The sequence below is a fragment of the Acomys minous genome (assembly GCF_964271855.1).
Source record: "Acomys minous genome assembly, chromosome: 15".
NCBI classification, from domain to species: Eukaryota; Metazoa; Chordata; class Mammalia; order Rodentia; family Muridae; genus Acomys; species Acomys minous.
In genome coordinates, this window is record NC_140497.1 from 64,313,395 (window position 1) to 64,457,573 (window position 144,179).

The 144,179-nt window shown below is 37.2% G+C and overlaps 1 protein-coding gene and 2 long non-coding RNA genes across 3 annotated transcripts; 2 read left to right on the forward strand and 1 right to left on the reverse strand.

The window, feature by feature from the left end:
* Window positions 1-3,395: 3,395 nt before the first annotated feature.
* Window positions 3,396-76,695, forward strand: LOC311584180 (elongation factor 1-alpha 1-like; the record flags this gene model as incomplete). Its single annotated transcript, XM_084758289.1, is given in 7 exon segments — window positions 3,396-3,512; window positions 4,934-5,206; window positions 32,933-33,033; window positions 75,062-75,191; window positions 75,195-75,632; window positions 76,216-76,486; window positions 76,489-76,695. Coding segments are annotated over 7 exon segments (1,500 nt in total). The 3' UTR covers window positions 76,659-76,695.
* Window positions 76,696-107,016: 30,321 nt separating this feature from the next.
* On the reverse strand, window positions 107,017-143,527 carry LOC311584417. The gene is made up of 4 exons (XR_014774861.1): window positions 143,492-143,527; window positions 143,111-143,216; window positions 142,033-142,097; window positions 107,017-107,151 (listed from the first exon to the last, which is right to left on the reverse strand). It is a non-coding gene; the product is annotated as an uncharacterized lncRNA (long non-coding RNA).
* Window positions 116,331-139,976, forward strand: LOC311584813. The gene is made up of 3 exons (XR_014775008.1): window positions 116,331-116,385; window positions 116,821-116,917; window positions 139,736-139,976. It is a non-coding gene; the product is annotated as an uncharacterized lncRNA (long non-coding RNA).
* Window positions 143,528-144,179: the final 652 nt, after the last annotated feature.

Here is a 144,179-nt window from a genome sequence, read left to right on the forward strand (position 1 = left end):
TTTTTTACTCGTATTTTGTTTTTCCCTGTATGATTCCCTGTGTTGACAAATTCTTTCATTACTTGTCAACATAGTCAGTTCCTAGACATTCTTTTAAAAATTCATGATATATTCAAGAAATAGTGTTTTGACAACTGTTATTTGTATCTATCTATCTATGTATATATTTACCTATATATACATATATAATTACTTATTGAAAAATGTTTATTTGAAAGACCATATCATTTAATATCTAAGTATATAGTGAGTCACAAAAAATAACTCCAACTATATCATTGAAAATATACCAGACATGTAAAAATTGAAAGGTAAGTAAGAAAAATGTTACCAAAGATCATTTTTAAGAATATGATCGTTGAACCAAAATTTCCAAAGTTTAAGTCTATGAATAAAATTAATATGTAATTAGAAAAAAACTAAAAATAATCTTATGAAATTTAGAGAAGAAATAAAAATGAGATTAATTTTTATACCTGTAACTTGGCAAGCAAAACTGAACAGTAGATGAGAGAACATCAGATATTACAGTTACAGGAGAGTGCATTTGAAAACTATTTACTAAATCCATCAGTTGATTACACAAACATTTAAACATATTCTCTGTATGTTGTTGTAGGCATTTGGTAACCACCAACTGATATAACATAGACTTACATGTTTGAAGATGTCATATTAAAGCTCATTATTATGTATAGTAACCAGATGCTAAACAAATCATTTTAAAAGTCAGTAACATAATCTTTTAAAAAGTAACAACAACTGTAAAAAGTAAAAGACCCACACCTCATGAACATTCTATTATATATTTTTAGTTCACCTTCTTCCGGAGATATATCTTAAATTTGAATGTAAATAATTTATTTAAGAGAACATCACTTGGAACGCATGGTGATGATCACTTGAAATAAGAATAAAAAGATCATCAATCATTAATGATTTAATTATGATTTAATAAATTATTTATTACTATTGGCAATTGCTGATTGTCTTGAATGTTGTGTTGTTGTAAAAAAAAAAAAAGTAAAAATACATATAAAGATTATCCATCAGAAGGACAAAACAGTATTTACAGACTAACACAAGCAACTTCATTGAGGACTGCAAGACAGTATTACCATATTTATTTATTCATCCTGCCTCAGAAAACCTGCACACTTCCAGAGGAAAAACTCCAGCCCAATGATGCAGAAAAAGGTAAGCACAGAATTCTGGTAAAAGCTTCCAGAGTCTGGAACATGTCATGCTAGGAGAAAAGGGAACAGGTAACAAGTGTTTAGATGGGGACAAAATGCTGTTGTTATGAAAAATAAATGGGGGAAAGTAAAAGGAACAGGTATTGCCACGTAACAAAATACTAGTTTACAATGTTAGGAAGAGTTATTAGGATAAACCCCATATGGAAGATAAAATATAAGCAAAGATGAAAGAAGAGGGCGAGGCAGCAAAGCAGACAGCTGGCCCCACTTTCTATAGTCAGAAAATATCTGAGCAAAGGGCTGGCTGGGACTTTTAGAATTGTAAGGACCATCAATATGGATATTGAGAGTAGACAGATGACAAAGATAAGAGGAGAGATAATGGGTTGCCCAGGGAAGGCTAACTGTATAAGTGGTATGGGGGTCCTTGAAGACTTGGAACCCCTCTTACATTATTAAAATAGGGACCCAGGCCAAGTCTGTAGTGGATACTGACATAAATGTTTTCTGTTTCCTCTTTAAAAATGTAACTGTTACACTATTATTTCTTATCATGAGGAAGTATTAGGTTGATATTTACTCTCATGGAGTTAAAAAATAAAACTTTGCAGAACATATATGAAGTAACTGGTTTCGGACACTGAACAATTCCCCCCGACACACACATCCCAAAAAAGCACCAAAAACAAATAAATAAAAGAGGAACAACAGCAACAGCAAAAAATAATAATGAGCAGAAGAATCATGTAAGAGAAATCAAACAAGAACTTTGCAAAGGCAACGGAAGTTCGTGAAGAAACGGGTCATTTTCATGGATTCTAAGAATGATGTGAGCATACCTGTTTCTCCTGACAGATGTAATGTTTTACACTCACCCCCTAACTAGTAGCAATTCCAATGTGTATTTCAATCTTATACGGAAATACAGGAACGAGGCACAAGCAAAATTATTTTATATATGCATGTCTGAGTTACTAACTTCATCATTTAATTGACTTTCTATAAATGTGTTACAATCATGCATAAGGAGAAAAATTTAGTTGAAAAGAACCAAACTGAGAATTCGGAAATAAATTTTGCTTAAAACTTGATACTTATCAAATGTGTGTAATACCACTCAGAAGGGCAGAAAAAGTGAGCAAAGACTCAAAAAATGAAAAACTGCACTGCTCATTCAGCAGAGTAAGCAATTAGCCTGAACTTCTTAGACACAGTCATGACTGCTAAAACCTGTAAACGCTTGAGAATACTTGTAAGGCAAACAAAAACAAAAATTCCATGACCTGGAAATAGGCTAAGATTTCAAAACATGTTGACAATGAAACATATAATAAGATGACATATTAAATCTGGCCACTCAAATACTAAATTGCATTTGGTGTAAACTGATAAAGTAAGGACTACTTCAGAAAATGGGTTATTTTAACACTTCTTATCCAACCCATAAACCAAAATATGTACAAAAAGCTATGAGCAACAAATTAGAAACAGTAAAATGACCAACAACTGAATGGGAAATATACAGTATTATATATTATGTAATATTATAATATTACTAAGCAACGTTTATAATGAAGTATTGATTCAATCAACATGGAAAAAAATCTCTAAAACATTTTCAAATAAAATAAGGAATGGACAATTCGTGTGATTATCAAGTCACAATTCCCTGTGGCCTAAACTTCCATTATCAGAGCTTCCAATGCAAGAGTATTTTATAAAGATTGTTTTCATTGTTCTTAGTTAACTGTTTTTCACCTGTGTGTTTACCTTGTCATATGACATCCAGAAAATGCCTAAGAGGACTGCAGAGGTTATATGTAATTCAGTTGGGTTATCTCAGCACAACACTTAAGCATTGACAAAATTAAGTTCTTCCTCCTGAACGTCTCTGATAGGGTGGCCCAAAGGACGGTTATACTGTTCTCTGTTTCAAGATTAGAAGAAATGAAAATAAAAAGCTTTGGAGGGATCCACCAGGCAAGAAAAGATGAAGAGCCACCAATAAACAATCAAGTTTAAGTGCTGAGTACAGAAGTCTTGTGTTTCTAGCTAAGACGCAAACTCCTACCCAACTATTTTACTACTCTCCATGTTTGGGTTGGCGTTTCTTCGAAGGCAGAGGGAGATGAAATCTGTTTTGGCTCAGAAGTCCAAGATCTTTGGCATAATTCTTACCACAAAACTGAATTCCAGATGGACAGTGTGACATTTTTACAAGAAGAAATGGCTGATGACGTTGGAAATGACTCTCTACCAAAATTTTTACACAATGCTCACACTTCTCAAACCCACATATTGAGAGTCAGCTTGGTCAGAAAACTTAAAAAAAAAAACCTTCACATTCACTGCCTACTGCACATCTGATATGGGTAAAACCTCAGTTTACATAACTGATCTCAAGGTACAATCTAACAAGTAGAATCATTAAACACCCCCTAAATCATTCAGATTGAGTATGTTCCACAGTAAATGAAAATTCATTTTATTTCTGTTTTGAGTTACTGCAAGTCAAAAAGCAAAGAAAAAAAGGAGGAGAGAGAGAACAGTTACACTTTTCCTCAGAGTCCTTTCTTGAGTTCTGAAGTCACAAATAAGGGTATAACTTACTTCCTAGTACAACAATGTTGGCCTACCCACTATTCTCCACTTTTCTCTAAAATTCTTTCCTATGCAAAGCTTCCAGATGTGGCTGTAAATTTTAAGCAAATAACATTAAGTTACAATTCTTGAGGAAAAATATCTCACATGGAAAGAGAAAGAAACCCTGTATATTGTAGTTGGTTGTAAAATCGAAGAAAGTGTGTTGAGGGGCTGGTTTGGAAAGACGTTAAGCAGAAACAAACTCCACCAATGCCAGGTTTGCTACAGATTTCCATACAATCTGCATTGTTGCCGTTGCAGGCCCACATGAGGTCTGGCTTGTGGAGGAAGTCATGTGGGGAGACCCATGAAAATTACATATGAGCTCATCACAATTAACTTTAAAGATAACAGCATTCCCAAGGCATTGTTCCTTAGCTACCAACGGATTCCCAGGTATTTGCCAATATTCTGAAGCACGCACATTATCTTCTTAGTCTCACAGCTTGCTCCTCCAGCTATGGTTAATACATTTGTGGCCTGGAGAGGTAGTTCAGGTTGTAAAATGTTTGTATAACATTCGCAAAGCTGTAGGTTTGATGCTAAGCACCAACTAAAATCCTGCCTGTGGTGGCTTATGCCTATAAACACAGTAGTTAGAGGTAGAGTCAGGAGGATCAGGAGACATTCAGGATCATTCCTCGTCTTCCTCCTCCCCTTTCCTTGTTGTGCATAAGAACACACAGTCCCGCTGAAACTGCTTATAGCACTTAAAAAATTTACTCCTGTCCAATGACAACCATGGTTCCAAATGTGTTGTTATGAAATACGCATAGTTCAATATATGTGTGTGACTATACTTCCTTATTATTTTTTACTCTAAAAATTCTTATCATTTTCCAGTCCTCTAGCATGCAACATCAACCTCCCAGTGGCAGCGTTCTGGTTTTCTTCAAAAGGTGGTGGCAAACACACTTGTATCACTCCTCCCATGAACAACTCCATACTGTGCTGGGCTAGGAGGCACGACCCCTGAGGAAGGGAAATAGGGCCTGATGCCTAGTCTTGGCCAGGGTGGATCCCATTACAGGGGATTAGCTTGACACTAATGGGTTGATTCTGCAGCATGTTCATCTTCTGTCTGCCAATAGTCAGATCGAGCAGCCAGAGAAAGGCATATCTGTATTGGAGCCAGGAGAACTGCAGGGAGTGAGGCTCACTGCTATCAGTGGCTGCTAAAAGTGGAGGAAGAAAGGAATGCGGATGACAAGAATAGTAGCGGCAGCAGCGGCCGTGGCGGTGGCAGCGGCGGCGGCGGCAGAGGTCCAACAGAAGGTTTCTTATTATCTGGCAGGAGAAGACACTGTTGTCAGTTACTGTTGTTGAAGACGGGCTGGCTCACACCTAACTATCTGCCTGATCCTGTAAGAGGTGACTTAAAGGCAGCCTCAGAATCATCAATAGTTCAACAAGTCAAATTTCCTGTGAGACAGAAAAAAAGGATTTTTTTTCTCCCTGTATTTAGTATGTTGTAGATAAGGATTTCACTCATAACTTCTTTTTCTGATTAAATAAAGGAAAATTGTTTCAAATATGAAGTTTTTAGATATTCCCACAGGAGGCTTTTGTACTAGTTGGCATAATCAGAGCTAAACACCCTTGCAAACGTTATCACCTGATGCTTAGAAACACATAAGGAGTAATATATATTTTCAGAGAAACTTCAAAATAATTTAAAGATCCAGAGAGATGTACTAGTGGTTAAGAGCACTGGCTACTCTTGGAATGGATATATGTTCAGTTCCCATCCCTCACATGGAAATACACAGCTATCTGTAAGTACAATTCCAGGGAATCAGATGGCCTCTTCTGACCTCTGACAGTACAAGGTACTCAGGTCCTACACATATAACCATTACAGCAAAACACCCATATACTTTTAAAAGATCATTTGACATTCTATGTTTCTTGTTCTATTTTCTAACAGTGGAAGATGTTGCCTTTTCCTCAGGATACAAGGTAACAATGTTATGGAAAACAGGAGTTGTAAAGCCTTTAAAATGACTTAACCAGTTTCTCCAAACATAATAGGAGAATAATATCTACTACATTTTAATGAAGATATCAGAAAAGAATATTTTAATGATTTTTATTAATGTTTCTAAAATACTATATATGCTTACCCTACAAAGATTTGAACATTTGTTATTTTTGTTAAAATTGTGATTCAGATACTTTTTTTACTTATTCAGTCATTTCCACAAAAATCTTTGTAAATTTGAGAATACCACTGAGCTTTGGAGTTAATGATGTCATGTCCATGACATTATATTTATTTGATGATGTAGATGCTATTGTGGCAGGGTTATTCCTTTTTTAAAAAATAATTATTTTATTATTATATATACAGTGTTGTCTACTTGTTTACCTGCAGGCCAGAAGAGGGCACCAGGTTACATTATAGATGGTTGTGAGCTACCATGTGGTTGCTGGGAATTGAACTCAGGACCTTTAAAAGAGCAGGCAGTGCTCATAATCACTGAGCCATCTCCCCAGCCCCAGGTTATTCTTTAAAAATGGAAGCAAGGACCCTAACTTTCAGAAACTACATTTCAATACAAGGAGTGAAAATACACATGTCTATGCTTGTTTGAATGGCAATAAATGTTAAGTGATAACATACCTCTTACAACTGTACTAAGGAAAATATATGGAATCAATAAAATTTTAATAATGTGCCTTTACTCTTCCTTATACAAGCTGTTCTTCTTAAACACAATTGAAGATATAAATAATTTTGTGAATGAGGACACTAATATTTCAAGAATTAGTTTGATAGTTCTCTGTGTGAACTAATACAACATATAACTTGGGCAAGACTAGCCACTGTTGTAGAAGAAGAAATGTTCAAACGGAAACTTAACATTCACACTGATGCTTTGGAAATCCTGTAATTTCATCTCCTCTTCTTTCATCAGTGACCTTCATTGTAAGGTAGCCTGCTCATGTCTCTGACTCCTCTGAGATGAAGAGCAAGACAATTCAAGACTGTGAGAATGTGAGGCAAAGATGAGATCACTACAGACAAAAAAGGTTTTACCAAAGAGTTGAAATTTGTGCCTCCAGGTTTGAAATCAGAAAACCACTTAACTTATTCCCCGATCACTCCAAAGGCTCCTTTAGATGTTGAAATACAGCCTTGTCTCTTTCGGAGGCACTTTAATTAACCAATGATTCAGTTTTACTGTTGTAAGTCAGAATCCAGTAAAGAAACAGAAGCCGCAAGAGTTGTGCTAACGGAGAGACTTTAATGTGAACCGTTGTTAACATCTTATTAGAAAGCTAAAAAGGAAAACAGAAATGCTGAGGGCTCATGAGTTAGGAAGCAGATGACAACCCTGGGCAGGGCTGGGCAAGTAAAAGCCCAAAATTAGAATTATCATTGCCCAGATTCCTAGAAAAAGAATCTAATAAAGCCAGGATTCTGGTTTCTGAGAAGACATAATCAGGATATCGCCGAGCAAAGACTCTGTGAAACGTATACTCAGCTCTGAGGAGGATGTCTCTAATGAGGCAGATTCTGTCAGGAGTGGAAAGATCATAACCTAAAATCTGTTTCTACTATGGCAGCTACACAAGAGACCTGGAGAAGAATGGAAACTCCTTGCCAGCCTCCTCTGCTTTTCCTTCTGCATCCCCACTACCAGGAGCAGCACACACGTTATCGAGCTGTCAAAGGAGGAAATACTTTTTGTGGTCACACTCCAGCATCCGAAGAAGAATATGAAAGGGTTAATTTGAGCACAGTTCATAATTGCCATGCGTAGAAGAGTGTGGGATACACACAAGCCGTTTTATTTACAGAGGATGCATCGGACTACAAGGATGCCTGCAACTGGATAGTACCAAATCTTTTTTTTTTTTTTTTTTGCGGGGGGAGGGTGGTTTCAAGACAGGGTTTCTCTATGTAACAGTCCTTGCTGTCCTGGACTCACTTTTGTAGACCAGGCTGGACTCGAACTCACAGTGATCCGCTTGCCTCTGCCTCCCAAGTGTGATAGTACCAAATCTTACGCAGTTCACTTTCCTCCTCTATGTAGGTAGCAAAAGATATAATCTATAAATTAATTGTGCTCATTAGAGATTAATAACTGTCAGTGTGTGGAGTGGGGAGAGAGGAAGAGAAGGGGTTAGGTGGGACATACTTTTGTTTATTTCTGGGTTTTTTGGGGAAAATTTTGGTATTATGTTTCATTTTTAACATATATGTTTATATTATTACACATGAGTAAAATAAACTACATCCTACAGGAAGAATGCTAAACTCATAGTGATTTCGCCGTCTCTGATGGGTTTGAGGACCAGATAGTTTAGTCTTTCAATTAAGCTTAGTAGGTTAGGGGTTAAGACGTTTTTAGATCAAGATAGATGTTTTAAGTTAATAAAGATGAGATATGATAGATATCAATCTCCATTCAGAAACTTAGACCCAACAAGATAAGAAAGATATTTTCTGTTTACTCTCTTGGTCTACAGATGCTTATTTTCATTGGGAGTTGGTTATAAGTATTATTGGTCTTTTACATAGAGGAAACTAGGTTTGACTCAGGGACATATCTGTTTTCCTTGATCTTTCTTTTGTAGGTAAGTAGATAGGAGCTGAAAATAAGGAAAGGGGAATATAGAAATATATAGGGAGGAAAGAACAAAGGTAGATTACTGAGCCTACTCCTCATCGCAAGGCAGTACATACTTTTAACCTTGCCATTTGACTTAGGAAGCAGAGATAGGAGCTAGGAGATGGATCGGAGGGTGAGAGCATTTGCTGCTCTTCCTGGATCAATTCTCGGCACCCACGTGGCAGCTTACAACTGTCTGTAGCTCAAGTTCCAGGAGATCTGACACCAAACACCAATGCACATAAAAATAAGAATAAATAATTATTTAAAAACAGATTAAAAATGGTTAGATAGGTATCTGGATGTTAGTACTAGGTTACAATCCAAGAATTGGTTAGGCAGGAAACACAAAGTAGCAATTCTAGGAATGCCCTTTCTGGAGACTAATTTCCACAGAGTCCTGGCTCCCCTTTCCTGAACACCTCTGCCTAAGGACTAGAAGAGATTATGAATCTCAAACTGTGTGGAGATACCTGGACTTCTAGTTAGGACAAATAAAATGATCAACTTCCCAACTTCCCCCTCTCAACATGTTTCCACAGCTTCTGCTGTAAGTCATTTAAAAGATCCCAGACTGCAATCTATGGCACCTTTTACTTTTTTTTTTTTCTGGATGCCTTCTATTATACAGGGTCTCCCTCTCCTTTTGTCACTCTCTGTCTCTCTGTCTCTGTGTCTGTCTCATTCTCTCATTCACTCTCTTCCTCTCCGCTTTCTACTCCTCTTTCCCTCTCCCTCTCCTCCTTCTCTCTCTCTGTTTTATGATCCCTTTAATAATGAATCTATAATAAAGTTCACTCTAAATAACACCTTCTCTCCTCTCTCTCTCTCTCTCTCTCTCTCTCTCTCTCTCTCTCTCTCTGTGTGTGTGTGTGTGTGTGTGTGTGTGTGTGTGTGTGTGTGTGTATTTAATCCTTTACATATGCAAGACAGGAACCCTTCAACTACTGACTCAGACCAACTATGATGGGCCTTGAGTTTTCTGGGACCCTGTTTTCCAAAGACAAAAAATGTTGAGTCATTTTCAAAGACACCCTCAATAGTACCCTCCTTTCCTTGGTCACTTACATAGGGGAGATGGGAGAAATGGAAATTTAGGACCAGCCTTGATTACATAGTAAATCAAAACTAATATGAACTATATGGGACCTTTCAAAACAAACAAAAACATATTGAAAGTTATTTAAAATTTCAGATGCTTACTTCTACAGGTTTTCACTTAATGTCTTCACACCAAGATTGACAAGCAACTGAAAACAAGAGAATGAAACACCTAGAGTAGAATATTGGGAAGTCACTTATGGCTGCAATCTGAGCACACACACACACACACACACACACACACACACACACACACACACACGCACCCACGCACACACACACATACACACACAGATGCACACATGCACACACAGAGACACACACAGAGACACACACAGACACACACATGGACACACACAGACACACACACAGACACACACACATAGACACACACAGACACACACACGGACACACACACATAGACACACACACATAGACACACACAGACACACACACTCAGACACACACACACACACACACACACACACACACACACACACACACACGGAAAAATACAAAGTCAGATTAACCTTGACCAATTAGTGCAGTACTTAAAAATCTGTGATACGGAGCTCTGTCTTTCAACCATAGTCTAGATTTAGATTAAAATGTTACTTGGAATAATGTGATAAGTATGACCTAGACAGTTGTGACAATGACAGTGACACATGACACATGATTTTAGAATTGTTTGGTTGTAAAAGTAAAAATAAGTGTATAATATGACACACATATTGAAGTAAATATTTAAATGGAACAGTCATAGGGGAGGGGAATAAGGGGAAAATGGGAGGGAGGGAAGAATGGGAGGATACAAGGGATGGGATAACCATTGAGATGTAACAAGAATAAATTAATAAAGGAGAAAAAATAAATAATAAGTGATGTAAAGGTAATGCCAAGTGTAGAGAGATAATTGTTGTTTATTGGTATATTAAGACACGTAAAGTTTGAAAGAAGAACCACAAAACGTTTACTGTGGCCTTTACGTTTTAGAGCATGTGACAATAAGATAACTGCATTTTAAAAAAACCTGTCAATAGAGAGTGGAGGGGAAAGAAAATTACATGTTTAGGAGTTCTTATCAGAAAATGGTAATCAGAGAGATTGACAAGAGTATTATAAGGGCATTCATTGCATTAGCATTTTTGGTAGTGAAAGAACTATGAAATTAATATAATAAGGATTAGGAAAGGAATGTGATGCAGGATGAATCAAATTGATGCCTCTTTACAGCTGTAATATCATTTCCTCTAGTTAGATAGCACTACAATGTAATGATGATCATAACCACTGTGTAGACCTGGACTTCTTGCCTGGTTCTGACTTCAAATTATTTTATAAACTATTACAATTAAACATTTCCTTTATGATTGTGGCTTAAAGCGGTCCAATGATTCTCAAGTAAAACCTCTTTAAGTGCTAAAATTAGAGATTGCCATGGATCATAGAAAAAGGTTTCTATAAATCAAAACTTAATGCCATGCGCTAATGCGTCAGGGATGGGCACATTTCATTCTTCCTGCCATGTTCTAGCCAAGGTTATGATCAAAGAGCAAGTAACATAAAAAATAATAATAGGGACCTTCTACTTGCTCACATTTGGGTTTAGTTATTCCATTATAAACTCATCTGTTTCTTTCTATTCTTTTTCTTTCTTTCTTTCTTTTTTTTTTTTTTGACCTTTTATTATTTAACTAAGTAACAGCTTTTAGATGAACATACTTAGGTTATACAATTAATATATACCAATTTTATATTAACCTTAGTCAGCTGAACTTATGTTAGTGACATATAGCATCAAATTGTGGAGTTCTTACAAGTGCCATTTTAATAGCAACATAATTCAACTATATTTACTTTAAAGTTTGCCCTTTGTCTCAAAAGTAAACTACTAGACAATTTAAAATAATTCAAATGGAAATTAATTCAATTTCACGTTTATATTTGTTAATAGTTTTTCTCTAAGCATATATCAACATATGCTCAAGATTTACACTCATAATGTTCACCTATCTATTTTTTATTAAACTATTTACTCATATAAACTATTAGAACATGATTTTAACATAGATGTCTCAATATAACTTTTTAAATTAAATACACTGACAAGATCCCAGTTCTTGTTAATGTGTCATATTTTTTTTCTTTTGAATTTTTTCACTTTAGGTCCAAATTGAAGGCCCCCCCTTGTTGCCTCCCGGTCCCACCCTTTTTACTTCATTCCTCCTCCCTCCCTCCCTTAGTATCTAGAAAGAGGAGACCTCCTCCCCTTACATCTGACCTCAGCCTATCAAGTCTCATCTGGACTGCCTGTGTCCTCCTCTTCTGTGGCCTGGCAAGGCTGCCCCACCAGAGGGAAATGATCAATATGTGGGGGCTAGGGTCGATGTCAGAAGTAGTCCCTCTACAAGGAGCTGTGCTGCCTATATACACCATGTATGGTCCTTTGTTGGTACATCAGTCTCTGCAGTATCTCCCTCCTTCACCCTGATTAGTTGGCTGCAATTGTCTATTCATGGAGCCCCTGAACTCTCCAGGTCCATCTATTCCCCTGCTCTTCCTTAAGATTCCCTGCACCACAACATGAAGTTTGGCTGTGACTCTCAGCATCTGTTTTGATCCCTGCTGGGTGGAGTCTTTCAGAGAACCTCTATGGTAGGCTCCTCTCCTGTTCGTTGTCTTCAACCGTTTCTGTGTCTATTCTATTCATCCTTCTGAATGAGAAGTAAGCACTCTCCCTAGGGTCCTCCTTGTTATTTACTTTCTTTAGGTCTGTGTATTGTAGTGTGGTTATGCTGTATAATTTGGCTAATATCTTCTTATAAGTGAGTATAATCCATGCCTATCTTTCTGAATCTGGTTACCTCGCTCAGGATGATCTTTTCCAGTTCCATCCATTTGCCAGCAAATGTTAAGATTTCCTTGTGTTTAATAGTTGAGTAGTATTCCATTGTGTATATGTACCACAGTTTCTTTATCCATTCTTAGGCTGAGGGACATCTAGGTCCCTCCAGATCCTGGCTACTATGAATAAGGCTGCTGTGAACATAGTTGTGCAAATGTCCTTGTTGTATGGTGGAGCATCTTTCAGGTATATGCCCACAAGTGTTATGGCCGGGTCTTGAGGTAGAACTATTCCCAAGTTTCTGAGAAAGTACCAGATTGATGTACAAAGTGGTTGTACAATTTCACATTCAAACCAGCAATGGATGAGTGTTCCCCTTTTTTCCACACTCTCACCAGCACATGTTGTCACTTGAGTTTTGATCTTAGCTATTAGGATAGGTGTAAGATGGCATCTCAGAGTCATTTGATATGCATTTTCTTGATGACTATGGATGTTGAACACTTTTTAAAGCTTTTCTCAGCCATTCAATATTCATTTTGTTGAGAATTCTCTGTTTAGTCCTATACCTCATTCATTTTTAAATTGAATTTTTTGGTTTGGCTGTTTAATTTCTTGAGTTCTTTATATGTTTTGCATATTAGCCCTTGGTTAGATATAGGTTTGATCAAGATCTTTTCCCAGTCAGTACGTTGTCATTTTGTTCTGTTGATACTTTCCTTTGCCTTACAGAAGCTTTTCAGTTTCTTGAGGTCCCATTTTTTTTTAAATTGTTAACCTTAAAACATGAGCTATTGGTGTTCTATTCAGGAACTTGTCTTCTGTGTCAATGAGCTCAAGGCTCTTTCCCACTTTTTCTCCTAATATATTTTTATGTTGAGGTCTTCAATCTACTTGGACTTTAGTTTTGTGCATGGTGATGAATAAAACTCTATTTGCATTTTTCTACAACTAGATATCCAGTTAGACCAGCACCACTTGTTGAAGATGCTACCTTTTTCCCACTGTATAGTTTTGGCTTCTTTGTTTAAAAAAAAAAGTATCCTTAGGTGTATGTGTTTATTTCTGCCTCTTCAATTCGATTGCATTGACCCTCCTGTCTGTTTCTATGCCAATACTATGCTGTTTTTATTACTGTTGCTCTATAGTACACTGTGATATCAGGATATACCTCCAGAAGATCTTCTATTGTGTAGGATTGTCTTAGCTATTCTAGGTTATTTTTTCCATAGGAAATTGAGAATTCTTCTTTAAAGGTATGTAAAGAATTGTGTTGGCATTCTGATAGGAATTACAATAAATGTGTAGATTGCTTTTGGTAAGATTGCCATTTTTACTATGTTTATCCTACTGATCTATGAGAAAGCATGGAACATCTTTCCATTTTCTGATATCTTCAATTTCTTTCTTCATAGACTTCAAGTTTTTTTTTCATACAGATCTTTCACCTGCTTGGTCAGAGTTACACCAAGATACTTTATGTTTCTCTGGCTTTTGTCAAAGGTATTATTTCACTATTTTTTCTCAGCCTGTTTCTCTTTTGTATAAATGAGGGCTACCAATTTTTTTGCCTATTAGCTCTCTGTGTCCCAGATGGGCCAGGCCAGTAAGCTGGAGGCTGGGTGGAGCAATGTGTCATCTGTCAATTTAATGTCTTGGGCCTCTTATTTGGATGCCATGTTAATTATGTTGGCATCACTTTGCTAGTAGAAATATATAACTGATAAGTATGATATATAAAGGTTCAGAACAAATCTTTGATTAATAAAATAAATTATTAAGGTAATAAGACTTCCATGAACCCCTCTTGTATTAGTCTTTAAGTTTAGGTAATGGGGCTTGAGGATTAGTTTTTAGCACCTAGTGATTATACTTGGTTGCCACACATATGTTTTTTCCTCTATGCTTTACTCATTATTATACTCCAGAACCCATAAATCCCTGAATTATTTGACCTTAACTATAGAAAGGTAGAAGATCAGAGAAAGGGTCTGAGATGACTGAACATGACCATGTGACTAATTATAGACAGTAGAGTAAAAGAACTGTTGAGAGAATAGTTTATATAGTTAGCTAGAGAGCAATGTCCTCTAACAAAAGAACAAAAGGAAATCAAAAACTTTATTTTCAAATGTTACATATGGATTAGTTCCAGGACACACACACACACACACACACACACACACACACACACACACACAGAGAGAGAGAGAGAGAGAGAGAGAGAGAGAGAGAGAGAGAGAGACAGAGACAGAGACAGAGACAGAGACAGAGAGACAGAGAGAGAGAGAGAGAGACAGACAGGCAGACAGACAGACAGACAGACAGAGAAAGAGAGAGAGAGACAGAGACAGAGACAGAAACAGAGACAGAGACAGAGAGACAGAGAGAGACAGAGATACCACACAAACAATACACACACAAATACAAAAGTATCATAACACACATCATAATCTTCATTCTCAAATATGGTACATGAGTGACATATTTCATATCCTGTGTATTTTACCATGTTTTCATTACATTTTATTATCTATAGGATCTAATAAAATATAAATATTATATAGATATTTGTTGTAATACATTTTAGGGTATAATGATAAAGATAATGTTTCTATACACTTTTACTACAGATGTAATAAATTTCCAAATTTACCTTTGTCCCCTTTTGGCTTAATCCATGCCCTGTTGATATGGAGGATGCAGTTCTGATGTGAGAGGTCATTTACTACCAAGTAGAGACTATCAAAAAAAAAAGCTGATAGAGTATATGGAGCTAGGAGGAGATGTTTATTCCAGGAACTAAAATGCAGTGTTTGAATCATCAGTTTTACATTTGCTAGGTGAACTCCCAGGGAGAAGATGATTAAGAATGTATTCACTGAGCAGTCTGGTAAATCATGGAAAAAGTGAAGCTAAAAAGAGCTGAACTGTAGTTCCCTGTGATGACGGAGTGGAAGAAGCTATAACATGGAGTGAGAAGCCAAGGAAGCAATGAATTTCACGAAGAGAGGCATCAACTATGGGAAATGTAGCAAAGAGATGAATATGATTACTGGAGTGATAAGTGTGATTGATGTCGAACAATGACATCATTGTTGGCTTAACGAGAGCATTTGCTGAAGTAAAAAGGAGTAGAAAAAGATGATCATAGAATGAAAACAGTATCTGGGAAAATGAAATGAGACAGAAAAACTGATCAACCAGGAACCTTCATTCTGCTTCTTCCTTCCCTTGGTCTATCAAACATACCCAATCAGCAATATGTAGACACAGGAAAAACAAAACAAAGCAAAACAAAACAGTCCTTGTTGACAAACCACAACTAAAACCATTCATGGGCATTGACTTTGAACTAACCATTCTTAGTCTGGATACATGTTATTCCTGTAAGATTCATTTGAATCCCTTCTCTGAAATTACAATACTGGAAAGACTTATCTAACTTTTTGTTGTGTTGTGAGAGTAAATTACTCTTTATTAAGGTATCTACCTGTGGCATTCATTTATCCATGTGTCTGTGGAAAATATTTTCAGGCAGCAATGGGAAATGTTTATTTAGTGTATAGAGCAGCACCTCATTAAGGCAGACAGACATATCTCAGAGCAGCAAGGGGAATGGATCTCAGAATGTATCTAATGGTCCTGGAAGAAACAATTCCCTGTCACTACTGCCCTCATCCACCACACTCAGACAAAAAAAAAGTTATCGAAACCAGCATAATAGTCCCCTGATATTGTCTGCTTTGTGAGCATATTTTGCTTCATGGTTGTAACTCAAACAGTCCTGTAGCATCTTTGGGAGCTGAGTACATGTGTTACAAGAGCAGAAAACAACAGGAAATGCAGGCTAATGTGCTTACAGTATTCATACTCTTTGCTGAGTTTTTCTTGTGAAAACAGAGGCACTTCTTGACTTTACATGATGCAGAATGATTAGATATTTGTGTGTGTGTGTGTGTGTGTGTGTGTGTGTGTGTGTGTGAGAGAGAGAGAGAGAGAGAGAGAGAGAGAGAGAGAGACAGAGAGAGACAGAGACAGAGACAGAGAGACAGAGAGAGAGAGACAGAGAGAGAGACAGACAGACAGAGAGAGAGAGAGAGAGAGAGAGAGAGAGAGAGAGAGAGAGAGAGAGAGAGAGAGAGAGAGACTAGAGAACTCTTTTGTTACTTTTCTCCTATAACACATCCCTACCACAGCTTCCTCTTCTGTCCTCCCAGCCTTCCCCTCCCACCTCTCCTCTCTCCCATATCCACCCATGTCTGCCTCTTCTCAAAAAAGATTAGTCTTTCGGGTTGCATCAACCAAAGAAAGCATAGTAAACCGCAATAAGACCAGGCACGTAGCATCATCACGTTAAAGCTGGACAATGCAACCCAGTAGGAGGTAAAGTATCCCAAAAGCAGGCAAAAGAGTCAGTGACAGCCCCATTTCCCACTGTTAGGATTCCCACAAGAACACCAAGATACTCAGCCATAACATATATCCAGGGGTATTAAGTTACACCCGTACTGGTTCCCTGATCTCTGGGAGGCCCCAGTCAGATGATTCTATGGGCTCTGTTCCCTTGGTGTGTCCCTGACACCCCTGGTTCCTCCAATTCTTCCTCCTCTCCTCTGCAGAACTCCAGGAGCTCCACCTAAGGTTTGGCTGTGGTATTCAACATCTGCTCCTATCAGCTTCTGCATGAAGTCTTTCTCATCTCCCAAATGATGATTCTTCTAGGCTCTGGTCTCAGAACATTTGCAGGCAGGACAAACTGTAGATCAAGGTTCTGAGGTTGGACTGATGTTCCAATCCCTCCACTTGGGGATAGAAGAGGTCCTGTTCAGGATTTGTTTCTCCCATTACTAGGAATCTTTTCTAGGGTTACCCCCATTGATTCCATGGAGATTCCATTGCACTAGGTTTCCACCTTGCCCCCCTAAATGCACCCCCAATTCCAGTTATGTCTTCCAGTATTTTCTCCCTCCCGTAAGCCTCCACTAGATCCTTCTGATGCCATCCGTACCTGCCCCAAGTTCACCCATGAACTCTGCTTTCCCTTACCAGGGATCTCCTTGCATTCCCCCTCAAACACTCCTTGTTACTTAGCCTCTCTGGGTGTGGAATGTAGCATGATTATCTTTTCTTTACGTCTCTATGATGTCAAAGTTGCTCTTTCATTCAAATTGGACAGAATTTTACTTTCTAACTGAGTGCACGTGGATTTTTTTCAAGAAATTTGTGTGAATGTCACAGAGCTGAAGAGCATTTACAAAATTCCTTTCTAGCTTTTCCTCTCAAAACACACCAGCACAGCAGAGGCTGTGTTTTAAACATATAGAAGTTTAGATTATTTCATAATGAATAAAATCATTTAACTGTGTTATTCCAGAAAACATTAAATAACATCTACTTTCATAGGAATGTGTTTTCTAAGTGTTCTGAAAATCTTTAAGAAATGAGAAAGTCCAAAGAACATGCAACAGAAGCAGAGAAAAACAAGTAACAAATATAATAAAGAGAATAAAGAGCCCTGACCAGTTCAGACACGCAGACTAATCCTAATAGCCATGAGTCCCTCCGAAGTCCTATCAGTCTCTCTCTTTCTATGGGAAAAGGACCCTTGGTTATCAAAGGACAAGGGAACTTTGCTCCACTTTGTGCTCTGTGCACATGGATCACATTTGCTAACTGCACAGCAGGTTTTCTTTTTTAGAGGAAATGTGCTTTTTAAATGCTAGCATTGAAGACTTTCTTCAGGACCCTGCAAAAGCCTCTTGTAAAAATGGTTGCAAAGATATTCAAACAGATCATGGAACATTAAACGAATGATACATCATGACTATCCAAGGAAGGTTTGTTCACTTTAGAAGGTTAGGCATTGTAATATACCCTCTGACTGGAGTAATTTTTAACAAAAGCCTGTATGATCATTTAAATAACATGAAGAAAAAAAGATATTTGAAAAATGCCAAACACGTGTTCTCAATAAAAACAACGGTCTAATATACAAAAACACTTTCACCTGACTGATTAAGACAAATTTAATGAAAACTCAGAGCTAGCACTTTATTGTGTGGTTAATATAGGACAGTTTCTATAATTAGAAACAAAACAATGGCACTTGATGTTACCACTGCATCTATTTAACATTGTATTGTTGGTTCTAGTCATGGAAATTGGGGAGGAGTAAAAGATGTTTATATTAGAACCAGAAAGTAACAGTATCTCTATTTACAGATGACATCATGTACAATCAGACTTAAAAAATTTGGGGAGAGAAAGAGAGAGAGAGAGAGAGAGAGAGAGAGAGAGAGAGAGGGAAAGAGAGAGAGAGAGATTTGATAAGGAGTGGAGAAGGACACTGGAGAAGTTGGAGAGGAAAGATAGACCCCTCTTGAGACTATGTAAATACAGCATATAAATATGAAATTCTTTTTTAATTTTTTTATTAATTTATTCTTGTTACATCTCAATGGTTATTCCATCCCTTGTATCCTCCCATTCTTCCCTCCCTCCCATTTTCCCCTTATTCCCCTCCCCTATGACTGTTCCTGAGGGGGACTTCCTCCCCCTGTATATGCTCATAGGGTATCAAGTCTCTTCTTGGTAACCTGCTGTCCTTCCTCTGAGTGCCACCAGGTCTCCCCCTCCAGGGGACATGGTCAAAGGTGAGGCACCAGAATACATGAGAAAGTCATATCCCACTCTCCACTCTACTGTGGAGAATGTTCTGTCCATTGGCTAGATCTGGGTAGGGGTTTAAAGTTTACGGCCAGTATTGTCCTTGGCTGGTGCCTTAGTTTGAACAGGACCCCTGGGCCCAAATCTGCCTATCATAATGTTCTACTTGTAGGTTTCTAGGACCCTTTGGATCCTTCTACTTTGCTATTCTCCCATGCTTCTCTCATCTAGAGTCCCAATAGGATAGCAGTCTTATTCATAATAGCCAGAACATGGAAACAGCCTAAGTGTCCCTCAGTAGAAGAATGGATAAAAAAACTGTGGTACATATACACTATGGAATACTACTCAGCTATTAAAAACAAGGAATTCCCAAAATTTGTGGATAAATGGATTGAACTAGAAATGATCATAATGAGTGAGTTAACCCAGAAGCAGAAAGATTCAAATGGTATATACTCACTTATATCTGCATACTAGCCCAAGGGGCATGTCCCATGAAAGCCTTCACTTACCAAGTATGAAATTCTTAAAGATATTTTAGAAATTAATCTAAAAAATATTAGAACAAAATACTTCAGCAACAGATGTATATATAAAAATTAGTTATATCTTTTATGCTAGCAATTAGAATCCTTGAAATTTAAATTGTTAAAATATTATAATAACATCTGAGATAGTTAAAAAATAAATATCTTATTGTATTTACAAAATCTCAAGAAGTGTCTCAGGGTTTCTATCTTTCTTCTCCAACTTCTCTAGCATCCTTCACTACTCCTTATCAAATCTCTCTTTCTCTCTCTCTCTCTCTCTCTCTCTCTCTCTCTCTCTCTCTCTGTTTCTCTATCTCTCTTTCTCTCTTTGTTTTCTCTCTCTCTTTCTTTCTTTGGCACAACAATTTAATGAAAGAAGTATAATACTTATATAGTGAAAACATTAAAGCATGATTGAAGAAAAATAAAGAAAAGTTACATAATTGAAAAGCATCCACATAGTAAAATGAGAAAAAAAGAAACCTAATTAAGTCAGTTTTGTGGCTTGAATGGTATTCCTAAAAAATCCCTTAGCTAAAGCCCTAACCCTCAATACCTCTTATACAGCAAGAGATATAATGCAGTAATCGGTTTAGATAACACTTGTTGGAACATGGTGATTTTCTGATTTCTTTATATAAGGAATACTGTGTGAAGAGAAAGAAGTAGGTGCAGAGGTAAGACAATGAACACCCAGGACAAACTGTAAATGCAACAGATTTCAAAGCTGGCTTTAAAACAAAACAAACTGAAGTAAGACCAAAGAGTGAGCAGATTTCTCCTTATGTCTCACAGAAGGAGCGAGTCTTCTCAACACCTGGCCTCATGCTTCTAGACCCAAACCATGGTAAGCAAATTAATGTCTATGGTTGAGGCAATCTCAAGACAGTGCTTTGTAGGTTTCCCTTGAAACAAACACAGTCATCAGCACTCCTCAATTTTATGAAACCCCACTATCTCAGCTGAAGTTCTGCTGGCATGGAAAAGCTAGTCCGCTAAGACTATTTTGCTATTTAAAAGATGTAATATAATGAAAACAATCTAAAAAGAGAAAAAAAAAGAGCTTGGAAGGTTCATATTTCCTTATTTTAAGAACATGTTGCAGAGCCATAACAATCAAGGCAGCGTGGTATTCTAATAGAATACACAACGGCCTCAGCAGGATAGACTCAGCATGCAAGGTGAACTTTTGAATCCTTGGCCAACAAATCTGAGCAAATGTTTGATAGTAATTAAAATGGAAACACTCATGCCTTCAAAACCAATATACAAACAAAAAAAAATGTTAAGCATTTTCTTTGTAACTTATATAAATAAATAACCTCAAGCAGGTTATGGAAGTAATACTACCATAAAATTATCAGAAGCTTAAGCTCTATCCTTCATAATACTGAATTTTCTCATTTTCTTTGATCTAGTAACACAATGGCAAGCATCAAAAGGAAGAGTGGGAACGTGGAAATCCTTAGCAAATTCAGTCTTCATATAAATGTATACCTTGCAGCTTCTAATTACGCAACTATAATTTCCAAATAGACAAGCATGCCAGTCACCTTTTCATCTATCATCATAATACAATTGTATTCCAAACCATAGGCCTACCCAGACAGGTAAATTTCACACCCTAAAATAATGTTAAATTTTTTTTATCATGATAATAACAGTAAAGTGAAGCAAGCAGTTAAAATGAAAACAGAATTCAATGCAAAATGAAATGCAAAGAAAACTTTTCAATAGAAGATCAGATGAGGGACTTGACCTTTTTTGTTCATAAAAACAACACAACTTATAAGTGTTGTAGAATTCTACGTTTCACCAAATAAAATATATTAATGACCAATGAACTCATAAAAAGTACACAGCACTCAGGGAGACATAAGCAGGGGAATCTTTGTGAGTTCCAGGCCAGCCTGTTTACAAAGGCAAGTTCTGGACAGCCAAGGCTACACAGAGAAACCCTGTCTCAATGAAACAAACAAGCAAATCACAAAAAAAATTGCAACCTCACACACTTAGCATGATCACATTCCAAACTACAGTTTGATAACATGTTCTGGCATCAATGTGAATAAACTGGTCTCTTCCTATGCTGCTGATAGGAACGGTGGAAAATAAACAGGCTATAAATTTTTGAAAGGTTGCCGGCTTGTTAAATAAGTAAATGCAATGTGGCCATATGATCAAGCAACTCCAGTGTCTCAAAATGCTCCTCTTCTAGGTGAATAGGTTGAATATTCTCAACTCAAAATGCTCCAAATTTCAGACAATTTAGTTGCTTCCATGATGCTAGTGAACCTTCAGAATCTAAACCATTTCCAGGTTTCATGTGGATCCCCTACTAAAGGAAGCAGGGGCTGTCTCTGACATAGACTATTTTGCCTGCTTTTGGATCACTTACCTGTGAAGACGCTGCCCTGCAAAAGCACAGAGGATGATGACTGAGCTCAGTATTGATGCTACTTGATGAGTGGGTGTTGGTTGGTGGTGGTGGGGATCTCCCCTTCTCTGAGGAGCAAGGGAAGGGGATGGGAGAAGAGGCAGAGAGGGACTAGGAGTGGACTATGATTAGGATGTAAAGTGAATAAATAAATTATTTTTAAAAAAATATTTTCAGATACTGATTCACTAACAAATTCTAAATAGACAATTGGAGATTGAGAACATCATGAAATTCCAAGCACGACAGATATGGCATACCAAACTACATAATTAAGATAGTTTAAAACATATGTCTAACATAGGGGAGGGGACTGGGGGGGGGGGGAACGGGAGGGAGGGAGGAAAGGGAGGATACAAGGGATGGGCTAACAACTGGGATGTAATATGAATAAATTAATAATAAAAAAAACATATGTCTAAAATGTAGACATAAATGTCCTGTCAAACTCATTCACAGATTTCAAAACCAAAGCATGTGACAGTGTACACCAGCTAAATCAACAGGTCAATTAAATATGTTGTAAGTATCTCGATGAACAGTTAAGTGTTAAAAAGAAAGGAATGTATGATTCTTGCTACAGCATATATGAAATCTGAAAACACGCTAACTAAGAGTACTCCAACTTCAAGTCCATGTATTATTTTATATCATTCATATGCTAAATAGTCTATAGCCAAATTCAGGTATGAAAATTGGATTAGGACTGATACTGGATTAGAAAGGCAGAATTAGAGATGACTGCTTTTTTGTAAGTGGCTTTCCTTTTAAATTATAAAGTTATACTGAAATTAGTATTGACTGCTATACAACTCTATTTATTCAAAAAATTCTGAATTACAGTTTAGCAATCTATTGCACTGAGCTGTGTATCATAGCCATAACCCATATTTCCAGCACAGAGGACACTGACACAGAGGGGGTTTGAAACCCTGTCTCAAATAACAAAAATAGGTCAACAAATGCTCAGTGAGTGGTGCTAACAGGGAACCAGATAAGGGCTGGATCACAGAGGGGTGAGAGAAGACTCATCAGCGTTAGGATTTTATCCTATGGGCAAAGGACCATCTCTGAAGTCTGTTGAAGAGGATCATAAACTTAGTCACAATGTCAACATGAAAAAAAGATAACTTTTCTAAGCCTGCTGATCAAACTCTGAGCTTCTTTGTGTAGCATTGCTTGTTAATGTTACTGAAGTTTTATTCACAGACAAATCAAAATAAAACAGTAGGGACAACAACAGTACTCTTCTTCAAACTGACTACTACTATAGACATATTAAATCATAGGTGTTAAAAACCAGGTTATGTGTTGAGTTTCAAAAACCACATGAAATAAAAAGGACAAGCAGCCCCATTCTCTGTGAGCAACCCAGCTGTTGAAGTGTCTTCTTATAACAAGATCAGTTTTGACCTCAGGAGAATAGTTATAAATGCATAAATGCATTAAATTATTATTAGCTTTCAAACTATCACTACTGCTTTATTTTCATTTTAACATGCCTTTTAGTATCTGTTATGTTCTACATAAATGCTATTATAGTGCACACAAATCTACATGTTTTATTATAATTGTGTTATGTTAAAATTAGCCACGAGGTCTCTATTACTAGTTGTTAATATTTTCATAATACAGATAATAGTAAAATTACAGTCTCACTAAAAGATTTTGTAGACATGATGATCACTGATCCTTCAAAAAGTGGTTTTGTACCAAACTAGGGGAAAGGTATTTACAGCAAAGTACCATTAATATAGAAGCCATTGGTGTTTAAGTATTTGGCCATCTCTCAAAAATTTATTTAGTCATCATTGCAACCAGTAGAGTGTGTTTGTTTATGGTGTGGTTATAAGTTTAACACTGTTCAAAGGTCAATGCCCCACCCTTTCTTTCAGATGAGTCTACAAAGCAATGGACTGAGGCCCTCCCAGAGAGGAGAACATCCAGTGCCACATAAAGATACAGTACCACAATTCAAATGGGCAGTACCCCAGAATGAGTTTACAACCATCTGTTAGAGCAGTTCTTCACAGCTGAACTTTCAGTCCTAAATGATGCACTTGAAATGTCTTCAACAACAATCCACAGGAAGTCTATTTGACAGCCACATCATGGCCAGTATAGCTCGTTATAAAAGTTGAAGACTTAAAATATTGGCTTTCCCCATAAAGGGTCCTATTTCTCTTTATGTTCATGATCTGCCTCAATTTTTTGTTTCATTTTCATTATAGCCACATTGTCAAATGATATATATTTATTATAATAATGTCTAAAATTCACTTATCTTTTACTCTCTACCATCATTAAGAATACATTCTTGAATTCCTTCCTCATGTTAATAATTTCTAACATTTTTTGCCAAAGACTTTATGGAATTTTTAATTCACTCATAAGCCTTTCAATAAATAAGATTTTTTTGCCTGCACATAAACAAATGACTAACCATTTAGGTATTATTACTCACCTCATTTTTCCCTTTTTAATAGATATCAAGCTTTAGATAGTAAATTCTAGAAACAGAATTATAGAAATGGTCAGTAGGTAGAAGAAGGTTGTGGGTAAATGGAAACATAAGGCTTCCAAAGCCTGAGACATATCTGAATTCCCACTTTCCCCCTCGTGTATCAATCAGGATTTCAGCAACTTGTCCTTGAAGTATAAGTCATCGGGAAGGTTTCTTTGTTGGCATAGACTCAGTCACGTGCACACGCACAGACAAACACGCACTGAGATATTCTTCCATCCTTCTACAACTCTGCACTAGTCCTTGCATGCCCTTGAAGAACGGTTCATGTTAGTAATGAGGAGAGGCTTTGTTGTTTACATTCTGCCTTTTTTTTTAATATGAGGATAAACTAGATGGAAAATAATATGCAATGTACTGAACAATAAAGACTATATTAAAATAATAACATATAATGAGGGAGGAATGAGGCAACATAACAGCAGTGTTTAGAAAACTCTGCTCACCTCATCTGCCCCAGGTTGTGTGTGGGAGAACAAAATGAAGGGTATTTCTAACTGTGCTTTTGACTGTCTTTGAAGTTCATTTCGGCTTGTCAAACTACTATACTTTTAACCATATAGAGAGGTTGAATCACATACCTACTGGGCATCGAAAAATGTAAATTGTCGCTACACTATATCCTTAGCATTAATAGTGTTTTTACAATAAAAAAGTTTTAAACGGCACACACAAAAAAAAAAACAATAACAACAACAAAAAAAACCAAACCACTGCTATGTTGCAAATAGAAACAGAGGCTGTTTAAGAACTGGGGATGACATCTTACCAAATGTCATGGGAACATTGTTTAGAGAATTGCAAGACAGATAATATTAGCAGAGAGATGACTAACATTTCCAACATTCCTCTGGGAGTATTTTTACTCACAATTCCCATGAGGAGGCACTGAAATCATTTCATGAGATAATCAACAATTTATTCAGGAACTATAAAATCAGTATAAAATTTGACGTCCAAGGCAAGTGTTCACTTTGGTAATGTGTGTTTAAATTCTGAGGATCAAAGCACTATTTTTAACACTGGCATGCCACGATTCCATTTTAAAATATTCCCTTAAAAGCTTTGTTGGATTTGTGAGCACACATACAATTTTTTCCCATATTCTTTCGTTTCCCAAGCCTCCTTTATTTCAATAAAAGAGATCCACATCACGGGCAGAAGAAAGACAAGCACTAACATGTGAGGAGCTAAAGCCCAGGTTTGAAAGAGGAAGTAAATCAAAGGCATTGGAAATGCTCTGGATAATAAGCATTCTAGAATCTAGCAGTAATGTGCATCGCAAGGTCAAGTACAAAAGGATGTAATGTTAGTGACCAAATACACTGAAGAGGATTCAAAGGTAGACTTTATTGAATGGCATCTAGCAGCCCTAGGAGGGGTGGGTCAGATGACTGTTTGATTTTCAAGTTTATCCAAGCCAGCTCCTGAACCTACTTGACTTAATATTGTGTAATCATTAGCATGTTAAAATGGTCTTGTTGTATGTCAAGCCTAGGAAATTGGCATGAAATGTGTCGTAAAGTGGTAAAGACTAAGGCTAGAAAATAAAATTGAGTACCCAAAGTTTCTTTGGTAATTAAGATCTTTGTTTCGGCGTGTTTATTTTAAATAGTTTAACAGTATTACTTATTACAATCTATCCATATTACATCCCAGTTGTTGTTCCCGCCCCCACTGTTCTTGCCTTTCTGTTCCCACCTTCCCTCTCCCTTCTGCCCTGTTCCCCACCCCTAGACCTCTGACAGAAGGGCCCCTTCTCCGCCACCATCTGACCATAGTCTATCTGGTCTCCTCAGGAGAAGCCTGCATCCCCTTCATCTGTGGGCCCCTGGGCTGCCCCGCGAAGGGGAAGTGGTCAAATCGGGGGTAGCAGTGTTCATATCAGAGGCAGTTCCCGCTCTCCTCCCACCCCACCTGCCACCCACATGAAGAATGAGCTGCCCATAGGCTACAGCTGAACAGGGAGTCTAGGTTCCCTGCGTGCATTGTCCTTGGTTGACACAACAGTTTGTGCAGGCCACCTGGGTCCAGATCCGCAGGCCTTGATGGTCCTATGGAGCTCTTGACCCCTCCAGGTCCCTTCCATGCACCCCCTTCTCTTCCGTATAACCCTCAGTACTCCACCCAGAATTTGGCTAGGAGTCCCAGCATCTGTCCCGATACCAGCCTGGGTGCAAAGGTGTGCCTTATACCATTTTCTTACATGAAAATACTTAATTTATATGTATTAATAAACACGTTTTCGTAAATACTTTAGAAACAAAATTGACCTAATTACATTGTTCATCAGGGTTAAATAAAACTCAGAAGAAAGACAGCTTAAGAAAACATTAACAACGACTGTAATACAACTGTCTAGAATGGTAAAAGTTCAAATAGACATATGTTCAAATCATCAAGTAAAATGCTACTGTGTTCTTAGCAGCTCATGTAAATCATCCTCAAAGCAAAGTAAATTGTATATGAAATCAAGCCCATGATTAGAAAACCATATATATTTTAGCAAAATGAAATTTAGCCACAGCCGGCCTCCTCTCAAATATACAAAAAGCCTTACGCATTACATAGAAGAATGTAAGAGATTCTTTCCTAATGACATAGATATATTCATCTAAATTTTAGTTTACTCCCATCCATGGGAAGGAAATGAGTACCCAGAGACCAGGAAGAATTAAAACAATTAAAAATGTTAAGTGTTTGACATACTTACTAGATTTTAGAAATTAATGAATGGAACATTATTATGAAAACTGCAGTTTGTTTAATTAGTGAATGAAAATAAATATCAATTGTAAATTTAAAGTATCTCAATATTTCTGGTTTTTATCATCTAAAATGGCTCAAATGTGCACCGGAATTATAATTTTCACGAGCCTTATACTACTTAAAGTGATTGTTTTCCTTTAAGAAAAAAAAGTAAACATGAACAAAAACACCAATTGTGAGATATTTTGAAGTACTTCTATCTTATCAAACAAACATTCTGCTTTTTTTTATCTGAAGACACTGACATGAACTTAAAAGTATAAAGGTAAGATATTTGGTTTTTCTATGTTGTGATTCTCTTTGTGTTTATTGTATTTAATGCAACTAAACAATCTCCTGGGAATATTTTCAGTGTTTCCTTAAACCTTCCTTTGATAATGCATGCTTCATAAATCAAATAAATGCCACCTTATCACCATTCCAAGTGGATGGATTTCTTGGAGGAGTCCTTAAGTGACTGAGAGGCACTCACAGTGAAAAGGACACAGGGCACATGTAGTCACAGGGGAGTATTCATCACGCTTTGCTGAGAAGCTTCCCTTTGGACTCATCACCTAAGCTTTGCCTCTGCTTGAAGTCAGTAGGAAAAAGAATCTATTAAAAATTTTCCAGCTGATTTCATAAGTATCAATTACCTATAATGTATCACTACTTGGCTTAAGACTCAGTCATATACTGATGCTTCTTAATAAACCTACAGAGTCATCTGTAGCAGACGCAGCTCAACAGTGTGCTCAAACTTTGGTGACTGTTACATTTTTAACTGCATATTTTAACTGTCAGATCTTGCTAGCACCTACAGCACAATGGAAATGTAAGCTTTAAAGTAATGTAAGAAAGCTCTCTAAAAGCCTGAAGATTAAATATTGCACAGAAGTTGATGCTTAGCTGCTTAAAAGAGTATGTGGCTGGCTATATGCATCTGTGAATACATGCATGCATACATACATACATACATATACATAACTTAAATTGTAAACATGAGTTTACATGGATTTCTACCTTTTCTAAATAGAAATGAAAATTCAGAGGGTCAAGCCTAATTACTATTACAAAGAAGCAATTGACTATGTGTGAAAAGCAGGGTCCTTCATAGTGACCAAGGGTTACTATGTCAGTGCCACACAGAACCATTTTCTTATTTACTTTACGGACTTTTAGTTTGTGAATGCTAATATGTTTCAGTCATTCATCGAGGTATTAGCCAGATTTCAAGAACTAAAAGATATGTAATAAGGATAGAGGTATAGCTTAATGATTAAGAACAATTGTACTTGTATAGGACATTTTTTAGGTTTCCAGGACCCACATGGTGCTCACAGTCACCTATAAAATTCATGCCAGGGGTTATCATGCCTTTCTCTGACCTCAGTGGGTATCCGGTATTTATGTGGTATACATACATACATACAGGCTAGCACAGGACACATACAAATAGTAGAAGACAATAGAAACACATGAAATTTACCATAGTATTTGTGGGATAGAGATAAGCAAGTCTGGGATTTTAACAGAAGGCTTGAGTCAACAGTCTTGACCTTTACTCTTTTTTTTTTTTAACCACTAAGAATTAGGCATCGAGATGCCTTCTCCCAATTACATGCACAGAAAAGGCCACTAGCCCATTTGCTGTATAGCTGCATCCAAAATCCAGTGCCTGAACCATATAGCTTGAATTGCAGCAAGGAAAAGTCAGCTGTGTGAACGGGAACCAGGAGACAGGCTGTGCTCTGTGTTTCCTGCTCATATGTTGTCTCAGCTGTTTTTTTGCTTTACAATTTCAGCTGAAGAATGTCCATTTATCACGTAATGCTAATCAGTTATCATTCTGCTCCCCTTTCTGTACAAAACAGTGCTGGGAAGTCTGTTCTGGATTTGATGGATAGCCAGAACGGGACAGCACATAACCAAAAAAGGCATAAATACTCACAGATGTCTGGCCATACAGATGAGTTAAAAAATCAAAGAAAATTAGAGCCGGATAAGACAGACGTGATCATAAAGCACATCAGGGGAGTGTTAACTTGCTTTTTTCTTCACCTTTCTCATACAAATGGACTCTCTTCTCATTAAAATAAATATTCAAAAAGCAGAAGGTCTTCATTTGTTTCTTTAAACTGCTATTTTTTTTTTCTTCTCCAAATGTAAACCTCACGGCATGAAGACAAAAAGCAGAAATCCTGTTTATTACCAAAGACACACAAAATGCTGCCCAAGTCCAAGTCAAAGCATATGGTGCAAATTCCACTACGCTTATATGCTCTCCAGCATCTTCCTTGTTCCTCCTCGCCCCACTATTGTTCTGGCTTGAGTCATTTGTTTATATTTCCTTATTTAAGAACAATTGAACTAAAGCCAATTTTTGTAGCACCAAAGTAGTTGGTTAGCTGAAAATGAGGCAATCATTTTACTGTTTAGCTTGTCCATGATTTTGTATATAATTCGTCAGGTGCCCTCCTAGATCTCCTACATATGAATCATTTTTGTTGATTGAAATTAACTGCTTCACATTTGATTGTATGTATGTCAGTATATTGTGTGTGTGTTTCAGCGCTACCTTGTCAATGTTGAAGACCAACCATTACTTTCATGCTCATCCACAGAGCTTACTTCATATTAAATAGACAGAGTCACAATGTAATAGCTTATAGTTGTTCAGGAAGATGCTCAAATGATTACTGCCATTTTCTTTTGTATCCCATTAACAGATAAAAAAAAATGTAGGACTACAAAATGATGGGGTTTTTTTTTCTTCCTAGTAATTTTCTTCTCACTTTGTATGTCTCAAATTGCAAAATAAAAAAAATAGTATTTAACTCTAAGTAAGATAACTTTAAAGTATTGGATATTTTCCTAACAAAAGTTAGAAATAATAAGCCTCTGAGACAAATGGTGATAGATAGAACGAGCTAATGATTAATATTAGGAACATTTTGCAGGTATGAAACCCGTAGAGCATATTTTTAAGGGCAGTCTGATCACTTCATCCGACTTCAGTAACTAAAAGATGATTATCTCATAGAAGGTCCAGAATAACCATTCACTTAAAATTGTTGTCATCAGAAGTCATTTTTTTTCAGTACATATTTTAGGATATGATTTTCCACATATTTCCTTGATCTGGAATTGCTAGAAGAAAATTGACTTTACCATATGTATCGAGCTATTCCATTTTCTAAGCTAGAAAAAGAAGTGCCAGGGCTGGAGAGTTGGCTCAGTTGTTAAGAGCACTGTCTGCTCTTCCAAAGGTCCCCGGTTCAATTCCCAGCACCTACATGGCATCTCACAACTGTCTGTAACTCCAAGATCTGACACCCTCACATCAATGCACATAAATTAAAATTAAATAAAAAAGTTTTAAAAAAAAGAAAAAGAAAAAGAAGTGCCATCATATCACTAAATAGAAAACAAAAAGCATCACTTCCCACATCTGAAAGAACATTTTTACATACTTAACCACTAATGTCATTTATTTTCTGCAACCACAATCAAATTTTGCACATTTTTCAGAGCTTTCACAAGATTTAGTATATGGAGACGATCCTCTCCTCAAATCTGAATATTAAAAAAAAAAGTTAACAGAATATTGGGAGTTGTAAATGATGATGGAATATTCCTCCTAGTCAGTGAAAAACACACCATACTTAGAGATAAATATACAAATCTAAAACCAACCATAAAATTACAATATTGAAAGTCACTTTTCAAGACATGTAAATAATAATTTAAGACAAAGGTTCTTGGGTCTATTATTTTTCAAATTACTTTATTCAACACATGATTTTTTTTAAAAAAGTAGCTCTTATATATAAAGTCTTTGCTAACCTGAAAGTGTGTTGCTAGAACGCCAGAGCTCTAGAACCACAGCAATTAATTTCAGCATGTTTCAAGGATGTAGAGGACAAGCTTCCCTGCCTTCTGTTAGACAAAGGGTAGGTTTGTTGCAAACCATAATAGAAACTCTGATCAATATTAATTCAGTAATCCTAGACATATCTCCCATAAAAACTAGCAGTATCTATTTCTATGCAAAAAGTGCTATTAAATACTTCTACCACAAGACTGACAAAAAAAAAAAACCCACATAACCCTCACATAGTACAGTTATACTTTCTAATTGTTTTAACAAACACATTAAATATATTAATTCATCATCTATGTATAGCATAAATATTCAGGGGAAACTCACAGGTTTCTGTCCTAGCTGTATTAAGAAACATAAAATAAAAATTAATAATATCCAATGAGTGTGAGAAGAATGCAGACAAGAAAATATACATTTTACTTCTTCTGGACCCCCAAGAAAATGTAGGAGTCCATACTATGTTACTCTTGAGTGTAGAAGATGGAATGTGCCCTCTAGTTCCAACCATTCAAACTCGGCTCCAAGAAAGGAAGATGAAAAGCATCAGACTTTCCCATTCTCATGTTTCAGAATGCAACCCAGTAGCATTCTAATGGGCAATTGTAAGTGCAAAGTTTAATTATATCACTCCGTAGATTCATCAGATGTAGACAGCGGGTGCAAAGAGCAGCAGTAACATAGAGCAACCAATGATCCATGTTCTGACCTCCGCATTTCCTCTATTTCCACACCTGCTAACAGAAAAAAAAAAGCTAAATAGAATAGAGGTTTTATAAGCACTACTTTGCATTCTCAAGAGCAATGGAAAGAGAAAGGAAAATGTCAGAAGGCAGCCTCACTGAATTGTGTAAAGCAGAAGCACTCTTAAGAGAATGATAGAGGTCTTAGAAGAGAAACTAAAATATGAACCAGTAACAAATACATTTCTTTTAAGTCTAGAAAATGTAATATACCCTAATTATTTCCAAGGATTATGTTGTTTTGCTGGAATGGAGAAATTCTACGGCATGAGCTGATTTCCGAAGAAAGGATAAGATATAAACACCGTGATGCTCTCAAAAGGAAACGTAGAGTTAACAATCAGCTTGGGAAACTGTTTTTGCTGTTTTTGTTTTGTTTGTTTTTCCTCAATGAATGGATAACCAGTTGGTATGCCCTTCCCTCATGAAGGCCACCTCATGAATGGGTAAATTTTTTTTAGATGGAATTTTGTTTGAACAAAAGAAAAAGCTGGAAATTCAGGGAGGAATAGTCCCCAATACATTTAATAGTTTACAGTGGACGGAGTCATGGAGAAGCCATGTGGCTCTGTGCACATGTGTCACCAAAGACAAGCACAGAGCAGACAAAATCCTCTATGAAGGTCATTGCAACCAATCTGGCAAAACTAATTATGTGCTATCTCCTGGACTGAAACAGCAGCATAAGTACAAGTGTGCAATGGATTTCTTTTTTTCATTTTCTTTCCCTGTATTTTATTTTTGCCCTACTGTATGGTTTAAGGAAGACATATCACTCACTTTTAGTGCAGAAACCCAAAAAGGCAGAATGTGAAAACGTATGCTCACACAACAGTTGCCAAAACCTCACACACAAAGGAAAGTTTTGAAAGCCTTAAGTGTGCAACTTTGTATAGCTCCTATAGAATAAACAACAACAACAACAAAAAGGTAATGTAAAATTAAAAAGTAGATTCTTACCTATAAATTTTGTTCGGACTTTTAGAGAAACTGCAGTGTGCTGGGGAGAAATGGCAGCCTAACTTTGGAAGCAAAGGAAGTAGAAAGAGCCTTTCCTGTTCTTCGGAAAGAGCTGCAGGAGGACACGTAGAGCCTGGGAAGTTAAAAACTTCTGAATGGAAGGGTGGCTTGTGAAGTACAGCCTTTCATCCCTTGAGTCTCTGAAGGCACAAGTTTCAAATGTAAGCAACAGCACTTGAAGCTGCTGGATCTGTTGAGAACGGTCCCCTTACATGTTCAAGGAGAGTATCAGGAAAAATAGTCTAAGGACGTAATGGAGGAGGAGGATCTAGAGCACGGGGCAAAAACTGGGGAACCTGTGTTCTGGTCGTTAAAACAATATCAACCAGACACTAGAGTGCAGGGTTATTCCTGTGTACAGCTAAGGCAAACGAATGAGAAAACGGATGTGGAAATAAGCCAGCACGGGGTGTGGGGCGGCTGCACAAGGTTTCTTACTTCCTGTCCTGTCAAAACTCACGTGAGAGGCTAAGGACTAGAGCGGCTGACCTCAGGAGTGGGAGGAGACCTGCACTGCCCACAGCTATGAGTGCTGACGTTGTGGTGGTGACCTCTGTTGCTAATAATAGAGTTATCAAGTATAGTTGATTATGGAGTTTAATGTCTCTGAAATTCAATTGCCCTAATCAGGAAGAAAATTTGTTTTCTGTTTTGATGGTGATGAATGTCTAATTTTTAAAGGAGACACATGGTGAGACACTTTCCCAAAAAAAACAAACAAACTAAAAACTTTGAACATGACATACCCAAACTTCTGAACACAGCAATACAACCCCTTACCGTGGTCTCAATAACATACGTCAAGTACAGAGCTATTGGTATAGAAATAGAAGGTAAAGGAGCAAGTAATGACTAGCACAGGTCTAGGTATAGCTTAGGAGAGGTATGAAGGTAGGGAAATTCAGGACTAGATTTAAAGACTACTTGGTTTCTATTCTCAAAACTATGTTCTGCTTATGATAAATCTGAGTATCTCTAAATAAAACCAAAAAGCTGAAAATCAAAAGACTTCCAGGGAATGTGAGGCACAAACTCCATCCATACAACAGAGCCTAATGGAGCCCAACATAATGGATAAAATATGATTATAGTTTCTAATTTCTGAAGTTAGTAACATGGAGCTACCTATGCTCCCTGTACATGCATCTTTATTAGCCTTATATTCAAAATGGAACCAGTAGATATTTATCTAAAGTGACGCCTAGAAAGATTAAATGGAGAGAAACTAAATTACCTGAAACAAGTGCATAATAAAAGCTTAATTAATTTCGGACAAATAACATTTTGTCTCCTGTCGGACAAAATACCCTTTTCTTGACCAATTCAGATTGTATGCGTTTATAGCTTCCGTCTTCATGCAAATCACAAAGGAGGAAAAGAGAGAGGAAAAGGAAGAAGAAAAGGAAAAGAAAGAGAAGGAGGGGAAAAGAAAGAGGATGAGGCAGAGGAGGAAGAAAAGAATAGAGAGGAGTAAAAAGAAACAGAAAAGGAGAGCATACAATAACATGAAGAAAAAACCCTGAAAGAGTGCCTAGATTGTAACACTATATATGAGAATATGCTCACTGATATTCTTCTGTTACAAGACTGTCCAAAGATCTAAAGGAAATCCTATGTGTGAACAAAAGACTATGGGATGGCTTGAGCATACTATGCCTATGTTAGTGTGCATAAGGTAGCACGCTCTACTTTTGTCGGTATCACTGACTGATGATAACCTAACATTCTGTGTATCTTATTTTACCATTTCACCTTAAAGAACAATGTTCCAGCTGCCTCTGCTGCACTGTTTTGCTGTGACCTGGATGCTCGGGGGTCATGCCCGTTTGCTGAAGTAGCTCTGACCGCAAGATTTCAATGTCTGGGTATAAAGTACAGTTCACACATAATCCACACTATGCCAAGCTCAGACTTCATCCTTTCACTCTAACATCATGTATGAGAGGACTGAAAAATTGCAAAGCTGTTTTGCCACATTTGAAGGCAATTCCATAAGGAGGTTCTTTGATGCTCATCTTCTTCTTTGAGGCAGGCTGGGTGTTTCCAGGAGTTAACTTGTCTTGTTGTCAAAGAATCTTTAGAATAATAAAAAATATCTTTAAATGCCATATATTTGTAGGTCTCTGTTGTTTTTGAATACCTTATTTAACTATTTTACCACATATATTTGTAAAATCATATATATATTAGACCTAGAATATATATTCTTGTGATAAAATTAGACTAGTTTTTGACATGAGCATGATTTGCATCAACATACAAAATTCAATACCATTAAATTAAAACATAACCTTATTTGTGAGTAACTATTAGGGCCTTGAGATGAGGAGTAGATTAGTAATCTACCTTTTGTTCTATCCTCCTTCTATATTTCTATATCTCCCTTTTTTCTTTTCAACTCTTACCTCTTTACCTACAAAAGAAACATAAAGGAAAAGAGATATGTCTCTGAGTCAAACCTAGTTTCCTATGCCCAAAAATGGCAAGTTTAGACGCAGATAGAGTCAACGGCCAAACTCTGCCAAGTCAGAGTAAGCAAGTCCTCAATAGTTCCTACCTTGCAAATATGTCTGTCAGAGATATTGGGCCAGAAGGCTGAAGATGATGCTCCAACATTATAGTGTTGGGTGACTGTTCAGATAGTTAACTGTCTCAGTCATTTTTTTTATTTTGGAAGCTGCTAACCTCCACTCCGGGTTCACTCAGGTATTTAAGTTTTATCCCTTCTCAAGTCTCTGATGAATTTGAGGACCAGATAGTTTAGTCTTTCAAGTAAGCTTAGTAGGTCAGGGGTTAAGATCTTTTTATAGCAAGATAGATGTTTTAAGTTAATAGAGATGAGATATAATAGATATTAATCTCCATTCAGAAATTTAGAGCCAAAAAAATAGGAAAGATATTTACTTCAAGTTTGCTAACTACAAATAGCCAAATCACTATGAATGTAACATTTATATAATTCCTGATTGTCTCATGGTTCTTCCTGATGTATGTAGTTTTTTTACTCATGTGTAATAATTTAAATGTATATGTAAAAAAGAAATGTAATCTATGCAAAAAAAACTTGCAAAGCTATTGGACCCTCTGTTCCAAATAAATAAATTGGTTAATTAAGCAATAGAATTCCATGTGAATAAAAATTGACACGTTTTACAGAATCCCTGCATAGGACATTTCTTATCTGTTGTGAGTACTAATGCATCATGAAAACTTCGCCTTTTAATAATCACAATTTCTGATTTTATATTTATTTCCTTAACAATAAACTTAAAAATCTATAAGAAAGTTAATTCTAAATTGTATACAAAACTCATGACCATTAATGAAAAGAAGTTGCACTGTTGTCACCTCCAAATAGCAATAAGTAGTAAATACCCTTTAAATCCTTCTGTTTGTTTCCTCTTTAAATAGAAAGGGGCACAATCTTCTCCCCCATGGAATCATCTCTCTTGCCAGATTGTAGTAGTAGCTGTTGTTGTTGTTTAGAAAAAGCTGCAACATAGACAAGTCAAATAAGAGCATTGATTTTCAACTGATACATTTTTACATATATTCGACCTACAGCACTTAATCTTTGGTATAAACACCATGAACTCTAAGCTGACAAGTTCCTCTAAAACGCAGGAATCTTTCTTCTTCCTGTGTCTAAAGCTTGGATCTGTCCAATAGACTCAACGATCAAACAACACATTGAATTAGACCGACAAGTGTTAAGCATGAATTTCTAGGCTGAATTTTAACTTTAATCCAATGAGCTTTTAATTACTAACAGTGTTCTAGTCCAAGAAATAGTTAATCCCCCAAGGGTGATTTTCAAAATAAATCTAACCATTGTTCCTTCAAAGTGTCTTGTCTCAAGTAATCAGTCTTTGACATCACCCTCCTTGCCTAGGGACCCCAGATGGCAACAGTTTCAATTATAAAGTGATTTGTAAAGAATGCAAAAAGTAAATCAAGAAAATAATTTAACACAAAGGCAAAAGCCTCCCCCTCTCTTTTCTCTGCTCCCGCCAGTTTCATTGCATCATTTATGTCCACTTTCCTTTTATTGTCGTCTTACCTCCAAATGCTCCCACATTGATACCTCAGAGCAACTCTAACTTAAACTGAAGGTATGCAAGTACACATGCATTTTCCTTCCAGGTCCTTTGGCTACCATATTCTACCCCTCTACTTACGGAACTGTCTTCCATTCCTGTTAAAGTACAACCATTGAGATCCACTTATTAGTCATGAAAGGAGTATTTAAGCATGCATGCATTCTGCAAGTGTGTCTTCTAGCACGGGGTGAGCAAAAAAAATAAATCTGCTTTCATGGTCAGGAAGCCTACAGAAGTCACTGTCTGTAGAGCAAGTAGTTACCAATTCATAGTCTTTGGTTAATGATAGCAGACCATGAAATCTGCTCAGATCAGCCTTAGATCTGCCATGTAACAGAATTTTTTTGTTTGGAAAACATGTAGAACTCAACTTACAAATTTGTAATCTTCCAATAATATAGCCTAGTCTATAATATACATTTGTATGAAATACAGCAAATATAAATGTAGTTATAATTACATAACAAGTTTCACTTAAGAGTCTTTTTTTGGGAGGTTTAAAGACTAAATCTTCCAGCTATATGTTTCTAAGGGAAAAAAAAAAAGAATACTTTTGGAATGGGAGAAATCTACAACTTATTGCACTTCAATTTCCAAAAAATAATTGAGAAAAAAAACACACACACACTTAATTTCACTGAAGGCTCAGAGTGGCATTGCTTTATGAGAAACTGGGGTCCCACTGAAACCATAAGGCGATATTTTGTTCAGCTTCCATCATGTAGGAAGAGCCCGTTCCACCCTACATTCATCTAATTGAATATTTTCCACTGACAGTCAAACAAAGTTTGTTTGACTTGGCGAACTGCCAAACGTAAACTTTTGAAGTGTTGTAAGTGTCATGCTCAGAGCACTCCCACATTGTGGTATATTTATGACGTGAATCCTTGAGCAGCTGACATGGGCTTTGCAACAGTGCTTACATGGCTCTAGGCATTCAAGCTGTAGACACAGCTATGAGTGGCGTTGTAGGATCAGAGGCTGCTTTAAACAGCTAAAGAAAATTTATAAATGATCATCATCAAGAACATTATTTATTTATGTTTGTTTGTTCTGTGTATATGGATATGTATATATACAAATAGACAGACGGACAGACAGAGATCTTTGGGTGGAGATCATAGGACGACTTGCAGGAATCTGTTTTCTGCTACCACCATGTGGGTTCTTGGTATTTAGCTAAGGTTGATAGGCTTGGTGACAGGTGCACGCTGTGCTACATCACTAGCCCAAGGAAACAGATTTCTGAACCACAGAGAAATGCATCCTCTAATTTCCATGTTCTCATGTACACATACTCATGATTGGAGGAAGTTAAAGTGGTTATATCCAAAGACATCAAGTGTGTGTGTGCATATCTCTGTGTGTGGTATATTCATATATGAATGTCATAACGTGTATTTTAAAGTACATACTATAAACTTAAATATATACATATAATGTATATATGTATATAGATATGTATATGGGAGAATTCTAGAAAATTGATAAGAAGTACCTATATAGAAAATACTCATGTGACTGGAAGTTAGAATTTAAGGAGGCCATATTTTTTTTCACAGGTGGCGATACTTCTTAATTTTAGTCATATTTGTTTTTATTTTAAATATTGTGACATTGGTATTTCATTCCTCTCTGTTTGAATTATTTTATTTTAATTAAGATATAGTTACATACTTTCCCTTTCCATACCCCTTCTATGTAACATCCCTACACTCATCCCACTTCCCCCTACTTCTTCTCAAGGAGACAACACTTTCCCCCTTGATTATGGTTATACACATATAGTTGCCTAGTGTTACGAGTTGGCATATGATCTCAGGGTTCTTCATTTTGCATTGGATAATCAACTAGGGACCTCACCTCTGGGAAAGACTAATTCTTCCTTTCCCTGAAGCCTGAAGTTCTTTGTTTAAGGTTGAAGCATTATTTCCACCCCCATGCAACTCTTCCTATGCACAACCCAATACCCCATCTCAAACTCATGACCTTTTCTTCTACGGTTATGTATAAAACACTGAATCCAACTAATGGTGCCTTTATTTGCATGTGTTTAGAGATGACCATCTAATATCAGAGTCTTATCTCTGATACAGAAAGCAACAGCAATCACACCACTGCCTCTCCTTCTCTCAGCAACTATTGACTACCTGAGGGACAGGTCATGTAAGAGTTTCCTCTATCTATGTTAGCAGGTTGGCTACTGTGGTCTATGCAGTTCTTGTGTAAGTAGCCATGCTACTGAGAGTTCATGGGAGCAATACCCTTGTCCTGTTGCAGACACTATCATCCCATACTTATCATTACTATATTTATTAGATTAATATTTTAAAGTATTATTTATTGTAATTATATTATATTAGTATAGTTACTATTACTGGTTCCAAGGCTCTTAAAATTGTTTTTCTTCCTCCTTTGCACTGTGCCTTGAGCTTACCTTTAGGGGATGCATTATAGATGTCTCACTTTTCCTGGTTACTCCTTTGCACTCATACAATCTACTCATGCATTCTTCTACTGGCTATGCCACACAAACAATCTTATTTAATGAGATTCAGGAACTGTCCTTATGCTAATGTGCATGTAGAAGACAGTTGGAAAACATATTACTAGAGTTACATGTAAGTAGTAGGTTTGCATCCAAGGCCTATGTCCTTTCCAACCAGGGTTCTTGCTAGGTTCATAGTACCCAATTATGTGATCTATGGGTCCAATTTGACAGCTGTTGGTTATCGCAAGATATAAGTGTCACTATTGTATCTTTGGAGATATCTTGTTAGGAAGATAGTTCCTTCGTGTCATCCCTTATTTTGGGATCTTACATATGAATCTTCGGATCTGGCCATATAATCTAGAGTAATTGCGGAAGCCAGGAAAGTACAAAAAGACCGATTTTTGATGGATGGAAGGAACTCTAAAGAAGATCTAAGAAGGCAGATAGGGGAAATGGTGGAGAGACTTAACTGGGTAGAGAGAAGGGTTATATCAAAGATGAGAGAAGGGAAAAATATCACCAAATTTGCTTGGAAAAGCTATAGGGAAATCTTTTTATTTTATAAGCTTATGTATACACAAGACACAGACACATACAGACACACACACACACACACACACACACACACACACACACACACACAGAGTATATATAGTTTTAATGTACTATTTCCCCATACAGTGGGATAGTGCCCTTAAACTAGAAGCCATAGCTAAAACAAACAAACAAACACAACACAACACCAACAGACAGGGTATACCTCGCATTAAACTGTTAGTCCAAGGGTTTGAGAAGCCCACAAAAGTAAACAGACTAGTGCTCTTGCCTTTGTTTGCCTGCCAGAACATGAAAGTAAGGTCGTCTTGCTAAAGACACTGCATACTTCAATAGCAGGACTTAGAGAAGTCAAGCTGGAACTTATCTGAAAGGCTCTCCCTGAGGGCTAGCTCTCAGAGTTCCTGAAGGTGCTATGTTGTGTGAGCTGCCAAAGGAGAAAAGTTGTCAACAGTCTTACCGAGCTGAAAGTGTAAGAGCCACAACCACACTGCTATTTTAGAAGAATGTTTTATATTTCTGCTCGACATAAGCTATTACCATTCCCAGATTTTAACCAAAGCCCTTAACATCTTCATACTTTAGAAGAATGCTTTATGCATAGATTAAATGCATCACCAATACACTCTACTTTCTCTCAGAATAAACAGGATTCATGGCTATAAACTCTCCACAACTTTTCATTCTACATATGTCTATATGAGTATTATTTTTCTTACAGGCCAAAAAAAAAAAAAAAAAAAAAAGCAACATTAAGCTGCATTCAATTCAAGTCCAAGTTGGAAAAAATTCGGAACAAACAGCACTGCACAATTTGCATAGTGCTCTTGGATAAGCAACAGGATGTCCAAGTATGATTAAGATTGGTTCCTAAATCACAAAATTACATCAGCTCCAGGAGTTATGGTTACTTTCATCAAAGAGGTGAAAGTTGCCGGCTCAGTCGGATTACTCTCAGCAATATGCCAGCGCTTGTTGCCATATGTTCCACATTGTAAGATGTCCTGTTAGAGTTATGGATGCAGTTTTGCAGTCAGGAAAATGACAGATTCCTCTTGCTAGCAGACATTAGCTCTATTCCACTCTGTTCTAACACTGTGTGCAGACAATGAGAATGGTGTAGTAGCCCCCCATTTTCTCAATGAATATAATTCAAGATGAGCCTCCTGCTACATTCCCACATGGCTTCTGTCTGACCTGATAAATTCCAGTGCACGATCAGACTCCACTCCTCTCTGTGTTCTTTCATTTGAACACTTTCATTGCTTATTTATTCACCAATAATTAGGTATTATTAATTCAATGAATGGAAGGTTTTTCTTATTTTCGTGGTATGGTAGCTAACCAGTTAGACACAAGAAAGTGATGTGTAACCTTACAAGGACAATTGAAACTATAAATAGTGACTGTTTACATATGGACTATTTTAACCCCATGGTAAAATTTCGAAGTATGACTTTTTAAAAAATAACCTTCATTCAGTTTCATTGTTGTTAATCTATTAAACTTCTCTGGCCTAAATGCAACCATTTCATCCAAATGTATTTGATTTATTAGCTTGTATTTTAGTTCATCTTGATTTTTCATCCTCAAATGGAAATATATGACTCCCTTAGAGAGTTTATTAATCTCAGGATTAATGCTGAAATTCCAGTACTTTTTCTACTGTGAGATGTTTTCGTTTATTGTAATAAGATTTTTCACTACTTTGCTGCATGCCAATTGACACATGTATTTTTGTTAAATCATTGGTAGACTACAATGCAAAGTTCTACCACTTTCTTGAGGATCTTTTATATTGGCTGGGCTTTTTCATTTACTGAAAATCAAAAATAACTTAAGAGCAAGAGCATAAATCAATCACAGAGTCTGTGCTTTAGCAAGGTACTTTAAGAACTGTAAAACAAAAGTTAAAATAATAAACTTGCCCGTGAAAGAAATACTGACCATTCATGAAGTTTCTCACATAAAGAGTGACTTACATGTGGAATTCAGTTTATTAATGTAAACTGAGACCCCACCATGTGAATCTAGGACTGTTATAGGTAAGATACATGAGGCGTTATTGCTGTCTGAAAGGAAGCTGTCCTGGAGCTCAAATTCTAGAGGAACGCAGAGAACCACAGAGCACCCTGATGCAAAGAACAACTTCAGGCAACAACCTGTGCCCAGGAAACATGAAACAGGACATAGATGGAAACAAAAGGCTTAATTTATGTGAGGAAAAAAATAAAGACTCCTGAGGAGTTGACCCTGAAGGAAAGCCAGCATGAGAAGAGGGCAGAATATGCAAGGTTCTCTCTGGTGAACAACCAGATACTGGAGCAAACCAACATAAGGAATGTAAGATAGACTTAGCAGGGCTTCTAAAACAGCAGCCAGACAGCTCTTGTCTGCAGCAGAAGGAGACAAAAAAAAAAAAAAAAAAAAAAAAAAAAAAAAAAAAAAAAAAGAATAAGGTAACAATAAGCCTGGGGGACACACAGGCATCTCTTCCTATGGAGTTTCCAGTAAAAGTATGGGACCTTATCCTACCTGTAATGTGATGCTGATAGTTCAGATGAGCGATATGGTTTGAGTGATGTTTTTAAAGATCCTCTCTGGAGAGTGAGAGGTGGGATAGAGAGACTTACATAAGAATGTCCTGTTATTATAATCATGCCTGTTATTATAGCCACTAAAGAGCTCAGTTACATAGTAATTGAAAAACACAGAAGACTAGAAATTCGATTTGCAATACTATTCTAACATGTTTAAGTCCTCAGGCCTGGGCTCTGTCAGGCTCTGTTCTGAGAGAATTCCATCTGTTAACATACCACTGATTTCCAAATGACAGACCAACTCTGCGTGTTTTCTGTATCAATTGCTGTTATTCCACATAAGAAAGACTGAAACACTGATGTTGTCTTTGTTTTTTAAAACTAGAATATTCTTTCTTCCTCTGGAATAATTCTTTTCTTTTCTTTTCTTTTCTTTTTTTTTTTTATTGTCATATGGAATCACTTAAACAACAAGCAAGCCCTTGGCACTGTGCAGTTCACACAGACGACTCTACTCATTGAAGATTTCTGCTTGCAACTGCGACACCTGTATACATTTCAGAACTCTGCAAAAAAAAACCCTAGTCTTAACTTCTTTTGTCTTCATATTTTATATTTTTACATACAGACTGTCAGAATGTTGACAGCTTGTTAACTTAGCATAGTTAGGATCCCGTGATGTTTTATAAACAAGAACGTGTTCTTGCTGAAGTCAGTGACATTGGTTTTACATGATCATCTCATCTTGCCCTCAAAACATGATATCATTGGCTTATGGTTCTGAAAGGAGAAAAAAAGTGATGGCCATATCTAAATATTACCTATTCAGCTGTCTTTCCCACTTACATCATCGTCTTAAAGTAGATTAATTTTTAGAGCTAGCGTGGAGCTTTCAAATTTCATTCACATTTTCCTATGTCATTTGGTAAGATGGAAAAAGCAGTTGAGTCTGTGAACAGCAGAAAACCAAGATCCTCACCGCCATATCCAGTGATGACTAATGCAGTGTATACTTCATATGAGATATGATGCTGAGTGCTGTACCTGGGGATAGGGACCAAGCTAAGGTGAAGGATATTTGTAGTGAAGGAAAATGTCGCTGTGTTTAGTTAAAAACCTATTACATCCATGAATCTAAGCAGAGGTCAGTTACAAGGAGCAGTGGTAAGTTATATTGCAAGATTTCAATTGCTTCCTCTCCCTTTTACAATAAAGAATTCCCTGCACCTAAACTAAACACAATTTAAACATGCATAGTCTGCGTTGAGATCCATCATCACTCTACTTGGCCTGGCTCAAACTCAGAAACTACGTTTTCTCTTCCTACATAGAGTGTTGCCTGAATAGGAGATGAGGCATGCTCAGCCCCTAGGTTCAACATTCCCCAGAGATCTAATGATAATGTGTCGTTAACTAAAAATCTGCTTTCCGGGATGATAGAGCTGTTCTCCACATTCAGTTCTGTGGAACAATTACAACAAAGAGACATGACCGATGGGTTTTTCATGCACTAGGCTTAATAGTATATACTGTTTTGAAAGAAAATGCTAAAAATGAAGAAATGTTACAGGGATATTTTAGTTTTATATTGGTATGTGTCATTTAGTAAGGATCCTTGGGCGTGTCCAGGACTTGATTCTGTTGATAATACACTTTGGGGACAAAATAAAAAACAAAGATTTTTTTCCCCTTTCCTTCATATCAAGTTAATACTGACAAAATTCTTGTAAACTATAGCTACTAAGTTGGTAACATGATGGCACCTAAAATTGGTCTTGTTTATATTGATAAGAGTAAGTTTATACTCTAAAAACAATACATTTCCTTAAGATTTTTTCTTTTAATATTTCTATTGATTATTTAGGAATTTCACATCATTAACCCAATCACATTGGCTTTCTACTCCTTTCAGGTCTTCCCCACATCCTTGGAACCTACCCCATTTTCACTATCAAAGAACAAAAAAAAAACCAACAAATAAGTCTAATTTGTGTTGCACATATACTCAGTGGAGCATGGCCTGATCTCAGTGTCCAGCCTCTGAAAGAAAACTGAGTCCTTCACCAACAGCACATCATGCTAAAAGCTGTCAATTGTGGAAAGCTATATTTCTGCATCCTTATCACAGTTTGTAAGAGTTCTCTTGGATGGCTTCCTGTCTAAGCTGTTAAGGATTTGGGGGGGGGTTGCACGAGAAGTTGTCACAGAAACCTTCTATGTCCCTCTTTCTCAACTGTGTATCTTTAATCACCAACACCACTGAAAAAGTAGCTTCTTTGTCCTTTACAGTCAGCAAGACCATGGATCATGGACTTATACATGGTTTCTGGTGACAGCACAGACCACATACATCCACTTGTCCACCTATAAAAACCAAAGAAGAGAGGGAGAAATGGATAGTAAATATCAGGAACAGCATTGATGCGAAAGGCCTGCCCTGCTACAGGAGGCCATGTTGATGTCTGTGGCCTGCACTGCTACCAGGGGCTATGATGATGTCTGTCGCCCATTCTGTAGCAGAGGACCATGTTGACATCCCATAAGATTTTTTAAAAACAAACTTTTCTCTTCTTGACTGCATTTATTCTATCTTTTTAAATATAACTGGAAGGTAAGTGTTACAGTAGTACTCAGAACTTGTGTCTTATTAACAGCACTTCACAACATAAATGTTTAAATGCTTCTATAGATCAACACTAAGGTTTGTCAAATATGGTAGCAATATGGATGTTGCATTACAAACACCCAATTATGTAGCCTGTCTGAAATTTTAATGTTTAAAGTTTTACATAATAGAAGGGAAGAAGTGAGGAACTATTGGGAAAGACATTAAATAGTAAGAGTCAATGTAGAAACATTGTAAATATATGGAAAGGTGATGCAATCACCAAATAATAGGAGAGACAGCCCCAAAAGGGCATTATTTGTCACCAAATGAAGCTTCCATCACTGGTATTGAGTTACATCTATTCGAATTCTTAGCTAAAAGGGTCCCCAGAAACCACAAACAGAAGCCAGGCTATTGCCAAGATTTTAGGTTGTTCTCCATAAACTAATGGCGAGAACTCACTGCTGAGACAACATGTACACAACTCATTGAACATAGAAGTAAGGCTTGTGCCTACATAGAATCTTCACCTATATGTGCTGTCATCTTTGGTACAAGATGACATGATGCAATATATCAAAGAAAAACATGAATACCAACCCGCGCCACAAACCCTATGATCTACGACAGCATCCTGCCTGAATGATATGCTAATGTAATAGTGGTACAAAGTTTTCTGGAGTGACCAATTAATGTGCAACTTGACTGAATACCTGTGTCATGAAATGAAAATAAGAAAAAGATACTTGTATTTTGGGATCATGGTATGTTTAAAAGAAAACCATAAAAATCCTAACCCTGTCCCTCAAATATGTCTATCATGTGATAGAAAATATAGAAGTGGGCTTACACAACATTAACTTTTGTGAGGATACTGCTTCCAAGTTTGAAAAATAGCTAAGTGGCAGTATTAGTTAACATTAAGTGAAGAAAAACTAATGACTGCATTGGCTGGATTCTGAGTGCAGAAGTTACTCTCCAGAATGTATTTTGGCAGGAACATAACTCAGTATTTTGCAGCGGAAACACAATCCCAGGAGTGAAATTAGCACACAGAGTTTCTGGCTCATGATCAAGAAAACTTTTATCCCAATAAATCAAAAATATATATACAGTGTTAGGAGGTACAATAGAATCCCCAAAAGATATGTGATCCAAAAACTTACGCCATATCCGAACAGCTCATCTCTCTCATGGAATACTTACCTTTCCTGATTTGAGAAACCAGTGCTGTTCTTTTTCCAGTATCTCTGTGCACTGAGGTCTGTAGCTTGATGCTCTTATGGTTAGAGACAGAGTGCTTTTGCAAAAGCCTAATTACAATTTGTTTCCGTTATAATTCAGTTGATTCACCCTCTGGTGGTAATGAGAAAGAATTGAGCATAACCTCACAGTTCATTTAGTACATGAGGAATATTAGCACATATCAGTCTACAGTATGGAGAAATGCTGCTTCCAGTTTACCACACCCATGTAAACATCTCATCACTGGCTTAGAGAGTAAGTCCTCATTTGCATTTGCTGTTTTGTAGCCCAAGGAAAGTTCTGTTTCTGTAACTGCCCCCAGCATCTTTTAAAGGGCAAGAGGCAGAGGAGAGGCTCTAAAATCTGAGATTCCCTTCCCTTCCTAAGAACTGCATACTTGGTGGTGGGTAAGAGCTAAAAGTGATTTTGAAATGTTTACTAGGGTCAACAAAGAAATAGGTTTGAAATAAAACGAAATCGCTGAAAGGCTCTCATTCTGATTGCAATCTGGATCTGTTGCTCCCAAAACAAAATCCTACACAGGGCCCTTAAAGAGCTGCCAAATGGACCCCAGGAGGAAACAGAAACAGTGGGATAAATGTGTAGTTTGTTAAAGAAAATGCATTGAAAACCAGGCCTGTGAATGGGACCCAGCCCAGAAAGAAACTATAGTAAAGTATTCATGGGTTTGTTTCAGGGAATGCAAAGAAATAATTTTTATGTGAAGTTATAAATGGTGCATATGAAAGACTGTGGAAATGGAGAAAATGATGAAAGGAAAAAAGAGTCCATAAGATATTAACATTGCAGGGGAAAAAAAGGCTGTTTGATTTAAAGAACATACGAAAATGATCCAGAAAGTAAGGGTAGAAAATGAAATGGGAAATACTAAGGACATTGAGTTAGAGCATAAAAGGTTTTATTAGATAAGTAAAGTTGTAATAAGGTTATGAGGACCATTGTTGTCTCTTCAGCAATCAAAGGTAACTGGTGCTGGAACAGAAAGATGAAATGCGACCCACCATAAAAAGGAACAACATGTGTTAAATCACGCTCATTTCTCCAAAGATAATTAAACACTTAAAGGGGATAACAAGATAAGCGTCACCCACAGATATTGTAGAAAAATAGCTATACTTAAGCCAGCTAGAAATCTAGAAATTGAAAGTAACTACTAGTAATAATAAAAAAGAAATAATGTTTACATGTATAAGAAAACAAAGGAAAACAAAATACACATGGAAAATATATTTTATGTGGTCCATGGGTTTTTGGTTTTTTTTTTTTGTTTTTTTTGTTTTTTTTTTTTTTTTGGTTTTTCGAGACAGGGTCTCTCTGTAGCCTTGGCTGTCCTGGACTCACTTTGTCGACCAGGCTGGCCTCGAACTCACAGTGATCCGCCCGCCTCTGCCTCCCGAGTGCTGGGATTAAAGGCATGCGCCACCACGCCCGGCTGGTCCATGGGTTTTTGAATACCATTAAATAGTAACATTTTAGGTAGTATATGAGTTAACATCAAACACACTTATTCCATTCTTATTTAAAAGTGGAAAACAAAGATTAGTAAGAACATGTTATAGTATTACACATGAGTAAGAGAAACTACATACAGCAGGAAAAACCACAAGGCAATAGGGAATTATATAAATGTGACATTCATAGTGATTTGGCTATTTGTAGTTGTCAAATGTGAAGTAAACATCTTTGCTATCTTGTTGGGTCTACAATTTTGAATGGGGATTAATATCTATCATATCTCATCTCTACCCATGTGCAATAATATAAATGTGTATGTGAAAAAAGAAATATAATAAAAAAGAAAATCTATTGCTAAGCTGCCTTCTATAACAAAATACATTCGGGAGTCACAACGTTATTAGGGACCTTAAGGTAGAAGAAGCTTGCATGTCTTGACAGCCCACTAATGTAAGTTTGGTCATTTATCCTTATTCATCCTTACAAAGAGACAATAGTAGTGGAAAATAAAGAAATGAGATTTATTCAGTGAAGCCACTCTGAGCAGAGAAAAATAAAGAGTTCTAGTGAGATAAAAAAAAAAGTTCATGTTTTGTAACTGCCCTAATCATTTAATGATACTTCAAGCTTAACCCAACTAAAACTTCCTATGCCCATGGTAGTGGTACCACATTGAAACATTACAGGAAAATAAGCGTTCTAACACCTGCAGATGTATCACGGATGCACACTTTGCAAAGGCCTTTGGCAGCTTCTAGCTATATACTATTTCTGCCTCACCTAAATTATTTACAATATTTTATAAACTTATTGGAATGCTTTCTGCTCCTTAATGCTCTCATTGAAACTCATTACAAATAAAGGTAAAGGCAGTCAATACTTTATGTCAATATGACAAATGTAGAAAACATATTTGCTTGTATCCAGTATGTTTGATTTCTAACATTTGCCTATAGGTGACCAGGCAGCATTTGCATAATTAATAGAGGCTAACAGTTATGAATTCCAGAGTATACTGTTTATATTCATGTTTTTATTTCTATCTTCTTATCTCACAACTCTCTGCATCTTATGGTATCATAGTTATGGTTTTGGTTTTGGTTTGTTTTGTTTTGTTTGTCAATTGACTGCTTTACACCCAATATAGATATAGATCCTTATTTCATCTAATTTAATGAGATCATACATGTGAGCTTATCTTATAACATCCTATCTGTTAAAAACAAAGACAGGAATTTAGAAGTCTAATTTTCATCACTGCTTTCATTGAAGCGTAAGATACAAATTTATTAGTTTATTACAAAAGTTTAAAAAGAACACACTTAATAGTATTCTAGTATTTTAATATTTAAAACCCCTAGTATTTTTAAATACTGGAGTAATGTTTTCCAAAATTAAAAGGACTCAAAAAAATAATAGCAATGCCTTTGGAAAGCAATCTCTGATAACTACAAATGTTATCCAAATGAGTGCTTTTCTTTAAAGATGAATTTTATAAACTATTCTGAAAATGTTTTCAATTGCAGTAGGATTTTAACAGAGGTGGAATTATTAGGAAACCAGCAAACTTCTCTGTTGGCCTTGACTAATTTTACTAATGCTCTAAAATGTTGTATTTTAGATAAGCAAAGTTATCTCTGTTGATCACCCATTTTAACTTATTTTTACCAGTAAATATTCTACTAAGTAATATATTTTCTACAGTCTACACTACAGCACAATGTTGACTTTGTTGATTCAATGGTATATGGCATATATTACCATCAAAGTAAATAAACTATATGTGATAAACCAGTACAGTGTAATCTTCTATAGATATGTTTAGCAGCAAAAAAAAATCAGCTCTGTAGTATCTGTTTATGCAGCTAGTGGCCTATGAAATATGAATTGACTATCTTATTTGACAGCCAATGAGCTCTGACTCTGCCACATACAGTATTATGTACAATAACAAAATCAAACTTAGTGACCATTCTTGAGTAATTCTTATTTCTTATAATTTTATTGTCAGAAATATAATTCATAAGAAGTTGTTGCAATGAATGGTATCATACAAACTTCACTTAGTTTGCCTTTTAAATTTAAAGTATATTATGACATCTATACTGCAGCTATCTGCAGCAATAATTTGATTGCAAGTAAACAAAGTAAAAACATTACCACTGACACATTCTCAATCCCAAGCATGTTTGCATTGTGAATCAAAACTAGGGGCCAGAGGATACCAGAATCTGCCCTATTTATTTTATGGACTGTGATTACCAGGTACTCTATGAGGGGGCCAAACAACTGTGGCCTCAGAGGAAATATTGCTGAAGAATCTCTGGGTATTTCTGAAATTAAAATAAAACTGTCCTTAAGTCCAATCATTTTCTACTGCCTTTAACATTCCAAAAGTTACAAGTTCATTACACTGAATTATAGAGTGAGTATGGAAAATGGGTGCTCTTATTGAAGTGGGTCTTAGTTATCGACGTAACTAGACTTATATGCTGAGACAAGAAGACGACGAAGGTAAAGAGCTACACCTGGGCAGTTAACAACACAAATATTAAACCAACAGCATTCACATCTATAGGAACTGACCAGCTGTACCCTCACCCAGCCCCAGCTAGTGATTACAAGTATTCGTTCAACCAAAGCCCAACTTTCAGATGCCAAATGCTGAGTGGCATGGCTTCCAGATGTAGCTTGTAGCAGATCGTGTTTTGAGTAATTAAATGCAGTGAGATATGGAAAGACTGCTAAAGAAAAGCAGCATCGAATACAAGTTATTGCCAAACAATTCCAGACACTAGGAAGAAACTGGAATTAAAATGTTTCTATCATCAAATGCTATGTTCTTCAGAAACAGCTTTTATGTCTCCAAGTAAAAACACACTTAAAACACACACACACACACACACACACACACACACACACACACACACACACAAACGCATGCACGCAGGCACGCACACACACAAGTACAAAGTTAGTTGATTTGAAGAGGTAACAGAATTTCATGTAAATATGTTATTTCCTCCAGAACACCCATTGTTTTAATGTTTCTGTGTTTTTGTTTTGCTGTAACTGTTACTGAGTTGAGCAACTGCCTATGTAATGGAATCTCTTTGGACGTTCATTTTATCTACCCTGATTACTGCAAAGGACAGACAGTTTGACTCCAAACCTAAACATCAGCTCCAGGCTCTCAGCTCTGAACTGCTCAAAATAGTTTATGTCCACGTATAAACTGAGCCATCAGAAATAGGACCTCAATCCATTAAAATGTCAGGAGATCAAGTTCACAATGAGACAATGGGTAAATTTCTAAGCCTGCAGTCTGCTCCATTGTCAAAGTCTCCATATTATATAGGTGGTTGATTTACTAGCATGGCGGCCAACAAGATTTGTGTTCTCAGAGACTGATTCAGTGGTCGTATTCACTGCGTCCCATAAACTACAAATAATAGCTACCTAGAAAAGACAATTCAAACAAGCTGCTTTTAAAGAACAGATAATCATTAAGAAGTCCCCAAATGCATGGCACTCAGGGTCCTTATATATAATCAATTTAACACAGTCTCACAGAAAAAAATGTAACGCAATGGAAATAGATCTTCCCAATTTTTAAAAACTATCACGTCCCCTGAATGGGGAGACCTGGTAGCACTCAGAGGAAGAATAGCAGGCTACCAAGAAGAGACTTGATACCTTATGAGCATATACAAGAAGAGGAGGTCCCCCTCAGTCACAGACTTAGGGGAGGGTAGTAGGGGGAAAGAGGGATGGAGGGAAGAATGGGAGGATACAAGGGATGGGATAACCATTGAGATGTAATATGAATAAATTAATAAAATAAAATTTAAAAAACTATCAATTCTTACTTTGATGCTTTTAAAAATATAATTTAGTATGAGAGAAACAATCATAAGAAATATTTTATTTTGCTTTATTACACTCGGAATTACTAAAAACTTTTATTTTGGACCAACTACTAAGTTTGTCAAAGCTAGGGTACCATTGCAACTTAGAATTTTGATGATTTATTTTTTCTTTTCTTATTTATTATTTAAATAATTCATTCAAATTACATCTCAATTGTTATCCCATCCCTTGTATCCTCCCATTCCTCCCTCCCTCCCGCTTTCATCCCATTTCCCTCCCCTCTGTCTGTGTCCAAGGGGAACCTCCTCCCCCACTAATATGTTCATAGGCTATTATTTAATTCCAACCATTTTTCGGGATAACAAATGAAAAGAGAGTCCTGTAATTATTATAGAGCAATAATTATGCATTGCCTTAATGAATAATCTGTATTTGAATATTATGGTAGTTTTCTAAATAAAAAAGACAATCCAGAACTTTAGCATTGTGTTTATTTGTCAATGATCATTGGTTGCCTATATTTTCTGAATTGAATCTTATGGGTATATTGTCCATGAGACAAAATGTTTTCTATTAGAGTATTTTATCAAAAAATTCTAAGATATTATTTATCTAATATAATATGATATTAGCTGAGTATGATATTGATTACCTGTAATTCCAGAATTTTGGAGGTAGAAGAAGTCAAGTCAAGGCCAGTATAAGCTTGAGGACAATGTATCTGGGATGAGAGCCTGCCTCAAAAAAAAAAAAAAAAAAAAAAAAAAAAAAACACCTTAAAAGTTAGATGTATCATCAGTTTTGGAAAAAATAGGTAGAAGAACTATGAATTACATTTTTATTCCTAGTAGGGAATAGGAAGAAAGGAGAGGAAGTGAAAGAAGCAAAAGTTGTAGAAAATCTCATTCAGGTGAATGGATGTGTGCATGCGTGTGCGTGTGTGTGTGTGTGTGTGTGTGTGTGTGTGTGTGTGTGTGTGTGTGCTATTGTGGGTGTTTGTGTGTGTGCGTGTGTTTATGTATCCGGTTGTGTATATGTATGTACTTTATTATATATAAGTAACCAAATGAATTAGACTAACATGGTCTCGATCTCAATTTTTGTTTTAAAATAAGAAACATAAACCAAAACAAAAAAAGTACACCAAATTAGAGCTATGTTTTTGCAAGTTCTTTGTAGAAAACTAAAGGATTGTTTTGTGGGATCCACAGGAGGAGAGAAGACACATGGCCTGAAAGGATTGCGGCATTCTTAGCATGAGGGTAATTTTTATACTTGTGGAGCCAGGTGTGATGACCATAGAAGAAAGAGAACATGAAGGACAAGGACAAGACAAGGCAATGAACACGTCTTGAACAGCAGCTGGCCTCCCACATTCGCAGGACTTCACAATGAGGTATTGTGCTGCCTGTGTTTCTGCTTCAGTGAGTCAGTCAATATTAGCAAACTGGTGACCACTTTTGATAGCTCATGACCCATTGTATTCTTGCAGGTCTACTGTCCAATTAAAATTTTTCTTTATGTATTGCTAATATATCTTTGGCATGTCAGGGCCATATGAATAAGCAGGGAGTCATAACTAGCCTGAGACTTCACAAGCCCTATGTGAGAAATCAGAAGCCAGAAGAGAGGAACCAGGCGTTTCGCTCTGAACATTGCTTCCTTCCTGCAGACTTTGCATTTCTGAGAACCTGCTTGCGTCTACTCAAAACCAGACTCTGCAGCACTGAGGTTCACATAACTCTGTGACTACTGGTGACTCCTTGTGTCATGTTTCCCGAAAAGACTGAACAAATGTGCTCTTACCCCAGACAAGAAACCACCCACACACCAGATTGTTGGTTCTGTCAAAGTACAACTTGATGATATTATGAGTTACTCACAAGAGTGAGAAATGACTCATGGGAGTAGGAATGACTTCAAGGCAGCCACAACACCAGAAAGCACACCTCATCACTGGTGAGGACTTACAAAGGCTGCATCACTGGAGCTTTCTGAGTGACTTTCAGGCAGTGCAACAAGTCCAAGAGTATCTTCCTTCCAACAGCCTGGTGGATCTGAGCATCTTCTCTCCCCAGAAATTCTTTGCTGATTGTGTAAAATAGGGACAAAGCTTTTTGAATCTTGTCACAACTTGATCAAATGTGTGAACTTTGCTTAATTCCTAAGTCTCACAGATGCTCTTTCCACCCTCCAAAAGAGACTATTTCAAGTTAGAGGAAATTGTTGCGCAATACTTCTTTGGCTCTCACACACACACACACACACACACACACACACACACACACACACTCATATTTATATAGTTACATCATTATATTATAAACATATTCCACAAAAGTTTGGTAGTAGTTTATAAATTTAACCCCACATATTTTTATATATAAAAATTGTCTATGTAGGCCAACTGTCCACCTGCCTCCACTCTCCCCAGGTTGGGTCTCCACTCTCATTTCTCTCTGCACTCCCTCTCCTATCTTGTTCCATCTCTTTAATAACTTCTGCTCTCTATTCTATTTCCCCTTCTGAGTGGGATTTAAACATCCTCCTTTGGGCCCTCTTTGTTAATTATCGTACTTGAGTCTATGAATTGTAGTACAGTTAACTGGTACTACATGGCAAAATCCACATATAAGTGACTAGATATTATACGTGTCTTTCTGGGTCTGGGTTACTCAACTCAGGATGATCTTTTCTAGTTTCATCCACTTGCCTATAAATTTCATGATTTCCTTGTTTTTAATAGTTAAGTAATACTCTACTTTGTAAGTGTATGACAATATCTTTATCCATTCTTCAGTAGAAGGACATCTAGGCTGTTTCTAGATTCTAGCTATTATGAATAAAGCTTCTATGTACATAGTTTAGCAATGCTAAGATATACAGAAAAATACTAGGTGAAGCATAGGGAATCATGTGGAAAGAGTTGAGGAAAGGATAGAAGGACCAGGAGTTGACAGGAGCTCCACAAAAAGACCAATAAAAGGCCTACTATCCAAAATATATAAAGAGCTCAAGAAATTAAATACCACCAAATCAAGTAACCCAATTAAGAAATGGAGCCCAGAACTAAGCAGAGAATTCTCAACAGAAAAATGTCGAATGGCTAAGAAACACTTAAAGAAATGCTCAACATTCTTAGTCATCAGAGAAATGCATATCAAAATGACTCTAAGATTCCATCTTACACCCATCAGAATCGCTGAGATCCTTCATTGCTGGTGGGAGTGCAAACTTGTACAACCACTTTGGAAGTGAATCTGGCACTTTCTCAAACTGGGAATAGGGCTTCCTCAAGATGCAGCTATCCCACTCCTTGAAATATACCCAAATGATGCTCCACCACACAAGGACATATGCTCAACCATGTTCATAGACGCCTTATTCATAATAGCCAGAACCTGGAAACAACCTAGATATCCTTCAGTTGAAGAATGGATAAAGAAACTGTGGTACATTTACACTATGCACTACTACTCAGCTATTAAATCACAAGGAAATCCTTAAATTTGCAAGCAAATGGATGGAACTAAATATTATCATCCTGAGTAAGTTAACCCAGACCCAGAAAGATACACATGATATATAATCACTTATAATTGGACACTAGTTCAACAGAGATGTCTCCTGAAAGTCTTCACTTAGCCAGAGACTGGGATAGATACTGGGATTTCCTATTGGGTGCCTAGGTGAGAGAGGTAGGGAGGAATGAGAAAATAGAAGGATCTAGAAGGTCCTAGAAAGCTACAAGAAGACCACTAAGGCTGGCAGATCTGGACTGAAGCAGGTCAGCTCAAACTACTGTACCAACCAAGATCAATGTATGCAGTAAACCTAGAATCCCTATCCATAGCTAACCAATGGACACCACATTCTCCACAGTTGTGTTGAGAGAAGGGACTGACTCAGACAAGAGCTCTGGTGCCCCCTATTTGACCATATCCCCTTAGTAGGGAGACCTGGTGACACTCAGAGGAAGAGTAAGCAGGCTACCAGGAAGAGACCTGATAGGCTGTGATCTTACAGTGGAAGATGAGGTCCCCTTATGTCACAGACATAGGGGAGGGGAATAGGATGGGGGATGGAAGGAGGAATGGGAAGATACAAGTGAGGGGATAACAACTGAAACGTAATCTGAATAAATTATTTAAATAAAAATAAATAAAGGAAGACTAATAAAACCAATCAATGAAAAATAAATAAATAACCTCTATAAAACACTTAAAAAAACAAAAACAAAAACAAAACAACAACAACAAAACAACTAATGAGGACCCTGAGGGGATTGTGTAGACTCAAGCACTAATCAAGGACCATGAATAGATTGGACGTAGGCCCTCTACAAGGATGTAGGCAATGGGCAGTTCAGGCTTCATGGATACCCTAGTATGGGGATCAGGGGCTGTCTCTAACATGAATTCTGTTGCATGCTTTTTGAGCTTGCCAGGCCAGAGGAGAAGAGGATTTGAACAGTCCTGATGCGACCTTTTGGGCTTGGTAAGTCCCCTTTTCTGATGAATAGGGCAAGGGGGGTAGGGCAAGAAGGAGGGAGGGTGAGACCAGGAGGAAAGGATGTCAAGTACATAAATAAACTAATTTTTAAAATGACATACATAACATGAAGAAGAAGAAGAAGAAGAAGAAGAAGAAGAAGAAGAAGAAGAAGAAGAAGAAGAAGAAGAAGAAGAAGAAAAAGAAAGAAAGAAAGAAGGAAAAATTGAGGCACAAATCAAAGCCTATTCAGATTAGAACATGAATTTTGTATATATTCTTACAGGCTAGAACAAAAGTTTTATATATATTTTCAATGTCTACTATCTCTGAAGTTACATTAGGAGATATGGAAGCCACAAAAGACTTCATATAACATATATCTCATAAGAGAAATCACTTCCTTCCAGAATGTTATTTTCAGATTATATGTTGATGATGCCACTGAAGAATAATACTATCACTAAAATACATTAATTTTATTTAGTATAGATGTATGCCACAAAAGTTTGATGGTAATTTGCAAATTCAATTCCACATATCATCATTAACTCATCACTTAGTATTAGAAAGTATACCCATAAAATTGCAGATAAATTAAATTGTGTCTCAAAAATACAAACTTTTTATTGGGTGAATCTTCACAATGATTTAGTGTTAATCACTAATCTTAAGACTCACTATGTCATGCAGCATTGATTGTTTTCACATAAGCAAGTTGATATTTTAACCTGGCTTCTATTACATATCATCCAACATTTATTTTATTTTATTATTGTTTTTATTTGATAAAATGAAAATTAGAGGGTAGATACAGTGTCTGTTCCTGAAGTCAATTCTGAGTTTTTTCCGGTGTGCACCATGAGTAAGCGTAAAACAAACACCAGAATACATTTGCAAACTAAGTTACATGTTTCTAGGAACACCAAAATAAAATCTATAATGCCTTAAAACGTAAGAATAGCAGAATGTGTATTGTCTTTCATTTCATGCTTCTTAAACACTGGACTCATTTTGTGAATCAATCTTCTTTATTCTTTCATATGCCTTTGGCAGAGCTTGTTCCCCACAATGTTTACAAGATGAATTTCCTTGCTTTTCTCTAAGTTTTTTCCTTTGCTTTTCATAAGCTTTTTTATTTGGAACTTAATGTTCCATTACATGTATATTAGTATATGTAAAGATATGCCTTGAATATCTTCATTGGTAATAATTTGACTTTCAGTGAAAGTGTGAATATATTTTAAATCTATAACTACAGAGATGAGACACATAGTTAGACATATGTTATATATAAATAAATAAAGGTATATGCCCATGGGCATTTTGCTACATTTTTTTCTCTTTGTATTCAATGAAAAGGTTGTCCTTAACTTTCTTCCAAAAAATTAATGCTCTTATTTTATTCTTATTAAAGTAACTATTACTTACTAATGCTATTTTTTTTATAATTCTAAACCCTAGCTATGCCTTTGTTTCTATAATGGTATAACGGATGGGAAATGTGAATGCAATAATATTTTCTCCAAGAGTAATTCTGGATGCTGCAAAATTGCAAACTAAGAGATATTTGATACTGCCAGATGGTAGTCGTTATGATACCTAGAATTTCACTCAACATAGATGTACACTAAGAGTGCCTCTAATTTGTATTATTATCTTTACAGGTCTTATGATATGGTAACCAAAACTTGCTGTGTTTTATCTTATATATTGTTATATCTGTTTTCTTGGTCTGTTGTTATTTCCATTTTAGTACAGTGCCAGTATCATAATAGACATATGCCAATCATAAACTAATCACATGATCAGCTACATACAGATAAATACAAACAAAAATACTAAAAACTGAGTGGATTAATTTAGATGTGAACTCTATAGACAGGTGGTTTTCTTCTGTTATTTCCAGGTATACATGATTTTTTATTTTTTTCCTTTCTTTTATTAATTTATTCTTGTTACATCTCAATGGTTATCCCATCCCTTGTATCCTCCCATTCTTCCCCCTCCCATTTCCCCTTATTCCCCTCCCCTATGACTGTTCCTGAGGGAGATTTCCTCCCCCTGTATATGCTCATAGGGTATCAGGTCTCTTCTTGGTAACTTGCTGTCCTTCCTCTGAGTGCCACCAGGTCTCCCCCTCCAGGGGACATGGACAAAGGTGAGGCACCAGAGTATGTGAGAAAGTCATACCCCATTCTCCACTCTACTGTGGAGAATGTTCTGACCATTGGCTAGATCTGGGTAGGGGTTTAAAGTTTTACGGCCTGTATTGTGCTTGGCTGGTGCCTTAGTTTGAGCGGGACCCCTGTGCCCAAATCTGCCTATCATAATGTTCTACTTGTAGGTTTCTAGGACCCTCTGGATTCTTCTACTTTGCCATTCTCCCATGCTTCTCTCATCTAGAGTCACAATAGAATGTCCTTCCCTCTGTCTCAATTTCCTGGTAAGTGAAGGCTTTCGTGGGACATGCCCCTTGGGCTAATATGCAGATATAAGTGAGTATATACCATTTGAGTCTTTCTGCTTCTGGGTTAACTCACTCATTATGATCATTTCTAGCTCAATCCATTTATCCACAAATTTCGGGAATTCCTTGTTTTTAATAGCTGAATAGTATTCCATAGTGTATATGTATGACAGTTTCTTTATCCATTCTTCTACTTAGGGACATTTAGGCTGTTTCCATGTTCTGGCTATTATGAATAAGGCTGCTATGAACGTGGTTGAGCAAATTTTCTTCTTGTGTGTTGGAGCATTTTCTGGGTGTATTCCAAGGAGTGGAATAGCTGGGTATTGAGGAAGTTCTATTCCCAGTTTTCTGAGATAGTACCAGATAGATTTCCAAAGTGGTTGTACTAGTTTGCATTCCCACCAGCAATGAAGGAGTGTTCCTCTCTCCCCACATCCTCGCCAGCATGTGGTGTTGCTTGAAGATCATTCCATCTTCTCATGTCATCTTTAATCTCTTTCTTCAGAGTTTTGAAATTTTTTTCAAACAAGTCCTTCACTTGCTTAGTTAGAGTAACTCCTACATATTTTATATTGCTTGTGGCTAATGTGAAGGGTGTAGCTTTCCTAATTTCTTCCTCTGCAAGCTTGTCATTTGTGTATAGGAAGGATACAGACTTTTTTGAGTTAATTTTGTATCCAGCCAATTTGCTGAAGGTGTTTGTCAGCTGTAGGAGTTATCTAGTGGAATTTTGAGGGTCACTTATGTAGACTATCATATCATCTGCAAATAGGGATAATTTGACTTCCTCCTTTCCCATTTGGATACCCTTGATCTCCTTTTGTTGTCTTATTGCTCTGGCTAGAACTTCGAGTACTATATTGAAGAGATATGGAGAGAGTGGGCAGCCTTGCCTTGTTCCCGATTTTAGAGGAATTTCCTTGAGTATCTCACCATTTACTTTGATTTTGGCTATTGGCTTCCTATATATATCCTTTATTATGTTGAGGAAAGTGCCTTGTATCCTTGATCTCTCTAAAACTTTAAACATGAATGGGTGTTGGATTTTATCAAATGTTTTCTCTGCATCTAAAGAGATGATCATGTGATTTTTTTATTTTCAGTTTGTTTATATGGTGAATTACATTGATGGATTTCCATATATTAAACCATCCCTACATGCCTGGAATGAAACCTACTTGGTCATGATGGATGATATCTTTGATGTGTTCTTGTATTCGTTTTGCAAGTATTTTATTTAGTATTTTTGCATCGATGTTCATAAGAGAAATTGGTCTGAAATTCTCTTTCTTTGTTGAGTCTTTGTGAGGTTTAGGTATCAATGAGACTATGGCCTCATAGAATGAATTTGGTAATGTTCCATCCCTTTCTATCTTTTGAAGTAGCTTGAAGAGTATCAGTATTAGCTTGCCCTTGAAGGTCTGGTAGAATTCTGCACTGAAGCCATCTGGCCCTGGGCTTTTTTTGGTTGGGAGACTATCAATGATTGCTTCAATTTCTGTAGGGGAAATGGGACTATTTAGCTTGTTTATTTGTTCTTCACTCAACTTTGGCAAGTGAAATTGATCAAGAAAATCGTCCATTTCCCTTAGATTTTCAAATTTTGTGGCATATATGCCTTCAAAGTAGGATCTTATGATTCTTTGTATTTCTTGGTGTCTGTTGTTATGTCTCCCTTTTCATTTCTGATTTTGTTAATTTCAATACTGTCTCTCTGCCTTTTAGTTAGTTTGGCTAATGGTCTGTCTATCTTGTTGACTTTCTCAAAGAACCAGCTCTTGGTTTTGTTGATTCTTTGGACTGTTTTCTTAGTTTCTAATTTGTTAATTTCACCCCTGAGTTTGATTATTTCCAGACGTCTACTCCTTTTGGGTGTTTCTGCTTCTTTTTTTTCTAAGGCTTCCAGTTGTGTCGTTAAGGTGCTTGTGTGCGATGCTTCCAATTTCTTTTTAAAGGCACTTAGTGCTATGAATTTTCCTCTTAGCACTGCTTTCAATGTATCCCACAGATTTGGGTATGTTGTTCCTTCATTTTCATTGAATTTCAGAAACCCCTTGATTTCTTTCTTTATTTCTTCCCTGACCCAGGTGTCATTTAGCAGAGAGTTGTTTAGTTTCCACATACGTGTAGGCTTTTTGTTATTTCTGTTGTTGTTGAATTGCAGCCTAAGCCCATGGTGATCTGATAGAATACAAGGTATTATTATTTCAATCCTGTTCTATCTGTTGAGGCTTTCTTTGTGAACTACGATGTGATCAATTTTGGAGAAGGTTCCATGGGGTGCAGAGAAGAAGGTATATTCTTTCTTGTTTGGGTGAAAAGTTCTATAGGTATCTGTTAGATCCATTTGACCCATAGCATTGGTTAATGATGTTATTTCTCGGCTTAGTTTCTGTTTCAGTGACTTGTCCTTCAGTGAGGGTGGGGTGTTGAAGTCTCCCACTATTATTGTATGGGGATCGATGTGTGGTTTAAGCCTTTTTTAGCAGATCTTTTACAAATATGGTTGCCCTTGTATTGGGAGCATAGATGTTCAGAATTGTGATGTCATCTTGGTTGACTTTACCTTTGATGAGTATGAAGTGTCCATCCTCATCCCTTTTGATTAATTTTGGTTGAAAGTCTATTTTGTTCGATATTAAAATGGCTATGCCTGCTTACTTCTTGTGACCATTTGCTTGGAATATTTTTTTCCAACCTTTTATCCTGAGGTAATTCCTATCGTTATGGGTGAGATGTGTTTCTTGAATGCAGAAGAATGTTGGATCCTGTTTATGCACCCATTCAGTTAGTCTGTGTCTTTTTATTTGAGAATTGAGGCCATTGATGTTGAGAGATATTAATGACCAGTGACTGTTAAGAGTCTTAATTTTGATGTTGGTTCCAGTCGAACGTTTGTGTAGTTGTGTTTTTGCCATGGTATAGTTATCTATTTCCTGAGTAGTTTTGGTTGTAGCTTGACCCTTTGGGATGGAGTTTTCCTTCTAGTACCTTCTGTAAAGCTGGATTTGTGGATAGGTACTGTTTGAATTTGGTTTTGTCATGGAATATTTTGTTTTCTCCATCAATGGTTATTGATAGTTTTGCTGGGTAAAGTAGTCTGGCCTGGTGTCTGTGGTCTCTTAGGGTTTGCAGGATCTCTGTCCAGGCCCTTCTGGCTTTTATGGTCTCTGCTGAGAAGTCAGGTGTAATTCTGATAGGTTTGCCATTAAATGTTATTTGGCCCTTTTCCCTTGCAGCTTTTAATATTTTTCTTTGTTCTGTATGTTTTGTGTTTTGATTATTATGTGACGGGCAGTTTTTCTTTTCTGGTCAATTCTATTTGGTGTTCTGTATGCCTCTTGTATGTTTATAGGCATCTCTTTCTTTAGATTGGGGAAATTTTCTTCTATGATTTTGTTGAGAATAGTTTCTGGGCCTTGGAGTCTGATATCTTCTCTTTCTTCAATGCCTAATATCCTCCGATTTCTTCTTTTCATGGTGTTCTTAATTTTTTGGATGTTTTGTGTCAGGAATTTTCCAGATTTGGCTTTTTTTTTCAAGATCTGTCATTGTATCTTCTAGACCTGAGATTTGTTCTTCCATCTCTTGGATTCTGTTAGAAAAGCTCAGCATTGGGTCATTAGCCTTCTTCTCTGAGGTCTCACGTTCTCATTTTTCTTCTGTCTGGGTGTTTATCATTGAATCCATTTTCATCTTCATATCTTGAACAGATTTTTTGATTTCTTTCATCTGATTTTTTGTATATTCCTGAGTTTCTTCCATTGTCGCTTTATAGGTCTTCAGATCTTGAACCATTTTATTTATTTCTTTTATCTGGTTGTTTACATTTTCCTGAAAATTTTCCAGTTCCACTCTATGTGCTTCTTTTATGTCTCCCACCTGCTTGGCTGTGTTTTCCTGCATCTGATTTCGAATTTTATTTGTTTCCTCCATTATCATCCTCATTACCAAGGATTTGAGGTCATTTTCTTGTGTTTCCATTGTATTTGAGTTCTCTGGGTTGTTTTCTTTGGGATAGCTGGAAACTGGAGATGCCATGTTGTTTTGAGGGTTTTTTTGCATATGTTTTTACACTGTCCTTTAGACATCTTGCTGTCTCTGTTTTTGTTGGGTAACTTCCAGAGTTGGGTGGAGGGAGTCTGATGATAGATTCACTTGTTTTCTCACGATTTCCGTAGGCTGGAAGCTCTGATACTTCACTGGTGTGGATGGCAGGAGGTTAGCCCTGTCGTTTTGGGCTCTCACAGCCAGTGATCCTCAGCTCACCTTTGCTGTGGGTCCTGCAATTGTTCTGGGTCTCTGAATGAGCGTTGGATCAGGCCAAGGTATCCACAGCCTTTCGGGTCTCCTGCCAAGTCCAGCTAGGGATACTGGGCCCGAACCACGCGTCGAGCTCAGCTAGATTTTCAGGGCCTGAACTGTCTGCCACAGCAGGAGAACTGTGGCTGCCCTGAGCTGGCACCACCAGTAGAACTGAGCACTCCACCCAGCCCGAGTCACCGCAGGAGAACTGCGGCTGCACTGAGTTAGCGCCTAGGGTGGAATTGAGCTCTCTGGCCAGCCTGTGTCACGGCAGGAGAACTGTGGCTGCACTGAGCTGGTGCCTAGGGCGGAACTGAGCGCTCTGCCCAGCTGGTGTCACAGCAGGAGAACTGCGGCTGCACTGAGCAAGTGCCTAGAGTGGAACTGAGTGCTCCATCCAGCTTGCGTCACAGCAGGAGAACTGCGGCTGCGCTGAGCTGGTGCCTAGGGTGGAAGTGAGCACTCGGCTCAGCCTGTGTCACAGCAGGGGAGCTGTGGCTGCGCTGAGTTAGTGTCTCGGGCAGTATTGCTTGCTGAGCTGAGCCAGTGTCTCCATGGCACAGGGCACTGAGCAAACCCAGGACTCTGGGGCTGAACTGTCTGACTAGTCCAGTTTGGGTCTCAAGGCACCACGACACCCAAATCCTGTCCAGACTCCCCTCTCCTGCAGCAACTCCCACTGTCCACCACACCAATCGCCTCCACTGGAAGGCTCTGAGCTGCAAACCTCAGCCACCACCGCTGGTGCCGCTGGTGACACTGCTGTCTCTGCCGCTGCTGCTCTGATCCGAGAAAATCCGCACTCCTCCCATGTGCAGGGGCAAGCAGGTCCTCCGCACCCTGGTTTCTCCAAACTGTGGAGCACCCCTGCTGCCGTGGTGTGGGGACCTTGGTGTTCCTGGCTCAGAAATCTGTGCAATTCCCTGAATTGTTCACTGGAGCTTCCAAACACAGTCCACACTGCTCGCCACCATCTTGGATCTTTCATACATGATTTTTTAAAATGAGAAACCCACAAGGTGAGTCCAGAAGTTTATGTAACGGTAACTTCCCATCTCTTCAAGAATACATTTCCAAGTGAAATTATTTATAATGTTTTATAATGAAAAAAATATAATTATAATGAGTAAAGGGTCGTTCAGTGTCTGTTATCCAAAGAGAACATATCTTTTGTGTCAAATCCAAGGCAGAGTAGGAATGTGTTGTCATCTTGACAAATCCAAAGCATCCTGGGATAACATCTAATTCCATGATGAAAAGAAAAGAACCTAGACAATTAAAAAAAAAAGTACCAGCATAGAGATTTCATCCCAGTTAATCAGCCAGGCACAGACTGGTTGACCTTAAAAAAGTCTTTAAATGTGAAACATAAGAAGTTGTGTTCAGAACCACTAGAAAGAATTCCTGTAGGTCATTTGCATATGTATTATTTGCAGTGTGCCTCCCTTAGAATCCATGCTGTGGTTGTTTAAGTCATTAAAAAATTCCGATCCTTTTTAAGCACCCTCAGATGCCCATGGGGCATTCGAGATACACACTGTTTTAAAATGTTCTTGCTTTTTTCCTCAATATCATTGTAACTTTTTATTTAAATAAAACATTTATTGTTCTTCATCGAATTTCACCTTAATTAATTAACACATGAAATTTATTTCTTAATGGCTCAAAGAATAATTCAGTCTAATAAATTTACCTAGTGACACAAAGGGGAGATATATTTTACATGTAGTTGTATCATGCTATTTAAAAGTGTGGATTCTGAAAATAAATTTTGTTCATATCCTAGGTTTCATACTAATCTGGTGTGTGACTTTAGGAACATGCCTAACAGATTTTCTGCAGATCATTATGTAAGTTTAACATGAGAAAAATAATGGTGCTTACTTGGTGTCATTGTTTTAGGTATCAGATGAGCTTATATTTGTATAATGCTTAGCACAGTGCCTGTAAAAACTAAATGACTGTACATTTATGTGTATGTAATATAGAATCATATGTAATTATACACCTATATACATTAAACAAAGGCTTTGAAATCATTTTATGTAATATCATTTTTACTTCCGTAAATAGTAATATCTTTGTGTAATGTCTAATTGGCAAGTTGGAATGAATAGATCATCTCATGAGGTGTGCAGAGAGTGGTGGGAAGCCCAGGAGAGAGAATGCACACAGCTGCAAGCATTCTTTGGACAGAGGAGGCTCCCAGGAGTCTATGAGGATGACCTTGGCTGAGACTCTTACCAGGCGAGGTTAAGGATCCTGATGTAGCCAGATGGGACTCAAGTGGTAGGAGGGGGACAAGAACCCACGCTAAAAACCTTCAACCCATATTTTGTCTAGCCTACAAGAAGTGTAGGGATAAAGATGGAACAAAGATTGAGGAAATTGCAAACAAACGACTGGCCCAACTTGAGACGCATCCAATGAGAGAAAGCCAACCCCTGTCACTATGAATGATACTCTTCTATGCTTGAAGACAGAAGCCTAGCGTAACTGTCTTCTGTGATGCTTCACCCAGCAGCTGATGCAGAGACCCACAGTCAAACCATATGCAGAGCTTGGAGAATTCTGTAGAAGAGTGGGAGGAAGGATAAAGGGAGCTGTAGAGATCAAGAACCCCACAAGAAGACCTACAGAGTAAAGTAGCCTGGATATGGTGGCTCACAGAGTCTGAACCACCAACTAAAGGGCATGCATGGGCTGAATCTAGGCCCTGATACACATATATGGCAGATATGCAGTGTGGTGAACCTGTGTGTCCTCTAACACTGGGAGCAGGAGATGTCTCTGACTCTATTGTCTGCCTCTAGGTCCCTTTCCCCAGCGGGGCTGCCTTGGCACGCCCCATTGGGAGAGGATGCACTTAGTCCTGTTCAGATTTGTGGTGCCGTGGTATATTGGGTAGCCCTTGGGCCATTCTCTTCCCATAGAATAAGGAGAGGGAAGAATGAGGGGAAGAGTTGTGAGGGTGTTTCTAGGAGGAAAAGATGGAGAGGGCTGATAACAGCCTGTAAAGTGATTAAATAAGTAAATAAATGAAAGAAAAAAAATAAAAGTAGGTGTCAGTGGACTCTGAAGTTCACAGTCTACTATGCAACTCTTAAGCTATATAACTTCAGACAAAGAACTTTCTGTTGCTCCATGTGAACTACTAAATAATAAGAATAATAAAGTGATTTTGGTTTAAAACATTGAGTTCAGTGTTAGGTATAACACAGGTGCTCAATAAATGACAAAAACTAGAAAGCTTAATAACTAAAAGCACATGTTGTGGAGCAAGATTGCTTGAACAGGAGTATTGAACCCAGCAACTGTTAAATGTGAAATTTTGCCAGTGTTTCTTAAACACCTTATTAATTAGTAATTTAAAGGGTATTTTAATCATCAACTAAAATATTATATATGTGTGTGTATATATATACATATATATACATTGCTATAAGGATTAGGTGAAGATTTGTGTTTAATTTTTTTGAGCTGAATAGATCCTTAATAAATATCGTGTAGGTTGTAATTTAAGTTAGTGCAATAACATGCATGCTTCTAGAACCTTATGGGTGTCTGGGAATTACAGTTTATCATGGGCCCTGGGCAGAATCAAGCTTCCTTCCCCAGGATCTCCTGAATTCTTTTCTCATCTGGGCAATAGCTTCAGGACTTAAGTCTGGGATCTCATGATTTCACTTGGTTCTATCTGCAGCAGACTTTTCTGTCCTGCTATCTCTCAAGCCCGCCCTCTTCAAAACTGTTTACAGCAAACTAAAAACATGCACTGTAAACACAGCTATCTTCCCCTCTGGAAACACAACTTACTATGTAAAAGGTTTAAATGCCAAGGATCAGGAAGAAAGTCCAGCAGGTAAAGACACATGGTGAAAAAAGAGAACCAATCCCTATGGTCTCCATACATGCACCATGCCACCTATGCTTTCACACACACACACACACACACACACGCACACACACACACACACACAGTCAACTCCCACACTACTAAATAAACATATGTAAAAAGTAACAAAATTTGAAGGAAAAATATAGCTTATACAGTAAGGAATCTCATACAACAGAAATTCTAAAATCTAGCTGGGCATCACATCACAGGACAAATCTTGACTTTACACTCTGAGATTTAGTTTAGCTTCCAACAACACATCACTGTTCTTTGAGCATAACAAGTTGTTGAATTTTGTAGAAAATCTGATATTCCAAAAGCCGTTTATGTTTTGATAACACCTCTATAGTTATTAGAACATCCTATTAATATTTCGACCAACAGTATTCTCTTTAAGAATCTGTGAATGTCTTATAAATTTCCTTGATTTTACTCCATTACATTAAAAACCCACATTCACTAATGTTCCTGAAATCATACATACTTGGGTTTTCTATGATGAAATTGAGCCAGTATCCTGTCTTTAGAGCGTACTTTTTGCAGATTGGTTATATAAGACACATAAAGGGATGTTTCATTTCAGACTTGCTTTACATCTTAACTTATCATTTTCTTCTAAGAATTTTATAATTTTAGTTCTTTGGTGCATTCTGCCTTTTCCTACCTCCATGACCTTCTTTGCTCACCTCATTATGGCTGTCATTCTAGTTACTTCGAAGTTGGCAGCACATTTATCATATTTTCGTTTTCTCACATTACTATGTTAGATGCAGTTCCTAGGAAACATTGTACCACTGCACACATTAACTATTTTTACACGTTCAAGTAATACCTTCTTTATTATATGTAAGTATCTCTACCTACTCAAGGCCCATGAGGTACCTGTCTTTGGCCCATCCAGTTTTTGTCTTTTCTCATAAGACTTAAATAAGTTCACTACATTTATTTTCTTAAAAAATACTCCCTCATAGTTCTAGTCAAAACAGACACACACACCTAATACATCTACATGAGACTTCACGTGGCCCTCAGAAAAGAGGAATTATTTCAATGACAGTTCTATGTTAGCCTTAATAGACATAAATAATAATAATCATAATATGTATATTTTTAAAAGTCTACGTAGTAATTGCAGTAGCTTGAAACAACCATTTGCATGACTTGGAAAGCAAATTTAGATTTTTCTCAGTGGATTTTTTTTTTCTCAAGGGTGATCTCTGTTGGGTGCATTGTCCTCTAGGCTGGCTTGAGCTATAAAGTCGGGAATTTTATGGCGTCTCATTCTCTGATACTCTTTGTAGTAACTGATGTTCAAAGACTAGGTGAGTGATATTGGTGAAACACTACATGGGACCTTTCTAGGTTGCCTGGACTTCTTCTCACAAATATGGGAAATGAGGTAAAACCCATTTTATTTTTATGAAATTTTACCTAATGCATAGTCTATCTCTTCTGCAATAATAAACTTATCATAACCACTAAATTATCCTGTTGATTCACAAGATAATGGAGAAAAATAACCCTCACTTTTTGGTTGGAAGGTAAGAAAAATTATAGAAGAACATTTGTGGCCAGAACTAACAATAACAAAAACAAGTTAAGAAGTATTGTCACTTATGTGGGTCACAATTTTAAAATAAAGCTAAAACCTGTTTGTTTTATTTTGGTTTGGTTTGGTTTTGGGTTTTTTTGTTTGTTTGTTTTTGTTTTGTTTTGTTTTGTTGGTTCTATATGGACAGCTTGACCATGATATCATAGAGGACTGCTTGATTTTGCCTCCCTGAATTCTGGGGTTAAAGTTGTGTATCATCACACCTGACCTCAAATTAATTTTCTCTAATGGTTAGAGTCTGAACTGTTATTTCTACAAATTAACAGGGCAGAGAGTCTATTTACTATTCAATGTAGGTTCCTAAAATTTATATGTACAAGTATTCACACGTAACAAGCATTTTGGTTTGTGAAGACATTTGCCACAACCACATCATTTGCCAAAATGTTTCAATTATAGAAAAAGAGTCTCACTCCTTTTCACTCGGAGCTAAAAATAATTTGATTTAAAACAAATTTTTTTCACTTAATCCTTATCCCACATTCTGTGATTTAACCATCATTTGGAACTGATGATGAAATATGATTGCCACTTGTGCAAGTACAACAAGGTAAAACCTCATAAGGGTCAAGACATTCAAAAGGATGGTTTTCATAAGGATGGGTTAATTTTTGTGGACTATTTTTGTAGAATAACTGTAGAAGAGGCTGTAATAATGTGAGGCTGAGCCTCGGATCTGTTTCTTCTACAGTCATCTACATGTCTTCCTGCTTATGACCGTGAGCTAAAGCAGAAGCATATACTCACTACTACAAAGCATATATATTTTCTAGTGTCTGATTTTTTTACATAAAGGGTCAAGACACCTTTTGATCACTTTTCCAAGTATTTCTATGAAAACATAATTGCTAAATTATTTTTTTCAAAACAAAAACATGTTTTTTAAATGTATTTATTTTATTACACTTGTATAATACAAACTACATACAATAGGGACTGAATTCTTATATAATTTTGTCGGAATATGAGATTCATCACAAAGGAAACTTCCTGATAGAGCTTTTGCCACAATTTTCACACATATGATTATTCAACAAGTGAAAGAAAACTGTCTAAAGTGTGTCTTCCCTGATAATGTGATATTATTATCATATAAGGAATTCCAGAATTTTGTAAGTTTAGTGATTTTCCAAAAGCTGATATTTATAGCAGTTATTTAAATTGGCTTAATTGTTTATTTTTCTTTTTTTTAATTTTTTTCTCCTTTATTAATTTATTCTTGTTACATTTCAATGGTTATCCCATCCCTTGTATCCTCCCATTCTTCCCTCCCTCCCATTTTCCCCTTATTCTCCTCCCCTATGACTGTTCCTGAGGGGGATTACCTCCCCCTGTATATGTTCATAGGGTATCAAGTCTCTTCTTGGTAACCTGCTGTCCTTCCTCTGAGTGCCACCAGGTCTCCCCCTCCAGGGGACATGGTCAAAGTTGAGGCACCAGAGTATGTGAGAAAGTAATATCCCACTCTCCACTCTACTGTGGAGAGTGTTCTGTCCAATGGCTAGATCTGGGTAGGGGTTTAAGGTTTGAATTGAGACTCATTTTTCCTACATAAGGTTGGGAATTTCACTCCATCTTGAAATATTTCCCAATACCATAAGGGAAGTAGCAATCAATTAAACATTCATGAAATTATACATGGAATTCTAATAAAATTTTAATTAGTTTCTGTCTCTTCCTGTTTTAAGTGGTTGCCGGCATTATCACTGGTTTTTCTAATTCATTCTGAGATTTCTTTTTTTTTTTTTTCCTGTACTTAAGACGAAACATCTGGAGGAAAAGAAATGGTTCAATTTAGCTAAGGATGAATGCCTTTTTCTTGAGAATTCAACATGTTTTTTGAAATAAATTCATTTCGTAAATCTTATTTTAAAATAACAGAAAAGTAAAAGAAAGTTTAAAAGAGTTTTTTATCAATATCTCACTATTGAAGTACAGAATGAAGCAATAAAATATGTAAGTAGTATTTATTTTGCACAGACTAATATACCTCATAATTCTTGAAACATTATAACACTATAATTTAAGATTACGTACAATATGTTTAATGAATTGAAATGTGTGATTATCAATTTATTGAGATTTCATGATAGTATATAGGAGTGTAAGTTTTCTGATATTCAGAAGAATATAATGAAGAGGAAGAAATGCTTCCCCTAAAAATAGAAGTCACTTATTTAATTAGCTCAATACTAGCACATGCAAAGAATGGATACCGGTGGCCTATCTGTTTGTGGTAAAAATAAAGAGAATGAGTAGTATAATGTGAAGTCACATTCAACAACTTGGTGAAAGCTCTGCTATACGGAAGACAATGGTGTCACACCAGGAAAGCTGTGCAGCAATATTAACGTACCAAGTGAACAAGAGGACACTTTCCTTTTTATGGTTCGACGGCTTTTATCTGGGGGAAAGTAACAGATAAACTGGCTTGTATTCAGGAACTAGTTTGATTCACACTTTTATGTTAGATGTAACTAAAGGTAGCTAAGATGGTGTCAGGGAAAATTCTCATTATGAGTACTTGGTACATAATGGTTTGTTTTCTGGTCATTTAGCAGAATATAAGTTGATATATTTTGATTTTTTAAATATATTTTGTAAAACAAAATATAAAAACATGAAAACAATTAGTTCAAAACATAATCTTAATTGATTATCAACCTGTTTTTCTTTTGTTGAAATTATACTTACCTCTTACAGGATGTAAACAAGCAGCATTCTCTCTCTCTCTCTCTCTCTCTCTCTCTCTCTTTCTCTCTCTCTCTGTCTCTCTCTCTCTGTCTCTCTCTCTCTGTCTCTCTCTGTCTCTCTCTGTCTCTCTCTGTCTCTCTCTGTCTCTCTCTCTCTCTCTCTCTCTCTCTCTCTCTCTCTCTGTCTCTCTCTCGTGTGTGGGTATGTGTGTGTGTGTGTGTGTGTGTGTGTGTGTGTGTGTGTTGTGTACGTATGTGGTTTAATTTATATATTCACTTTAAATCCCAGTTGTAGTCTCTCCCTCCTCTCCTCATGGTTTCTACCTCTCACACTTTTCCCTCTATCACCCTAACTCTTGTCCTCAGAAAATGGGAGCACCAAGAACAACAACTTGCTTCAGCTCATCAGGACTGTGCTCCTCCTCAACCACTGAGGCCAGGCAAGGAAGCCCAGTTAGGATGAGGTGATAAAGAGCAGGCAACAGAGTCCATGTCACAGACAGCACCCACTCACCCTACTAGGGGGTCCGCATTCTTTTTTCTTCACTCTTAGTTTACCTATTTTCAAATCCACAAATATCATATTCTTGACTCTTTGAGAGGATCAAATAAATAATGTGCCATCTAATGTTGCCACTTGGTGAAGTGCAGAGAAATTCCAAAGATGCTAAATGTAGTAAAAGATTCTTTCTAAATTCAACTAGTGGGTCCCATAAACTATGCCAAATCAAACCCTTACCTCATATTACGATCTGCCCATGACTGTAAACTACATATATTATATCGAAACTAGATTAGAATTATTGAATAATGTTTATCACACATTAAAGAGCTACTTCCTAAGCACTTTATAATGTGTCTACAAAACTAAAAGAACAAAAATTCAAACCATAGTTATTCAATTCTAATGTGATCATATTACTAACCTACAGCTGCAAGAACTGGAAAAGAACCAAATCTTAAACAAGTTAGGGAAAGGCTTTGAAAACAAGTGCCCTGGAAGCTATTCTGTAGGAATGAAGCCAGTCTACAGATGAACTAAGGGGCTATGGTATGTTTCTACCCAACTAGCAGTAAGCACAAACATGTCTCCGCCAACTCTTCCAGATGTCTCTCACAGGCACAGGAGTAGAGTCAGATGGCATGACCTGGCTGCCAAGGAAAACGCCTCAAACTACCAGGAGTAGAAAAAAAAGGCAGTTGATCTTAATGCCATATACCAGATGGCAAGAGAATGTGAAACAATTATTTTTTTATACATTGTTGTGGACTAGAGGGAAAAGTAGACAAAATGTGCATTTCCATTTGTCGGGAGAAAGTTCAGGACTGTCCTGCCAATGCTAGACTATTACAACCCCTTTCAAAAAAGAGAGTAAAATCCTGAAAAGTTGATCTTTACTGCATAACAGTTCATGAATTTAGGATTCTTGGATGTGATTGCGCTTTGTGCAGGTTATGTAGGGGAAGACAGTCTTATTTTGTGATTAGACTTTTCAGACAAGATCATGCTGTATATCTCAGACTGAGCCTTAACTCACAATGCATATTCCTTTGCTTAGTGAGTTCTGAAATTATAAGCACGTAGCACCATACTCCAAGAGATAATAGGTTTTATTTGAGAGAAATTATATGCATTGGAAGGCTTAGGGTATTGTCTAGTAGCAAAAATGTTTGTGTACCATGACAAAGGCCCTTGGTTCAATATGCAGCATTGCAAAAGTCAGATGATGATAAATAGGTGATACACAGAGATGATATATAGATTATAGATAGAAAGAAAGATAGATGATAGATAGATAGATAGATAGAAAGAAAGAAAGAATAACATTGTCCTAACATGCATGTTAAAGGTATGCTAATTCTTAGAATACTATTTCTTTTTTCTTTTCATTCATTTGTTTATTTAACCACTTTACAACCTGATTGCAGCCACCTCCCTCTTCCCTCCCCATTCAAACTCTCAGAACATCCCTTTCCCCTCCACTCTGCTCTCCCCTTCCCCTCAGAGAAGGGGAGGCTCCCTTTGGGTACCAACCCATCCTGGCACATCAAATCACAGGGGGACAAAGAGCATCCTCTTCCACTGAGACCAGGCAAGGCAGCATAGCTGCGAGAAAGGGTTCCAAAAGTAGCAGCAGAGTCAGAGACAGCTCCTTCTCCAAATGTTAGGGGACTCACATGATGACCAAGCTGCATATATATGTTATATATGTGTAGAGATTTGGAGGAAAGATTGAGAACACCGTATGTTAAATACAACTGATAACATAATAGAAAAAAAGCTTACGAAAATGTGTATCAGTCAAAGACAGATGATGAATGTTTCACTCAAAGTTGAGGACCAAATGTCCTGCAATTCCTTTCTTAGATAAAAACTATGACCCAAACGGGTGGCCTCTTGACTGTGGAAAACTGTAAGCATTGAGGCAAGGCCTAGGAGAAATGTCCTTCAGAGCAAACCAAGAACACAAGGACAGAGTAGTGTGGAAGGAGGAACTTCAATAAAGAGGTCAAAAAGATTGACTCAAGCTCTATTTTCAGGTCATCATTAGTATCTGGATAAATAATATGTAAATGACAGCGGGAAACTAAAAATTCTTCATTCTTGAAGGAAAATAAGAATCTAGTTTCTCAGTCTACCATTATCCTTTTTCCTGGGTCCCTGCTTCGCCCAGGCCTATGACAGACACAGGAAGTAAAGACCCTATTTGTATTTTTTGTTACTGTAACAAAAGACATGTGTCTGGATATTTTAGAAGTAAAAGTTTGTTGAGTTCACAGTCTAGGCAGCTGAAAGTTTAAATATCATGTGATCTGTGAATTTTCTACATCATAGATATTGGAATTATGGCAGAAGTACACAGACACTGGAAAAATTTGTATGGTGAACAGGAAGCCAGAGACAGGTGAAGGGACTTACTAAGGTCAGTCTGGCATGTATATATATCCCAAGGTTTCATGAATACTGGATCAGTTCCTTCTTAGGATAATGCTCTCAGTGATCCAATTATGTCCCACCATGACCCAACTCAAAGACTTTTCATACTTGCCACACTTCAAAGCAAGTTTCCCACACATGAAATGGAGCAGGTCACACTAAAACCACGTCTAAATTTCAGAAGCAATTCATTTTTCTCCTTTATACTATTACTATAGTGCTGGCAAATTTTATATCAATATGACACAAAATATTGTCATTTGGAAAAAAAGGAACCCCAGTTAAAAAAAATCCTTGGCAAGGTTTGCTTGTGGATAGGCCTGCGGAGCATTCTTGGTTGATGACAACAAACTATGGGACAGGCACCTTTAGGTAGGTGTTTTTGAGTACTATAGGAGAGCAGGTAAAACAAGCCATGAGGACCAAAGCCAGTATGACTCCTCCTGAAAGACAAGGTCATTTCTTTTGGAGTAGAATGTAGGGGCACTTGATGTTTTTGCCTAGAAAAGTGATGAATGGTTAGCAACCAGTTGGCTGTACTGTAAGAACTAGAAAGATGAGAATTATATGATCAATGCAAACAATGAAACTCTGGATTATAAAGTTTAAGAGGGAAGTAAAGACTTTAATAAGCTGCTTGAAATTTTGAGCTTCAAAAAAATCTGTGTTTCTTGTCGTTAAAGGGTGATGAATGAACTGTGATTAAGAAGAGGCCAGAAGTGTTAAAGTAAACCTTTCCTTTTACTAATAAAATTGACTATGGATAACAGAAGCTCAGAAATTACTTGTGTTTAAGAAAAGACCAGGTCTCCAAGAATGGGCAGACTTGTGAGCATGCCTTTTTGGCTTACACCCTAGGTGTGAAACAGCTGACTGTTCATGTCAACAAAATGGATTCTACTGAGCCACCCTACAGCCAGAAGAGATAGGAGGAAATCATGAAGGAAGTCAGCGCCTACATTAAGAAAATTGTCTACAAATCTGACATGGTAGCAATTATGCCAATTTCTGGTTGGAATGGTGAAACCGTGCTGGAGTCAAGTGCCAATATGCCTTGGTTCAAGAGATGGAAAGTCACATGCAAAGATGGCAGCTCCGGTGGCATCACACTACTAGAAGCTTTGCATTATATCCTGGCACCAACTCCTCCAACTGACAAGCCCCTGCAACAGCCCCTCCAAGATGTGTGTGAAATTAATGATATTAGCACTCTCCCTGTGGGCCTAGTGGAGACTTGTGTTCTCAAACCTATCATAGTGGTTACTTTTGCTCCAGTCAATATGCCAAGAGAAAACAAGTCAGTTGAAATTCACCCTGAGACACTGAGTGAAGCTCTTCCTAGGGACAAAGTAGGCTTTAATGTAAAGAACGTGTCCATCTGCCCTTAACCTCTGAGCCATGATGCAGGCAGAGTCAATGGCCAAACTCTGCCAAGACTGGGTAAGGAAGTCTTCAACAGTCCCTGCCTTGTGAATAAGTCTGACAGATATTGGGCTAGAAGGCTGAAGATGAGGCTCCAAAATTATAGAGAGGGTTGGGGGACTGTTCGGGGAGTAAACTGTCTCAGTCATTTTTCATTATGAAAGCTGCTAAACTGCACTTGTGGTTAACTCAGGTATTTAAGTTAGGTATCCTTTCTCAAGTCTCTGAGGGGGCTTGAATACCAGACAGTTTAGATTTACAATCAAGTTTAGTTGGTTAGGGGATAAGAACTTTTTAGGTCAAGATAAAGAATTTAAGTTAATAGAGATGAGATATGATGGATATTGAATTTCATTCAGAAATTTAGACCCAACAAGAGAGGAAAGATGTTTATTTCAAGTTTGACAAATACAAATAGCCAATTCATTGTGAATGTAAGTTATGTAATTCATGATTCTCCCTGTTGTATATAGCTTGTTTTTTCACATGTAATAAAATAAATATGTATGTTAAAAAAAAAAAGAAAAGAACGTGTCCATTAAAGATGTTAGACGTGGCAATGTTGCTGGTGACAGCAAAAATGACCCACCAATGGAAGCACCTGGATTTCCTGCTCAGGTGAATATCCTGAACCATCCAAGTTATGATGACTATGCTCCTCTACTGGGTTGCTACACTGCTCACATAGCAAGCAAGCTTTCTGAGCTTAAAGAAAAGATTGATCATCATTCTGGCAAGAAGCTGGAAGACGGCCCTAAATTCTTGAAGTCTGGTGATGCAGCCATTGTTGATATGGTCCCTTGGCAAGCATTTGTGTTGAGAGCTTCTCTGACTACCCTCCACTGGGTTGTTTTGCTGTTCATGTCATGAGAGAGACAGTTGCTGTGGATGTCATCAAAGCTGTGGACAAGAAGGCTGCTGGAGCTGGCGAAGTCACCAAGTCTGCCCAGAAAGCTCAGAAGGCTAAATGAATATTATCCCTAACACCTGCCACCCCAGTCTTAATCAGTGGTGAGACTGTATGTCTCAGTTGGCCATTTAGGTTTAATAGTAAAAGTCTGGCTAATGATAACAGTGCATCGTAAAACCCTCAGAAGGAAAGCAGAATGTTTGTGGACCAGTATGTGTGTGTGTGTTTGTGTGTGTGTGTGTGTGTGTGTGTGTGTGTGTGTGTGTATGATTTAAGTTATTATTTTTCAAAATCAGTACTTTTTCATAGAAACAACTTGACCAAAAATATGTCACAGATTTTAAGACCCATCAAAACAAGTTTAGTGAGAATAAAAAGAAAGAAAAGGCCTGGGTCACCGAGAAGAAATACACTGGTAGGTGTTTACTCAAGGCCAGCAGAGAGCTGAAGGCTGTAGTGGGGTCCAGTATGTACCTTGAGCTAGAGCTGTACTTGGTAATGTATAAGCATCTCCCCAATGGCACTGGTTTTGAAGGCATGATGGAGACATGGAGAGAAGCTGAGGCTTGGCACCATGTGGCAGCATTAGAGTCCCTGAAAAGGGTCTAGGGCAGGTTGCTGTGTAAGGTGTGGTTCATGATAATATTGAAATATTTTGGTCATAGGTATGATGCTTTCCTTATTTTTGATACCTTAAATAACTTTATGGGATTATAATTAACATGCTTCTGCAAAAAGTCAATAAACATAAGTAATGAGAGATGTCTGCATCCAGCCTAAGTGAAACAATTTAAGATATTTGTTACTATTATAAACACTGAATTTCAATTAAATGATGCATCTATATTATGCATTTTGTGGACACTAAGCTCATTTCATACCTATTTTATTGAAGCCTTAAACACTGAATGCCACCAATTCAGAAAACTCACCCTAAAATTTATTTATTATGTTAAACACTATATATATATATATAGGATATGGAAGCTTAGGATATGGAAGTCTCATTCATTGCTCTCTGGGATATAAAATGCTATGTTCTAACTATTGTATCTATTAATAGCTTCTGTTGTGCCTTAAATATGATAAAATCCCTAATATGCTTTATAATCTAAAGTTTTTCACCAACTAAAAGGCCATGCTGAGGATCAGTAATAAAGTAAAATCAATTTATATTATTTACTTGTGGGAAGACTGAAAACACATGTTTTAAAAAACTGTTCAAGTTTGAAGTTTGGTGAGTAGAGAGGTGGGGAAGATCTGGGAGGTGTTGGGCGGAAATATTTTATAACTTTATTGTACAAAAAAAATATATAAATGCAGATCTTCTTAAATGTTCAAAGAATTCACTGTCAATAATTTCTTAATGCTGTTGAACGAGGCATATACAGACAATATAGATCATTCTTAAATGATAAAAAGAAAAGCTGACCCATCAGTTTTAAAGCCTAACTGAGGTCAGACCTGGCAGTCATAGTAAGGTGGGAGTGTTCTCTGTTCATCACATCAACCAGTAGAGACGCTTGCTACTTTCTGTACCATCCGTGGGCTCTAAGTTGTCCCAGAGCATGGAAAAACGTGAATTAACGAATGCTACGCCGTTCTCCGTCATCAATTACCGTAATTATAAATGCTACAGAGACAAACTGATATTAAAATTACCCTCTTAAATAAAATATACAGGCAAAATTATACAGAGACACTTCAAAGCATAAGTGTAATTTCCGGAACTTTAACGTCTTATCTCTAAGCTATTTGAATACTTTCTGGTGTGCTGATTTTGTGCCTTTCATTAAGTAACGTTTCCTTTTGTTTTACTCTCGACTCCAGTTTTTCCTGTATGAAACCATCCTATAACTTGGATAAGCAGTTGTACTCGAACTCGTGCCTTTTATGTACTTATGTTTTAAATCGCTATTATTTGACAAGAGAAGACAGAAGGGCTATCAGGGAAGGGTGTGTTTATTCACTTATATTTATTTGTTTTAGTCATAACCACAGAGTTTTTAAGAAATACAAGACATTTTAAAAGTAGTGCTGCCAGCTCTACCACATTTCCCATGTGAACGAGCTCAGTTCCCTGTTAAGATTCAGCACTTGTATGTACCAGATAGAAACAGCTCACGACCACAGAACTTTGCTGGGGAATTGGTGAGAAACAACTGCTCCCAGTTGAGCTGTTCAGAGCTGACTACGTTATTAGTCAGCTTATTGGACTTCAGAAGTTGCAATAATGAAAGTACATTCCCTCAACAACTTGGAAAGTGGAAATATTATGGAGATGGCTTTGCCTCCCCCTCCATTTGAGTCCCATGGAGATTTTGGGTCAAATACCCATTCCTGCCTAACACATTCCTCCCACAGACCAATCACCTGGATAATTGCATTGCCACTATAAAATTCACAGGGGGGAAACAACCCAAAATAACATGCAGTGACTCATAGTAATTCATTAAAATAAATGTTTTTTATTTGAATCCATATTCAACACATACTGAAACCTATATCTTGAGTCTGAAAATGAAAATCACTCTTCAATGGTGGTGGTGGTGGTGGTGGTGTGGTGTGGTGTAGTGTGTGTGTGTATGTGTGTGTGTGTGTGTTTGTGTGTGTGTGTGTATGTGTGTGTGTGTGTATGTGTGTCTGTCTGTCTGTCTGTCCTTTTGTCTGTTTATGGAGTACATATGTGTGGTGGTGGTGGTGGTGGTGGTGGTGGTGGTGGTGGTGGTGGTGGTGTGTGTATGTGTGTGGTGTATTTATGTCACCAAAGGCATTTAGTGTGATGAATTTCTGTATAGAAGCTGAAAAGTGAAAAAAATTAAACTTTCTTACCATTTACATCTTAGCTAGATTACTATGAAAAGAAATTTTATCTCTCCTGTCACAAAGAGACATAAATAACAAAAAGCTCATCTAAGGGAAGTAGAAAATCCACCTTTTTAGGCAGAAATGCTTTCCAGAAGAGTCTTCTTAGTGACTATTTTTCAGTCCAGGTGCAAGCTATTACCCTGTTTATGACAATAAAACATGTGATCTTAGCCTAAGTATTTACCAGTAAGTACAGGTGGCAGCACAAAATAGGCTCCGGGACAGAAATTAGAAACAGAAAAGGCAGAAGTGTGGCAAAGAGTTTGCTTCAAAGATATTTCACTTACAACTGCAATACTGTATCACTCACAGACCAAACCTGCTATTGTCAACATGACGGCTCCTTATTATTACCATTCAGACTACGACTACAAAAGTCCTTGCCAAAGACCCAGCTATCTACATCGTGTTCACATCGATCAAAAAGGACTGCAAAGGAGTTACACGGAAAGTTTAGAAAGGTATCAGTGATTGTTCCTTTTTTAAGGTTCTTCATTGGAGTAAAATACTTTTGAAAAAATGACATGAGTATATCGATATAGAAGAACAACTGTGAGAAAATGGTGTGGAAATGTGAGCAGTAATCTGCGTCCCGTCTGGCTTACTCCTCGGTCTCTATGTAAAGAGATGGTACCTAAAACCATCACACACAGCACACACTAAGTTCCATTGTACTTTATAATACTGAATACCCAATAATGTCCTGGCAAGGAGTTTTATTTTTATACTGCAGATACTAAGTTTTCTTGAATTCATATCATTTTGCCTGTAAGATTTGTTGTTTGCAAGCAACCAACTTTCACTTTTCAAGATGTATCCTATAAAATGTCATTCTTATGAAAATTTCAAAGTGATTTAAGGAGAAGAAAATAAACATTATGGTTTTATATTATTTACTGAAGATTTTTCCCTATTAAATAAATTTATTTCCTTTAACCTAATATTTTATCAAATACTTTGTATAATTTATTAAGAAGTGGATTTTTTTTTGTTTGTTTCTCTGTGTAGCCCTGCCTATCCTGGATTCTGTGGACCAGGCTGGCCTCAAACTCAGAGCAATCTCCCTACCTTTGCCTCCTGAGTGCTGGGTTTAAAGGCGAGCTCTACCACCGCCAGGAAAGAAGTAGACTTTTTAAAGTTCAAATTAAATATTGACTTACATTCAGAATTTCAAACTCACCAAGATAAGAAAGATTTTTTTCTTCAAGGCTGTCAAATATAAATAGCCAAAGCAGTAACAATGTAACATTTATATAATTCCTGATTGTGTCATATTCTTCCTGCTATAAGTAGTTTATTGTATAAATGTATCTGTAAAAATTCATTAAAATTTTTAAAAAAATAAATAAAATTCAAAACACTCAAATTTTAGAATATTTGACACAGAACACACAGGATAGTGACAGCATTCACACACCTTTGACAATTTAGAAATATAGGTGTGAAATACATGACTCACAGCATGTGTCTTACTAAACTCAATAATTTTTTTTTAAAATCTCCTTTTCCGTGATGTGATTTTTATGTAAATGCATGGGACATATGTGACACTATACATTTTCAATCGCAAATGAACCTAATGCCCATAACTCAGTCTACTTCAGATAATTGTATGAGCATATACAGGGGGAGGAAGTCCCCCTCAGGAACAGTCATATGGGAGGGGAATAAGGGGAAAATGGGAGGGAGGGAAGAATGGGAGGATACAAGGGATGGGATAACCATTGAGATGTAATAAGAATACATTTATAAAGGAAAAAAATTGTTTTCAATTTAGAAAAAAAATTCAAAAAACTGTAACTAGTTCACCAATCAATAAATAAAATACATGTCACCAATATTTTCTATAAAGCAAAGATCAACACTCCATGTTCACATTTACGTACATACAGAACTGACGCTACCTCTTTGGTTTTTTTCTTTTCTAGCAGCATCATTCTGAGAAGCGTATAGACAGTATATCACCTTAATAAACTATGGGTGCAGAATCCCCCATGCCAGTCACATCCCTATCATCTGTCACCATCCAGACAGTGCAAACAAAAGCTATTGTAGGTTATGTTAATATAAAAAGTATGCTCATAAGAAAAGCATCTTTATTTTATTAATTGAGTATTTATCATAATATTCCTATCATTAACTGAGTACATTATTTATAAGCAGTTGGTTATCATAAAATAAAATGTTACTTGTGGTTTGATTGCTTACTTGGAAAAAGCATTGTTATGACAACATTACCCTTCAAACATTTAGGAATTTCAAAGAACTCTTTTGCGAATTTCATGTACTTTGCTATAAGTTATTGTGGTTGTAATACTGACTTATTTAAAATAGCTTCAGGTTGTTAAACACATTAGGTGGACTTGTTTTGGCATATTACATATCATTTCATCTTTTAGTATTTTATCTTATTCAAATTTCATTTCCTTAGAAACACAAGGCTTTTTCTTATTATGTAGAGTTTGAGGTGGAATTTATAAGGTTTTAAAGAGGAATGCAGTTAAGAATTTTTAGTGTGTTCTTGAATAAAATAAATAACCCCCCAGTAAGAGCTAAGCATATGGTTGTAGTACCAGAAAAAGAATGTGGGCATACTATTTCTAATTCTACTTTTAAAATTAATCAATAAAAATAAGCATTTTCATCTCACAGACCAGGAATATTAAAGAATACCTATTTTCTTCCAGAATTCTTTGATTCCACATGTTGCATGTTTAGTCGCCACTGGATTGATATGTTTTATTTTGTGGTACAAGGAAAACACCTTCATGAGGTGAGAAACCTTTGACAAATGCATGAGAGAAGTAATGTTTGCCTGTATCAAATTATTAGAAAGAAGGGAATGCACTCCAATACCTACTTGCTAGTTTCTAAGACTTTCTTCCCAGCTACACTAATATAATGCATTTCACTAAGGACAACATAGAAAACAAAGATAACATTATCTAATGATCTATATGGTCTGCATCTTCTGCATAAAAATAATTTTTTAAATGCCACACTAGCCTTTGCTGCCTAACAAAGGCAGTGACTTAAAGTAACATTCCTTCAGTTTAAAATCTGCTGGTCCACTGGAATAGCTCAGTCAGGGAGTTCTTTTGCCCTCACGTGTCTTTACTCGCATGTCTTCACACAATGAGTACCTGGCACATATGAGGTGCAAACCGGCCAGTTATCTCAGTCTTGTTAACCTGTAACCTGTGCTGGATACTTCTCCCGGAAGTATTTCAGTAAGGAACCTTTCACGGCCCACCAATGGAACTGTCACACATTTCTCCTGCCACATTACCCTGTCCAAAGCAAGTTATAAATGTTACCTCCCATTTCAAAGAGTGGGAACATTAGAATCATTCAGACGATGAGGAAAGGTGGAGTTTCACATTGCATTGAGTGTGTACAGGATGTACGTGAAAGGCTATAGCAGACTAGATATAGTAACCACCCAAAGAGGCTTTGTTAATAATAGATAAGTGAATAACCCTGGGTGAGTAAACAAATACATCAGAAGGAACACAACTCTTCCTATGGAAAGGTAGCCTATGGTATGACGCTCTGATGATGACTATACCATCATGAAGAGGGTACGGCCACATTATGGATGTTCCTCTTTGGTCATTATTCTGTTCATACAAATAAACTTGTTCAACTGCATAAGTATCTTTTTCTAATATTTTTCTTTACATGCTATTTTCTAGTTTTGGTTCATTAATTATTAAAATAATTCAGTATTTCCTAAATACAGTTTCTCAAACACATTTAAAGCATGATTTTGAGTCAGTCATTTTATACTAACTGAGTTTATTGATTTATTTTCTGCAATTAAGCCTCAAATTAAAAATTTATAAAGAATTTTTAAATTGCATATATACAAAAATAAAATCAATTGGTATCAAATGTTAACAATCTTAACATTAAAAAACCTAACCTTTAATAAGCTTTCATACATTTATCATTTATGATTCTTTCTACTTCAAACTAAAATTTATTTGCAGATCTTTTTATCCAGATGACATTTTCATTTCTGCTAGTATTTTTTATGACATGAAAAAAACACTGATAATGAGCTTTTTTAAAAACCTAAAAATCATCCTACATTAAACATCTTTTCTCATACAGTACATCACAATGTAATGGCCCAGGCATATGAGGACAGAAGCAATACAAACAGAGTATGAAATTAATTCTCATCCTAAAATTTTTTCATATATTCGACAACACTTAGGAGGCATGGTAGTACTTACTTGAATACTGAGGTATAAATGCATGAGTTCAGAATGTACTCACTATGTGAACTTAAGTTTGGCTGGCACTGTACTCTAGTAAGTCCATGTGTTAAACTGAGCTCAGTCTCATAACTGTACTTGCAGTTAACACATCAGTACCAAAAAACGAATGCTACATTACTGTTGAAGCCCAGACAAGGTGCAGAGTTTTATAGTCCTTGTGCTTGGTTCATTGCATGACACTATTAAACCATTCCTTAGAGAATAGCATTATGAAGACATCAATCTGAAAAAGGGTAACACCTATTTAAGGGAGTAAGATCATTTTCCTCTGTTGGGCTTTAATGAGAATGCTACCAACCCACCAGTGTTGTTGTTGTTGTTGTTGTTGTTGTTGTTTAGAGAAAATTTATGTAGGCAGGCAATCCATTGGAAAGCAATGATATAAGCTAAATTCTCTTATCAAAACTTTGCTTTTGCAATAATATAAACTGCTTGTTCTTTTCCAACATTGCTTCATATCCAGCTTTTATATATTAAGACAGAAACTCACAACTGTGTAAATTAATTAATTCAATTATAATTCAAATAAAGAATATATTTATTGCAAAATTCAAAAGTGTATAATATTTGCATAGTACATTGTCTGTAAAGTGTAAAAACATCATTTCAATAGAGAAAGTTAATATAAATGACTTATCTAATACTGTTATTGAGTTCTCCTTGTTTGTGCTGCAAGCAAATATATGGAACTAGAAAAGACAATTCTGAGTGAGGTAATCCAGACTCAGAAAGACACACATGGCATATACTCACTAATAAGGGGATACTAGCCCAACATACATGTCCTCTGAGAGATTCCACCCAACAGGAGGTCAACACAGATGCTAAAACTCACAGCCAGACACTGGGAAGAGCACTGAGAGTCCTAAGGAGGAGTTAGGAGACAGAAGGACCCAGCAAGGACAGGAACTCCACAAAGAGATCATCAAAACCAACAAATTTGGACCAAGGGTGGAGGTGGATGCACACACTGATGCACCAACCACGGATAATGCATGCAGAGAACCTAGAGCCTTTGTTCAGATGTAGCCTATGGACAGCTCATTCTCTCACGTGGATCCCCTAGTAAGGGGAGCAGGGAGTAATGCTGACATGGACTCTTGCCCATGATATGATCACTTTCCCTTGGCAGGGTAGCTTTGCAGGACCAGATAGGAAGAGGATGCAGCCTATCCTGATGAGTTCCCTCAGTTTTTGTTTCATCAAAAGAAAATTTCTGTCAAGTGGTGGGAAGTGAAAGCAGAATTTTATTTAAAAACCACTGTAAAGAAAGACTGGAATGGATTGCCCCAAGAAGGACATATTAGAGTGGGGATTCTATGGTAGATGTCAAATAGCTCTTATGAATATTTATGAGGTTGATATATGTGTATTCATGAGGTAAAATGACCACTTTATCCTCCCAAATTATGATAGATGGGATCTCTCTTTTAGGATGTTTCTTCGTGGTTCTCAAGAAAGGCCTACGATGGGATTCAAATATCCTAATTTAAATGATTTTATGATGAAGCTCAGTGTTTTGGGTGCTGCAACCTTTCATTAGTGCACATTGTAAGAAAATACCTCTGCACTATGGCTTCCAAGAGAGTACAAAAAACTCATCTGCAGCATTAAGAAGTTTAACCACAAAGAGGTAATCTGTTCAGTTAGACTCAGATACCAAAACAGGGTGCTGTCTTTTTGCTTTCCTCATCTCTAAGTCCTCTTTGAGACAAATCTAGGACCTTTGACTGATCCCATGATCACTGGCTAAGGCACCCTACTGTCCCAAAATGATGACATTCTATCATTGTTAAAATTGAATCATGATCATGAAAGTTTTGTACACAATTTGATTATACCTTGTCTGAATGGAGAAACAGGAACAGGGATTGGACCGTCTTCTAGGACCCCTTTCTCCTAGTTAATGGTCATACGCATCTGCTCATTAGTGTAGCAGTATGGGTAATATGCAGCACATTCTATTATTATGTTGCTTTTAATATAATATGATGTTATATATGTATTAATATATATAAACCCTATAGACTAAGCTAAAGTTCACTAATATTCATCATATACACATGGACAATACTGAGTATAAATGTAAAGATGTTATCTGCATACCATCTATGGTTTATTTATAGTATACACTCACTTGTGTTCCATGCTATAGTTGAAGCTAAAAGTCATGTTATCATAGGTGATGTCTGTTCCTTCTGATTTAACCTATCTTGAGTCTCATTTATATTAATGTCCTTTTCAATATATGAATCTTGGATTACATTTTCAAGGAAGTTGGTGAGTTCAACATAAGAATATACAGTTATTTTCCCACTGAATAGAACTGCCAGAAAATGCCTAGATATGAAAATTAACCTGTGCATCATTATACTTTCCCTCCTTCCCTCTCCTTCTCTCTCTCCCTCTATATATATGTATGTGCATGTGTGAGTGTGTGTGTGTACACACAGAGACAGAGAGAGAGAGAGAGAGAGAGAGAGAGAGAGAGAGAGAGAGAGAGAGAACAGCTAATGGCTTCTCATATATAAAGATTCTTATACTCAGAGCTGTTATTTGTCAAGCCCTGGGAAAATAACCTGAAAAATCAAAATTTGCTCCCTCCCAATGTAAAAATGTCCCCATCCTTCCTGCAACACTGTGAATGCTGCTTAACCAGAGCTATCAATGCAATGGTTCAGATGAAATTACATACTAATGTATATATTTGGATCAGTAAATCATAGTCGATGCAGTGTGGCCTGTTAAGCATCTGTGTCTTTGCTCTTTCATATCACATATTAGATTATTTGTAATAAATGCTTTATCTTATTTTATCATTATTAAATAATTTCCATTCGTTAGTATTTTACACTTTAAAAAAAGATTATTTTCAGGCCAATGGTCAGCCTAATGTTAGCCCAACATCTATATTTTATCCTGACAAAAGCAGTCAAGCAAAACCTTCTAAAACTTAAAACAGTTTTCAAGATACATTTGGTGCTCAACGTTTAATTTTCATCAATATTTCAAGGGGATCGCTCACTTTTTCAGACTCTACTTGCTTCTGACTTCTGTACCTTTCCATTTCCAAGTATTAGATATTTAGACCACAAAAGGAAAACTTTCCCTTCCAGAAATAAAAATAGTCTGACCTAAAAATGCAAAACTCACACGTAACCTAGTAGAAACCAATGTAGAAAAGAACGGAGTGAGCTCCAGAGAGTGCTTTGGCTGGTGTGTTTGTGTGTAGGCTCCTGTACTACTTCTTACTCAGAGTCATTTTTCTCAAGTCACCTGTTTGAGTTTCATTTGAATTACATACAAGATGAAATATGAATTATGCATCAAATGGTATGAAATATGACAGATATATTGTTAAGTTTTAATCGTATTTGGTGCAACTGCAATTGTTTCTATGGAACTCTTCTGGGAATTGTTTTATATGTTTATGAGAGACTAAATGCAATAGTCTAGAAACAATCTAAAATAACGTGTGCCTTTACTCAATCATCATCCATTTCTAAATTTAGCCTGGAATCTTTTCAGGGATTTCATTCATCTCGTTCGTGGATAAATTTTGGTAATCACTGATTAGAGAAAGAATGAATTAAAGGCATGGCAGGACAGCTCAGAATGGTTCAGGAGGCTCAAGCTTTTATTTGACATGAGCCAGGAACAAAGAAATGCCTCATCTGTTTTAGTGGTCTGAAGTAAAACTGGCAATACAAGCTTTAAATTAATGTGCACCAATTCTTTGGTCGAAACCCGCCTTGTGTAAACTCTTTAATAATATAATTAAGAATTCAACAATGCCTCTGTGTGTAATTCACAGTTCCAACCGTCTACAGTGCTGATTCTGACCTTTTTCAAAACCCCATTAAGCTATGTAAATACAGCACAAGAAATGTGTACTGTGCATAAACAGTACTCTAATGTCAAGCAGACAAGGACACATTGCCGCACTCTTGTCCCCAGTGGTGACTGTGCTGCTGATGTGCTAATACATCCTTGGTATTGATTTGTCTATGACAGATCTACCATGGGGCTCGTGTTGTGGCCTTTCCATTCAGTGTGTGGTTTCAAGGTAAACCCTAGTTATATTACGCTGATATTTATGCCATCTTATGAACAGCTATAGTGGGTCGATGAAAGTAATAATAATAATAAAAAAATTTGAGAAAGAAAAATAAAAATTAAGTGCCCAGGATCTCACATTAAAGGTAATAAAATTCTAACACAAACAAGTTTGTTTATTGTTTTTGCTCTTGTTGTTGTTATTTTCATACACAGAATACAATATGATAAATATGCACTGTATAAAATATAAACAACTTAATCCCAATTGACCACTTAACAATTCCCATAAAATTTTTCTTGCATACCCTACAAAGTCTCCTCTGTTTATGTAGTATGCATCAGCAATATTCTCATAGTAAAAAATATCACCAGCACAGAATTAAAAACAAACAACCCACCAAGTGCAATTGGGACTTAAAAACGTATTTGCCTTATTTCCCACCATTTAAAGAATAATTTATGTTTGATATGTGTGTACTGCAAGTGAAACTCCTACTGTAATTAGACCTACTATGTTAATTGCTGGTTGGTTGTACATCACAGTAACAAAAAAAATGTGGCAGAAATCTACTTAAAAAAGGAAAGTTTTTATTTTAGTTCCAGGTTTCAGAGGGTTTTTCAGAGGCTGCTTGACCCTCTATGTGTTCTGATGAAAGTGTAAGAAAAAGCCCTGTGCATGGAACTTGTGCTGGGTTGGCCCTGCTCACATTCCTCATGGGCACAGCTCCAGTGACCTCCTGCTTACAGATGGGCTCTTCTATGGCCTGCAGGCTCCACGTCCTCCTTCAGTGCCTTCAGCTATGAATCCATTTAAGGTTTGATCCATTGATAAAGCAATGCCCTCGAGATTTACAAAGTTAGAAAAGCCTCTGTTTCTAGTTCAATCCATTTGTCCACAAATTTCAGAGATTTCTTATTTTTAATAGCTGGGTACTATTCCATAGTGTAAATGTACCACAGTTTTCAGACGCAGAGTGAAATGGTACATACTCACGTATATCTGGACACTAGCCCAAGGGGCATGTCCCATGGACATCTTCACTTACCCAGAAAGTGGGGCAGAGGGGAAGATTTCCTATTGGGACTCTAGGTGAGAGAAGTGTGGAAGAATGGGGAAATAGAAGGATCCAGAGGGTCCTAGAAACCTACAAGAAGAACATTATGATAGGTGGATCTGAGACCAGGGGTCCTGCTCAAACTATGGCACCAGCCAAGGACACCTACCCAGATCTAGCCAATGAACAGGACATTCTCCACAGTTGAGTAGAGAGTGGGGTCTGACTTTCACACGAACTCTGGTGCCTCATATTTGACCATGTTCCCTGGATGGGGAGGCCTGGTGGCACTCAGAGGAAGGATAGCAGGATACCAAGAAGAGACTTGATACCCTATGAGCATATACAGGGGGAGGAGGTCCCCCTCAGGCACAGTCATAGGGGAGGGGAGTAATGGAAAAATGGGAGGGAGGGAGGAATGAGAGGATACAAGAGATGGGATAACAATTGACATACAATATGAATAAATTAATAAAATATATTATAAAAAAAGAAAAGGAAGAGTCCCTGTTTTTCTCACAGGGAAGTTGGATGTACAAAGAAACTACTTTCAATCTCACTGGGGTTCTAGTAAAATTCCTTGTCTGGAAGCTACAGGACCCACATCCATGATCTCTCAGTGGTGTTAAAGAAGGGCTGGCCTGACAAGCTATTTACTGCCCCGATACATGTTTTCCTTGTATGTATTTCGGAGCCTGGTAACTCACATCTTTCAGTCTCCCTTACTGAAAGAAACATTTACCTTTGGCTGCTGTGTCCGCTCCGCTTAACTGAGAAATCTTTGTTTTCTGCACAGTATGACGTAATCAGCACAGCAAGGTCTCTGTATTCAGTCTTCACACACATTCATGAGAAGAGAGTAAATGTGGGACAGGCTTATCTGAGATAAGTCTGACAATTTTGCTTGCCAAACCAACATGAACTAGATTAGCTAATTTACTCAAACGCGGTTCTAAGTTTGCGGTAACCAGAAGCAGTCACGCATATTCACTAGCGTTTTGATTTGAGATCATACCAGTTGTTGTAAATAATTAACATATTCAAATGGATTAAAATTAAATGGTCTGAAATTAATGGTATAAGTTATATTTCATCCTTATACACATTATATTTTAAATATTTAAAATTATATTGTTTTTTTTTTATTATGGGAGATTTAAAGAGCTCCCATTATATAAAATAACTGAACAAATTTGAAATGTTTAAAACTTCTGAAACATATTTCGGGCCTGTGTAGGAATAACCTTCATAAATATTAAATACTTGTATGTAGGAAAAAAATGGAATTTAAACTAAGCAGTAAGGTTTTCAAATTTTTATTGCAATAAAATTTAAAGCATGCTTTGTGATAATATCGGCAATTCTGTTGCATTTGTATTATCACTTCACATATTGTCATGACAAATTTCAGAGGTTAAATATCTCCCCCACCTGGACCATCCCACATATTCATTCTTCATCTCCTACTTAACAATACCTCCTCCTCTATGGCATATGCTCTATACGTTTTCAATATGTAATGCCTATTGTGGATCTCCATTATTCTATCGCTTGCAAAAATAAAAAGTAGAACCTAAAATTTAAAACCCTTTCTCCTGTTTGGTTATTTCATTTGTTACATTCAACTCCTAAGTAAATGCTATTCTTCCTCAATAGCAAATGGTAGATTGGTAAATTGATTAGTTGTTTTGGAAGACAAGGCCCCCTAGATGTATACTATATATAAAATTCACTAATGGAAAGAAAACATAATTTTTCATCTTGTCAGTGACATTTTGAAAGTCCCTAATGCTAAATGAGGTCTTTATTTCAGCAGTTGAAGAATTCTGAAAATGAACGAGACGTCTCCACTAATGTCATACTGTACTAGAGAAAGCAAAGGAAACCAGTCACCGGGGTCCTTGTTGTGGATACTAAAGAATGCCAGTAATTTATGGCTTCAGGTCCATACTACTATAACTGTGTAAACATATACGGCTCTTTGAAGTATCCAGGATCAGGATCATCTGCATATTAGGATTGTTGCTTAATAAAGTATGGGTAAAATGCCAGCTGTAAAAATTTTGTGAGTCTTTATAATGTAAAAATAAAACAGGCAAACTACATATGACAAAGTCTAAAGATTAAACTCTGAGAAATGCAGATGAAAATGCGCAAATTCTTCATTTGAAACCTTCAGATAAAATGTCTTTTTTTTTCCTTAGTAATCTGGAACATGATTTGATGACCTATGTGTATGTGGTTTATAAGGAAATGGTATTGGAGAAAACAGGAACGTGGGGTGGAGGAGTAGGAGGAGGCATGGGGAGGTAACGGGCATTTCATGTAAGCTACAGGCCAGAGCATCTGCTCCAAGCAGACCCCAGAGAAGATACGGTGGAAAGAAAATTACGCTTGGGAGATGAGCTGACTACAGAAAGTGAGAGGGTTGGGTATTGCATAATTGAGGAACCAGCACTCATTAGTCAAACCTCATCTGATTCTGTACAAGCTCTGGCAATGCAGCCTTGGGGCTCTGAAAACAAAACCAAAATGGTGTTCCACACACGCAAGCACAGATGAAGTGAATGCTGGAAGGCCTGGATGAGGAATCAACATTAACCACTTACAATACTTACCTGTACTAAACTGTAAACCAAGCCAGATGATTACAATTTCTGTAGGACTTAATTTAGTTCTATAAGATGTGAAAAATCTGGACAAAGAACTAACAATGTTGTCTCAATAGCTGTGTGCTATGTGCTACATTTGGAATATATGTGCACACACATACAGCCTCATATCCCCCCCTCTTTCTTCTCTCCTCTCCCTTCCTCTCCTCTCCACTCTTGTCCCCTTATTTCCTCCCCTCTTATCTCCTCCATTCTCCTCCTCTCTCAAATCCTCTCAAAGACTCAAAAAGAAAACGAAAGATCAGGGTTACAATGAAGCAGCCTGAGAAACATGAGTCAGGAATGATAGAATTGTTCACTAGGCTTAAGGTATGCTAATGATAATTTTCAGCTTGAAACTTAAGTTTCTACATTCCCATGTGAGCCATAGCATGAGAGTGGCATGAGAGAAGTGGAAGAGTGAAGCCGGGTTTTGGTCAGAGAACGTTGTGCTCCTTTGCTCGTGTTTTAACATTGCTGTGGAGCACACAGTTGGGAGCACACAGCAGCAGACTCAACGTCAATGCGATTCCAGGAGCTTCCTGATAAATTTGTGCTGTTCTCTCAGCCCCGACACACAATAGGAATGCAGGTAAACTCTGAGCCATTTATCATCCAGAGAGATTTCAAAAAGGATGCTTATTTAGGGGAGTTTGTTCTACAGTCAGAGGGAATAGAATGGCGCATTCACTTTATTTGGATTAATAGTTCTATCTACCTTTGTAATATTTGGGAATTTATTTTCCCTTTACTAAGTCTTCGCCGTTACTTATGCAAACTATTCACCTCCACACCAAGGCGTTTCCATCCTCTTTGCTTTACAGAATTGTTACAATTTCATATATCAGAGACTGTATATTATTTTTACCTCTTTTAAGTTTGCAAAGTTATACATCAAGAAACAGAAAAGAACTTTTATCTGAAGAAAAGAAAAATGACCATGTCATTTTTTGCAAATGTATTGAGAGTCAATTGTTTTATATGCAAAATTTCGTTAATAAAAGAATGGATGTGGTTGTGGAGAAACCCTATTTTTTTATTTTTGGCACATTTGACTTTTTAAATTTTAACCCTAAAAACAATTATATGGAAATGACTACAATATTAACTACAATTTTGAAAGTCATTCATTCGCACACACATATTCTCTCTCTCTCTCTCTCTCTCTCTCTCTCTCTCTCTCTCTCTCTCTCTCTCTCTCTCTCTCACACACACACACACACACACACACACACACACAGAGAGAGAGAGAGAGAGAGAGAGAGAGAGAGAGAGAGAGATATGCATAGTTCAACCTTGTTCACAGCAGATAAAGATCGCACTATTCTCAGCCACATGAGCATCACAAATGAACCATATGTGTATTTTTAATAAAATTCCAAATACTTATCTGAGAAATGACGTTCTGTACTGCTATATGGATGGATGTGGAAAGTCCTCCCTGAGCCTCTTGTGCTGAAGGACCTCACTCTAGCTTTTGACACTGTTTAGAAGTGCATGTATCATGGGACCAGTAATAACATCAATCAATTGACCCAGAGTGAATTTACAAGCCAAATAGACTATTAGCATCTAGAGACTACTTAGAAGAAAATAGTCATTAGGGACATTTCATTGAAAACTGGAACTAGCCTCCACCCTTGTGTACACTCTCTCTGCTTCCCAGCTGCCTTGGAGTAATTTTACATGTCCTCTTAAATGGGCCATAGTGGGTGCACAGATTTAGTCAAATGCACTTCAATATGCTTGTGTTTATGAGTATTTCTTTTTTTATTATTTTATTCAAATATTATTTATTGACTGATTCATTCATTTCTTTTTGAAAATATTTTATTAATTTATTCATATTACATCTCAATTGTTAGCCCATCCCTTGTATCCTCCCATTCCTCCCTCCCTCCCACCTTCCCCCTATTCCACTCCCCTATGTCTGTGACTAAGGGAGACCTCCTCCCTTTGTATATGCTCATAGGGTGTCAAGTCTCTTCTTGGTAACTTGCTATCCTTCCTCTGAGTGCCACCAGGCCTCCCCTTAAAAGGGACATGGTCAAAAATGGGGCACCAGAGTTCGCATGAATGTCAGACCCCAATCTCCATTCAATGGTGGAGAATGTCCTGTCCATCAGCTAGATCTGGTAGGGGATCAAAATTTACTGCCTATATTGTCCTTGGCTGGTGCCATAGTTTGAGCAGGACCCCTGGACCCAGATCTGCTTGTCATAATGTTCTTCTTGTAGGTTTCTAGGACCCTCTGGATCCTTCTACTTCCCCATTCTCCCATGCTTCTCTCACCTTAAGTCCCAATAGGATGTCCTCCCCTCTGACCCACTTTCCTGGCATGTGAAGACTTTCATGGGATACGCCCCTTTATATCCCAGGGTGGGTTTGAACCCCACTACGTAATGAAAGATAATCTTGAATTTCTGATGCTCCTGCCTGTGATTTCCCAGTCCTAGGATTACAAGTTTAAACTAGCACCCATCACACCCAGTTTATCCTGTACTCTGGGCAGAACTCTGGGCTTCTTAGGCAAGCACTCTACAAACTGAGCTGTCTTCCCAGCCTGTAAAGTGTTTCTTGATGAGATTAATTTGAATAAGTTGCCTAAAGAAAGCCCATTAATCCCCCTAATGTAGGTGTGCTCTCACAGTCAGTCCAAGGCTTGAGAACAAAGAGATGCATGCTCCCAGAAGGAAGAGTCAGCTCTTCTTGCCTGGCAGCTTTTGCATTGCCTCCAACTTGCACTAAAACTCCAGCTTTCCCTGGTTGTCCAATCGGCTGGCCAGATGACTAGAAGACAGCAATACTCTTCTGAACTATTGCTCATTGATCCTTCAGACATTGCATCCTGTCGATCTTACCAATTACTTGACCTAATAGCATGGTACCAACTCAAACACAAACTCAACACACTTGAAAAGAAAAGAAACATGTTGAAGTCATTGTTTAAACCACACTAGGAACTCATATAGAAACAAATGATACAGACATTAATGTGCAAGTTTCAAAAGGAAAGGTAAATACCTTTTCTCCACTGGCCAACTAATATCATGCTACAAGTGCAGGACGTGTATATATATCACAAATTTGAAAAAAGCCTATTAACTTGATAGTGGGAGCATAAGAAGGATGTGAGGGAGGATAGCTGGTAGAGGCTGGAGGAAGAAAGAAAAAAGAAAGAAAGAAAGAAAGAAAGAAAGAAAGAAAGAAAGGGGAGGGAAGGGGATGTAATTCTACTTTGATTAAAACATTTAATAATTAAAATGAATAATTTATGAGCAAAATTATATAAACATAAGAGGAATTTAAAATTAATCACAGCAGTTTAGACACTCCAAGCACCTATTCAATGACTGTCGTTAGTTTCTGTGTCTGCCTTTGGATGGTCACGCTACCTTCCTACCCACCTTGTTACTACACCTATGATAACAGAGTGGACAAGGTCTACATGATGTTTTTACTTCTCACTATAATTGGAGTTGAGAGGAATTCAGATTAGGATTACAGATTATTCAACTTTGTTGACGTAAGACATGGTATGAACTTTAAAATCTCATTACAGTGTATATAACTTTTGAAATTCTAAACCCATAAATTAATATTTTTTCACTACAGCAGAGATGATGAAAACAGTACCATTGCAAATACTTCAATTTTTATTCTTCAAAATGAAATTATCACAAAGTAATTCAATATATATCTGAGTTCAGGTGCTGCTAATAGAACAAAGTCCAAAACAGTAGAAAAACCAAATGAAATATATGGGCTGATAATGAACTTTGGACATTTGAAAAAGAAAGTCTATTGGAGGAAATGAAAGAGAAATAAATAATAGATTGTGTTAATGAAAGAAAATGCAGGACACAGATAAGGAAGCAAAGGAGACTAAGAGCATAAAACAGTCAAAATGTCTTAGTGCCAGCTCATGGGAATGATAATGAAAATAGCACAATTCTAGGAAATTAAATTTAGGAAATTTAATTTAATGCTGTATGGTATCTGGCAATTAAAGAAACTGACTTAATAAAGAAATACATTCATGCATGTATACCCGTGAATACGCATACACACTAGGATCATGTGAGTTTGAGAATTTTGCATGAAGCTTTGAAGAATTTTCTCCTTATAAAAAGGCATTTCAGAAAACAAAATGCAACCATTCAAACAGCCCATATTTTGAAGTTACACAAAGCCAGTAAAAGGAAAACAGCAGACCTTCTAATTTGTAGCATAGCTAAATAAAACTGACCTTTAAACTTGTAAACACTTATTGCCTGTAGCAATGGGATGGGCCTTGTGAGATAGCTAAGAGGGAATAAATAAACTCTCTCCAGGGATGAGATCTCGGATATGTAATGCAGTTCCAAGTGATTGGCCTTAAACATACACAGACACACACACACACACACACACACACACACACACACACACACTCACACGCACACGCACACGCACACGCACACGCACTCACACACACATACACCACACTAATGGACCCAGCAGGTTGTGCATAAAACATAAGTGTGGGGGAGGGGAAGGTAGCGGTGTATATAACAAGAAAAACACTTAAAAGGGGTCATATATTTAGGAGGAAGTTGGGGTAGTCGTAGGAAGTATTGGAAATACAAGAGAGGGGAGTAGAAACTATGTAAATACAGTATCCATGTAGGAAACAATAACTGAAAAATAAATTTTAAAACAAAAAAAAAACTTATAAAAATTTGCTACCCAAATCTTACTAAAAAAAATTATTTCGGTGAGGAAACACTGGAGTTCTTCATGTTGAGATTTTAAAGAAGATCAGGTTTTGGGGTCTTTTGTTTGTTTGTTTTGTTTTGTTTTTTGGCTTTCTCTTCATTCCCGGATTACATATTGAACAAATCCATCCCAGGCAGTCTTCTGGGCATGTGTGTTACATTAGTGAACGAAGTAAACAAGATCTTGGCTTTCAAGGCACTTAAATGCTGTTAAGGAGGTTAAGAGAGTGAAATGGAAGTGTGTGTGTGTCTGTGTGTGTGTGTGTGTGTGTGTGTGTGTGTGTGTGTGTGTGTGTGTGTCAGGATAGAGATGGTCAGGAATACAGGAAGGTAGTGGTTTTGGAAAAGTATACAGTGGTAGCATTAAACAGTTGGTGTGGGGAATTGAGGAAGCCTTGAAAAATAAAAGTTCTGAGTGACTGTGCTTATCAACATGGGCTCTGTCCTCTGGAGGCTCATACCCATGGAAAAATGGCAAAAATCCCCCTGAAGCTCAGAGAGATGACAAAGCCTTTCCAGCGATTCTGACTGCAAATGTTGAGCATGTGTGTAGAAAAGGCCCACCTTAGCTTTTCTCCCCTGGAATATGTTTGCCCTAAGGATCATTCTCCTACAGGGACTGCTCCTACTAATATTAGCCTTACGTATGCCCTTGATTTTTCTGTAGTCTATACACCCTGCCTCCTTCTCAGTCCTCATGATTGTTCAGCTGTATAAAATAATCCTACCTCGGGTCCACAGTGTATAATAAATATGCTGAGCTTACCATACTATGCGGATTCTCCTGAGAGATCCTAGTTCACTTGATCCCAGCTGCTGTGTGTACCCGTGTCTTTATTTCCTCCCTTCTCCAGTCACAGTGAGGTTCAAGAACCAGACGTCGTGCAAGGACACAGCAAGGTAGCTCTAACTCTTTCTTAGAAGAAAAAATCTTGAACAGGCCTATCAAGCGGCATGAAGTTATTGACTTAACAAGGCACCTCATCGTTCCCTAGCGAGAGAAAAGGAGAGTGGTAGATCGGAGCGTCTATCCACCAATTATCATTTCTCACAAGTTGTGAGAGTTATCCCATCTATTTGGAGCTGTGCTAGGTTTGGCAAGTTTGTGTCACCACAGCCTACCCCTGGGCAAAGATGCAGAACTGAAGATACACGATGGTTAAGGATACAGTTGCCACTGGCAAAGGAAATGTCCGTCAGCATGGCTGAGTATTAACTCAGAGAAAAGACAATGTAAAATGAGACGGGACATCTTGTCACTGCTGTGAGCAGTGACAAGAAAAGGAGGGAGAGGCTTCGGGGAACACTACCACGTCTAACTTAAATGAGAAACCATTAGAGGATTGTGGACCCATCTGGCTGTGGTGTTGTGGGTAGATTGCGGGTGATGAAGTCAGAGCCACAGTGGAGACAGGAAGAACTGCAAGGAAGCAATTAAACTAATTCAGGAACAGAGAAACATAGCTTAGATCAGAATGGCGCAAGGCAATTAGTCGTGAGGGTTAGACCAGACACTTTGCTTAAGGTGGAGTCCCTTTAAGTTTTTCTGTCTTATGAAAGAAACCTAACAAATACTGCCCTTAGGGTTTCCATTGCTGTGGCAAAGCACTATGGCCAAAAGTGAGGAGGAAAATGTTCATTTGGCTAATACTGATAATCATACAATGAGTTTATAATGGTGAACATACTGTTAGTCATTGAAGGAAATCAGTACAGGAGCTCACAGGGCAGAAACCTGGAGTCAGGGGCTGATGCAGCGGGCATGGAGGAGTGCTTTTGACTGGCTTTCTCAGTTGGCCTTCTTAAAGAACCCTGGACCACCAACCCAGTGATGGGCTGGGCCCTCCTCATCAATTACCAATTAAGAAATGTTCTACAGCCAGATATTATGAAAGTATCATCTTAATCCACAATCCCTTTTTTCAGATAACTCTAGCTTGTGAATCAAGTTGACTTAAGACTAGACAGCACAAATAGGGACTAGCAGTTAAACAAAGCCACTTTCTAGTGCTGATAACCTGATTGTATATACTGAAAAATTCCAGATACTTAGCAGTCAAAGTACTAGATACCATAGCTAGCATTTGGCAAGATGAATATCTGGGATTAATATTGCTGAAATAGATTCCATAGTAGGGAATATATATTGAATGTATGTACATGTAAAAATACCCATATATTAATAACTAACTGCCTAGTAATATGTAACACAGCCAGTGCTTAGAAATAATTCCTAAAAAATGATTCAACAAAAGATGTGTAAGATGTGCACCATAAAGCTGTTTCAAAAGCATAAATCAACAAGGAGACATTTGTAGTTCATAGACAACAGGACATATTAGCAAATATTGTGTTAATTTAAATTAGGTTCTAACTTAAGGTTCAGCAAAGATTCAAACTACTGAGATTTTGGATTGGTATGTAAGGATAAAAGAGCAAAAATACAGGAAAAACAGAAGAAAATTAGAAGAATTTTGTTTCTTCATGTCAAAATATATAATAAAACTATGTTGTTTGGAATGGGCAATTACTCAGAACATTAGAAGCTAATTAATATTTCTTAGCCATTTGTAGTTCTTTGGAATTTCTCTGTTAAATTCCACAACCCACTTTTTAAATTAGTTGTTTGTGATATTGATATTTAGGTTTTTGTTTGTTTGGTTGGTTGGTTTTGTTGTTTTTCTTTATATCCCATGGGCACTAATTCTCTATCGGTAGCACAGCTGTCAAAGATCACTTCCCATCCTGAAGACTGCACCATCAGTTTGGCAACTGTTTCCTTTGCAGCACAGAAAAGATGACTTAAATATTTCTTTTATTTTTGAGATTAAAATTACAGTTATCCCTTCTCATTTCTCCTTCCATACTGTCCCACATATCCTCCTTGCTCGCTTTCCAAACATGACCTCTTTTCTCATTGTTTCTGGTTGGACAACCAGAACAGTAACAGTAGCCTGTTTTCTTTGTGGAAGTGTCTCTAGGGTATATGTGTGTGTGTATATATGTGTGTGTGAATATATATATTCCCACAAACAACACAGGGGTTTATTTCATGCTCTTGTTTGCAAACCAGGGCTCTCTGGTAAGGCCCTATTGTTAAGGACAATGCACACTTTGGAGTCAGGTCATGGGAAAATGCAGTTGCTCCTGACCTGGAATCCTGAGTACTGCTTGGAATATTTAATGTGCTTAAGTCCAGTTGGGCTAAATTTAAGGACCAAAAAAATGGAAAGGAATAAGAAGATGAAAAAGAAAGAAGGAAGGAAGGGAAAAGAAAAAAGAGAAAGAAAAACATATATTAAATTTGGAAGGAATAGTTTCTTACAACAATCCACTCCCTACAAAAGAGGTATATTAGACTACATAAAATGCATGTAAAGAAAGGACTTTGACCAATGGAAGCATTCGTGCCATTACTCCAAAAACAAAATGCAACAATTTTCATAAAAATCAAGCATTTATACACACTACTACTTACAATTCATGTCCAAAATATAATAGAGGAAGCACATTGACATTATAAGAGAAACATACAAGAATATCATAAAGCATACAAACTCCAAAGTTTATATAAATGTTCATGAACCAGAGAAAAAATTTAACATTATGCTACAGTTATACATGCCATAATATAGTGAATAAAGTCAAATCACAGCAATATTCAGTAAAGTGGACCCATCATTAAACATAATTTTAATATAATGAATTTATTATTTGTGAATTACATACATACATACAATGTACTTTAATAGTCTTCATCCCAATTCTTCCACCAGCTCCCCTCAGAGCCAATGTCCACCCTTCTACTCTATCTCTCAGCCTTAGCACACACTGTTTTAATAACATAATTGTTCAATTTCCTGCCCATATTCTCATTGCTGTGGGCGGTTTTAACTGAGTACTCCATAGGCGCATTCTCTGCACTACTACAAGTTAGTTGTGAGTTTATAGGTTATCAATTGTCCATTTCTCACACACACACACACACACACACACACACACACACACACACACACACACACAACCTTTTCTTAGGAGGAGCAGGGCCTGTACCAAGCTATGACTATTACTGACACTTGGAGGGCTGTTGGATAACACTTTCCACTTAGGAAGGAAATAGTAGCAACTCCTCATCTAAAACGAAGTCTAGATTCTCCTCAGATAACCATGGCTTTACTACCACTGAATAGTTAGCTAGGTTTCCCATAGTGCAAAGGATTCCCCTGTCGTTAAGCAAGTCTTAGGTCCAGTTAGAGAGATATCAGTTACCACCAAGATGTTGATGCTATCACTAGCCCCACAGTGTTGTTGTGCCATGCTGGTCATTAATGTGGTTCAGAGGCTTCATAGATGAATAGAACTGGTGGTTGCACTTCCCTACTTTTGAAGCTTGAAAGGTGCCTTCCTGAACACCAACGCTGGTCCTCAGGGAAGGGGCATTCAGGTCAACTCCAGGCCCGGGAGCCTCTGGCCATTGTTTGTGAAGTACACACCATCTTCAGCAGTAGGGGCTTATCTTCTATCTCCAGTAAAGAACAATCAGCTCTGAAAACAAATATACATAAAGCAATATATTAACTTAGCATGTATATTAAGGAATATATATACATATATATGTATATGCATGCAACAACAATAAAAAGGAAACCATAAATTTAAAAGAGAATGTGGATGAGTGTATGGATGTTTTGGTGGGAGAAATACTATAATTATAATCTCAAAAGTTAGAATATGAAAGAATTTGTCAAAACCAGAAACTATATAGGAGTTTCATTGAGTTGTATAAAATTGGGTCTGGTTAGTTTTGATGTGTGGTTTTTATTCATTAACAAACTTTTAGTAACAACACTTATAAAATTAAAAACAATTTTATAAAGGAAGACAATCAAGCCTAAGAAAACTAAACCTACATACAAGTATGGTTCTTTCTTAAAAATATAAAACTCGGTAAAAAAATAAAATAATGTATTGCTTCCACAAAATATGTATGAAGTAAAACTCATAAAATAGAATACAAAAATCACGGAATCAAAATACTGTTGACCTGTCAGAGAAGGCAGAGGGAAAGACTAGGAAATTGGATGCCCTTGTGGCATGTAACATTGGCGTTGCATTTCCTATATTGTAAAGCTTTGTGGTTTATATTCATGCAGTCATGTTCTTCAGAGAAATAAAAACAATGGAAAGTAGATTTTGTATGTGTGCATGTGCACGTCTGTATGTTTGTGTACGTGCGCGTGTGTGTGTGTGTGTGTGTGTGTGTGTGTGTGTGTGTAAGAGAGAGAGAGAGAGACAGAGACAGAGACTAAGAGAGAGACAGAGACAGAGAGACTGTAAACTCAGAGCTCAGAGTGGCAGAGCAAGATAGAGGGCCAGGAAAAATCCCAGTTTAATTTCACAGGCAATTGAGTGGCAGAATCCATTATGGTTTTCATTGGATTTTAGAGTTTTTTTCTTTTTAATTTTTGTAGGTGCATATAGTGTTGGATTTCATGATATCATATATTTGACAATATCACCTTCCATTAATTCCCTTGTTTTCCTTTCCCATTTGTCTCCTTCTGCTAATGTTTTTCAGACCTTTGGCTTACTGGCTTACCCACATTGTGGCATTGTGGAAGACAATCTGTTTTTCTCAAATCTATTGTTTTTAGTGGGAATACAATCCAAAAAATATTTTCATAAGAATATCTCAGCATGCACAGTATTATGGTCTTATTGATTTGATATATAATATTAACCATCACAATAAAAATTTCAATGTTTTGTGTATAATGCATATTTTTGAAAATAATATATAATAGCATAGAGTTTGAGGTGAGGAGGTAGCTATGCTTGAGAAGCTGGAAATATTGAAAGTGGCACTGTTGAAAGGGAAAGTTTCTGAAAAGCTGTCTCTCCTTAGAATAGAAGCTGGATGGTAATCAGTGGATATTAAATTTAATTCATGAAATTTAAAAGTCCAATATTTCTAATCATTGCTTAATGGAGTTTCTCTGAGCAAGTCATTTGAGGTGTCAATGTCCATTTCTTATGTGGTAAGCATGTCTTCATTTGCTCTCCTGTGTAGAGATAAAGACCATGACCAGAAGCAGCTTGGAGAGGAAAGTGTTCATTATAGCTCATAGTTGTTGTCCATCATGAAGGAAAGTCAGAGCAAGAAGACAAGGAAGGGACATAGAGTCAAGAACTCAAGCAAAGGCCATGGAGGAGGGCTGCTCGCAAACCTGCTGCTCCTGGCTTGTGTTCTTACATACCCCAGAGGCTCTTGGCCTGTATGGCACCACTCACAGTGGCCTGACCCTTTCCGTATTGATCGTTAATCAAGAAAATGCATGCTACAGTCCAAAAGAATGGAAACAGCTTTTTCAATTGAGATTTCCTCTTCACAGATGAACCTAGCTTGTGCCACGTTGTCATAAGTTGAGCAGCATGAGAATAATTATAGTATATAGCCCCTCAGCCTATTTTCACAATAGAATAAGTTAACATGTATGCTTTAACTTATTTTATTTTACATATGTAAATATATATGGAGGAAGATGTGTCTATATATCTATACAAGTTGCGACTTACATATATCCAGATATAGAGTACATATATTATTTAAAACCTTAAAACATTTTCTGGATTATTAAAATGTGTTACCATCATCATTAGTAAAATGACTTTAAATAAGTATCCATTTCATATTATTGCTATCATTCCTGTTGCTAAATGGAATGGGAAGATGGCTCAGTTGGTAAAAAGCGCTTGCCATTCAAGCATGCAGACCTGAATTTAGATACTTAGCACCCACATAAAAGCCAAGTGCTGTGCAGTAACTTTGTAGCAACAGCCCTGTAGGAGATGGCTGCAGAGACAGGAAGATACCTGCAGTACTGGCCAGTTAGTCAGGCCGTGGCTTAAATGAGAGACCTGCCTTTGAAGAAGACATTTGATGTCCGACTCTTACTTCCACATTTACATGTGCATACTAGGTATGCACCCATATGTACATACACGCCCAAACACACACACCACAGTCACAGAAACACAAACAAATATTGAGACGTGTAGATGCTACAGTCCCTTATCAGTGATGCTTACCAAGTGGTCAGTCGTCAAATCATAGACAAACAAGCAACACTAAAATTACTCAGCCGACTGTATTTGTATATGTTTTACACATATTCGTGTAAAACTAATAAAGAATATAAAGCCATAAACTTGAGAGGAAATAAGTGTAGATGGCATGGGAGAGGTTGGAGGGAGGGATTAGAACCTGAAAAGGGAAGTAAGAAAATAATATGATTGTATTTAATTAAAATTGAAAATAAAGAAATAGGACTGTGTTGGACTTTTTTTTTTAATCATCTTGACAGAATCCTCAGGCTTTGAATGTGTCATCATCACCTATTGACCAACAGCTTTAATTCCGCTGCATTTGGGATTTTCGCGTTTACTGGTTTTTGAATTCTCAGCCTAATGGAGGAGGAAGCAGTAGGTGGTAAGTGGATATCCATTTCTATGCTCTATGAAATACATATTCTTCCTTTCTTTCTTCCTCCCTTCCTTCCTTTTTTTCTCTATCTCTTTCTTTCTTCCTCTCTTTCTTTTAACTTCAATCACTTTACGCTTGGAGCCCAGCCCTCCTCCTCCTCCTCTCCTCAAGTCCCACCCTTACACACCTCTCTCCCATATGTAGTCTCCTTCTAAGAGAAGGGGAGGCCCCTAAACGGTACCAACCGACCCAGCACCTCAAATAACAGTAGGACTAAGTCCAGCCTCTCCCACTGACAAGGAGGCCCAGCTAGGGAAAAGTCATCCAAAGGCAAACAGCAGAGTCAGAGATAGGGACCCACATGACATCCAAGCTGCACATCTGCTACATAGGTGTAGGAGACTAAGACCAGCCCGTGCATGGTCTTTGGTTGGTTGTTCAGTGGTTCTGTGAGGCCCCATGGAGCCAAGTTAGTTTACACTGCAGGTCTTCTTGTGGTGTACTTGACCCTCCCTGCTCCCTCAAACCTTCCTCCCACTCTTCGACAAAATTCCAGAGCAGAGCCTATTGTTTGACTGCGGGTCTCTGTATCTGTTTCCACCTCCTGCTGGTGAAGCCCCTCACAAGACAGTTAGTTATGCTAGGCTCCTGTTTGCAAGCACAGGAGAGTATCACTAACAGCGAGAGGAGTTGGCTCTCTCCCATAAAATGAGACTCGAATTGAGCCAGTCATTGGTTTTTCCATTCCCTCAATCTCTGCTCCATCTTAATCGCTATACTTGTTGTAGGCAAAACAATTTTTGGGTTGAAAGTTTTATGGGTGAGTTGGTGTCCCTCTCCCTCCACTGGAAGTTGCTCCTGGCTCCTTAACACCTCTGCTAAGACTCTCAGTTGGAGTCACTGCCATAGACCCATGGGAGCCCCCTTGTCCCAGAGATGCTCCTCACACACATTCCCCTTCTTTCCCCTGCCTCAAGCTCTCCCCCCACCCCACCCCCCCATTACCGTTCTCACCCTTTCTCCCACCCAGTTCCCTCCCTCAAGCTATTTCAGATGTCTATTTCCTTTCCGCTCCTTAATGAGATTCAAGCTTCCTCCCCTGGGCCCTCGTTGGCTTCTTTGTATTATTGCATTGCTATCCTCTATTTTATGGTTAATATCCACTTGTAAGTGAGTATATACCTTGTGTGTCGTTCTGGGTCTGGGTTACCTCATTCAGAATGGTCGTTACTAGTCCCATCCATTTTCCTGCAAATTGGATGATGTTTTTGTTTTTAAAAGACGAGTAATATTGCATTTTGTAAATGTACCATATTTTCTTTATCCATTCTTCGGTTGAGGTACATCTAGGTTGTTTCCAGGTTCTGGCTATTATGAATAAAGGTGCTATGAACATGTTGAGCAAGTGTCCTTGTGGTATAATGGACTATCTTTTGGGTCAACCATAAAGTGCTTAAAATTAGAATGTGTTGTCATCCTCAGTTTGTAAAGAAAATAAATGTTTCTATCACTTAATAAATAGTTATCATTAGGACAAGACAAATTCAGAGATTATATTAGAAATTTCTGTTTCTATAAGTAAACTGCCCAAATGAATAACTTACCTCTGTGATTCCCACTATTAAAGAGGTTATTGATTTTTCAGAGCATGTAAAATCAATCTTTAAATATGTCATATGTTTTACCAAATCACATTATCTCCAGCTAAACCAGTAGCTCCAGAAAGACTGAACTTGCCCACTATGAGGAAGGGCACTCTCTTCCCCCATGGCGTGATGTAAGAAGGACTGTAGAGAATTGAGAATAACACAATCTGCAGTCTTAATGCATTAATGAAGGCTGCCACCTGTGTGGTCTTTCTTTGATTTCAGAAATTGTCTGAAAACTCTCAACATCTCTTCAGTGGCCCACTTGATATTTTTCCCTTACAATGTCACTGGGAATAATTAAGCTGTTAATAGAAGATTCATACTGAAACAACAAAACACAAAACAATTAAAGCAAATATTTTATGCTCATTTGGTTTCCCCTCATTAGTATTTAAAGGTCAGAAAAACATTTAGAATCTGGAAATAAAGAATAAAACATAAAATGCTCATTTCCTCTTGCTTTAAAGCTGTTCTAGATTATAAATCCCAAAATTAGAAATAATAATGTGCAGGATTAGTGAGCATCAATTTTTCAAAATCTCAGAACTGACATGGCAGAATTGACATGGCAGGCCCCGTGATGACAATGGAAGCTTATAATCATTTTTTTTTTTACCAAACAACTTTCCTTCTGTGTTACTAAAATCAAGGCAGGACAATTTACCTTCTGTATGCTGACTTTTAGTATCATACTCAGATAAAAGACGTGCTGTCTCTGATGATCTAGCCAATTAGAGGTGAATAGCTCTAGTCAACCTGGTTTAGGTCATGAGAAGAACAAGATTTGGAGACCAACAAGCCCATTGCTGATGAGGTACTTCCCTCAGGGGATTAGTGTGTTATCTCCTATAAGAATAGAAATCAGGGCCAGGCGTGGTGGTGCACGCCTTTAATCCCAGCACTCGGGAGGCAGAGGCGGGCGGATCGCTGTGAGTTCGAGGCCAGCCTGGTCTACAAAGTGAGTCCAGGACAGCCAAGGTTATACAGAGAGACTCTGTCTCGAAAAACCAAAAAAAAAAAAAAAAAAAAAAAAAAAAGAAAGAAAGAAAGAAAAAAGAAAGAAAGAAAGAAAAGAATAGAAATTAGCATCCTATTTCATTTAAAGGAAATTTATTGATAACATACTACGACCATCAGTTATGATAATTAAATGAGAGAATTCCAAAATATTTTGATCCCCATAAGGAACACCTTTCCCTCTAAATTAAAACATTTTCACATATACAATGAAAACTCTAAGTAAATATTCATAACTTGAATGCACTTCTTTTTTTTCCCCTCACTCATCAACTCCCAGTATTTCTGCTACTATGTTCGAAATATAAACAAAAGGCAAAGACTAATGACAGAACGTCGCCATGAGAAATATAGCCCAGAGATTAGCATATATTTCATTGACTCAAATTCATTGGCATTTGCATAAATTTAAAAGAGATGTAAGATAAACTTTGCATGTGTTTGTATAGCCATTATCTTGAGGATTCTGTAATTGTATGGTTAACAAAATTAGAAAATACAAAGAAATTTATTCTTAAAAAGCAAGTCAAATATGTAGTCAACTGGCAGCACAGATGACTAGGCCATTAGAGCACTGGTTGCGCTTACAGAGAAGCTGGGTTTAACTTCTCGCACTGACGTGGCTTTCTTGACTCTCCGTGACTCCACTACCAGGGGATTTCGTGTCTTCATTTGCCCTCACTATAAGCTACCATACACATGTGCACAGACATATATTCAGGCAAAACACTGAAAGACATAAAATAAACTAATTAAGATACATATTTAGAGTGAGAGAATTCTCAATTTTCATACAAATATATGAAATATAATGTTTCTTTATGTGTCCAGCAAAGAAAGTTCCAGTAATTTATTCATATCAAGCAATAATTTAATTAATATCATCTGGATAATTACCTATTTTCGAAGTAAACATACTGTTTTCTTAAAATACTATGTAATCTAATTTTCAAATTATTAAAATAATCTTCAATAAAAATATGTCTCCTGAGGAAAAATTTCATCTAAGCATAAAATGATATTTTCTATTACTATCAGGAAGTTACTAGATTTTTTTGTTTTGTTCTGTTTTGTTTTGTTTTTCCTTTAGTCAGCTATGGGTCCTACTCTACAGTGCTGGCTTTGCGGGGAAATGTTAACACCCTCACTTGTGATTGTGTCTATTAGAAAGGAAGGTCTATCTGATACAATATGACACATTCAAACCTTGGACAGCCACCGCTATAACCAATGGCTGTCTATGATCATAACTAGTCTGTGTGGTAGTTTTATGTGCCAGCTTGGTTAGGCCATGAAAACAGACATGCTCTAGATACTTTCTCAAGGAAGTATTTGCATAAGGTACACATTTAAATAAACTCTGAGAAAGTTTATTGCCCTTGAAATAATGAGTGGGCTCTCACACAATTAGTTGAACAACTTTTTAAAAAAGACTTTGGTTCCATAGAAAAGGAATTCTGCCAACAAAGTGCCATTGGGCTTGAACTAGAATTTGTCCCTAGGTCTCTATTTCTGTTTTTGACTTGTCAGACTTTAACACACACACACACACACACACACACACACACACACACACACACACACACACCACAAATCAACATTTCCCCCCATCCTTCTTCTCCTCCTCCCATGGAGTGGGTCTCAGGTTGGACCAGGAATTGGTTGGACATTTCCTCATTCTTTGCTTTAGTTTTGTCCCTGCATGTCTTATAGGTAGGGTAAGATTTCAATCGAAGTTTTCTGGGTGGGTTGGTGTTCCCGCCATTCTACCAGAAGTCATGTCTAGTGAGAGGGTGGCCTCCTCAGCCTCCATGACCCCTGCTAATTGTAGTCTCAGCTAGAGTAACCCTCATTCCTCCCACAGTCTCCTATGCTTGGAGACAGAAGCCTAGAATAGCTGTCCTCTTAGTGGCTCCACCCAGCAGCTGATGGAAACACATACAGAGACCCCAAACCAAACATTGGGTAGAGCACAGGGAGTCTTGTGGAAGAGTGAGGGGCAAGGATAGAAAGACTCAGAGGGGACAGGAGTGACACAAAAGGACCAACAGAGCCAACTAACCAGGGCCCAGGGGTCCTGTGGAGACTGAAGCTCCAAACAAGGACCATGAACAGACTGAACATAGACCCCCTACCCAGATATTTCCAATGAGTAGCTTGATCCTCATATCAGTCCCCTAGTTAAGGGAATGGGAGCTGATTCTAACATGGACACTGTTGCCTGCTTTTCAATCGCTTTCCCCTGACAGGCTACCTCACCAGGCCACAGGGGAAGAGGATGCTCTTGGTCCTGATGTGACTTGATACACTTTGGCGGGTGGGTAGAGAGAAGCTCCTCTTCTCTGAGAAGTAGGGGAGGAAGATAGGGCAAAAAGCAAGGGAGGGCGGGGCTGAGAGGAGAGAAGGGAGGGGGGCTGTGACCAGGGTGTAAAGTAAATAATTAATAAAATAAAATAAAGGTTGGAGAAAAACATGCATGTCTCAATGAACTATTACCTGATTTTTTCCCCACAGCACTCAGTAGCTAATATATGATAGTTGTCAACTGTGCTTCTGTCTTCCCTTTTATTCTGCAAGCCTTGTGAGGCTTGTGTGCGATTTGCCATGATATCCGCACATTTAGAAAAAGTCTATAATATTCAACTGTCTTTTTTTTGTTGTTGTTGTTTTTAATGATAAGCAATATGTAATAGCCACTATGAAAATAGTGTTAAGCACTGGGAACTGAACTGTGGTTATTATCAACAGCATATTTATCTTCATAGCTAATGACACTTGCACTTTGGGAAGTTGACATTATACAAAAAATACTCAGGAAAATTGATATTGCTAAAAAGGAACTCTTAAATTATGCCTCTCTCTCCATGCCACACCTCTATGATTTTCACATTCTCATTCCCAAGACTGGATCTGTGCATTTGATGATTTATAGAGCCTATGATTATGTTAAGTTTTAGGACAAAATGGTTCTGTAGATTAAATTAAGACTGCTAATCAACTGACTTTGAGTTAATCAAAGGGGAGATTATTTCAGCGAATCAGCCAAATCTAATCACATGACTCTGTGAGAGCACAGAATTTTATTTAACTAGCAGGAAAAAGGGAAATCAGTTTTTCAGAGCATAAGGAAGACTTTACATGCCGTTGCTGATTTATACACGGCAAAGGACTACATTAATAAGAGTACAGGGAGATTCAAGAAAGTGAAAGTGTGGCATGGAAGATGGCCCCAACTTCTCAGGAACTGGATTCGGCTAGGGAGCTGAACAATAGACTTCCTCAACACCTCAAGATTGCTCACACTTCCATTTCATCCTTGTAAAACTAAGCAAAGAGCATTGCTGAGCCTCTCTTTCTTAGTACCCAGAGAATTTGGAAGAACAAACACAGATTCGAAGCTGTTAAACTTGTAAGATTTTGCCCAAAGTAGTAGAGATCTACCATGCTAAGAAACCTATTTTACATGTGTGTGCATGGGTGTATGTGCACACTTGAGTGCATAGCTGTTTACATTCTTGGCCAGACCAAAATCTCAGGTGTCATTCCTTAGCTATCAAACTTTTTTTTAAAAAGATAATCTCTCACTAAGACCTCTACCCCAGCATTTATTCTGTCTGGCATTTCTCCAAGCCCCAGAGTTCTACCTGTCTTAATCTCTCTGAAACTCAAATTACAATGTGTGCTATCATACCTCGCCTTTTTAAAGCTTAAAGCTGGACCTTTGGTGCTCATCAGGAAAGATCACAAGTGACTGGGCCATTCTCCCAACCTAACCATCCTTATTTTAACCCAAGTATTTTAGTCTTTATGTGTATTAATTACTTTTCTACTACTATGATAAAACACCACAACTAAGACAATTCATATAAGAAAGGGCTTATCTAAGGTTTACAATCCCAGGGAAATAAGAGTCCTGAACCATCATAGTTGAAAGTCTTGCAGCTGGTGAGTTTTATGGCAGGAAAAATTGAATATTCATATCATCAATGGTAAACATGAAATAGGTAGAGTAAATTGGATGGCACGTGACTTTTGAGATGCAAAACTCTTGCCCCATAGATACTCTTATTCAGTAAGCTCACAAATATGAGCTTGCCCAAATATGAAAGCTACTAGGACCAAATATTCAAATGTCCAGACCAAGAGGGACATTTCGTTCAAATCCTAAACTATATAACCATGTAATCTTTCCGTACAATTTTAAGATATAAATAAGTATAGCAACATAGAAACATGAGAGTACACAGTTGTTTTTGTTTGTTGTTTTGTTTTTACATTATACATAAAATTTAAATTATTTATTCCTTAAACTGGCCTGATCTTTCAGAGTATTCCACACAAAAGAAACTTTCTCCTTACAAACAATACCCTTTGAGGATCATCGTGCTTTTATGCTTAGCGTTCAAAGTACAAGTCCATCACAACACTTTTTAAAATATTTTTATTACTTGTTTTATTTTTATTTTTATTTGTTTGTGTCAACATCTTCTTCCAAGAATGAGGTATGGACATATTAATGTGCTTTCCCTGTCCTCATGAAGCAAAAGTCTTGAAGTACTTTGGTTTTTAACAAGTACTTTGTTATGTGTAGCAATTTGATGCAGAGCAGGGAGGAAGTTTTAAGTTATTACTTAAATCAGAAAAAGGGAATTCTGCCGTTTTACTCTGCCCACTAAGTATCATGTGCCTGCTTGTAGGCAAGGTAACCTCTGACAAGAATATCTCAAGGAAATGAGCTTTGGTTTTTAACTAAAATTCTTCTTGTGAGTGAGGAGTAAAAATAAAATCTAAGGCCAGTGAATCATTGAAACTCCAAGGCCAGCCTTCAAGTCATAGAAAGTTCAAGACATGTCTGCACTACACAGTACGTCTGTTTCAGAAGCATTAAAAATATTTTCAGATAGGACTACTTGGCCTTCCCGATTAGAGAAGTTATCTGTTTGTCTAGGAATACCCATTAGTCACCTACAAAATCATCCCTAAGTCAGACTTACAATGATATGTGCTCCCAGTCAAGAGTTCCAATTCTCTTTTAGGCGACTATTAGAGTAAAATCACATTACCTCTCTAGTTATCTGACCTGTCATGGGGCAGGGTCTGATTTTACTCATGCCTACAGAGGAAACAACCATAACATTTTGTCCTTAGCTTCATTCACTCTTTAACAGAATTTCTTGTTTGGACTCTTCTTCCCGTGAAGGAATCCCTGTTACGTTCACTGTCAGAGGAATGAAGGCCTAAAGGTGAGTCCTCATTCACAAAATCTCAACTTTGCTGTGACCATACTGTGCATAGGGGTCAGCACTACATTGCTTTATGAGTCTCAGAAGCAGGTAGATGACTCACATCCACCAAGCAAACACTCTACCAACTGAGCTGCATCCCCAGACCTACCCACTTATTTACGTTGATCCATAATCCTTGCAAACCCCAATGGGACACATGCAAGTACATCTGTGGTACAGCACACAGCGAGAAACCCAGAGAAGGTATAAACCGCATCTCTTCTTCCTCCTAAACATGACAGTGTCTGAATAGACTTTTTGTGTTCTCAGGGAAACCTCCTCTCAGAGTTTCAAGATGACCAAGGGCGACTGTTTCCAGCATTGACAACTATTTCAAGTTGCACAACATGCTCCATCCATCTTGTGCAAGATGCAGTTTGAAAGTACCAGCCAAGGACAAAGACAGGTGGTAAACTTTAAACCCCTACCCAGATCTAGACAATGGACAGAACATTCTCCACAGTTGAGTGGAGAGTGGGATATTACTTTCTCACATACTCTGGTGCCTCACCTTTGACCATGTCCCCTGGAGGGGGAGACCTGGTGGCACTCAGAGGAAGGATAGCAGGTTACCAAGAAGAGACTTGATACCCTATGAGCATATACAGAGGGAGGAAATCCCCCTCAGGAACAGTCATAGGGGAGGGGAAATAAGGGGAAAATGGGAGGGAGGGAAGAATGGGAGGATACAAGGGATGGGATGACCATTGAGATGTAACAAGAATAAATTAATTAAAAAAAGGAAAAAAAAGAAAGTAGGAGACTGACATGATCAGATTCCTTACACATCTGTGCAACTTACTTCTCTAGTTTTGACTTGAAAACATCCTCTTGACTTAAGGGACTGCCTCTGAACTTCTCATAAGTTGTGTTTCCCTCAACACATTAAATCATATGGAATGACTCCCCAGGGAGCCTACTGATGAAAACACAAGATGTAAATTCCACATTTATGAAAGATTTTTTTCTGTGTGAATCCTTGATGTTTGGCTATTCACAAGGTAAGGAAATTTAAAACATATCCACCTGAACTTCTTCCTTTCAAATTGATATTGTTATGAAAAGGTTCCTTTGGGTCATCAGAACATAAACATCCTATCTTAATCTTTATATACTGCTGTAAAAATGCCTCCGCTGACCACAGAGAACCTGAACCCAAGGGAGCTTCAATTACACTGATGAAAGATGCAAACAAGCAGAAAAATCCAAAATTATATAACCAAACAAAATCCATATATCCAGGCAACTACAGAGAAAAGATATCTCAGCCTGTACAGATTTTATAGTATTTTTCTTTTTAATAAACTTCAATATGAATTGCCAAAAGTTGGTTTTGTCTGAGTTTTCTGGTGTCCATTTTTAAAATGACTTTGTGTAATGCTGCAATGAAGCACCATTTCTACTCATGGCCTTGAAAACTTTAAGCCAATTCAGGTTCCACCGTCATCATTTATCATTGGTTGTGACGTCATGTCTCATGATCATATGGAGGAAAACATCCTTCTTTTATCTGAAACAAAAGTAGTACTTTCATATATATGTCAGTATTAAAATCCAACATCAGCTCCGCCTACCGGCAGAAACAGCTTCCCTTAGTGTTCTTTTCTGCTGCTACGCTCTTGAATTCTAACTCCACCTTAGTTTTTAGTAAAGTTTCAATGCTTCAAAATTGAAATCTGGCTGTTAATCTTATCCCTTGCATGCAGTTTCCATCCACCCTTCTTATAAATATTTAGCTGAAACTTTTCATGTAAAAAACAAACTTCCTCTGTGACTACAAAGCTCTTCATATCAAAATAAGATACAAGCCCAGTATTGTTCTAATTTACTTTAATCCTTTCCTGTGATTTATAATGTAGGACACTGAACACTCTCCAGAGAATTAGCCTACAACACAGTACATTCAACTTCTCCCTTACTCATCTAAGTCCTTTTCTTAGAAGCTGTTTCAGCTGGTAATACGTTGATGTTCTCAGAGCCTTAGAGAGCTCTGTCATAGGCCTTCTCTCTTTGGCCCTTAATTTACAAGAATCCCACTGCCTATGGGGAAATGTTGATAGCATCTTGATTTCTGTCACCTGTGTAAATATCTTCTCTGTGAACAACTTTATTAACAAAATGTTCCCAATAATATTCACAAGACATTTTCATAAGCTGCTTCATAATGTTTAAGAGTGAGAATGAGTAAGGGGAAAAATTGAAGGAAAAATTGGAAAAAAAAGATAATTGCACAAGAAAGAGTCCAATAACTACTGGCTGTGTATGAAAATGAAATTAAAATGTACAGAAGAACTAATCTGATATATTTTCCTATTAGTCTCATTTACTAAAGTTATAGCCAACTGTTTACCCTGCTGGATAACAGTTACAAAGTTAACTCTGATCTCAAGGATGTCAGTGCCAGCTCTCGAGTGTAATCAGCTTTCACACAGATACCTTTCTTGTCCAGATCTTCAAAGTGAAGCAAAGAAGAAAGAGAAAGAAAAAAGCATCCCGTGGGAGATGACAGCATCCTCCACAGGGAGCCCCTCTTGAGATGTGCTGATTGTAAGAACATGCCCAGAAAGGGCTCAGTGCACCTCAGTCCACTGTGGATGTGCCTGGAACGTTCTGTACATGGTGAGCCAAGGATCAACCTGATGTCAGTGGAGAGGAGGAAAGAAATCCATATTTTGCATCGCGGCAAAGAAGTTAATTAATTGTCAGGTCTAATTTCTCAGTTCTCAAACAGCAAATCCATTCTTTCCTTAGAATTTACTCACACTGCCAGCTAAATAACATCAGAGTCAATTTATTTACCTACGTATACTTAAGTTATTCTAATTTTATAATTTTAATTTTTAACAAAATAAAAACTTGCAGCTTTGAAGAATAAGAATAGAGGTTACAGTATTTCAAGTAATCTCATAACAGCAGGCTGGAAGTTACGTATTTTTAGCATTAGTATACATTTTTAGAAGATTTACCAACTTAATAGTCACCTTAAGATATAATCAAATAAAACCACATTCTCATGCCATTCATTGTTATTCTAGGTCTATTAGTGTTAGGCTCTTTTTATTACTGATGGCCTACCAATACATAGTGAAGGAATAGTCCATTGTAGAGAAATGTGTGCAAATGAGACAAATGAAACTGAGTAGTAAATTCAAATTACATTGCTTTCCCAACTGGTTAAATTATTAAAAACATTTTAAGCTGCATGTTACCCATGAGTTCATTTTCTCTTCTATTCCACATGCAACCTCCTTATCCAAACTTGCGTCATTTCCAGTGTTGTTGCAGTTGCCTCCTACAGAGTCGGCCTCTCTCCTGTTCTGCCTCCTAATCCATTACACTGATCATGGCAGTGTGTGAATTGTTATTTCATCGGAGAATAAGTACAAACAACATTCAAGCAACAACAAACAAGACAAAATGAAACATTCAAATACATTTCCATGTGTCTCCAATTATCCTTGCTGTTTACCTACTCCTTCAACAACCTCCAGCCCACACAAGCCTCATTCTTTAAGATGCTCCATATGCTCACAGCTCATTCGGTTCCTCCGTACTGTCTGGGAAATTGCATTAACTTCTCCCTCTATGCCACCAAACGCACATTATAGACAGAAAATGCCAGCTTCCTTCTCACATTGAAAGTTGTTTCTGTCAGCCCAAACGTTTTTACATTTCTGCCTCATAATTCTGGAATTTATTCTACTAATACTGTGTCTATTCAAACAATGATATTTGCTTAAATGTCAGTGACTCTGATAGTCTCCAGTTTCATCAAATCAAGGGGTTGATTTGATTAATTAAATTATTAAAAGGAATTATGAAAATTCTTAAAGTATATTGACCAAAAGCACAAAAAATATAGCTAACAAATAATTTATATTCTTCCTTAAGAATCTATCTAAAATGTCGATTTTATTGGCTGGCTCATAGCTGAGAAAAATTATTATCTATTAACACCCTCAATAGCAGTAGCATTGCTTAGCATTTTACTATAATTCCCTCGAGAAAAGCTATGGCAAATAAACAAGAGTTTTGCTAACATTTTATTACTTGATTACAAAGGAATTGACATTGTCATCAGTCTTCTGAAGGTTCTTTGTTGTTGTTGTTGTTGTTGTTGTTGTTGCTTTTGTTGTTGAGATCTTCAACTTTGGGAGTACCCAAAGTTATAACTCTGGTCTTAAAAGTGACAGTGGCTCAGTGCTACAAATGTGAAAAGGTGCTAGAAACATATGCCCTCTACTATGCTCCGCATATCCGCCCTCATTTCCAGGCTCTTCACTCTGCAGCTTTGAAGTCTTGGCTTCCTATGGCCTCTCTATCCAGCAGCTTTCTTAAATTCTTAAGCACAGTATAGCTACCTCTGGGAAAACCTTTGCTTGGCAGCCCCAGGAGTTGCTCCTCTTCCCAGGAGTTGCTCCTCTTCGTGTTATTGTCTCATCCCTTGCTCTGTGTGTGCTAACAATCACACAAAGGCGCTGGAACACTAGAATGAAGACTTCCGTGGGCCTAAATGAAAACACCAGGGACCAGCGTCTGGGAGGAAGATCTCCCAGACTGCTTTGCAGAGTAATGAGTGTGCTGCTCAAATAGCCCCCTCTCAGGAGTCGCAAGCACCGGAAATGACGCTTCTAGATCAGACTGAAAACTGTTCCAAAGAGGACTGTAGCTGCTACGGGTATGGTTAATTGAAACAGTTATATAGAGGATACCCAAGTGCCATCTGAAGCTGTTAGGACATGAGGAAAGCCCGACACAGACATTTCTAGCACACCTAAAACTTCTGTGACTAAAGCCACTCCTCCCTGAGCAAACTCCTGCTGGAGGGTCGGCCACGCTACTTGTGTGGTTCCTGTGATTAAAGCGAAATCCTGTGGGAGAGTTGGTGGCTGCTTGAAAGTGTCCTACCATCATAATCATTAGATCAGGCTCTCTCTCCCCTCTCTCAGCAGCCATGTTATGGTCTAAACAACCAGCGATGTCAAGATGTCAGGAATTACTGGAGAAACAGCTATTTTCTAGACAACTCCGGTGTAGGGATATAGCTAGAGTGAAAGTAGCTGCTGTTAATGCCCTTGAAAGACTTTAAGTATCCAAAGTAATGTGTTCACAGCCCTACTGGACTACGGGAAAACAAGACCAGTGTACTTGGTCTTCAGCTCTTCCTAACTGGTTTTCGTAACTAAGCAACTGAAGAAGATGGGTTGAAGGTGAGTTCTGTCAGCTGTCAATCATACAACTGAATTACATGTCCCTACCTGTGTTAGCTATTAAAAATGGAAACAAACATTAAAAAGTGCTTGCAATAACTATTTGTCCCACCATAAGTAGTTTTCCTTTAAAAAGAGTATATAGCAATGCTTAAGTCCAGGCCAAATACTTTTACAGAAATGTGGGTCTTCCTGTCTAAAGATGTTCAAACATAGTAGTCCACGAGGCCATTTTACACTAATTCATTACAGCATTTTGCCTTTATTAAAGCATTAATAATTTGCAGACTTATAAAAAGTAAAAGACTTCGTATATTACCCATCAGAGCATTTTATGATTCTGCATCCCACTGCATTCACAAAATATACATTGTATCTCCTTGGAAATGAAGTAAAATATTGAAGAAAAATGTCTGCCTTCTTTCTTCTAGAACTGTTCCACATTTTGACTTTAACTCAGACAATTAGTACAGACAATTAATTAACTAAAACAATTAACAAAGAAAAGCAAAGAATAATGATTGTTGCCACCCTTCGTTTTGGTCAGAGTAGCATTTGTAAGGTGATGGTTGATACAGACAGTATTAGACAGCTGCTCCAGATGCTGAGAATAAGTAACTGTTGAGTAGTTAATTCTAAATGGGGCATGTATATCAACCCCTTCCTCCAAGGGAAGAGAGGGCCGACAAAATTGTAAGACCCAGAGGATAGGGAGGAATGCTATGAAGCATTGTCTTCTAAACATTGCATGGCCATTATAATCATGAGCATTCAGCAGCTGTGCAACCTGCATAGGTCCTGTGCCCATGCACACAAGGGTACACACAAGGGGACAAACAAAGAAAGAGAGATGAGAAAACAAAGAGACAGACAGACACGAGCAGAGAGATAGACAGAGAGGCAGAGATAGTACGAAAGACAGAAAGGCTTTTAAGTAGACATTGGTTGGGAACAAGAAGGAGTCAGCAGCAAGGAGGAAGACAAAAAGGTAACAGGAGAAATATATGTGGTCACAGTGCACATACAATTGTAAGAGGTTGTCAGGAACTATTCTAAGTTTGAAAGTAGTGCTGGCTTCACAAGTCTGTGAATATACTACATTGAAAGATACTGATTTATAAAAATGAGTACATTGTATGTTATAAAAATTACTTGTCAATGAAGCATGTATTCTTCAAAAAGAATTGTTTTTAGTTGACTCTTCGCTTATATTGTTTAAATTGCTTAAAATTTATAATTTGTTTATCATTTACAAGATTCATTAAGTATTTCAAATTTATATAGTTTATAATACATAGTTACCATATTCTCCTACATATAAAGCAGACATCATTTTTTAAAAAGCTTTAAGAGTACTTAAACATCTGAGAAGTGTTTAAAACTTTATTTATAGGGTAGGTAAGAAATTCTAGTTACTGGTTTTCAAAAGAGAAACATCTGAAATGCTCATGAAGTAAAAAAATAAAAATAAATTCCAAGAAACACAATCAATATTAAACAATTAAGCATGGATTTTATTTTAAAAAGCATTATACAGTCTAGCAGTTTCAACCAATAATGAAAGTCAGTGACACTGCAAAGTAGCAAACAAAATTAGTTCCATTTTATGTTTGATTTCATTAGCATACCCCAATTGATTTTGTAAATCAAACTTCCTCGTGTCATTCCTTAAGAGGTACACATTTAAATGATTATGTGCACTGAAGTCTTCTCCAATCTCATAGACTTTGAGTTTCCTTTACCTTGAAAGGACTTCCTATGTTTTTTGTTATTTAAAGAAAAGATTGTTGAGAACTTAAAGTGTATGTTTCATGTTTATTTACTTAAGTGAAAGAGATATAAAATCACACAGAATAGAAGAACTTATCAGATAGTCATCAGTATCCTATCTTCAAAACTTGTACAAATATAAGCAAGATAATTTGAGAAGAAAACCAAATCCCTTTTCACATTGACATTAAATTAAAAGTGTAAGTTGTAGCAAAGGTAACTGAGATGATGCTAGTGGTACCACTAAACTACTAACCCTGATCCTCCCCCTCATGTTACAGTCACAACATATGTAAAAGAACATGAGGCTTCCTCTTTGACTGACTACATTGATTTTTTTTCAAAAGAGTTTATATGTGTGTGTGTGTGTGTGTGTGTGTGTGTGAACTTACTACTTATAGAATTATATAATAAAAAGCCTATTAAAATAAAAATGTAAACAAATTAAATATGACATAAGTAAATAAGCAAAAGTAATGAAGAGATAGCTGCATTAAGTCAGAGCTAGAACTACTTATCACTATCTAAAAAAGTGATTATACATTGCATGTACACTTTAGAGAAAGCATTTAGAGGATACTTATGTTTAAGCAGGAAATTCCCATATGTTTCACTCAAAAGTAGATAAAATCAAATTTTATTACAATTTGCCAGAACAGAGATATCTCTCTTGTCTAATGATTCTGTGCTTTAAGCAGGTCAAATGAATATTTTAATCACAAAAAATGGCAGAATTGATAAATGTTTCGTAGCAGTACATTTTGGATGATGCAGTTCTTATCAACACCACACAAAGTATAAAGTTCTACACTGTAAACTGGAAATATTATAATATATTTTAGTTCACAAATATTGATACGTAATATGATTTGAAGTACATTAGAAATATTTCCATCATTTTTAAATATTCAAAAAAAGGGCTTTCAAAGTTATTTGATAGTATACTCCAACCAGGAACAAATTTTATAGATGGACAAGTGGAAAGACCAAGATCCAAGAGTAACTTAACCAGGTAAGTCAACTCATCCATTTGAAATTAGAGTTCAAGGTTAAAATCATATAAAAATACATTAATCTCGATATAAGTGAGTATATACTGTTTAACTCTTTTTGCTTCTGGATGAACTCACTCATTATGATATGTCCCCATGAAAAACTTTACCTACCAGGAAAGTGGGTCAGAGGGAAGGACATCCTTATTGAGACTTTAGGTGTGAGAAGCCTGGGAGAATGAGAAAATAGAAGGATCCAGAGGGTCCTGGAAAACTACAGGCGGGTCTGGGCCCTGGGGTCCTCCTCAAACTATGGCACCAGCCAAGGAAAATATAGGGAGTAAACTTCGAAGCCCTACCCAGACTAACCAATGGACAGGACATTCTCCACCGTTAAGTGGAGAAAGAGATCTGACGTTCACACAAACTCTGGTGCCCCATATTTGACCATGTCCCTTGGATGGGGACGCCTGGTGGCACTCAGAGGAAGAATAGTAGGTCACCAAGAAGAGACTCGATACCCTATGAGCATATACAGGGGGAGGAGGTCCCCCTCAGTCACAGACATAGGGGAGGGGAGTAGGGGGGGAAGCAGGAGGGAGGGAGGAATGGGAGGATACAAGGGATGGGCTAACAACTTAGATGTAATATGAAAAAATTAATAATAAAAATAAGTATAAAAATATATTAATCTCAAGAAAAGTCTAAAAAAAGAACAGGCAGCCACATCCACTATATAAAACACTGACATGACGTATAATATGGCATATTTAAAATCTGAAGAATAAACAAATGTAGTTGATAGGATATTTAATGAGAGAGTTGGGTAGAGAGGGAGATTATTACCCCAGGAAGGAGCCCTTTGGTTGTTGTGCCATAAAAGTAAAAGATAGAAATGGTGGAAGTGGGAAGTCAGATTGAAGTATTGTGACATTTGCTAACTATTTTTATGTATACTTACCTTCTTTGAAAACATAACTGAGCTTTTAAACTTTTTCTACATCATACCTGCATCATCAACTTGGCAGAACACTTAGGAAGACTTATGATCTCTCTCCTTGATCGCTGTCGATATTAAGCTATTTGTATTATACTTAGGAAATTATGTGTGGGTGACTATGTGATTTCAGTCTAGTTTAAGCGTCCAATGTGGCCATATGTTTGGAAGTTTGGCCGCAGTTGGTTATATTAGGAGGTTATGGACCTTATCTGAGCCCTGTCTGAAAGCCATAAATGTAATCAGGAAAACACGGAAAGCAGTTCTCAGTGGGTTTCCTGTTAATTCTTGTAAGAAGGTTGACATGGAGGAGCTCTCCTAGGCCTTCTTGCTATCTCTACTCACTTAAGATGTCGTCATCGTACAATTCCACCACTGCACTTCACACACCTCTTCCATCAGGTGACAGAGCAAGATGTAGCCAGGCCTGCAATGCCAACACTACACATTCTGAGCTTTGCGGATTTGAATCTCTAGGACTGTGAGCTCAGTGAGCACCTTTTCTTCATACTAGTTCATATTCATAGTTCAGTATATAACACAATGCTGAATCTTGGAGCATCCTCCCTTTGCATCCCTGTCTTCCAACAGGGAGCCTGTGCTTAATTAACACTGTCTCATGGTGAAATCATCTTCTTTTGACTTCCATGGATTGAAGGGAGGGTACCTAACAACGTACTTGAAGGAGTCAATCATGCTAGGTCTTAAATGAGTAGATGAACTCGAAATATATTAACATAGTGCCTCTTGAGAAAAAAAATAAAATATCAACAAATTGCTATTAACTTAGGTCTTGTATCTCATATAAATATATTCATATATTACACTTTAAATATTATGCAGGGATAGCTTGGTTTTACATAATACAATTATGTTGATAGTTTACAGATCTTTCAGAGGACCTAAGTTTGGTTCCCATGAGCCATCTCAGAAGCTTATAACCACCTGGAACTCCTGCTCCAAGAATACAATGCCTTCTTCTCACCTCTGAGAGCATTGCACTCCTGTGCACATACCTATAAAGAAACACACACACACACACACGCGCGCGCGCACACACACACGTGCACATGGACACACACACAATTTAAAAACTAAATCTTCAACAAAGTATATATTACATTTTATAGTAGGATATTACCTTAAAACAATGTTATCATCCGATTAGAAAAATGTGAAATTTGACACATTTTTCTACTTACATTTATGATTTATTCTCCATTCTCCATGCTCAGGAAGTTTTTGTATAAACTATTCATTCAAACTTTGTCTTAGAGTTTTCAGTCTGTAATCATTTTGATGACCATATCAACAATAGGAATAGCCACAATAGTAAACCTTCAAATTCAAATATCTGTTGCTTTGTTATCAAAATGTTTTTTGCGGTGCTCTTTTAATGTGGAAGGCATTATAACATTAACCTCAAACTATAGACTTAGAGAAGGATAATAATGATTATCACTCATGCTATAATGTTCAAGAAAAATTTATCAAAATTGCAAAATTAGATTCATATTTTAAATGTAATCAAATGGTGAACACTTTGACTGGATTTAGCTGTCTAATAAAGTCATGCATCTGTTGCATTCGTAGTAATGTTAAATAGAAATCAACATTGCAGAAATATTTTAATAAATAAATGAGTACATTTCAACCTGATAAAATCAGAAAGGAAAGAATTTGTAATTACATTCAAGCATTTGAATGGCTAGTTCTCCTTAGAGCTGAAAATACCTGGAGCAAGTGTAGTAAGTAAACACAGTGGTGTTATTCTTAACTTAGCCTGTCCCAGTGGATGTCTACAAGAGCCAGAGTACGTTAAGACAAATACTGAAAAAAATAGGAAATTTTACTCTTTACACATCTTAAATTAAATCTGTCATTGTCTGAAAGATACCTTTTAAAAACCAAACCAATTATGTCACCTGGAGCGTGCAATTACTTGCCTATTCTTTTGGATGAAATCTGCAGAATGTCTATCTGATTTTTGATCAAAAAAACCTTAACAGTTGCATATTGTCAGATTCTTCTATTGGAATATTCACAAGCCCAAGAAGTGAGTAAAGTTACATCTTGAATGATCATGCTCAGTCCAGTGCAATCCAAGTAAAACAGAAGTGATATCAACAAAAAATGGAGCTTTTGTATACCTTTTACATTTCATGAGGCAGGGAATGTTTTAAGCCATACATCTATGAGACTGACTTTGTTTTAAGAGCTTTAAAGCACATCTAATTTAATCTTATAATTACTCAAAGTAGGTACTATTATTTTCGTTCTTGATTTATAGATGAATAAAGTGGAACATAGAGAGGTAATTGACCAAGAGCATAAAACTAATGAATAACTGCTTATGGGTTTGACATAAGCAGTATATCTCCAGAGCCCATGAACCCAGAAGCTACACAGTTCTGTTTCTCAAAGGAAATCCTGCAGGTAGCTAGGAAAATGAAGACATCAAGCTTTACATGAGGATAAACACCCGAACACCAAATGACTTTTTAAAACATACAGCAATTTATTTCTTCCTTTTTAAAGACACTCACTGAACTTATCTAACTTTATAAATACTTTGCATATATTCTACCACATAAATTTACAAAAAATCTAAATTTTAAGATAAATGTTCTGTCTGTTTTTGTATCTTCTAAAATCTTTATAAATATACTTAATTTTTAAAATATTCATTGAGGATAGAAATAACAGAACCTAAAACTATCTTTGACATGAATAATTTGAGGAAAGGAAAATTTAGTTAATGCAATGAATTCCTATTTCGGATTTTGAGTCTCAGTGTAATAACACAATAAGTTCCCCCAGAGAACTAGAAACATATATAAACTCTCAACCTAAGACTGAACATGCAATTTCAATGTATCGTTAAATGATTTTGGTATTTTAGCATTTCAGTCATTTATCACTTACTTTATTTAAAATTCAATATAACATTAGTATAAACTCTCAACTAAAAATGTTTAAAAGCCAGAGAACTTATTCCCAATCAAAGTATCGTTTTGCCTAAAAATATAGGACAAGGTTTAAGATAAAAATCAAAATGACTCAGAACACAATAGTAATAAGTAAGCAGTCCAATGGCATCAGAGTTTGTTTTCCTCAGTGTCAGACATGTCTTGGGAACAACAAGAAGTAATACTAGAGAACCCTAGAGACTGCAAACAAAACCAAAATTGACAGCGTTGATTGAGTGATGGCTGATGTTGCAGAAAATAATTCAGTGGAAAAGAGGAGAGAAAATGGAAAAGCCGGAAGATGGAACCTGCAGTTGGCAACTAAGCTCTGGGGAGGTTGCAGGTAATGAGGGTGAGAATCAGTGGAGAGTTGGGACCTGGACAAGAATTCACTGGAAAACCAGAGGAGATCACTTTAAAGAAAAACAAGTGAACAATCTCAGACAAAATATGAGGATAGAGCACAGTGATGAGCATAGACGCCCCCCCAATCACTAACTGTGGAATTACTGGTATTTACTACCTATGAAAGAAGGAGAGTTAGTGTCCTTTAATCCTTCAATGATGTGACCTCCAAGATGCTAACCAAACATAAGAGCATGCAGATAGTTTAGTCTCAAAATTTAGCTAAGTTGTTTAGGGGTTAAGATGTTTTTAGGTCTTGATAGATGTTTTAAATTGATAGTGACAAGATATGGTAGAGATCATTTACATTCAGAATTTTAGACACACCAAGATAGGAAAAATGCCAAATGCAAATAGCCAAAACACTAAGAATGTAACATTTATGTAAGTCCTGATTGTGTCATGGTTCTTCTTGCTGTGAGTAGTTTATTGTATATATGTATAATATTATAACTGTATATGTAAATATATTTAATTAAAAAAAGAGCATCCCCAGTCTTAAGAGTAGGTAGGCAACACAAACTGAACTCTTTTAAGAAAGAAGAAGCAGAAAAGAAAGCAATATCAAAGTTGTATGGGAAGGGACATCAGAGGTTCTGGGGGTTTAATATGCTTAAAATACATTGTGTTAAGTTCTCAAAGAATTAATAAAATGTTGTAGAATAAATAAATAGAACAGCATATGCCTTGTAATATGATTCATAGCTTGGTGATAAGAAGTGAACAAATTGTTTGGTTTGGATGATTTATCATAGTAATGCCAGAATAATTTTATTTAAATCTAGGAAGCTAAAATAGATCTTGTAAGCAATAAACATTGTAAGAAAACTGAGAACGAACAAAATATACTTAACAATCAGTGGTTAAGAGCACTGTCTGCTCTTCCAGAGTTCCTGAGTTCAATTCCCAGCAACCACATAGTGGCTCACAGCCATCAATAATGCGATCTGATGCTCTCTTCTGGGATACAGGCACACATGCAGTACATAATAAATAAATAAATAATTAATTAATTCAATAAATAATTAAATAATTAAAAAATAAAGAAATTTTAAAAGAAAAGGAAAGGTAATAAGTAGTCTACTCAGAAATTTGCAATATTCTGGTTTCTGAAATCACAAATATCATTGTAACTCTTTAAAGAAGAGACTATATCAACCAAAATGTGAATAAGAAAAAAAAAGTATGAACATTCTCAAAGTGGAAATAATTGAAATTTTCTGAACAGCCTCAATAATTTACATATGGGACATGTTAATACCAAAACACTTAAGAAATACATGGATGTAGCACTTCACATCTTTCAAACAGATTTCCTAGTCTTCAAAAATGCTATACATAATAAATTCATAATTAATCAAAATGCTATGCTTTTTTAAAATAAGCAGTTATGTTTTTCTGAAGGATCATGAGCTGTAAAGCTAACACCATTGCCTGGGAGCACTTAGGCACTGCAATCCCAGGCTTAATGCCCTCTCCACTAAAATCAGTAGGCTTCTACTCTTTCAGAATGTATGACCAGCGCTTGAATTTAAACAACCTAACCATGTGATGCATATAAAGGAGCTAGAGACCTGCTGACTCTTAGGCCCAGCACTGTGACCTGTTACTTGAAGCCATTGGCTACTCAATTCACACTCCTTCCTTAGTCACAGTTTTCTCTTTCAAGACTATTAAGTTCATGTGGCAACCTTTGCTTTAGAATTAAACAAGGGAAGTTATTTGTGTGCTTGATAAATTCACAAAATTAATCAAGAACAGGACCAGATCTCTAATAATGAAATCTCAACTATTCCCAATGCTTTTATTGAGTTAAACACTCTTCACAAAACTTACTATTAATGGGCTAGTATAATTACAGTTGGTGCATCAGCACATATTTTACCTATATATGCACATCAAATATTTTTCAATAACTCCCCCTTTTCTCTTAATTACACAAAAGCAAATATAGTAACAGTCTGTTCTTTGCATTTTTCAACTGAAGGAAATACTCATTCTCTTTCTTATTAACAAATCCCCTCTATCTCTTTAAATCCTTACCCTCTATTTAACAAAGGATTTTCAACTTCTGTCTAATGTTTGGTTGTGGGTATCTGCATCTTTTACTATCAGATGCTGAGTAAAGCCTCTCAGATGATAGTTATGCTAAGATCCTGTTTGTAAGTATAGCAGAATATCATTAATAGTGTTAAGGCCAGGCTCTTTCTCATGGCATGGGTCTCAAGCTAGCCTAGTACATAGTCTGGCCATTCCTTTAATTTTTGCTCTATCTTTATCCTGCACATTGTATAGGCAGGACAAATTTTGGGTCTGGGTTAGCATCCCAGCCTCTCCATTGGAAGTCTGGCCTTTTTACAAAAAAATGAGTGGTTCAGATTCCATATCCTACATTGCTAGGATATGGAGTCTTAGCTAGAGTCACCCTCATTGATTCTTGGGAACCTCCAATGTCGTTGGTTACCTAGTTCATCCCAAAAATGCCCCCATTCCCATTGTCTCTTCCAGTACACTCTACACTTGATCCTTCCTAGTCCCATACCCACCCTCCTCTCTCCCACCCAGTCTCTGGCCTCTATCTATTCCTAATATCTATTCTAATTCCCCTTCTCAAAAAAAAAATCAAGCCCCATCCCATCCCCATGTCCTCCATGTTAAGTACCTACTTTGTGTCTGTGGATTGTAGCATGGTTATCTTGCACACTATGGCTAATAGCCACTTATAAGTGAGTGCATACCATGTGATTCTTTCTGGGTCTGGGTTACCTCACTCAGGATAATAATTTCTAGTTCCATTGATTTGCATACTAAAGATGATGTCTTTGTTTTTAATAGCTGAATAGTAGTCTACTGTGTAAATGTACCACATTTGCCTTATCCATTCCTCAGATGAGGGGCATCTAATCTTTTCCAGTTTGTGGAAATTACAAATAAAACTGCTATGAACTGTAAGTCCACCAGTGGTGTAGTTGGGTCTTGAGATAGAAATAGTGCCTATTTTCTGAAAAGCTGCCAAACTGATTTCCGAGGTGCTTGTACAATTTTTCCCTCCCACCAGGAATGGAGTGTTCCTCTCACTCCACATCTTCACTAGCATGAGCTGTCCCATGTGGGGTTTTGTTTGTTTGTTTGTTTGTCTGTTCAATCTTAGATATTCTTTCTGGTAAATGAAAGAATCTCAGAGTCATTTTGATATGCGTTTTCCTGCTGATTACAGATGTTTAAAATGTATTTAAGGAATTCTCAGCCATTAGAGAATTCTGCTGAGAATTCCCTGTTTAGCTCTGTGCCCCAATTTTAACTGGCTTACTTGGCTTGTTGATGACTAGTTTCTTGAGTTTTTCTATATTTTGGATATCAGGCCTCTGTCAGATGTAGGGTTGATCACAATCATTTCCCATTCTGTAGGCTGCCATTTTGTCCTATTGACAGCGTCCTTTGCCTTACAGAAGCTTTTCAGTTTCATGAGGTTCCATTTATTAATTGTTAATCTTAGTGCCTGAGCTATTGATGTTCTGCTCAGTATGTTGTCTCCTCTGCCAATTTAATGTGGATATTAGCTGTTAAGTAAAGGATAACCATGCTATGCACCACAGACCCCAAGAGGCTAAGTAACAAGAACAATTCAAGGAGGGACTCATGGATGTCCCTGCAAAAGGGAAATATAAGAGCTTTTGTGGGTGATGTGGGGGTGATCAAGGGATGAGAATAGGAGGGATCAGGTAGAGGTGGAGAAAGGATGGACAGAGAAAGTACTTTAAAATACTTATTCTTCAGTTTATGTTTCATTACAATGTTTAAACTATTGGATGAATTAGTAATATATTCCAAAGTAATGGACTGAGAAAAGTTTGTATGTATGAGAAACCTGGAGAAATAAGCAACATTTAGAGCTTAGATATGGAGTGTTATTTCAAAATACAATGTGAACTGGATTTCTTGACCCATGGGGAAAAATAATGATCTTTGTAAACATCCTGTACCAATGATGCTTTAATAAAATATTACTCCAAGATATTTAGTGATTGTGAAATTAGCTTCATGAAAGAAACATCCACATGTATAATACACCAAAGATAGAGGAAACAGACTATATGGTAATTTAGTGATAGGGTACATAAAATATTATTTGACAGTGATATTTATACTTCAGCAGTTTTACAAACTTTCTTTTTGAAATGTTGACAAACCGCACAGAGAACTTATTAATCATTTTAAATACATCAGTTCTGCATCTACTAGCCTAAATGCTGTGCAAAGTTTTCACTTGGGGAAGAAAGTATTTATCCATGGGATAATTTTATTTATCCCATTTATAATGTTATCATCCCTGAACAAAGTTTTCTACATACAGCCAATATCTATGAGCTACATGAAAACTCTTGTCTAGAAATAAAGGTTACACATGTAAGAAATGCTTTGCTTTTGATGCCAATTGCAATTTAAAAAATACTTATGCTCATATTAAGCATTGAATAGCAAACTTTTACTATTTATGACACTCAGATGTCTATATTTACTTCTTGCTTCTGAAGATTTGGATGGTTCTTCATGCTTCTTCATTCCTATCATTGCTGCCTATCTAGGGCTGATGGTTCACAAAGATGTCAAGCTGTTATTTCACTTTCCCTTTAATACTGGGGTGGCTAATTTGGAATGATGAGAATGTCCTTGTTCTTGTATAAATGAATAATTCATTGCTTACACTAGAATACAACATTTTGCTTGAATACACGTTAAATTAAACAGGAAAGGCTGATGTTCACAAAGCTATCTGTTAAAATCTAACCACGGAAAGGAACATAAAACAAAAATTAAAAATATGATTAACCAGAAAAAGAGATTAGACACACACACACACACACACACATACACACACACACACACACACACACACACACACACACTCTACACATCAGTTTTTAAATCCCAGCTTAAGTATCATATATAAGTCATGAAAACTCACCAATTTCATGTCTAAGGATATATTGTTATAATTTTATGGAAAGTATATTAACAATTGCTTCATCCCATCCAAACTTCAAAACTGAATTTGGCATTCTCATCTCTGCTTCAGACTTACTAGCTCCCTCTATACTGTATTCTATGTCCTCTCCAATGCAAATTTATTTTTACTTAAAAAGGGGAGGGGGGAGTTCAATTACTCAAAATTAACTTTCAACACTGATCTGAAACTTTGGTCCATGTTACATTATTTGGAGTCAAGATAATAATGATGGCATTGCTGGTGATCACAGCAACAATAAAGCAAACCGGTCAAACACTATATAAATCTGAACTTCTGTGAGAACTATAAACAAAGTGTTATTCACAGTATCATATTGGAATATTGGCTCATTCTAACCCATTTATTTCACCACCATCACTGCAAGAGAGCCTAGTACTTGAACTACAATCTGTTTACATCTAAGTTGTTATATTTTTACATTGCTGGGTTGCTTTTGATCAGTTATATTTCCAGCTAAAACACACTAGTTTAATTAATTACATTTATCTTCACTCCTTCTAATAGCCCATGAAAATGACAGAAAAAGAAGAATCTGTAAAAATTCAAGAGTCAAAAAGGCAGAAAAGATAAAGGCGAAACATAGGAAAAGTGCGTATTGGGAATGTGGTTGTCACAGAGAGGAAAACTAATATGACAGACAGGAAGCTGCAATCCCTACTGCAAATCTCAGGAGAGATTAAAGTCAAAGTGTGGATGAGAATTTAAAAGAAGATAATTACTTAAAAACCATAAAAAGGTTTAAAGCTTTAAATATTTTAAACCAAATCTTTTCCCACAACTTTCCCATTTAAGCAATTACCTTGTCTCAGCCTCACAAGAGTAAAATCTCTGGTTTTAGAAAAAAATGGACCAGGAAAAAAATTCTACTCTTGGAGACATTAACCAATCATTCTGGAAACTACCGTACACACTGATTGGTTTTATCAGTATTTCCCAGATTTTCTATGAACTAAAATTTACAGATAAAATTGAATAGCTTAAATATAAATACAGAATAACAACCCGATAAATGGGTAAAATGGATACTCTTAAGTTATTATCAAAATCAAGTTCTTTAATTCAATTGATGATAGCATGGTGACTAGCTCTCCTGTAGCTCCTATTTTTATCATAAATCTTTCTCATTCCTTGAGTTTCAGTCTATTTATTTTTATACTTGAATTTAAAGTGTTTCTATTACAGAGAACATTTGCTTGAACCACATCCTTTGTTTAAATTTAATCTGACTCTTTAATTGAATTAAATTTATTTCTATTTCTTATTATGAATACCCTGGCTTTACATTTGCCATTTGACATCTCTTTGTCCATTTGTTTGTTTTACCTCATACCTTTTCTTTTAATTGAATACATTCTGTTATCACTTTAGTATTGTCAATAATTTTAGTTAATTTTTAAACTACATTCTGATTCCTTTAGGGCCTAAAATATATACGCATCAAATTCTTTGGCAGAATTTTACTACCTTAATTCCTGTTGCACATAAAGATATGCAGAGACATAGCTAGAATCTCACATTTCATGAAATTCTTTTCATATATGTTACATTTTTGTATCCTCCAACCCTATAACACAGGGACATAATTATCACATGATTGTATATTTTCAAAAAACCTGAGAGAAGAAATGAGTGCATGCATATATTCAGAGTTTGTTATATTATTCTTCCAATTTACTATATCTGCTTCTCGTCATTTTTTCCTTTGGATACTCATTACCATATGGTGCCATTTCCTTATTCCAATAAAGCCTTGCTCCCACCCACCTACTTTATGCTGTTTTTGTCAAATACATTACACTTCTATATGTTATAAACTCAGCAAATAAAATATGCACGTATTGTTTTCTCAAATCCCTTTTATACCAGTTTAAAAAAAAAACAGTAGAAAAAAACATAAATTTTACTAACTGGTTTAATTAACAACTTAACTATTTTAATAAGACTCTTTTGTAGTTGTGTTAATTGCGTTGCTGTCTTGTGTTGCTTGCATTCAACCTGTAGAACTTCCTTTCATATTTATTTTTTAGAAAAGATTACTGGCATCAAGTTCTCTCAATTTTTGCTTCTCTGGGAAAGTCCTTATTTCACCTTTTGGTTGAAAAAGTTTTTGCTGAATATAAATTTCCTGGTTGCCTTGTTGAGTTCTGTTCCTTTTACCTCTGGCACTTGGAATTCACTGGAGGTTGCCATTTGGCATCCATAGCTTCAGAAGAGAATAACTACTTCTGTTTGTGTGATAACTTCCCTCTTATGGCTTTCACCACTGACTGGCTTTTCACTCTTTTGGGTGCTGTGTTTAGATGCAACCATCTTTTTTTTCCATTCTAATGCAAGTTAGCTCAGCTTCTTGGACGCGTATAGTTATTCAAAAGGGTGGAGGTCTGTAAGATGGCAGAGGGTAAAGAATCATATCTGAAGGTATCAGTCTTTGGATAGGAGAATAATGGCAGCCCACTAGTACTCAGGTAGCATGTGTTCTGCGTGTTTCTAATCTGCTTACTGCTGTTTTCTGTTAAGTGGGGGAGGTGGGCCATGCTATGGGATATACTATTGTTTTACTTTAAGGTGAGAACATCAGCATTTAAAACAGAAGTCACCTGTTAGCTCACAGTTCTGTAAGCCAGAAGACCAAACACAACTTATCAGGGTCTCAACTCAGATTCTTAAAGACCAAAATTAATATACCTATGAAGAGAGCCTTTACCTGGTGTCTGATTATATTCAACAATATTTCAAGGTCTTCCAAATAGGAAAAGCCCATTTCTAATGCTTATATTATACAAACCTTAAGCACAAATGAACACCTCTTATGTTTTTGAGTAAACATGTTCAAAAGATGTTTTGAACATTTTTAACAGATGAGGATCAGCAAGAGTAAGTTGATATTGAAAGCTTGTTTTATTATTCTTTCAATGTATCTGCTTCTCTTCGTTGTATTCCCATTAGTAAACTCATTACTATATGGTGCCATTTCCTATGGCTATATGGTTTCCTACTGCTGGCATCCGCCTGTTAGCACTTTGGCTTCCTGGAGACCAGCCAGATCTAGTCTAGTCTCTTCACAATAAACAAGAGTCCTTCTTTGGCACCAGGAGAAGAATCTCCCTGCTGGACTCTGAGATAAAACTATAGATAATCTCACCAGAGAATATCTTACCTTCTCTGTCAAGGGAATGATATTTCATCTCACTTTCAGGAATGGGAAGAGAGCTTATAAAGAAGGTAGAACTGAGACAGAATTATTAAAATTATGCACATTACTAAATGTTTCCAGGTATCCTATGAGGAAAGGAACTTAGTAAATAAATCCAGGGAAAATTGTGAAATAATACTTATTAAAATGGAGCTTAGTGATGGGTCAGTATGTATAAAGTACCTGGCACACAAGTGTGGGGATCTGAGTTTGGATCACTAGCAGCAGAAAGAAAAAAAAGAAAAGAAAACTCAGGCATGATGTCATCTGTAAAACCCCAGCTCTATGAAGCCTGGAGACAGGCAGATCTCCTCTCGTTGGTCAACCACCCTAGATGAACTGATGACCTCATCAGGGACCCTGCCTCAAAATATGAAAGTAGAGAGGAATAAAGGAAAGTAACCATTGTCAATGTCCATCTTCTACACAGGTGCACAGACATACATGTGTGTATGCCCACACAAATGTATAAACTCTTCAACACACACACAGAAAAGTTTTTATATAAAATAACCAGATCAAATAGGGACAAAATACAGAGTAAAAGGAAATGTTGGGCCTACAGATAATGCCCTTGAGATGAACAAAAAGTAGAACAGGCAATGATAGACAACCAAAGAATAATGAAGATACCTTAGAAACTGATGTTGTGATGTGATTATAAATCAATATCAAGTGTAAAAAATGAAGTGCACAAAATACTGTGAGAAAAGAAAATACATATGAACTGATACATAAGCTAAGAAAATCACAATACAAACTCCCGTAATTTAAATTTAATTATGCACAGGAAAAAAAAAGAAAAAATACAAAAATTTTAAGAATGATACAATACATTAACATTTTCATTATTGGAAAATGTATTTCAAAATTAAAAATATCTGACCAAGTACTATAAAATAAATAAATACTTACAATAAACCAGATGTCTATATAAATTCTGAAATTATAGAGACTAGGAAAGATTGAAGTAATAAAAATAAAAATAACGTCATGTGAAATATCTGATTTCAAATTGACACAGAATATTTCAGCAACATTAAAGATAAAGAATTGCAAATGAGATGTGAAAGATACAGATGTTGATTTCTGGACATGACAGGCTACTGTACTTCGAAAGTCACAGAAGCTGTGGTCATCTGGACAAGATTAGGCCCATCAACAAATATCATGGAACACAGAGGGGCTTATGGAACTCTAACTTTCTCCAGTGATTTATACACTGATAATGATTGATGAAAAACACAGAGACAATTTCTTCAGTGATACTGGTAAGGTCACTCACTGGTAAGGTACCCAAGAGCCTGCTTAAAAGCAAAAACAAAAACAAAAACAAAAGAAAACCAAACCTCTCCAACACTAATGTACTAACTGGGTCATTAAAAACTCAAAATACATTATGTACATGTATGAAAACACTATAATGAAGCATTATGTATAATCAATATGTGGTAATAAAAGTCTTTAATAAAATAAAATATGAATTAATAACTTCAATATGCTGGGAGAAAAGTATAGTATAAAAAGCTCTACCAATCCTAAATTTGTATACATAAAATTTTAAATTTCAAGTAGAAATTAGAAACATTTTAGGAATGACTTGTCTTAAAACATACAACTCTTATATACAACTTCTTAGCTCCACTAAAAGGTAGAAGTAAAAAACAACAACAACAAAAGATGAATACTATGTAGAATATCCAGCACTACCACACAGAAACAAAAAAATTACTAAAATAAACCTAATTTTGAAGACTCCAAATACTACCTGTATTCTCACACTGATAAAAAACTACAATGTGAATTTCCAAGGAGTCTACAGGAAAAGGCATTAAAGAACACGAAAATTGTAATTAGCCATGTGGCCTAGGTTTAACGGTATTTACAAGGTCATAGTTTAGTGAATGTTGGATGTTAATTTAACCCAATTGTGTGCTCTATGCGGTCAAGGCGTGAGAAGAAATGAACCCCATCAGTAGGTGAAATGGGATAAAAAGACTTTGAATTGACACTATAAAGTAGAACTCAAGGGGAAAGCAGAGTGTTACTGCAAACAAAACTCAAATACTGTCTTGGCCGTCGACAGAAAACCAAACTACTATAGACTGTGTAGCCTATATTCCCCAAAAAATATTTCTTATGGTTCTAGAGACTTGGCAGGTGACATCATAGTTTCTTTTGTCTGTTCCATTCCTGAAGTTTATGTTACCATGGCATTCTGCTCACACTCCTGAAAGCCTCTCCCTGTTCAGAAACCATGTGGAGGTCTGTATTGCAGCTCTAGACTATGTGGGCACTCTCAGTTTTCACTGTTTCTTGCCTACTGTTTCAATCCATCACCCACACGGCAGTGTAAATGTTAAAGGGATTGAGTGTTTATTTCATCCCAGTTGAGAAGAAAAAAAAAACTTTTTTTTTTCACACTGATTAAATCTGGTCCTGCAGTATATAGGAAGTAAGGCACCACCCACTAAGTTGTCGAAATCTCTACTTTCTGTTCGAGTTGAGAGCTCAATTAAAACCATAAGGACCATCTGCTTCTGCGCTCTTCATGAGCAATTGGATGATAACATCAAGGGAAATAGAAACCTGGGAGACGAGGTCCTTTTGATTTGAGGCACATGGACTGGCCACTGGCGGATTTGGTTTTCTCTGCTAGCTCAGCTAAAAGAAAAAGAAACGGTGCTGGCATGGTATCTCAAGCCTCTGATCCTTGCACTTAGGAGGCAGAGGCAGGTGAATCTCTGTAGGCTCGAGACCAGTTGTGTTTACATAGAGAGTTCCATGGCAGCTGGGGTTACATAGGGAGACCTCGTCTATAGAGAGGAAAAGGGAAAAAAAAAAAGAAAAAAGAAAAGAAAAAGAAAGAAGGAGCAGAACTGGGCACCCACGGAGTGAAGTCCCAAGTAATTCCTAGAGGAATGTATTCCTATGCTATTTATTATTCAAATTAGGAGTTCACAGAAAAGTAACAGTGGCACCTCCTGGGAATGGAAAAAATGGGCCTCCTCCTAATTTTACTGAAGATAAATATGCATTTTTAAAAAATCTACCAGATGGCAAAAATGTGTATTAAAATTCAAAGAAGCTGACCTTTGTAGTAATGTTTCAACCTAACCTCTCCCACTTTTCAGGCCCCACTTCCCTCCAGAATTAAGCCCTCTGTAGAGGCCATCTTTCTAGGTATCACTCTGATCTCAGTTACAGACTTATCTGGCAGGGAAAAGGCAAAAAAAAAAAAAGCTTATTCTCCTAGCGACATCGCAATCTTTGTTTTGAATTTTAGTCATGTTATTTTTGAATTGTAGTCTTTGTCCTCCCAGAATCTGTGAGTCATGCTACTTACAAGCACCTGGTGAAAGAAAGGCCCTGAGGGTACAGACGAAAGAATTCTGAGAGAGCAAACAGGATGAAAGAGGCACGGAGAAAATGACTTTTTTTTTTTAAATACATTTTTATTAATTTATACGTATTACATCTCAGTTGTTAGCCCATCCCATGAATCCTCCCATCCCTCCCTTCCTCCCACTTCCCCCCTACTCCCCTCCCCTCCCCTAAGTCTGTGTCTGAGGGGGACCTCCTCCCCCTGAATATGCTCATACGGTATCAAGTCTCTCCTTGGTGACCTATTATTTTTCCTCTGAGTGCCACCAGGCATCTCCGTCCAAGGGACATGTTCAAATATGGGGCACCAGAGTTTGTGTGAAAGTTAGATCTCCTTCTCCACTCAACAGTGGAGAATGTCCATCGGCTAGTCCGGGTAGGGGTTCAAGGTTTTTACTGCCTATTTTTTCCTTGGTTGTTGCCACAATTTGCGGAGGACCCCAGGGCCCAGACTCTCCTGTAGTTTTCCAGGACCCACTGGATCCTTCCATTTCCTCTTTCTCCCAGGCTTCTCACACCTAAAGTTTCAATAGGATGTCCTCCCCTCTTACCCATTATTCTGGTAGGTACAGTTTTTCATGGGGACGTACACCTTGGACTAGTGTCTCGATATAAGTGAGTATATACCATTTAGCTCTAAACTGTGGTACATTTACACTATGGAATACTACTCAGCTATTAAAAACAAGGAATTTCCAAAATTTGTGGACAAATGGATTGAACTAGAAATTGTCATAATGAGTGAGTTCACACAGAAGCAAAAAGAGAAAATGACTTTAAAATTCTGAAGTGATCTGGGCAGAGTGGGGTATGACTTTCACACTTACTCTGGTGCCTCACCTTTGACCATGTCCCCTGGAGGGGGAGACCTGGTGGCACTCAGAGGAAGGACAGCAGGTTACCAAGAAGAGACTTGATACCCTATGAGCATATACAGGGGGAGGTAATCCCCCTCAGGAACAGTCATAGGGGAGGGGAATAAGGGGAAAATGGGAGGGAGGGAAGAATGGGAGGGTACAAGGGATGGGATAACCATTGAGACAGAACAAGAATAAACAAATAAAAATTAAAAAAAAAATAAAATAAAATAAAATAAAATTCTGAAGTGAGAACAAGAGAGATGCTATGCAGTAGTGAGCTCTGGCTGCTCTTCCAGAAGACCCAAGTTCAATTCCCAGCCCCTGCATTGTAGCTCACTTACCTCCAGTCTCACACACAAGATCCATAGACACACACGCTGGTAAAACCCCCATACACATGAAATAAATAAATGACAAAAATTAAAGATAAATAAATAAAACAAGTCTCTCAAAAGTTTGGAGTATCATTTTAATATCAATAAAGTCATGCCAGCTCCCAGTATAGGGAGCTCCATGTGACAGCCTAAATCTCTTAAGAGAACATTCTCTTCAACATGCTTGTGAGTGAGGGTTGGATACACACTAAATCCTGACAGTTCATTGTGATTTTTCTCGGGTAAGCCCGAATATAACATTCTCCCTGGCCATCCATGTGCTTCAGATAACTGGTCCCTGGTACCTGCAGATAGAAAGCTCCAGGCCTCAAGACTGGTCAATGAAGTTCACAGATAATCACAGGACATTAATACTAGAAAGGAATGAAGCAATTTTTTATGTGGCAGGCCAGAGATAAAACATTCTAAACTTCAAAAATGGTCCCAAGTATAAATGTATCCTCAGTTTTCTCTCTTTTCGTAATCCTTTAAAAATACAAAAAGTATTCCCAGGTTGGTGGCCTTTAAAGGCTATGGGAGTGACCTTAATCCTCAGAATGTAGCAACACCTGCCAAGTAATCAGAAAAAAATAATAAATTGTCCTTTTTATTGTCAAAGAAACTGTGGGAAGCTAAGTCTTTTTTAACTTCAAGAGAGTAAACGATTGGGGAGAAAGCGGAGTAAGCAAGGATGGGGGTGGAGAAGACAGGATGTTGGGAGGTTGTGTGAGTAAGTGTGAGCACCACTAGCTCTGCTCTCCAGACCTGAGAGTCACAGGATTCCTTCCTCTTCACACCAGTGGGCACCTGATTATTGTTTTATATGCAACTAATAGGAGCCCTTCCATAAAGGTTCTTCTTCTCTCTTTCCCACTTGTTTCACCAACCCCAGGTCTTGTAACAACTCATCACTCATCAAGCTTTCTAACTTGAGTCTGGTTTAGTTACACACTACCCACCCATACCTTCCCCCACGTCCCTATGCACACACCCACACACCCACACACCCACACACCCACACACACACACACACACACACACACACACACACACACTTGTCCCTCTGTAGTTCACTAAGTTCACTCTGACTCAGGTTAAAAGTCACCGACTCTGAGGTACCTGTTCTGCCCCCTGCCCCCTAATCTTGCATCATTCACTGCGTAGACGCTGATAGTAGTGAAGCGTCTGCTACTCTTGGTAAAGAAAAGAAGTCATTATAAATGGGCATCACAAATTGTTAAAGAAATGATCGTGAAAAACAAATTATGTTGAAATTTTTCAATAGCAATAGGTGCAAATCAAAATAGATTCTCATTCCACCTAACACAAAAATAGATTTCCATTTAAGTAATTAAATGTAAAGCTGGACAGAACCCAGATAGATGTTCAGCTTCAGTGGGCTTACATAAATGAAAACAGAAAGAAGAAAACATATTTGTTACTAATCACACTAGCAAATATCTCTCAGGATGATAATATTTGATTGTAGAATAGGGGCTAAAGGCAGATATAATTATAGGCCTGTAAAATACCAACACATAATATTTTCAGAAAATAGTTTTCTAATATGAATAAAGATTTAAAGTTCTAGCCCTTTAGCAGAATGAAGTTATTAAATAAAACTAGTCAGAGGCATAAGCCCAAATATGTACATAAAAATGTCCACAGCTCTTTCATTTAACGTGCATACTTAAACCAAATATTAAGTCGAATTTATTAAGCCAAATGTCTATTATTTTTCAAAGAGAATGTTATACTTTTATTTCAAATTATATTTTAAGTCAAATACAGATCATTTTACAAGAGACTATGCTATGTTGATTGCATAAAACTTACAATCACATTGCTTAGATATTAAAAATTACACTTCTACATTATATATACATAAGATATATATATATATAAAAGTAAAATAAGAACTTGCCCAAGAATTATAATTCTTGAAAATTTGGGTTAGATTTGTTCCATTAACAGACTGAGGTTTTTAGTATATCATTACATATACTGTGTCATTATACAGCTTTTAGCTATGCCACTTAATTTGGGGACGTTCATAATATATCCCCATTCGAACTTCTACTTTACTTAATAACAGGTGAAAACTGAGACATATCACTGTGGCAGTGTGAAAGATTAGCTTAGTATAATTAGATGTTCCACGAATGTTACAGCTCCCTGCATGCCCATCCCTACTTTATCTCAAGAAATGCTCCTCATAGAAAAATGTATATGAGCATATAGTCTTCTGCTGACTTAAGTACACAGAGCATCATAGTGATGTGGATGCCCTGTTTTAGTCATAAGCCAATGGAGAACTGGAAATATGGGCTTTTGTCCAAGCTCACACAGGTAGTCAGTAAGGTATAGCTTTGAGATAGAAATTCAGTTTGCTTAGCTTTCAGTTTATGGCTACAAAAGATAACACGATGCATGAGTGCTGGAAACTAGGCAGCCTGTATAAACCTGAATGCCTGAAGGACATCTTCCCACTCCAACATTTTAACAATCGCCTCCTTGTTTCAGAGCTGCTATCTGTGAAGTATCCCAACTTGGATGAGCCCCAACATATTGTCTTGCTTTCATTCTGTTTTTAATTGGGATTTAAATGCTGGCAGCTATAAAGACTTTTGGCATTTAAAATGCAAAAGTTGACTTTTCTCAACCAGCCCGATTAGGTCCTTTTAAAGAGGAAGGCACTGCTGTTTGTGGTGCCAAATGGCCTAGATGTTCTGTAAAACCAGGGCTGAATCGATCCTCATCAGCTAAGAGCGAGTTTGGAAGACTGATCCACTCTGGGAATGCATTAGCATCACTGCATAACCTTAAAGATTCTTTATGACCACAGGATCGTTACAGCAGCAGCAGCAGCAGCGGCAGCGGCGGCAGCGGCGGCAGCAGCAGCAGCAGCAGCAGCAGCAGCAGCAGCGCTGTGTCTGCCCACCCACCTTTGGAAAACAGGAACATGAAACCAGAATAGATTCAGCTTATTCTGCAGGATGGTTCCAAGCTGTGTGGGAGAGCTGCGTGTGTTCTTTCTTGCATATCATTTTGGAAGTATATTAAAGTGATCCTGCTGGCCTAAGGAGTGGTGGGTGTTGTACCATGTGGAGTGAGTTTTGTGTTTGTGGGAAGATAGGCGGTGGGAGGCTAGTGTGATGTGTCTGGAACACATACCGGCCATGAGTTAAGGATGAGTCGATGAGTCGAGTGTGTACCTAACATGCAGCAGCATTTTACATGGGCTTAAGTGGGACGTAATTTGCTCTCAGAATACCTAGAATTAAATCTGGGGCTACTCATTGAAAAATCCAGGCACTCTGTTCTCATATCACCTTCACAGTTAAGTATAAATCAAAGGTAGCCATAGTAGCACAGAAGGCTCCAATTTCCAAAAACCTAGAAACACTGTGTTTCTATCACTACCAAGAAATAAAAGTAAACTTTCTAATTTGAAGTCAGTACATTGTTTCAACATGCTGTGCACAAAAGGAGCTTAGGAAAATAAATATAAAGTACATGGGATAAATTCAGAATTCAATATAAAATCATATTCAGCTTAAAGGTTTGAAATTTGTTCTTAAAAACAGGATATATAAAATGAAGTTTAGATAATTGGTAGTATACTCTTTAATTACCACTTTACTATGAACACTGCTTCTTTGATAATTTGTTAGGCAATTTATTGCATATTAACTGTGGCCAATTAATTTTCTATAAATATATATATTATGCTGGCCCTGTGTTACATGATTTTTTTCTAGGTAGATGTGAACAAATGGCTATTTACCCGACATAGAGCACCAATAGTAAAGACAAAAGAAACAAGTCAATGCAAATCTAGTTTACTGAACAAAGGAATTTATAAGGACTAGTTATTTAAGCGTGGGTGAGGCAAAGGCTGCTGTATCACCTAAATCTCCTCTCCATCACAGTGATGTCTCACAAAAGATGCCTCTGTAGATCTCTCTGAACAACTTCCAGGATCCTGGGCAAACCAGAGTCCAATTTCCTTAGAGGTTGCTCCTGCTTACATAAACGTGGGTGGGGCCTTCTGGATCTTCACACTTTCTTAGGTTCCTGAGCCAGGCGATTTACAAGAGCGTTTTCCCTCCTTCCCGGAGGAGAGTTTCAGTTTAAATGGGGCATCTGTACAACCTGCTGCAACTCACTAGAACTTAGATGCAGACACAATTTTAGCTTTGCTTTTTTTTTTTTGTAGTACTATCAATGTACATCTCTATGCACATACCCCAAATACTAAAATGCTAGCTCTACCATCTGTTTCTACAACTACACTGAAGATATTTCCCCCTATGGAGAAATGAATATTTTTATTTGCATGCCATTTCTACCATAGAGGGTATTCAATTAAAAAAAAAATAAGTTGAGTTTATTCTAATTGAAGTACATATAGGCATAGAAAGAAAAGAGAGGATGGGAATACATCTAACCCATAGAATTCAGTTCTCCACGGGTAAACGGCAACTTACATCATCTAGCCTCCATATCACTCTCTCCCCTCCTGCATTGTCATTTTTCTCATTTCTATAAGAAAACACCTAAAAAACTGAGCAACGCAAGGTGGGATAAAGAGTTTGTTTTACCTCACAGTTTGAAGATTGCTGGAGGTTCTGGACCCACGGGATCCTGCACAAACTGATGCACCAACCAAGGACATTGCAAGCCGAGGATTAGACCCCCTGCTCAGATGTAGCCAATGGACAGCTAATTCTCCACTTGGGGAAGTGAGAGGGGAGAGTCAGGGCCTGCCTCTGACACAAATTCTGGTGCCCTCAATTTGGTCACTGCCCCTTGGTGGAGAGACCCTGTGGCAACACAGAGGAAGGGCATACAGGCTGTCTAGATAAAACCGGATAGATTGTGGGGGAGGAGGACCTCACCTGTCAGAGGTCTAGAGGAGGAGGCTAGGGCAAAAGAGGGAGTGGAGGTGGGAACAGGAAGATAAGAGGGAGAGGACTACAATAAGGTTGTGATGTGAATAAACTATAATAAAAAAAAAGAAGAGAAAAAAGACATCTCATAAATAATTTCAAATTTTATGCCAATGAAGATTAACCAGCATGCTGAGGAAAAAAAAAACTTAAAATAGTAATTCACATTTTAGACCTCAATTCAACTTACCTGTAATTAAAGAAAAACTGTATCTCAAGATGTATGGCTTCACTTTGCGTTTCCTAGAAGGCAGTCTGTAGAATTGACTCAACATTGGACAAAAATATAAAACAAAGGCAAACTCAGTGCATAATACATAAGTAAAAACAAAATAATCTCTAAACATTGATACCCTAAGTAATAAAGTTTTATGTCACTGGGGCGTTTAGCAAATATGGAGTACATAACAGCAGTGTATCAAGTGCTCATGAAGGTGAGTGGAACTTCCTTTCTTATTTCCCAAAGCAGAGTGATTTGGGGCTTCTGGATGACATGCCCCATTGAGGACACTAGAGGAGACTTGAACTGTACTGTTTCTCTCCTAAAAGCTCCTGTAAGATGGCAATAAAAACACCTTACAACCATTCAACATCACGTTTGCAGGTGTTGACTACTCTTTTCTCTTGTTGAAGTTGTTTGGCCTGATTTGGATGAGAGCCTGGGAAAAGGAAGGCACCTCGCTTCGGCAGCTACTGTGCAGATGGGCTCTGAGTCCATTTTACCGTGCTTTAAAGCAACTGTAGTAGCCCAAAACCATCGGAGACTATCGAACTATACTTGATATCTTCTCAAGGTATTTCCGTTGTTAGTCATTATTTGCAAAGATCTCACAAAGTTACAGTTCAGTGAAAGGAAGCTTAAAAAAGGAACTCAGGAAAATATGCATAAGGATTTCTAGTCTATATATTGATATCCTCTGAAATTGTACACTGAGCCATTAGGGGGTGATCGTCGTCGGACTGTGGGCAAGAAATCCTCTTATACAGTCTGTTGCTTACTTGCTTTTTGTTGAGACAGGGCCTGACTCTATTAGCCAGGCTGGCTTTGAACTCACAGTACAGACAAGACTAATTTGAACATTGAAGCAATCCTCCTGCTTCAGCCTCGTTAGTGGTAGAGTGGGTGAAATCCCCCACACCTGGCTAACATTTAAGGCCTTAACAAATCACACAAAAACTATGTTACACCTACTATATAAGCAGCTGCATCCAGATATTTATATACCTAGATCGTCACATTTCCCAGAATCCTCTGGATTAACACTCACCAATGAGATGCATTGGTAATTTAGGCAGGAAGGTTGGAAACAGAGTTGTCTTCAGAAGGGAGTCTTAGCATTAGGTTATAATGAGACATCTTCTTCATTGCTTTCCCTGTAAAGATGAGTTTGCTGCACTTTATAAAACTTCTTGGAACAATACAACAGTGAGGATATAATTTCTCTTTTAAAATGTATTGATTAATAAAGATGTATTGAGTACTTCCTGTGAGCCAGATACTGGCAAGTTACTGTTTGATATAAAATCAAATAGACACCTCTCTGCCCCCACTGGAACTTATTATAATTTGTATAACTGTCTGAAGGCAACAAAAGACATTTCAACACTCAGACCTACATAGACTGATTCCCTCCTTCCCCCTCACCAACCGCATTTCCAGATGGGGAGAACAGGCAGTGCTTTCCCCGCATACTGAATGTAGCCATGTGATCCTGTAAAGTCACCAAGGCAATGCCAACTGTCTATGACAGCATATAGAGGTGGAGAGTCCCTCCCAGACACAGTCACAGTCATTATTGTAGGCCTCCTGTATGAGACTAAACTAAAGATAGAGGCTTTCATTGGGATTATATTTTCTCATATTAAAGTAGCCTAATTCACCAAGCTGTGGAGAATAGATGCCGATGCACTTTGGACAGTTTGAAATGTGATTTAAATATATTGATGAATACTTTTTTTTCCCCCTGCACTTCCAGATTTTCCTCACTGAAAAGTAGCACAGGTAGCACAAAGAAACAGAGTGAGAATGTTTTTTATTCTTTTCACCCTGTGTCTAACAGATACTTATTGGACTAAAGAACTCTATAGGGAGGAAGTAGTGAATCGATCAGTTCGTCAAGGACCTTCCTGGGTATACAGTTAAAGCCGTGTTTTTAAAAACAAAGAGCTTATGGTCCTAAGGTTCTGTGAGCTGTGTTTAGAGTGTCAGTTTTATGTTTAATTCTATAAGGAAACACAAAGTGTGTTATATGTGATAGCTGAGGCAGTACTGAGCTTTTGATATTGTCTTTCCACTGTCTCTATTTTCTTTTCTCAGGCTGTAGTTCAGTCTGATCA